The sequence below is a fragment of the Dysidea avara genome, chromosome 11 (genome assembly GCF_963678975.1).
Source record: "Dysidea avara chromosome 11, odDysAvar1.4, whole genome shotgun sequence".
NCBI classification, from domain to species: Eukaryota; Metazoa; Porifera; class Demospongiae; order Dictyoceratida; family Dysideidae; genus Dysidea; species Dysidea avara.
In genome coordinates this window covers 22,890,979-23,033,742 of record NC_089282.1, presented here as the reverse complement: position 1 = coordinate 23,033,742, position 142,764 = coordinate 22,890,979, and the positions used below count along the sequence as shown (strand labels likewise).

The following is a 142,764-nucleotide window of genomic DNA, read 5'->3' as shown; positions in this document are numbered from 1 at the left end:
TTTATAGATCTTCAGAAAACAATGAAATTATCCTTTTCACTGCTGTAACTTTGTTTAGTAACATTAACACCATAGAAGTGTGAGACTTTCAAGTGAATTGGATGATTTGAAATGCTTTGTGATATAGATCTTTGTTTGCTGCTCACTTTTAACTTTCACATTATAAGAATTTTGCAGTTTTAAAAGGACTGAAGTTTATATTTATAGTAATAACATATTTTACTAAAATGAGTGGTCCCTATTTATGCATGCTCAACATACTCCCAAGTCAGTGACTGTTAAAATGAAGAGTAATCAGAACTCTTAAGGAGTTCCCAGTTTAGAGAGGATTTAACACCCCTGGCGAGTAACCATTACTCTAAAGGAGTAACACATGCTCTGAAGGTGGTGTCACTTACTCTTCAGAGTAATGATTATTCTCTTCAGAGTGTTGGTTACTCTCCAGGGGTGTTAAATCCTCCCTACGCTGGGAACTCTTTAGAGTGGTGGTTACTCTTCATTTTTAACAGTGTACAAGTCACACTTAATGAGGTATAATGTTGTATAGCCACCATACTCTATATACCTGATGTATATTGTACAAACTTATCGGGTTTATTTGGTAAAAGCAGCAAAGTTTTTGCTTGTTTTTGCTCCTTAATTTTTTTTAAACTACAGAGTTTTATGATATTAAGAGGTAGGTATTGCTTATATGGGGATTTCTGTGCCTGAAACTGGTTTGAGTAATTTAGTGTGCTGTGTGTGTGCAAGTGTGTGTGTGGATGTATGTGTGTCTGCCTGAACCCTAAAGGAAACAAAAGTTTCAAGCTATATTTCATTTTTATATAAATGAAAGCCATCTACAAACTGTATCAAGTACCCGTGAAAGTTGGCTTTCTCAGTTATCATCATGCATATGTAAACTTAAAGAAGTTGTGGTCCATCCTTGAAAGCATTAAATGGGACTTGTATTGTTATAGGAGTATGGTACAGTACCAGGAACATTGAAAATTTGATTTGTACGCTGCATGTGTACCGTACGCAAGGAAATTTTGATGTCAAAAAAATTTGACGAATCAGTACGAATCGTCAATATTTAATTCGTCAAACTTTAACTGATTAAGCGCCTCTGTACTTTGTGCTGTGCAAAAGCACGTAAAACCAGTCTTTAGTAAATACATTTTGAAGGCGCTTAGGCAAGTCCAAGCATTTCGTCAACTTTTAATTCGTCAAATCTGCACAATTGTGAATTCGTCAAATTTTTTTGACGTCAAAATTTCCTTGCGTACGGTATATATGACAATTAGTTTTCTGTCTCCATCATGATGAATCCTCTAGCCATTGGTCATGGCAATGAAAGTCTAAGCTGGCCAGTCACCTACAATCCAAGGCTTGGACACAGGTGGTTGCAATAGGCAAGTGAATTACTACAAGAACTTCGTACTTGTAGAATTTTATATGTGGCCTTTTAGGATATGTGTCCTTTCTATACAGGTGACTACTAAGCAAATTCCTCTGTACCAAAAATTAGTATTGGTATGTAGCAGTGAGAGTTAACAGCGAATATTAACAATGCAGGGTTCTTTCCGATACCTCTTAATTTGGTGGCAGTAGTCATGCAAATTAAGTATTGAATGGTATTTATTAGGTTTAGTATTCCTTTGTCATGTATGAAAACAATGTACTATATATGTTTGTACTGTAGATGATAATCAAATTATAATCCTGTTGCATGTAAGGGAAAGTATTTTAATTGATCTTTTAAGTGCGTTTGCACAAGCACTGGATGCTGTGGTTAAGCATGAAAGTATACAGGAACCATTGGGAACAGATGACCATGGATCTATTGTTACCTAGAAACTAAAGGAGATATCCGAGTTTTTAAAGCAACACTGGAAACTACATTGATTTCTATGCCTTGTGATGTTAGTTTTTTAGAGACAAAATACACAGGCTGTTTGTTTTCCTTGTTTACCAGCGGTATAGTACAAGTCTAGAACAAATTGTTATTGTTATTAGAGCTTTGCAGTGACCAGCACTGAAGGTCTGACAGCAACATGTGCTGCAGCCTTTGGATTAAAATGTTATAATCATCTGAATACTAGCATTGTACGTACCTACCCTACGTGCAGGACCATTTCACATTCCACACTAACCACGATGACAAATCAATGCATTGGGAATGAAGCATTAAAGATCATGTCCTAAAATGTACTGTAGCATGCATAGTGATATTGCTTTTAAATGTATCTTATTCCATCATACTTGAAAAAATGTGTGCACCAAAAAGGTACGCAAAACAGCTGAGCTGTTTGTCACTGATGCTTTGTAACTGCCTCAGCATCAAAGGCATTTGTGGTCAGGGCTATTATCATGATATCACCCTAACCCTTTCCCTAACCACAGGGCTATATCATGATATCACCCTGTGGTCAGGGCAATACATGAAATATATCCTTGTGGTTTCCTTTGATCTGAGTTGTCAAAGTGGTATATTTTTTAATATACTAGTTTGTTTGGTATTTTTTGTTATAGCATACGGCCAATACGTGTGTGACTGTTCTATTAGGGTGACTGTTGTATTAGAGTACCTTCACCTACTGGGGGTTGTCATTTCATATTTTCATTGTGCTAGCATTATAAATATAGCTAGACTAATGATAACAGGTTGTGTCATCATGATCAAGTATAAATAAATTGTTAAGAAATATGCTCTCGGTGCTTGATCATTATTAATCAACCAATTAAGATCATATTAATAGGTGTGATATTGAGTTGTAAGTGTTTTCTTGCTTTTAATGCTGTAAATGGACTAATATTATTCTGTAAAGGTGATTTTCATCATGTAAGATGTTTCTAGGATGATTTTTAAAGGCAGCATTTTAGGTCGGGGTGCATCATTTTTTGGGGAATCCCTACTTACTTCTTTGATAGGAAAACTTCACTAAGTACCAATAATGAGAACTGTGTTGTATTCTGTTACAGGCTCTAGGAGCAGGAATGATAAGGACTATATCCACAAATGTATTGGTGTCTTCAGGACAGAAGAACTTACTGGAGGAGCAAATGAAGATCTGTAGCATGCTATGGGATGCTGGAATACCAGTAAGAAATACAGTAATTAGAGTTGTCACTATCACTGTTGTTTATAGGTGGAAATGTTATATAAAAATCAGTGTCCAAAAAAACTATTTTTTACAACTAGCCCTAACCTGAGACCAGGGTTGGGGGTGTTTGAAGTAGGTACTTTTTGTGCTGTGCATTTCCATGATTGTCCAAACAGCTAAAGTAAGCAGAGAGCTTGCGTGACAACCATCAGTAAAGGGGAAAACTGTAGGGATTTCTGACAAAAAAAAATTAAATAAGAACTACATATAATAATTATGTACATATAAACCTGGATTTTATTATAATAAGGCAATTTTATTTTTGTAGTGGAATGTAAGAAAGAAAATTAAAATTATAGTAAGGCAATTTTAATCAAGACCACAAAATGGAAATATTTCAAAATGGCTTGAGGTACATTAGTAAAATCCCTGTAAAGAATTTGTGCAACATGTAAGTGTATATTTTTCTATGGTGCAGCTGGCTATTTTTGTCTAAGTTTTACAACTAGCATTTACAACTAGCCAAAAGTCATTTACAACTGGCTTTTTGGCCACAACTATAGCCCCTAATAAAAATAATCCAAAAATGTTGAACCAGTTCCAATATTGTGAGCATGAACAAGCATCACGTTTGGTGATAGTGGGCAAGGATGAGAAGGCAAAGGGAGAGGTGAAGATCAGAAATGCGATATTAAGAAAGGGGGTTAGTTTGGTAACACACTGGCATGTAGTGAATGATGTTTAATGGTTAGTTGCAATTGTTGCAGATCTTTGTGGATTACGGTAGGCCTAATCTTAATTGTGGACGGACTGCAATGATTACAACAGTGTTGACAAAATGATATTGATTACAAGTATTCTTCATGGAGGTTTATGTGATGTCATAGCTTACATAATCAAGATTGATTCAATCTATACAAATCGAGTGCGGTTAGATTGGTACGTATAGCTAGCTATAAAAGAGCTGCACGGATAATTATAGTCATTCCCGGTCAAGTGAAATTAGTATTGCAAGTAACAAAAGTACCAGCAATGCAAAGGCAAACGAAGCAAAATCTAGAAACAAGGTATTTATTGTTCGTGGCGACTTTAATACTTGGAGCAGGCGGAGTGCCGGCTGCGCGGAACTCGAACGGAAGGTGGCAGCTCGTTCGGGGTTGTCCGGTGATGTTAGGGTTGACACAGTCCCAGTCAAGGGGAAACACAACGATGACGGTTGTGCCACTAGTAAAGCAGATCCAGCAGCAACCCGGCAATCCATCGGAACCCGCCGCGCCGCCGTTGCAGCCTGCAGAGTCAGGCACGGAGGTAGAGGTAGACGTTGACGACATGCATTCTGTGTTCGGAGTTTTACGAGCCAAAGAAAACGATGTGAACGATGAAATTATTGACATTGTCGTTGATCCACCACCTGATATGAACCCAGATTTGTCATGTAAGGCATTATTGCTATTAGCACTGGCATGGCGGCGACCGACCCCCGCATAAAAGCCGGATTGGGCGCCGCCAGAATATAACTATATATGTGACCCAGTCTGACAAAACCGGGCTTATCGATGAGTATCGATGAGTCGCCTATTTAAAAGTATCCAGAAATGCCGGTTTTAAGTATTTAGTGTGTTGTAGCTTGCCAATGGTTGAAGCTATGTGTACCAAATTTTCACACGTTTTAGCTACACCAATTCTTTACCTTCCAGAGTATCCACTGTGCAAGTAGCCAACAACTTAGTTTCCCGCCATTTTAGATAGTTTTTAAACCGAGGTTGGCTGTATCAGGCGAGCTGCAAATTGGGTGGGATGGGGGCTTGGAAGGCGGGCAAGATGGTGTTCAAAAATTGAATTGAAGAAGGCCAAGGGATAAATTAGGCCAAGTTTTGAGCCAATGAGGTCTCAAAACTAGCTAAAATGAAAGGAAACTCACAGCAGAGGTATTTATTCAACACCACAGAGCTGTACAGTCATTCCCAGGCTGACCAGAGCTCCATTAAGGCCCCACACCACACGTACGGATCGCCGCTGGGCTTGGGAAAAGCAGCCAGCAAAACCAGACCACTCAAGTCTAGCTGATTTTAAATGTGGAATTAGATAGTTTATTCATGTAGCTGTGTGTCCTGGGTCAAAAATCGAATCTGCTCAGTGACATGGGCGATAAGACCGGTTTTCTCAGACTGGGTCACATATATAACTAACTCAGTAACTCTTCTTTTTTACAATTTTGCCTCACAGATCAATTCAACTACTATATTTGGAACCCAGAAGATGACTCTGGTCCTACCAGGCCACCTACCTACATTCTATTTGAAAATTTGTTCTACAGAAACTTCTTCATTAGCTGGGACTTGGAAAATCAAGCAGCCAGATGTGAGGTATATTTGCAACTTGTACTTTCTTGGCTCATATTTTTACAGCCATGCTGTATTTGGGTGGTCATGCACTGTAAAAAACATTATTAGTGAATTTCACTACTAATTTCTGCCACAATACTCACTATTTTTAAGTGGTGACGTTCACTACACAAAAGATTGAGTATTGTGGCAGACTTTAGTAGTGACCTTCACTAGTTTGTTTTTACTGTGTGGGGTTTAGTTTAAGGCTGTACAAAAAGGCAGTCCACACAAAATTATAGACAGTTTTATTTACTTGTGTTTAGTGATGCTTTTGGGGTAGCATGAAAACCAAGTTCTCTTGTCACAAATGCAGGTGATCATGATTTCCTGTCAACTGCTTAATTTTCATCAGTTACATACAAATGTCAGATAATACATAAATTGTGACTGCTCTATTAGAGTAGTTTATTGTTTACCTGTAGCAATTACTACTTCCACCAGACACAGTGACAGAGGAACTGGACTCAAGCCCTGATGATGATCAGATCCAGAAATTTGTGTGGGCCATTCCAGTTGATGATAACGACAATCAACAATTTGCCCTAAAAACATATGCAGAGTCTCATTTCCTGGTATTTGAAAGTAATGGTGGAGCTATTCTTGTACCAGGAACAGAAGTAAACCCGGAAGTCACTATCTTTATGTTTCCAAATAATGTGTTGGATTAAACATTATATACTTGTACTCAGTACATTGGTTATAGCATTTGGAACTTTTGAACACTGTGACTGCAGGATAATAATTTATGTTTTATAAAGTAGCTCAGCTTCACATGCCATTGAATGTAAATGTATTACATACTATACAAGAGTTGATAATATACACTGTAAAAACTGAAGTGTCCTCCGGACTCCAAAATGTTCTAATGCAGACACCATTTAGGGACAGATCTAGGATTTTTTGAAAGGGGGCTAAGCTGGACAGGGACATAGGTAACTAGCCAGACATTAGAAGATACCAAGTCTTCTCACAAGGCCCTAGTGGTAAGATTCATGTAGTATCCATGGTCAAAATTAGCTATTTGGAATAATGACTATATTAGTGTGCAAAGCACACTAGCATGAGTCTAGGGGGGTCTGGGGACATGCGCCCCCCCCTCCCCTTCCCCAGGAAATATTTGAAAATTAGGATGAATCTGAGAGTGTTTTTAGCAGTTTTTCAGTGGAAAATAATGGAATTTCAGTTTATCAAAACACTTACTTTTCCATTAAATCAAGACTGATTGCAATATGCATGAGTAGCTATCACGCATGCATGATAATCTTTTCATTTGTAGCTACCAAGCATTTAGATATAGCTAGCTATATACCATAATGCATCAGCTCCTCTTCCAGAGCCTTAACTGTCTCTTATACTGATAAAAATAATCAGTGTTGTTGGATCCCACTGGAAGGTTGGAGTAGATTATTTCACACATCATGAAGTTGGAAGAATTGTGGAAAATGCTTACCCCAGCCTCAACATCAACAGATTCAAGGCAGACACTTTTTATGGAACACTAGACTTCATCTTCTAAAGACCATCTGGAATTCATCAACATACAAACTACACAAGTTTGACTGTGTTGATTTTGTAGTCTGCATGAAGGATGCTGTTTTTAAATACTCCCATGATCAAACAAAGCCAGACAATAGTGGAAGCCTTTGTGGGATAATGTATGGAAGAAACATGTATAACTAAACAGAGGTAGAAACATGTATAGCTAAGTAGTAGTGGTGTTGAACGTCACAATTATTAGTATGCACGCTCCTTAGCCTAGTAATAGTCTTAGCACCAATAAAGTGTACTGAAAATCAGAATGCAGTGAAGGGTACTAGTAGCTATTAGCTAGTCCACTGGAAAGCCTTGGCAAAGTGCAACTATATTTGCATTTATGGGGTTTCTGAATTTGCTGTTGTGATGGTCAACTTATTCTAGATCTGCTGGGTTATGAAGACTGATCTATAGCTAGCTACAAATACCAGCACCATAACCCACAGCATGGAGTCATATCAGAAGGTAACTAACTGATACAGATTTTACATTCATAAACAAAAGTGCTATAGCTGTCTTATAAACTTGTAAAATACCAACTAAATGGCTGAGTTGGTAACTACATAATATAATACTGAAGCTGATAATTCTAACCAATTAATTAAACCAACTAACACTTTTTGAATCATATAATGGATTCTAAAAACCACACTAAACACCTCTTATAGAAAACACTGTTAATTATCTGAATAAAACAAAACCCACAATTAAACTTTTGTTACTAAAGATGCAACCCACAATCAAAACTTTTCTTGAAGAACTCTTGAGGAAAAGGAAGCTGTACTCTCCTGGAACAGAGTTGAACAATAGGTATAGTTACACATAGACATTATTTGTGTTGGTAGTGATGCATATATATAGTTCCTGAAATAAGTCTGCTTTTGATACACATAGAAAATTTAGGGTTTTATTGACCAAGTACTAACTTAGAAAGGAAGGGGGGGACAGTCCCCCCAGCCCCCCTAGATCCAGCCCATCTACAGTGGTGATGGCAAAAGGAGTTACTGATGTGACGAGGGACTGATCATGCATGATTTAAGTCTGGAAGCAGTAGCCATTTTAGTTCTACTACACGATGCTTCACTTTCCACCAGAGTCAATAACTACCGTTTCGGTCCACAAAAACCAATAACAAAACTAATTTTCAAAGTAGTCACTACCTATAGTTATCAAGGAAAGCTCTTATGGTGATTTTAATACTGCATTTTAATATCCACATGTCCAGTGTAACAGAAGACCACATATTAAATTAATGGCAGGTAATTAATGCCATGCACAAAATAATCCAAGTAATTATGATCTAATCCAAAACAGCCAAGCTGTAAAAAAAGTGTGCGGCCCTCAGAAAGGCTATGGTGAAAAAAGATGTGAAATTCAAGGTGGCGGCCAAGATATGGCTGTGATGGTAGGTTAATGGTAAAAATTTTAATAACGACAATTCAGGTGAATTTTTGTGCCGCTTCACAAAATTTACCTAAATTGTCATTATTAAAATTTTTACCATTAACCTACCATCACAGCCATTTCTTGGCCGCCACCTTGGATTTCACATCTTTTTTCACCATAGCCTTTCTGAGGGCCGCACACTTTTTTTACAGCTTGGCTGTTTTGGATTAGATTTCATTTCTTTTTGTATTTGTATACCCCAAAGCCGGCCTATGGCCAGCTTTGGGACTTTTTTAACCTATGTTTTTTTCTTTACTACAGGAAGAAGAAAAGATGAAGTAGATGTACTTTAAATAGTTTATCAGTAAATGTACAAATTATATATACTGTATAATACATATGTGACCGGATTTGCGAAAAGGGGTCTTCCACACACATCCAATTTGCCAACTTTGACAATTGATAACTTCAGATTGGAAAGAACTATTGCCTTGAATTTTGGGCAGTGGTGAGCACCACTATAGCTGAATACATGGTGAAATTTCAGGTTCATATGTTACTTGAACACTGAGTTATGGTCTCCAACGTTTACGGAATTGGATGTGTGTGGAAGACCCCTTTTCGCAAATCCGGTCACATAATATTATATTGATTACAGAAATCTCCATGGTGGTTTCTTTGTAACTGAACACTCTACAAGGTGACTTCTTCTAATTGCTCTCTTCACAGGGTGAATTGTTTGTAGCTGAACGATCTACAAGGTAACTTCTTCTAGCTGATCTCTCTACAGGGTGATGTGTTTGTAGCTGAATTCTGTATAGGTGATTTGTTTGCAGCTGAGCTCTTTACAGAATGGTTTCTTTGTAGCTGAACTCTCTAAAAGGTAACTTCTTCTAACTGATCTTTCTACAGGGCAATTTGTTTCTGGCAGAATTTTCTACAGGGTGATTTCTTTGCAGCTGAACTCTCTACATGGTGGTTTCTTTGTAGCTGAACTCTCTACAAGGTAATTTCTTCTAGCTGATCTCTCTACGGAAAGATTTGTTTGTAGCTGAACTATCTACAAGGTAACTTCTTATAGCTGATCTCTCTACAGGGTGATTTGTTCGTAGTTGAATTCTGTACAGGTGATTTGTTTGCAGCTGAGCTCTTTACAAAATGGTTTCTTTGTAGCTGAACTTTCTCCAAGGTAACTTCTTCTAACTGATCTTTCTACAGGGTGATTTGTTTGTAGCTGAACTATCTAAAAGGTAATTTCTTCTAGCTGATCTCTCTACAGGGTGATTTGTTTGTAGCTGAATTCTGTACAAGTGATTTGTTTGCAGCTGAGCTCTTTACAGAATGGTTTCTTTGTAGCTGAACTCTCTACAGGGTGATTTGTTTGTAGCTGAAATCCCTACAAGGTAACTTCTTCTAGCTGATCTTTCTATAGGGCGATTTGTTTGTAGCTGAGTTCTCTACAGGGTGTTTGTTTGCAGCTGAATTCTCTACATGGTGGTTTCTTTATAGCTGAACTCTCTACAAGGTGACTTCTTCTAGCTGATCTCTCTACAGGGTGATTTGTTTGTAGCTGAACTCTCTACAGGTGATTTGTTTGTAGCTGAACTCTCTACAAGGCGATACTTCTATGTGATCTCTCTACAGGATTCCTTGTTTCTAATTGAACTCTCAACAGGGTGATCTGTTCATAGCTGAACTTTCTACTGGGTGATTTGTTTGCAGCTGAACTCTCTAAATGGTGGTTTCTTTGTAGCTGAACTCTCTACAATGTGACTTCTTCTAGCTGAACTCTCTACAAGGTGACTTGTTTCTAGCTGATCTCTCTACAGGGTGACTTGTTTCTAGCTGAACTCTCTACAGGTGATTTGTTTGTAGCTGAACTCTCTACATGGTGGTTTCGTTGTAGCTGAACTCTCTACAAGGTAACTTCTAGCTGATCTTTTTACACTGCATATTTGTTTGTAGCTGAGTTCTCTACAGGGTGATTTGTTTGCAGCTGAACTCTCTACATGGGAGTTTCATTGTAGCTGAACTCTCTACAATGTGACTTCTTCTAGCTGAACTTTCTACAGGGTGACTTGTTTCTAGCTGAACTCTCTGTAGGTGATTTGTTTGCAGCTGAACTCTCTACATGGTGGTTTCTTTGTAGCTGAACTCTCTACAAGGTAACTTCTTCTAGCCGATCTTTCTACAAGGTGATTGAGTTTTTTGCAGCTGAACTCTTTACATGGTGGTTGCTTTGTAGCTGAACTCTCTAAAAGGTGACTTCTTCTAGCTGAACTCTCTACAGGATGATTTGTTTGCAGCTGAACTCTCTATGTGGTAGTTTCTTTGTAGCTGAACTCTCTACAATGTGACTTCCTCTAGCTGAACTCTCTACAGGGTGACTTGTTTTTAGCTGATCTCTCTACAGGGTGACTTGTTTCTAGCTGAACTCTCTACAGGTGATTTGTTTGCAGCTGAACTCTCTACATGGTGGTTTCTTTGTAGCTGAACTCTCTACAAGGTAACTTCTAGCTGATCTTTCTACAGGGTGATTTGTTTGTAGCTGAATTCTCTACAGGGTGATTTATTTGCAGCTTAACTCTCTACAAGGTGACTTCTTCTAGCTGAACTCTCAACAGAGTGATTGATTTTTTTTGCAGCTGAACTCTCTACATGATGGTTTCTTTGTAACTGAACTCTCTACAGGGTGATGTGTTTGTAGCTGAACTCTCTACAGGGTGATCTGTTTGTACTGAACTCCCTATAAGGTAACTTCTTCTAGCTAATCTTTCTACAGGGCGATTTGTTTGTAGCTGAGTTCTCTACAGGGTGATTTGTTTGCAGCTGAACTCTACATGGTAGTTTCTTTGTAGCTCTACAATGTGACTTCTTCTAGCTGAACGCTCTACAAGGTGACTTGTTTCTAGCTGATCTCTCTACAGGGTGACTTGTTTCTAGCTGAGCTCTCTACAGGTGATTTGTTTGCAGCTGAACTGTCTACATGGTTTATTTCTTTGTAACTGAACTCCCTGCAAGGTGACTTCTTCTAGCTGATCTCTCTACAGGGAGATTTGTTTGTAGCTTAACTCTCTACAGGTGATTTGTTTGCAGCTGAACTCTCTTCATGATGGTTTCTTTGTAGCTGAACTCTCTACAAGGTAATTTCTTCTAGCTGATCTCTCTACAGGCCGATTTGTTTGTAGCTGAACTCTCTACATGATGGTTTCTTTGTAGCTGAACTCTCTACAAGGTGATTTCTTCTATAGCTGATCTTTCTACAGGGTGATTTGTTTGTAGTTGAACTCTCTACATGATAGTTTCTTTGTAGCTGAACTCTCTACAAGGTGATTTCTTCTATAGCTGATCTTTCTACAGGGTGATTTGTTTGTACCTGAACTATCTACATGATGGTTTCTTTGTAGCTGAACTCTCTACAAGGTAACTTCTTCTAGTTGATCTCTCTACAGGACAATTTGTTTGTACCTGAACTCTCACATGATTGTTTCTTTGAAGCGGAACTCTCTACAAGGTGATTTCTTCTAGCTGATCTTTCTACAGGGTGATTTGTTTGTAGCAGAACTCTCTACAAGGAAACTTCTTCTAGCTGATCTCTCTACAGGGAGATTTGTTTGTAGCTGAACTCTCTATACATGATTTGTTTGCGGCTGAATTCTCTACATGATGGTTTCTTTGTAGCTGAACTCTCTACAAGGTAACTTCTTCTAGCTGATCTCTTTACAGGGTGAATTGTTTGTAGCTGAACGATCTACAAGATAACTTCTTCTAACTGATCTCTCTACAGGGTGATTTGTCTGAGCTGAACTCTCTACAAGGAAACCTCTTTTAACTGAGCTCTGTACAGGGTGAATTGTTTGTAGCTGAACTATCCACAAGGTAACTTCTTCTAGCTGATCTCTCTACAGGATGATTTGTTTGTAGCTGAACTATCTACAAGGTAACTTCTTCTAGCTGATCTCTCTACAGGGTGATTTGTTTGTAGCTGAATTCTGTATAGGTGATTTGTTTGCAGCTGAGCTCTTTACAGAATGGTTTCTTTGTAGCTGAACTCTCTACAAGGTAACTTCTTCTAGCTGATGTATCTACAGGGTCACTAGTTTGTAGCTGAATTCTCTACATGGTGGTTTCTTTGTAACTGAACTATCTATAAGGTGACATCTTCTAGCTGATCTTTCAACAGGGTGATTTGTTTGTAACTGAACTCTCTACAAGAAAACTTCTTCTAACTGATGTCTGAACAGGGTGAATTGTTTGTAGCTGAACTCTCTACAGGGTGATTTGTTTGTAGCTGATCTCTATACAGGTTACTTATTTCTAACTGATCTCTTGAATTCTGTTCAGGGTGACTGCTCTATTAGGATGACTGCTCTATTAGGATGACTGCTCTATTAGAGTATCTCGATCTCGCACTTGCTACACCAAGTTGGATTTCGTGTTATAACTCCGTGGCTTTAAGTCTGATTCTTCTACACCATTGAAGAGCCTTTCTAAGATGATAACTCCATCTGTACAGCGATTTTCAAAGCATTACTCCAAGTGGTTTATCTGGTAGGCGTGGCAAGCATAATAATAATAATAATAATAAAAATTAGCTAATCTCGATTGCGTAATTGTTACACACTGTTGATTTTTTCGCTGTATCTTCCTGGTTTTTAGCTCGATTTCTTTCAAACCACAACAGGTTTGAGGTTCAATAGTTAACCTATTCACCCACCGATTTTCAGCTTCTTCCCATACGCGGTTTACCCTGTAGGCGTGACAACATATAGGTGTTATTTTTCGTGCATAATCGCTCATAACTCTTTGCCTGTTTATGGTATTCCAGCCAAAGTTGGTACCGAGATGCGCCTTTATATCCTTCTTCTGTGTGCAAAATTTCAAGGCAATCGGATAACGTTTTCGTGTTTTATAGCAGTTTTTGTAAGTGTGCGAAAAGAGGAAGAAAAATAAGAAGAAAAAAAAACGAAGAAACTAAGCCAATTTTTGAAGTCGCATATCTCAGGAATGCCTGAAGCGATTTCGCTCAAATTTGGAATGTGGAGTACTGAAGTTGGAGGGGATGTACACAGCAAAATTTGTCGTGTTTCATCAAGGCAGCACAGAGCTACGGAGGTGCGAAAATTGCGTTTTCTTCCTTCCTGTCAATATACTCACGGGGTTGCGCGCCGGCTTCTTGGGCCGCACGACACACTACCGTGTGTCTTGATATTTACATGTAGCTCTTTATCGTAGTTTATGGTTACATGCATAGTCCAAACTGTATGATGTACAGTAAAGACAGATTCAGATAGCCAATTTAAGTTTCAACGAATGAAACAAATTTTTGCTCCTTGTGGTATCTACAATTTTAACTTTGGCTTTTCATGAACATGACTTGAAGAAAGGATGTATGTGATGGTGCGTGTGCTATTGCTACTTCCTTGAGAGCAATTCAGTAAACTTTACTGAATCTACACATGAAGTTTGTATCTGAGATAAATGAGGTCCTAGCAGGTCACATATCAATTCCCAACTTGAACTGTTTTTGTCACACACATAACACATGTAACACAAGGGGGTGACACACAGGTACTCACTGTATGTGACCGCAGTCAAACTCAAAGTCAGAGGTCAAGGCCATCAGATTTGTGACAAGTTAACAATCAAGGGTAAAAATATCCAACCCACAATCAAAAAGTTCTGAAATATGGTTGCTAAGTCACAGTTGAAAAATGCTCAGCAAAGTCACAGCAAAATTCAATCTACCTACAGCATGTTCCTGTGTGACACCCCCTTGTGTACAGCAATAACAGTAAACACTTCGTACAGATCAGATTCCTTTAACTCTGAAAGTATACAATTTATATCCCAAAGCAAAAAAAAAATCATTCTACTTCACTTCCCTCCCACCAATGTGACTGGCAAACTGAACCAACTGGTGACTGATATTGGCTTGTTGATAGTTTAAAATCACTAGTGCATAAAATCCAATAATTTATAGCACATAATTATAGTCATCTACTAACTTGGCGCATGCATCTCCTTTGTCAAATCCTGGATCTACCTTGTCTAGGATGACTTGACATTTCACAGTGCAAAGTAAATGTCAGTTGTAGTTGTGTTGTATATGTAGCTATGTCACAGTGGTAAAGGCCTCCTGCCATCATATATTTCTAGCTTGCTTGATAATATCACTTTGATAAGATTCAACAAACCAGAACAAGGTTGCTAGTCAAAAACCATTAGCTCTGCACATGCTTGTAATGTCTCATCAATAAGAGCATAAAGGTCTGGACCATGCAAACTAGGATGGCTTAAAATAAACTTGATGGATTTTCTTAAATCAATATTAACAGATCACAAATCCAGTCACCTAGGGGAATACCCTGTTTGGCATAGTTTTGTATACATATTACATGCATTATAATAATTATTCACAAGACATGTGATGAACTATGTCTTCAACAAGTTACCACAAGTATTCGTCTTTACCATGTGTACGATGATGCAGTTAAATATAACTTTAACTGAGAGTCAATGACATGCACTATAGTATTAGTTTGATAACCTTATATGCACTTTATTCATGTATGCATTCCTAGGAGGAGTAGATTATTGTAATTTGGTTGTGACTGGTTGAGTAAGTATTTGTGCATGTACAAAGAGTTAGCACATTCACGCTGTATATATAGATGTTATTTTTAGTAATGGAACTTCAGTTTGGTCAGTAACCAGAAGTAAGTGTCTGAGCATGCATAGCGTGTCTGGCAGGTCTAGCCGATCTAGGGATTCCCTGGCTGGGATGAGGTCAAGTGTTACAGTGTCTAAAATGAAGCAGCAATATTTCCTTATAAGACAAAACACTAACAAAGCCTTAATTACATATGATCTCAGGTATTCCCCACCAGTCAACTTAGCACTTCCATCTAAGCACAATACTAGCGGTACATTAATAATTTGAGCTTATTCCCCGAGCTTATTGAATTCTTATCAGTACTAATAGGACAAAATCACTAGGGGAATTATGCCAACACGAATGCTTTGCAACAAGTCTCAACAAATTAAAGTTAAGTAACGGAATTGGGATGCTGATGTTGAACAGCAACTCTATAACATAATAGCATAGCTATTAATACATGGGTTGGCTGAAATTATTGGTTTCTAGTGTAACAGTTCTTCAATATAATTATGCTATGTGAATTTTGAGAGCACATGTATATACAGACAAGTATAACACCAGTACAGTGGTGGGTATAGCAAAGTATTATATTCTGGCTGATAATTGTGAGATAAATTCCACACTTACAAGATGAATTTCATTGTCTTGAGGAAATGACTTCTGTGTAGCTTAATTCAGTATACTGTATAGCCTAAATTTTTAAGCATACTATTTTTGAGGTTGAGCAGCGTTGAATAAAATTATGTGGATTTAAAACTAATCCCCCAACTGTGATATATGCATGAAGGTCTAAACATTTCAAGGATAACTTTTTCACTATCACCCCCTCCCAAAAATATCTAATAAATAAAAACAGCAAAAAAAACCTTGAAATGTTTAGGTTATATGGTATCTATGTTGCACATTGATGTAAGTATAAAGATGTGAGCACTATTAGGAACGGGATGGCTGCTACTGTCTACAAAAATGTCAGTTTCCTAATACAACAAATATGAAAGTGATCTCATGATAGTTGGTAATCAAAAAATAAACTACATAACTTAATTACCAACATCTATTACTATGGCAACATTGAAGGCTAGAGGACATGTACATAGTTTAGAGGACATGTACGTAGTTCAGTAAGATGATTATCTAATCCAAAACAGCCAAGCTGTAAAAAAAGTGTGCGGCCCTCAGAAAGGCTATGGTGAAAAAAGATGTGAAATCCAAGGTGGCGGCCAAGAAATGGCTGTGATGGTAGGTTAATGGTAAAAATTTTAATAACGACAATTCAGGTGAATTTTTGTGCCGCTTCACAAAATTTACCTAAATTGTCATTATTAAAATTTTTACCATTAACCTACCATCACAGCCATTTCTTGGCCGCCACCTTGGATTTCACATCTTTTTTCACCATAGCCTTTCTGAGGGCCGCACACTTTTTTTACAGCTTGGCTGTTTTGGATTAGATTTCATTTCTTTTTGTATTTGTATACCCCAAAGCCGGCCTATGGCCAGCTTTGGGACTTTTTTAACCTATGTTTTTTTCTTTACTACAGGAAGAAGAAAAGATGAAGTAGATGTACTTTAAATATTTTATCAGTAAATGTACAAATTATATATACTGTATAATACATATGTGACCAGATTTGCGAAAAGGGGTCTTCCACACACATCCAATTTGCCAACTTTGACAATTGATAACTTCAGATTGGAAAGAGCTGTTGCCTTGATGTTTGGACAGTGGTGAGCACCACTATAGCTGAATACATGGTGAAATTTTCATGTTAATATGTTACTTGAACACTGAGTTATGGTCTCCACCGTTTACGGAATTGGATGTGTGTGGAAGACCCCTTTTCGCAAATCCGGTCACATAATATTATATTGATTACAGAAATCTCCATGGTGGTTTCTTTGTAACTGAACACTCTACAAGGTGACTTCTTCTAATTGCTCTCTCTACAGGGTGAATTATTTGTAGCTGAACGATCTACAAGGTAACTTCTTCTAGCTGATCTCTCTACAGGGTGATGTGTTTGTAGCTGAATTTTGTATAGGTGAATTGTTTGCAGCTGAGCTCTTTACAGAATGGTTTCTTTGTAGCTGAACTCTCTAAAAGGTAACTTCTTCTAACTGATCTTTCTACAGGGCAATTTGTTTCTGGCAGAATTTTCTACAGGGTGATTTCTTTGCAGCTGAACTCTCTACATGGTGGTTTCTTTGTAGCTGAACTCTCTACAAGGTAATTTCTTCTAGCTGATTTCTCTACAGGGAGATTTGTTTGTAGCTGAACTATCTACAAGGTAACTTCTTATAGCTGATCTCTCTACAGGGTGATTTGTTCGTAGTTGAATTCTGTACAGGTAATTTGTTTGCAGCTGAGCTCTTTACAAAATGGTTTCTTTGTAGCTGAACTTTCTCCAAGGTAACTTCTCCTAACTGATCTTTCTACAGAGTGATTTGTTTGTAGCTGAACTATCTAAAAGGTAATTTCTTCTAGCTGATCTCTCTACAGGGTGATTTGTTTGTAGCTGAATTCTGTACAAGTGATTTGTTTGCAGCTGAGCTCTTTACAGAATGGTTTCTTTGTAGCTGAACTCTCTACCGGGTGGTTTGTTTGTAGCTGAAATCCCTACAAGGTAACTTCTTCTAGCTGATCTCTGTACAGGGTGATTTGTTTGTAGCTGAACTCTCTACAGGTGATTTGTTTGTAGCTGAACTCTCTATAAGGCGATACTTCTAGGTGATCTCTCTACAGGATTCCTTGTTTCTAACTGAACTCTCAACAGGGTGATCCGTTCATAGCTGAACTTTCTACTGGGTGATTTGTTTGCAGCTGAACTCTCTAAATGGTGGTTTCTTTGTAGCTGAACTCTCTACAATGTGACTTCTTCTAGCTGAACTCTCTACAAGGTGACTTGTTTCTAGCTGATCTCTCTACAGGGCGACTTGTTTCTAGCTGAACTCTCTACAGGTGATTTGTTTGTAGCTGAACTCTCTACATGGTGGTTTCGTTGTAACTGAACTCTCTACAAGGTAACTTCTTCTAGTTGATCTTTTTACACTGCATATTTGTTTGTAGCTGAGTTCTCTACAGGGTGATTTGTTTGCAGCTGAACTCTCTACATGGGAGTTTCATTGTAGCTGAACTCTCTACAATGTGACTTCTTCTAGCTGAACTCTCTACAGGGTGACTTGTTTCTAGCTGAACTCTCTACAGGTGATTTGTTTGCAGCTGAACTCTCTACATGGTGGTTTCTTTGTAGCTGAACTCTCTACAAGGTAACTTCTTCTAGCCGATCTTTCTACAAGGTGATTGAGTTTTTGCAGCTGAACTCTTTACATGGTGGTTGCTTTGTAGCTGAACTCTCTAAAAGGTGACTTCTTCTAGCTGAACTCTCTACAGGATGATTTGTTTGCAGCTGAACTCTCTACGTGATAGTTTCTTTGTAGCTGAACTCTCTACAATGTGACTTCTTCTAGCTGAACTCTCTACAGGGTGACTTGTTTTTAGCTGATCTCTCTACAGGGTGACTTGTTTCTAGCTGAACTCTCTAAATGGTGATTTGTTTGCAGCTGAACTCTCTACATGGTGGTTTCTTTGTAGCGGAACTCTCTACAAGGTAACTTCTTCTAGCTGATCTTTCTACAGGGTGATTTGTTTGTAGCTGAATTCTCTACAGGGTGATTTATTTGCAGCTTAACTCTCTACAAGGTGACTTCTTCTAGCTGAACTCTCTACAGAGTGATTGATTTTTTTTGCAGCTGAACTCTCTACATGGTGGTTTCTTTGTAACTTAACTCTCTACAGGGTGATTTGTTTGTAGCTGAACTCTCTGCAGGGTGATCTGTTCATAGCTCAACTCCCTAAAAGGTAACTTCTTCTAGCTAATCTTTCTACAGGGCGATTTGTTTGTAGCTGAGTTCTCTACAGGGTGATTTGCTTGCAGCTGAACTCTACATGGTAGTTTCTTTGTAGCTCTACTATGTGACTTCTTCTAGCTGAACTCTCTACAAGGTGACTTGTTTCTAGCTGATCTCTCTACAGGGAGATTTGTTTGTAGCTTAACTCTCTACAGGTGATTTGTTTGCAGCTGAACTCTCTACATGATGGTTTCTTTGTAGCTGAACTCTCTACAAGGTAATTTCTTCTAGCTGATCTCTCTACAGGCCAATTTGTTTGTAGCTGAACTCTCTACATGATGGTTTCTTTGTAGCTGAACTCTCTACAAGGTGATTTCTTCTATAGCTGATTTTTCTACAGGGTGATTTGTTTGTAGTTGAACTCTCTACATGATAGATTCTTTGTAGCTGAACTCTCTACAAGGTGATTTCTTCTATAGCTGATCTTTCTACAGGGTGATTTATTTGTACCTGAACTATCTACAGGGGCGGATCCAGGAGCTGGCAAGGGGAGGGGCACAAACAGGCTGAGTTATAGCTAGGTGCTTGGGGAACTTCTCTTGTTAGTTGTTGCATATTTGAAGCAGCAAATAATCACCACTTAGTAGTGTTTTACTGTTGATTTTTGACATTTTGGCTTTTGCAGATGGTTGTGAAGTATTAATAGCTGTGTAAAAGGCTATGAATCTCTTAAACTACATCAACACGATAATTATTTTTAGAGGCGCTTAGTACGCACGACGGTGCTGGGAGTATTTTCACAGTTAGTTTGACTTTGGTTTGCTTTGATTTCAGGTGAATTTATAAATGCTACTAAGATTTGCATATCGTTTTCATGAGTTAATTGATCTAGCCCTGACATAAAGTTTAGTATTTTGATCAGAAGTATGGTTCCTCCAAAAGGTGAGGGGGGGGGGGGGGGGGGGGCATTTGCCCCAAATGCCCCATCCTGGATCCGCCATTGATCTACATGATGGTTTCTTTGTAGCTGAACTCTCTACAAGGTGACTTCTTCTAGCTGATCTCTCTATAGGACAATTTGTTTGTACCTGAACTCTCACATGATTGTTTCTTTGAAGCTGAACTCTCTACAAGGTGATTTCTTCTAGCTGATCTTTCTACACGGTGATTTGTTTGTAGCAGAACTCTCTACAAGGAAACTTCTTCTAGCTGATCTCTCTACAGGGAGATTTGTTTGTAGCTGAACTCTCTATACATGATTTGTTTGCGGCTGAATTCTCTACATGATGGTTTCTTTGTAGCTGAACTCTCTACAAGGTAACTTCTTCTAGCTGATCTCTTTACAGGGTGAATTGTTTGTAGCTGAACGATCTACAAGGTAACTTCTTCTTACTTATCTCTCTACAGGGTGATTTGTTTGTAGCTGAACTTTCTACAAGGAAACCTCATTTAACTAAGCTCTGTACAGGGTGAATTATTTGTAGCTGAACTATCTACAAAGTAACTTCTTCTAGCTGATCTCTCTACAGGATGATTTGTTTGTAGCTGAACTATCTACAAGGTAACTTCTTCTAGCTGATCTCTCTACAGGGTGATTTGTTTGTAGCTGAATTCTGTATAGGTGATTTGTTTGCAGCTGAGCTCTTTACAGAATGGTTTCTTTGTAGCTGAACTCTCTACAAGGTAACTTCTTCTAGCTGATGTATCTACAGGGTCACTAGTTTGTAGCTGAATTCTCTACATGGTGGTTTCTTTGATCTTTCAACAGGGTGATTTGTTTGTAACTGAACTCTCTACAAGAAAACTTCTTCTAACTGATGTCTGAACAGGGTGAATTGTTTGTAGCTGAACTCTCTACAGGGTGATTTGTCTGTAGCTGATCTCTATACAGGTTACTTATTTCTAACTGATCTCTTGAATTCTGTTCAGGGTGACTGCTCTATTAGGATGACTGCTCTATTAGAGTATCTCGATCTCGCACTTGCTACACCAAGTTGGATTTCGTGTTATAACTCCGTGACTTTAAGTCTGATTCTTCTACACCATTGAAGAGCCTTTCTAAGATGATAACTCCATCTGTACAGCGATTTTCAAAGCATTACCCCAAGTGGTTTATCTGGTAGGCGTGGCAAGCATAATAATAATAATAATAATAAAAAAATTAAAAATTAGCTAATCTCGATTGCGTAATTGTTACACACTGTTGATTTTTTCGCTGTATCTTCCTGGTTTTTAGCACGATTTCTTTCAAACCACAAAAGGTTTGAGGTTCAATAGTTAACCTATTCACCCACCGATTTTCAGCTTCTTCCCATGCGCGGTTTACCCTGTAGGCGTGACAACATATAGGTGTTATTTTTCGTGCATAATCACTCATAACTCTTTGCCTGTTTATGGTATTCCAGCCAAAGTTGGTACCGAGATGCGCCTTTATACCCCCCTTCTGTGTGCCAAATTTCAAGGCAATCGGATAACGCGTTCGCGTTTTATAGCAGTTTTTGTAAGTGTGCGAAAAGAGGAAGAAAAATAAGAAGAAAAAAAAAACGAAGAAACTAAGCCAATTTTTGAAGTCGCATATCTCAGGAATGCCTGAAGCGATTTCGCTCAAATTTGGAATGTGGAGTACTGAAGTTGGAGGGAATGTACACAGCAAAATTTGTCTTGTTTCATCAAGGCAGCACAGAGCTATGGAGGTGCGAAAATTGCGTTTTCTTTCTTCCTGTCAATATACTCACGGGGTTGCGCGCCGGCTTCTTGGGCCGCACGACACACTACCGTGTGTCTTGATATAATACACTGGAAATCTTTGTGTATCAGTTGTCAGTTAACCAGTTGTCTCACATCATAAAATAATGTGATTATATGCAACTTCTATCCCACTGAAGCCTTACATCAAAGCAAAAACCTAGGAGAAGTAAAGTTATGAAATAATGGTTGTTAAGTCACAGGTCGAGATGAAGCTCTTAGTCACAGGTCACAGTGGAATTCTGGCTGGTCAATAGTTTGACATGGTCGCAGGTCTACCTACAGGATGTACCTATGTGACACTGACCTTCTTGTGTACAGCAAGTGTGGCCCAGTTTTGCCACATTAAGCACTTGCTACAGATCACCAAATGAGCTGATTCCTTTAACTCTGAAAGTATACAATTTATATCCCAAAGCTAAAAATGTCATCTTCTACATCACTTCCCTCCTTTTACCAGTGTGACTGGTAAACTGGACCAACTGGTGACTGACGATGGCTTGTTAGTAGTTTAAACTCAACAGTGCATAAAAACCAATAATTTGCAGCACCTATGCATATAGTATAGTCATCTTACTAACTTGGCGTATGCACCTCCTTTGCCAAATCCTTGTCTAGGATGACTTGACATTTTCACAGTACAAAATAAATGTCAGTTGTAGATAGGACCTTGTAGTTGTGTAATATGTAGCTACGTCATTGTGGTGAAGCATCCTGCCATCATAGTTCTAGCTTGCTTGACATCATTTATGTAAGATTCAAGGAATCAGAACAAGGTTGCTATTAACTTTTGAACAGGTGCACATACTTGTAACGTTTGTAACCTCATCAATAAAGGTGGAAACATATTATTAACTCTTGGTGGAAAGTTAAGCTTAAGGTCTGAACCATGCAAGGCTAGAAAACCACGATGGCTTAAAATAAGCATGATGGATTTTCTTAAAACTACCCGCTCGAAACAACCTCAATGTTTACATATCAGATCACAAGTCCAGTCACATGTTGGATGGAATGCACCTAGGGGAATACCCAGTTTGGCATAGCTTTGTATACATATTACATGCATTATGATATTCACAAGTCATGTGATGAACTACGTCATCAACAAGTTACCACAACTTTCACACATTGAAGGCTCTACAGATTGTTCATTTGTACAATAATACAACTTTAACTGAGAGTCAATGACACTATTAATTTGATAACCTTATATGCACTTTTTTCATGTATGTATTCCTAGCAGTAGTATTGTAATTTGATTGTGACTGGTTGAGTAAGCATTTGTACATGTCCAAAGAGCTAGTACATTTACGCTGTGTAAGGAATTACTATATATAGATGTTATTTTTAGTAATGGAACTTCAGTTTGGTCAGTAACCAGAAGTAAGTGTCTGAGGGTGTATAGCATGTCTGGCAGATCTAGGGATTTTCCTGGCTGGGATGAGGTCAGGTGTTACAGTGTCTAAAATCAACCAGCAATATGCCCTTATATGACAAAACACTAACAAATTGCCTTAATTAATCATATGATTAATCTCGGGTATTCCCACCAGCCAACTTAGCACTTCCATCTAAGCACAGTACTAATGGTACATTAATAAGTTCATATGCTAATAGGACAAAATCACTAGGAGCATTATGCAAAACATGCATGCTTTGCAACAAGTCTCAATAAATTAAAGTTAGATGAACAGATCACATGATCTTTTATACGTACTGATGCTTGGTTGAAGCAGCCTTAAAATATAAAATGGGTTTACAAAAGGTCACAGACTAGTCACAATACTGTATTCATAATTATGGATGTACATGAATTTCTTCTGTATGTGAACATACGTATAGCTAGCTACATAGATTGAGGAGTAGCTACTAAGCTATTTGTATAATAATTAATTGTAAATATACATTCTATATTAGCTAAGTTGCAATCAGTGGACAATGGGACAATGGGAAGTGCAGCAGGGGAAAAGTAAATACAGGGAGGTGTGGCTACTGGAAGTGCATGTCATTTGTTGTGATGTCAAAGGAGCTAGAAATAAATGGTGGTGGGGACTGTGCTATAAGTGAGGAGTGCAGAAGGTCAGAAGCTATAAAACTGATGTATAGTCTCAACTAAGAGGAGTTTAGTTTTGCAGGTTTTGTGGGAGAGTTTTTAACTTTAGCATTTTCAGTTTAGATATTGTTGAATTATTGTGTATGCATTGGAAAAGCAGTTTAATGGCAGAGTTGATATTAATAGTGGACCCAAGGACTTTGGGTCCATCGGGACCCTTACAGCCTTTCGTGGAATTAAATACCTCTGCAAGTCATGGCGGCTAGTTTTGTATAACCAGATAGGCCATACTAATCTTTACGGTAACTCTCACATGATGCCTAAAGCCTAAATCGTAGATAATAGACGTGCACTCTGAAGCTTTTATTTATTTCGGGAAATCCTCTGACCTGTTGTAGTTCACTTAGTTTGTTTCAGAACGTCATAGTGTCTTATGTGCCTTATAAGGTAGTGCTTGTGATGCAATGAGTGGTTACAGATAGAGTAGGTTGTGTGTCCTGTACTTGTTTGTAAGGGAAGGCTGTTCTAAAGTTTTCTAAATCATTTGTATATCCTAAGATTGAGTACTTCCTTAGTTTCTTTATACCACCCATACATGATATAATAATTTTTGGCTCTACATGTGACTTTTGGTGATTTGAGGATTCCATTTTTACACTGAGACCGCATACATACAAACACACACACTACACTATACTATACTACGCTAGACTATACTACACCACACTCACACAAATTCAATAAGTCACTGTTACTCCCTGTGTGGCTACAGTATTACAATGCTTTATATAGCTGGAATTAGATTATATTACCTGTACTGATGTATATATGACCTGTTGAATGCTACTTAATGACCCTCTGATAGAAGGAAGGTTTGACCATGTAGCTAAGACTAGGAAGCCATGGTGGTTTAAAATGTACCCAGTACAGTTTTTTTTAAATTCTTCAATGTAGCTACAGTACATTAGCAGGTCACAAAGTGTGTCAACTCCTAGGAGTGGTACATAATTAGGGAAATACCCAGCTCTCTAAGCAAGTGATGAACATCAGAGGTTATTCTTAATCATCATGGGTATAGTGCTGTGTGCAGTACAAAGTGTCTGGGGTGAAAGAGCTTCATATTTTGAGTAATATTAGTACCAGAAGAGGCCATTCATACAGCAGTAGTCAAAGCCATGTCGAAGGCTCCATAAAGAATTCATCATTTTGACTTGGTGTAACCATCTTCTGTCCCTCCCTTGCTGCTGCTACATACAACCCTGAAAGCATACACTGCCAGTTTGGTAACCTTGTACACTTTTAACATGTATTCCTGGGCGAAAATCAAGAGTAAATCAATGCATTGCAAACAATTAAACTTTTCCACAACAAATTTTGTATATTCTAAAACACTAGATGTTCACACTGGTACTCATTGAAGTAGAGATATTCATAGTAGTGCAACTGTTATGACTATCATTTAGTTAGTAGTATGAAGTGGATCGTAGGGTTCCCCTGGCTGATGTCAGGCTGTTGAGTGAGTGTAGAGTGAGGTGGTGCATGTCACCCTTATAAGGTAATAGCAGTGATTATCGTTATTTGATCATATGATAAGAGTTGTAAGTGGCTATGGCTTTATTGCTTATAGTATATGCTCACAGAAAGTACAAGTCTTTTTCATCCTGCTACATCCTCTTGGTCAATACAATGTTTGTAGATTATTTTGTGTATAACAAGGAGTACCAAACTTCTTCTGCTATCAAATTAGAATGTATTGTTGATTTTGTTCACATTCTAATGCTTTGTAGTGGGCTTCATCCATTTAATCAAGAGTTCATAATACAGTAGTAAATTAAGCACAGCACAAAAGAAATAAACAAGTATTTAAAGAGTGTTTTATGAAATAATCATTTCAAGTAAATAATTATTTCAGTGCAAATAGACCATTTTCTTTTACCATTTTGTTGGCTCAATTGTCACCATTAGTCCCAAATCACATGATGGGATAGTTAAGTTGTATTGAGTCACATGTCTCGGCAGGTCTAGGAATGTCCCTGGCTGGGATGAGGTCAGGTGTTAAGTGTCTAAAATGAGCCAGTATAATGCCCTCATAAGACAAAACACTAACAAAAACTAATCACATGATCTTGGGTTTTCTCCACCAGTCAACTTATAGCACTTCTATCTTAATAAGTTAGGCTTAATGAATAAGACAAGAGCATTATGCAAACATACATGTTTTGCTCAACAAAATAAAGTTACTAAGACACATAATTGGGATGCTGAGGTTGTAAAGCAACTCTATAACATAAAAGTGTAGCTATTAATACATGGGTTGGCTGAAATTAATGGCTTCTTCTGTAATATCAATTACAGTTCTTCAATACTATGTGAATACATGCAGACAAGTATAACACCAGTACGATGGTGGTTATATGTACGTAGTATGATTGTACAGAAGCAAAGTATTGTTTATATTCTGGCTGACAATTGTGAGGTCATTTTGTGTACAACAAGGAGTGAGCCAGTACCAAACCACTTCATCTATCAAATTAGAATCTATTGTGCGACTTTGTTCATTATCTAAGTCTTTTGTTGTGGGCTTCATCCACAGCACAAAAGAAATAAAATAGTTATTTAATAAAATTTAATGTTTTTAAGTAAACCATTTCAAGCATTCCAGGGCTGTGTAGTTGCAAAATTAGCAGACCATTTTTCTGGTAGCTACTTTTCGTTGATTTACAAATCACACGATGGGATAGTTACATTGTATAGTCACATTTTATGACATAAATAGCTGTTTAACTGATAGCAGATACACAAAGAATGACTTGGCTGAATTCAAGTGGTTTCTATTGTAACCATATACTGTACATGTATTCCAACATGTGAAGTATATGCTGCACATGGAGAGTGTACAGCATAGCTATACTGTTCTATACAGTGGTGCTATGGATATTACTTATTCATGTAGTTTATCTTCCAACTGCGTACATGAGGTCATTTTCACACTTACACAATTACATAGTTGTTTGAGGAAATGACTTTTCTGTAAGCAAACATTGTGTAGCTAAAGGCTGAAATCAATCAAAATGTGGCAGGCACCATCATGATAATTGGGAACATATCTGTCTGTCTGTTTGTATGCATGTTGTTCTATAGCAGGTGAAGTTTCATCACTTTAAGTTTTGCTCGAATATTTCAAACTTCTGCAACTGTATATTTTAATTACATGCATATATGGCTTACAAAACTCCCATGTTTACAGTAAAGAGTAAATCCAAATAAAGTTTCAGAGCAAGCAATATTACTTTAGTAATGTTTGTGTAAAAGCTTCACCAGTTATATTAGATAACACTGCTACAGATTCTTGGAGAAGCAGGCCGGGCTTGTAACCAGCAGTTAAGGATGTACTATGCCTCACAAATGAAAGCCTCAAAGAGCCCAAAGTTCCCGTGTGAAATTAACTGCACCTACTATGCAAGAAAACTTAGGCAAGGAGAGTTGACATTTTACTTCTTGATTTGGCACCGGTTTCCCAATAAGTAGACTGGCATAAAGTTTCTTGATTGAGAAATTAACTGCTCACAATTACACACAAAAAATTATGACTTTTGAACTAATTATAAACCTTTCAGGTTATGGAACTATTATGCTTAGTCAGTAACCAGAACTAATTGTTGGTGGTGTGAAATAACATAGGGATTTCCCTAGCTGATTGTGTGTGTGTGTGTGTGTGTGTGCGTGCGTGCGTGCGTGCGTGCGTGCGTGCGTGCGTGCGTGTGTGTGTGTGTAATTTAAATAGTGGTATAGATAATTGATCACTTGACAAGGCTAATAATTGTGCATCCCTCCGTTGTAGATTTTCAGAAGACAATGAAATTATACCCTTTTCACTATTGTAGTAACATTAACACCATAATGGAAGTGTAAGACTTTTGTGAATTGGATATTCAGTGAAATGCTTTGTGATATAGATTTTTGTTTGCTGCTTATTGCACTTTTAACTTTCACATATAAAGGTTTTGCAGTTTTAAAAGGACTAAAGTTTATTTTATATTTATAGTAACAACATACTTTATACTAAAAATGAGTGCTTCCCTATTCATACATGCTCAACATACTCCCAAGCTACACCTAATGAGATAATAATGTTGTATAGCCACCATCCTCTATATGATATCAGATACCTGATGTGTATCGCACAAACTTATCAGGTTTATTTGGTAAAAGCATGCAGCAAAGTTTTTGCTTGTTTTTTCTCCTTAAATATTTTTAAAACTACAGAGTGTTATGATATTAAGAGGTAGTTATTGCTTGTATGGGGATCTCTTTGGTTTGAGAAATTGTGTGCATGTGTGTGTGTGCATGTATGTGTGTCTGCCTGAACCCCAACTGAAGTAAACAAAAGTTTCAAGCTAATTCATTTTTCTATGAATAACAGCCGTCTGCAAGTACCCGTGAAAGTTAGCTTTCTCAGTGATCAATTGTTATCATTAAAGAAGTTGTGGTTCATCCTTGAAAGCGTTAAATGGGACTTGTATTGTTATAGGAGTACAATCTTGTTGTATGGTACAGTACCAGGAACATTGAAAATTTGATTTCCATGCTGGGTGTATATGGCAATTAGTTTACTGTCTCCATCGTGTTTTCTAGCATGAATTCTCTATCCAGTGGTCATGGTCTAAGTTGGCCAGTCACCTACAATCCAAGGCTTGGATACACAGTTGGCTGTAATAGACAAAGTGAATTACCACAAAAACTTCTTACTTGTAGAATTTTATATTGGCTTTTTAGGAGATGTGTCCTTTCTACACAAATGACTACTAAGCAAATCTCTCTGTACCAAAAATTACTAGTACTTGTATAGCAGTGAGAGTTAACAGCGAGTATTAACAATACTGGGTTAATATGGGTTCTTTCCGTTATTAACTCTTAGTTTGGTGGCAGTAGTCATGCAAATTAAGTGTTGGTATTTATATACCCTACTTAAGCTTTCTCATGTATGAAAACAATGTACTATATGTTTGCACTGTGGATGATAATCAGATAGTCCTGTTGCATGTAAGGGGAAGTATTTTAATTGATCTTTTAATTACGTTTGCATAACCACTGGATGCTGTGGTTATAGGCATAAAAATGTACAGAAACCATTGGGAAACAGATGACCATGGACACAAAATCTATTGTCACCTAGAATCTAAAGGAGATATCCAAGTTTTTAAAGCAGCACTGGAAACTATGTACATTGATTTCTATGCCCTGTGATGTTTGTCTGCTGTGAGATTTATGAGTTTTTCAGAGACGAAAAACACAGGCAGCTGCTAGTTTTCCTTGTTTACCAGAGGTACAGTACAAGTCTAGAACAAATGGTATGTACTAGCATTGGTACCTGTCCTATGTGTAGGACCATTTTCACATTGGTACCTGCCCTTCATGCAGGATCATTTCCACATTCCACACTAACCACGATGACAAATCAATGCACAGTTTGGGAATGAAGCATTAAAGATCATGTCCTAAAGTGTACTGTAGCATGCATAGTGATATTGCATCTTATTCCATCATGCAAAAAAGTTAATTTAGAAAAAGTATGCACCAAAAAGGTAGGCAAAAGCAGAAAAAAGAAGTTGTGCCTGTGTCTCGATTTGAACCCACAGCCAGCACTGCCAATATAGCAGGGAGGTGCTATACCAGCTGAGCTGTTTGTCTTGTGGTTTGCTATGGAATACAGCTGAAGTTTTCTCAACTTCAAGGCCTTCAACGTGCTGTAGCGGAAGAAGGAAAGCATGTAGGAGCTTGTAAAAAGCTTTGTGACATAGTCAGGATGATGAGCATTTTATTTCACGTGTGAATCGTGTCAATATGTGCACAGAGCATGTGACACAGAGTCTATACTAAACTCATGCAAAACTTTAAGTTTAAGCAGCTTTTTGTAGAATCAAAGAGAACTGATGCTTTGTAACTGCCTCAGCATCAAAGGAACTTGTGGTCAGGGCTACTGATATATATATAATGATATCGCCCTGTGGTCAAGGCAATACATGAAATATAGCCTTGTGGTTTCCTTTGATCTGAGGTGCCAAAGTGATATATTTTTATATACTAGTTTGTTTGGTATTTTTGTTATAGCATACAGCTATATGTGTGACTGTTCTATTAGGGTGACTGCTGTATTAGAGTACCTTCACCTACTGGGGGTTGTCATTTCATATTTTCATTGTGCTAGCATTATGAATACAGCTAGACTAATGATAACGGGGTGTGTCATCATGATCAAGTATAAATAGATTGTTAAGAAATATGGTCTCGGTGCTTGATCATTATTAATCAACCAAGATCGCATTTAATAGTTGCGCATTTAATAGTTGCGATATTAAACCTATTGTGAAATAACTGTAAGTGTTTTCCTGTTTTTAATGCTGTATTTGATGTTAGATGGACTAATATTATTCTGTAAAGGTGATTTTCGTCACATAAGATGCTTCTAGTATGATTGTTAAAGGCAGCATTTTAGGCGGCATACATCATTTTGGGGGATCCCTACTTAAACAGTACTACTTGTTTGATAGGAAAACTTCATTGACTTATTGTATGGAATAGTGAGAACTGTGTTGTGTTCTGTTACAGGCTCTAGGAGCAGGAATGTAAGGACTATATCCACAAATGTGACCGGATTTGCGAAAAGGTACCTTTTCACACATTTTACGTACTAGCAAACAAAATGATGTAACACTTGATGCCTTGCACTGATTAACTTGCTCATAGTGTCAAAATGTAACCAGATAGTGTAGCTATGCTCATTGAAATTTTCAGACAATGATATAGTACAATCAAAAAGTTATGATGCTTCAAAGTTTAAAAAATGGGTCAAATTTCATGTGTGAAAAAGGTACCTTGTCACAAATGTATTGATGTCTTCGGGACAGAAGAACTTACTGGAGGAACAAATGAAGATCTGTAGCATGCTATGGGATGCTGGAATACCAGTAAGAAATATAGTAATTAGAGCTGTCACTATATCACTGTTGTTTACAGGTTGAAATGTTATATCCAAACAGTTCCAATATCAGTTGTGAGTGTGAACAAGTACCATAATTATAGTGGGAGAGGATGAGATGCAAAGGGAGGAGTGAAGGTCAGAAATATGATCTTAAGAGAGGAGGTTAGTTTGATAACACACAGTAAATGATGCATGTTTAATGAATGTGAATGTTTAATATGATTTGACAAAATGTACAGACTGAGTAGTTTTGATATGAGGGAAGGTGGCAGCTCGCTCGGGGCTGTCCGGTGATGTTAGAGTTAACTCAGTCTTCGACACAGTCCCAGTCAAAGGGAAACACAACGATGATGGCTATGCCACTAGTAAAGCAGTTCCAACAGCAACTCGGCAATTCATCGGAACCTGCGCCGCCACGGCAGCCTACGGAGCAAGGTACGGAAGTAGACGTCGAAGACCTCCTGCGTTCTATGTTCGGAGCTATACGAGCCAAAGAAAATGATGTGAACAATGAAATTGACATTGTCGTTGATCCGCCACCTGAAATGAACCCAGGTTTGTCATGTAAGGCATTATTGCTATTACTACCCCCACATAAAGGGTTGGGCGCCGCCACACTATAGCTATATATAACTAACTCGGTAACTCTTCTTTTTTACAATTTTGCCTCACAGATCAATTCAACTACTATATTTGGCACAACCTAGAAAATGACTCTGGCCACCTACCTACATCCTGTTTGAAAATTTATTCTACAGAAGCTTCTTCATCAGCTGGGAGTTGGAAAATCAAGCAGCCAGATGTGAGGTATATTTGCAGCTTGTACTTTCTTGGCTCATATTTTTACAGCCACGTTGTATTTGGATGGTCATGGGGTTTATTTAGTTTAAGTTGTTTAGACTATACGAAAAGGCAGTCCACATAAAATTGTTTGTTTATTTGTGTTTGGTGATGCTTTTGAAATGGCATGAAAACCTAGTTCCCTGGTCACAGATGCAGGTGGTTTTAATTTCCTGTCAACTGCTCAATTTTCATCTGTTACATATAAATGTCAGACAATACATAAAAAGCATGACTGTTCTATTACACAATTTATTGTTTACCTGTAGCAATTACTACTTCCACCAGACACAGTGATAGAGGAACTGGACTCAAGCCCTGATGATGATCAGATCCAGAAATTTGTGTGGGTCATTCCAGTTGATGATGACGACAATCAACAATTTGCCCTAAAAACATATGCAGAGTCTCATTTCCTGGTATTTGAAAGAAACGGTGGTGCTATTCTTCTACCAGGAACAGACGTAAACCTGGAAGTCACTATCTTTATGTTTCCAAATAATGTGTTGAATTCAAAATTGTACACTTGTACATTGTAACCTCAGTACATTGGTGTAATAGCATTTAAATGTACCACTTTCACACCTCAGATCAAAGGAAAGCCAGCGCATGTATATCACATATCGCACTGACTCAAAATGTTAACGAGATATACGCACTATAACCAGTGCATATATCTCGTTAAGGCAGTGCATATATCTTGTTACACACTGCCTTAACGAGATATACTGCCACCAGTGCGCATATCTCGTTAACTTGAGACATTGCACACCTAACAGGAGTGTGCACTATATCTAGAAATCATCAGATTTCTTTGATGTTATACTGTTATCCTCTTCTCTTATATATGGAATCAAGCAAGCTGTGATTGTGGGATTGAATTTTGCCAAACAACTATGATTGTGGGATTCAATTTTAATACACCAACAGTAGTTTGTTTTTTACTTTTGTAAATGTAGTAATTAAAGTAACACAATTAGCACTAGTCTCTTAAATTGCTATATTAGCAAAAGTAAAATCAAACTACTGTTTGATGTATTAAAATTGAATCCCACAATCACAGTTTGTTTAGCAAAATTCAATCCCACAATCACAGGTTACTTGGTTCCCTATATGGTATAACAACTAAAGATTTTGCCAATTAGGTGAGTCTGCATGCTAAAGTAGAACATATTAGTTATACCACGGGCACTCGTGCTTTGCCTGTATATACGCACTCGCACTCAGACCTGCGGCCCTTGTGCTTGTGTGTATATATCAGGCAAAGCACTCATGCCAGTGGCATAACTATTACATATATATAATTATATATAACTTTTGAACACTGTGACGGCAGTATATGTTTTATAAAGTAGCTCAGCTTCACATACCATTGAATGTAAATGTATTTGCAATAGTTTACATACTATACAAGAGTTAATAATATACACTGTAAAAACCGAAGTGTCCTCCGGACACCAAAAATGTCCCAATGCTGACACCATTATCACCAGTGGTGTCATTATTGGAACATTTTGTTGTCCTGTGGAAGCTTCAGTTTTTACAGTGTATAGTATTGATGTTATGATGTACTATTTGCTGGCAGTTGTAGTGCCACGTTAGCTGATGCTGGGTAACCACACTACATAGAATCATTACAGCATAATTTGTTTTTTTGTATATAATTTACCACCAGGAAAAAAAGAAACAAACTTACAGACTAAATGTAATATGTACAGTCAATTATGGATTATAAGAGCATAGGCTACAGTAGCAACTAGCAAAGGTTCTATATGAAAAACACAGTATGTTTGATCATGTCCATGGTATCAGTTTGATCACGTGCATGGCATCAGTTGTATATGTTTGTTCTTTGAAAGCTATCCCACTAGGGTTCTGTGAGAAGGTTTAATGTCTGTGAATACAGGGAGTCAGATCTATTGTTATACAGGCCACAGCTGATCATGCAGTGTCCAAAAACTGAAGCATGCTGGCAGTTTGAGTCCTCAACTTAAATGATATTTTTTGAGCATGAACAAATAGTGTGGAGGCTGAGTGACAGTCAAATATGTAGTTTCAAACTACGTAGCTATATTATAGTTACAGCATGGCGTAGCTACATCACTCATGGAAACTGGAGATCTAAATTTGGCATATTAGCTACCTTTGTGGCAGAGCTATTATTACAGTTTTGTTGACATAACATGTGTTATTTCCCTACTGGGTCTTTTTCAGTTATGATGTCATGAATTTGTGGTCAATGTGCATACTATAAACATGTTATGCTGACACTGCATATTGCCAATTGATTTGCCAACATTGCACATTTGGTGGTTAACACCTTAGATGGACCTCATTTTGTCCATGAAAATCCAATGAGAAAAAATGATCAAATTGTGAAAAGAGGTTTTCAACGTACTTGAGGAATCTGTTGATTTGCAGATCTTTGCATGGTGCTCGATTATAGCTAATTATTGTTATGTTGACCATACAATCACTTTATTATTGTCAGCATTCCCCGGGGAATTTTAAATGATGCAAAGTATGATGTCATCAATTCGTAATTGAATAGGATAAAAGAGATTAACTCCTTATTCGAAATTAGTTATACAAATCAAATGAATCAATGATGAGTACTACAAGCGTTGAACTGAGTGCAGCTAGCAAAATCGAAATCTCGTTTGCAACCATGCAGAAGAGTATGCAGGGCAGGAGGATGCTGACAGTAGGCGACAATGGAAGCGGTGCAGCCACGGTGTCCCAGAAAAAGTCGAAGGGAAAGTGGCGGTGTGCTTCGCCCTGTCCAGTGTTGTTGGAAATGGCGCACAGCCAGTCGCAGGGAGATGAACTGCTAATAGTGCCACAACAGACCGAAACGCCCCGAGCCGAGCCCCGCCCACTTGACGAAACACCACAGCCGTCCAGCTCACCCCAACCTGTGCGTACCAAGTTAGGTGTTGAAAACGACAGGCTGTCTGTGTACGGAGTTTTACGAGCTGTAGAGGACAAGGATGAAATTGACATCGTTGTTGAGAGGCCAGATGGCACAAATAAAGATTTGTCATGTAAGCATGTAGCTATTTGCTATGTCAAATGTATACTCACAATTGCTCCCCACAGATCAATTCAACTATTATATTTGGGATAATCCTGATGACGACTCAGGTCCTACTAAGCCACCAAACTACATTCTGTTAGAAAATTTGTTATACAAAAACTATTTCATCAGCTGGGACTTGGAAAATCAAACAGCCCAATGCGAGGTAGTGGTTACACAATTGACTGTTTTGTTAGAGTAGTTTAACGTATGGCTGTATCTGGTCTGGTCATTGTTGCTATTTGATAATGTATTGTATTGTATAAATTTCACAGCATCTGCCACTTGCACCAGACATGCTGATAGAGGACCTTGACTCACACATTGATGATGATCAGATACAGAAGTTCGTCTGGGTCATTCCAGTTGATGACGACGAGCACCGGTTTGCCCTGAAGACTTATGGAGAGTCTCACTTTTTGGCATTTGAGAGAACAGGTGATGCCATTCTTGTACCTGGGGCAAAAGTAAACCCGGATGTCACTATATTTACATTTGACATCGGAAACTAACTATTTCCTGTCAATGTACATAACAACAGTCACAAAAGCAATAACAATTGAATGCTGCAATAACAAATTCCACGTGCAATCATACAGCAACTCAACATGATATGTATGTAACTCACATTTTGTAAGTGTACTCAAATATTTTTACCTTTTATAATATAAATTGTAAGTTATATAATAATAACAACTATATTTTTATACGTAGGTAATGGCCAAGTTAGCCATTTTATGCATGCCCATCTACCAATTTCAACATTCAGCACAATGTAATAGGAGTACATGGTCTCCACTACCAATTGCAAGTTAGAACAGACTGATTTATGTACTATTTTGCATGTGGGTGATTATAGTGGTACCTGCCCTTCGTGCATGTTGAATTAGGTGATAGATATATTAGCTTTCTATCCTTTGTTATTAAAAGCATGATATTTACATCCTAGCTGCTGAAAAGCTGTGATCCTAGGCCTGCTATAGTAGCTAACCAACTGGAGCACCAGTAAATGCTGCATGTACTCTAGTTTCTATCCTTCAGTTTCATGACTGCTTCATGATATACACATGTATGTATCTGTACAATTTAGTTTGTAAAAAATCGCAAGTGTTAGTTTGTGAATTGAAACATTGCAATAATTTATGACCACATGTTAAAGGTGAACAGGTAGCAGCTATTAAAATTGTCAAGCTGATGACTTAGGGCTAGACTACCTTTGTTACATTCACATCAGATAAACTGTTAAGAAATAGTGCAATACAATTCCTCGGTCACATGCAACTACAGAAGCCAAATCCTCAAAGTATATAAGCCCTTCGTATATACAGGTTACACTGACACTAGTGAACTTTCCATTGGCACTGAATTATATACATATGTATCATGCAAAATACCCTGCATGAGTTATGCAAAATTACCCCTTTCCACACTAACAAATTCCCACCCCCTTCCATTCCATTCCATTCACTATTCTATTACTTAATTGTAATTGATTGTATAAAGACATTATACATTCGTACAAAAAAATCAGTACTGTATACATTAAAACATTTTGTATGTGTCAAGTTAATTTATGGTTCATTTCATTTATTTTTACTAATTAGTAAGCCCCCGAAGAGGTAAAATGCTAAAACAAGACTAATTTAAATTAGTTAATGCACGTTTAAAATCTGGTTATTAATGCTATTGATTTGTAGATTCTAATCAAGGTCTATATAACATCAACAGAAGTAATCAATTGACACAGATGATGGAGCTGTAATATGCAAACACATAATATCATAATTTTTAAAAGGATTCTACAATGTGTAATTATACCATAATGGATTCTTAATAGCACTTCCAGTTCCATTGTGCTGATCCATAATACCAGAGCATTAGATAACACACCATTGAGAAGAATGTAGCTATGTGTGTATGTGTGTATTGTGTGCATGCGTGTGCGTGTGTGTGTGTGTGTGTGTGTGCGCGTGTGCGTACGTAACTAAAAGTATCACTGTACACTACACTATGTGTTGCGTGATCATCCTCTATCTAAAGGTGTCAATGAATTAGGGCATGTGTAAAGCTTTCATCCGCTCTGTACAGCCTTGATGCTGACTTGTGTCAATGGTCATTACAAATCATAAGACTACTGGAAATTGAAGTTGTCTAAATTAAAAAGGCAATCTTGAGTTGGCCCGGTTGGAATGAGTGGAATCTGAGAAATGATAGTCATGTCCTGCATACTTATAATGGGGAATGCTAGCTTCTGTAGTGCTGGCTGACAGTTTAACAATAACACACCTAAAACCATTTGTTGCATGAGGGAACGTAATATCAGAATTAGAGCACCAACCTTCGATAAGAGTAAGTGTGGGGAAATGTAGACATCTCTATAAAAAAACTTAGAAATCCAGTTGGAAAGTTGATTTCTTCTGATTTACAAATTAAATGACTTATAATTTATTCAACGGCATCATCAGAATCTGTTATCAGAGATGTGTTAATATCATGGTGGGTTTTGTTAAAAGAGTAGGCAGAACTGATATATAATACGGCACTTGGACAGCAAACCTATATACACTCCCAAAGTTTAAGAGTAAATCTGGATAAACTCTAGGCACTCATTTACTCATGCTGTCCACAAAGGTGCCCATTGTACAGTGTAAGTGGATAACATCAGGGTTACTGTGAATAGGAAATCACCATCTCCAACAACTGATCAGGAAACTGTCCAGCCACCACATCTCCACAAAGGTGCAGTATCATGTTAGTGTGGAGATGCGTTACAACCACACATTTCCACAAATAAGATAAAAATCCACTCTGTTACCCCTGGTACCACATTAGATAACTGGTAGAATTTACCTGACACAGTAACATATACACCTCACCCATTGGCTGACTATTGATTACTTGTCAAGTCTCTATGTGCGCGTCAATATGTGCCATGGTTCAAGAGTTAGCATTGTTGCATACACATGGACAGCTTTTCAGCCTTATGAAGTAGACTTTTGTTGACTAATGTTGACTAACCACATGCAATTACTGAGTTATGTGTAATATAATAGACTTCGCGCATGTGTCTTTTGTGATAATGGATGCACACAAGCAACCATTTTCAGGACACTGCATACATCATCACATGCATAGCTATACTGTCTTTGTAATCAGGGGCACATCCAGACTTTTAAAAAGGGGATTGCACTCTGGAGCACGATAGTAGCTAGTTCCTAGCTATATTTCAGAGCAAGTATTCACTCCCAGCAATGTTTTACTGTTTAATCTTACTATCTAGGTATTTAGAAATACAATTGAACTGTAAAACATCAAAATGTAATTATGCTTAGACGCACTTATCACTTATGAAAGTGCTGGAGTAGTAGTTCCAAGTGACGATTTTCAGTGAAGAGAAGAAAGTGATTGTTTTGTTACATACATCAAAGTGTTGTAGTAAATGTTTCATTGAACAATAAACTGGCTTTAGTTTTACTGAACATAAGAAAAACCTGTCAGCAGCTCATCAAATGGAATTAAGGATCCTGGGTTCCATGGAACCCTTTGAACCCCCTGGATCCACCCCTGCTCATTACCATCTACAGTGATTTAGAAGTAAGAATAACTATATAATAAGTCAATGGCTTCCCATTAGAAGATGTGCAGTTATCACGTACATGTACAAAATGGAGACTCTGACAGGCCTTAAATGGCTTGTGCTATGTCTAAAAGTGGCTACATGCTATGCGCCTACACACAAACAGACGGACATACTACACAGCACACATGTGCCATATGCATACACTATAGCTACACCTATGGACTTAATTAAAACTGTAAAATATCTTGGTAGCCCATTTTTTATCTGAGATATTGCAGCACTCTACCACTCCTTGTCTCCTACGTTATGTTATACCATGAGTACATCATTAACTACTACTGGTTAAATATTTGGGCATGCTGGAATAATGAAGTGTACAGTTTCATTTTACACTATAGCTACAAACTCCACCTGGCCAATGTAGAAATGAATTTAAGTTGTAAATATCGTGGTGCTACACAGGGCCGCCCACGGGCAACTGGGGAATTTTGCCCCGGGCTCCATGGCCAGCCTGAAAGGGGCCCCATGAAGGGCCCCTTGAATACCTGTTTAAAAGATCGATATACTCTAATAGAGCAGTCAGATCTAGATACTCTAATAGAGCAGTCAGAGTATTTTTCAGAGGAGCAGTGTAGCAAGCTTATAAATAAGGAGATATGGTTAGTGAGGGCTAGCTATTGTCATTGTCAACATGTGATGACCTTTTTTTTTTGGTCTTTAACTTACATCTTGGGTGAAGTTGTGATTCAGAATGGGAAACCTCCTTGCCCCTGTGGCCCCACTTTAACTCTTTGCCCTGGACCCCATAATTTATCTGGGCGGCTCTGGTGCTACATGCTGTATTTTCTGCAATGCAAGCCATGTAGCTTAACTGCACTTATACCCATGTCAAATCAACAAGGAATTTAGGGTCACCTCTCTGATTTTGACCAAATGTTGTGTGTTTGTAGTAACTGTGGTGCTTATCACTCATGCAAATTTTTATTTCCATACACCTCGTAGTTTCTGATTTATGACCACAAATATTTTGAATATTTCATGAAAAATTGGTCCATCTCTAGTTACAAAATTGATTGTAACTTCACACTGTGTAAATATTTTAAAACACAACTTTCACTGATGGAAGATTGTTGATTGACCTTACCAGTGATCCCTAAATTATGGGATATCTACTTAATTATGGTTCAAAAATACTTTATTGAAAACTTTAATCCTTTATATTCAAAAAAGGCTGTTTGAAATTCTTAAATTTTTTTGTGACTAATGACTGGGTCATGGTCTATGCTTGATAAAATTTTTGTGGTGGGACCACAATGGGCTCAAGAGATATAATGAGTTGTATTGTGGTGTGTAGTGGAATTTGTAGTCTATTATTGCTGTATGGGAGTGTACACCCCCAATAACCACTCACAACAAGGCCATGCCAAGTTTGTCTTACAGAGTGAAGGTGTATAGGTACAGTGTATAACCTGTGTTAGTGACCACCTGTACTGAACGACCACCTGTGTGCTGCAGTTAATTTATACTTGTTTAATTAGATATCACTGTATAACACCAAATCATAAACCCTTTCTAGTAAATCCAAAAGTGGTCCTTATTGGAAGGTGGACGGATCGCCATGTATCCATAAACATGTGAATGCAGTACCATCTCTTCAGAAATATCTTGTTTATTAAGTCTAATCTCGCCATATTGCACTTACGTATGTAGCCCCACTCTGCACAATTCAAATTACATACATGGTTGCATAAGTACAACAGACCTCCTCAAAAAGGATACCCGGGCTGTTGATAGCCATTCATGATCTCACTTTATAAAAGTACGTACATTTGGACTTAACACTTGCTTGCACCTCATGTGTGATTTATAGTACTACAATTTCTAAATGGTTTTTCAAAGTATTTTTGCATTTACACTTTGAAGGTCAGGACAGGCAAATGTTAAATACACATGAAAGTGTGGTCAACATGTTTACCTGTTGTGTGAGCATCTGCATGAATTTTTGTCTTGATCTTCAAAGTGGTCACAAATATAAAGTAATTATAAATTAATTTCACATATTGAGGTGCAAGTAATGCATGTATATGGTTAAAAAAAAAAAACCTCCATTGCTAGGACCATAATAAAGTGCTCATATTACAGAGGTCACAGAAGTATCTTGGTTCAAAGGTATGCACACCACTAGAGTGGGAGTATAAACAGACGTCCTGATTATCAAGGTGTGCAGGTATTTCTTTTGAGGACTTCTGTTATACATAACTATGCAGTCACATAATAATTATGCAACTTAAGTCCACTACAGTGGTATTCAACTTGATAAAGAAGATATATTTGAAGAGATGGTACAACATTCACATATGTTTATGGACACATGGTGGTCAGATTTGTAATTTAAAGTCAACCTGTCTAATAAGGACCATTTTTGGATTTGCTAGAAAGGGTTGATGCTTTGGTGCTATACATTAATGGCCAATTAAATAAGTGCAGTACATAGGTGGTCTTTCAATACAGGTGGTCACTAATACAAGTTGTACTGTACCTAAACACCTTCACTCTGTAAGACAAATTTGGCATGCCTTGTTGCGAGTGGTTATTGGAGGTGTACACTCCCATACAGCAATAATAGACTATAAATTCCACTACACACCACAACATAATTCATTATATCTCTTGAGCCCATTGTGGTCCCACCACAAAAATCTTATCAAACATAGATTATGATCCAATCATTATTCACAAAAAAATTTGAAGAATTTCAAACAGCCTTTTTTTAAATATAAAGGATTAAAGTTTTCAGTAAGGTATTTTTAGCCATAATTAAGTAGATATCCCATAATTTAGGGATCACTGGAAAGGTCTATCAACATTCTTCCATCAGCGAAAATTGTGTTTAAAAATATTTACACAGTGTGAAGTTAGAGTCAATTTTGTAACTAGAGATGGACCAATTTTTAATGAAATATTCAAATATTTGTGGTCATAAATCAGAAACTATGAGGTGTATGGAGCTAAACATTTGCATGAGTGATAAGCACCACAAGTACTACAAATACACCAAGTTTTATCAAAATCCGAGAGGTGACCCTAAATTTCTTGTTGATTTGACATGGAATGACCCACCTGCAATTATTTTCTTTAATTTGTGCCACACTACTGTGTACATAAATAAGTATCAATTCAAGTTGATATTTGCAGATAAATGCTGACTAAAGTTGCATACTGATATTCTATTTCATTCTTGAGCTCCCTGTTAAAGGTTGTGCTTGTGCATAGCTGTCTTTCATGTTCTGAATTAAACTTACCCATGAATGTTAGCAAGTAGCTAGTGTAAAGTTATCCTGTATGTATGTGGCAACAGAGTTATAGGGATGGATTTCTTGGGTTCTGGAAAACCACCAATGAAGAGCATTGAAGTTATAGCTACTGAAAAGGCCATTGGCATGCAAGAATAATATAGTAAAGTTATAAAGCCATCATAAATATTATGTTGATTTTTAGGGTAATAAAAAGAGATACACGTGCCCATGACTGGCCACAAGAAATAAATCTTGTATGTAATTTGTACAAATTGGGATACTAGCTCAAATAGAGCAGTCACTGATGCTCTAATAGAACAATCATAGGAAGAGCATAAAGAGTGAGTAGTAAGAAAGTTGTATTTTATGAATGATCTAACTTTAAATTCTGGATTTAATCATGAGGTCATTTCCAATGAGATAGGATCAGTGTTTTATGCTTGAATGTCAGTATTCATGGGCAGCTCCTGGAATTTTGGCTTCCAATCCAGACTTTTCTGATGCCAGGGCCTAGCTACATTGCAACAATTATGTATTGAAGAACCCTGTATTTTACTGTGAAAATTAGAATGAAAGTATGCCAATGTAGAGAGTCTGGGCCCCAATAAAAGCTTTTTAAAAAGATATTCTTTGAGGGTGATAAGCACCACAGGTACTACAATACACCAAGTTTCATCAAAATCCGAGAGGGGACCCTAAATTTCTTGTTGATTTGACATGGAATGACCCACCTGCAATTATTTTCTTTAATTTGTACTACACTACTGTGTACATAAATAAGTACCAATTCAAATTGATATTTGCAGATAAATGCTGACTACTCGTGGCCACTCGTGATAATGCAGAAGTTGAGGAGACAAGTACCTATAAAAAGTAGATCTGTGATGCAAAGCTGAGTACATGTGGAAAGCATTTACACTAAGCCAGACCTGCATTTGTGCCACTTGAACATATACAAGAATTTAAGCTAGCATCATTATTAATTTTGGTAATTATACAGTTTTGGGGTATGCATGTATGTAGCTATGTTGATGTTTTTACTGTTGCATAATTTGTAATTCAAAAATTAAAGCTAGTTCATTCGTGGTGTACATGAATGTCAATATTCAAATGAGACTCAATTCATTCAGTCTTTTATCGCATTCTTTTGTATTGCCTATACCCACTACATTATATTGTTAAATCTGTCAGTGTGGCTAGGCCAGCTCTCCACATAATGGTATACGTTGTTACGAGCTTACGATTGGAAACTATCTCCTGCAGCTGGCTATACCTTTCAAGGAATACCAAAGTAACTGGGTAATGATATAGGCAGTATACTGATAACAATATCTGTAAAAATACCATCGGCCCTTTCAGGCCAAAAATTGACTGCACCATGTAATTTTTGATCTCTAATGGGACAGCATACCATAAATCTTTGGGTATCGTGCAGAGGCGGAGAACAGTACTCAAAAGTGGGGGGGGGGGGGGGGGGGGGGGGCAAGTCGTTTGGTTTGACTGTAAGTTACTAAGTGTTTTAAAATCCTATAGCATGCAAAGCGCGCCAATACTAAGAGGTCTGGAGGCATGCATGCCCCCACAGGAAAATTTTGAGATTTGGATGCTTTGAGATTGAATCTGAGAGCTTTTTCAGTGGAACATATGTACTTGAATAGGATACTGCTATGCAATGACTTAGTCTCGCGTGGCCAGACCCCAAGGTAGCGCGGCGCTTGTAATTTCCAATCGATAAGCGGCTGCGCGGAAAGGGTCTGGCCACGCGAGACTAGCAATGACTATCATTGAGACACTGTACAATTAGATACATCAGTAAATGAAGGCATTTCAGATAGACTCATGCTGTTGATTATATACATATAGATATAAGTGTTGTAGTGAAGATGTATTGAATTAATTGCATATAGCAGGGCAAACTTATAACGATTCCGCTGAATGTTCTATTAGAGTAGTTAGGTGACTGCTCTATTAGAGTATATCGATCTCGTGCACTCCCAAAAGTGGCCAATACTGATTCATGCAGTGTTCCATGCTTGCATAACCTTTAGCACAAATCCCAGTAAATAAAGGCAAAGTAAGTTGGCTAATGACTAAAGTAGTTGCTTTACTTTGGCAACTGGGCATTGGAAAAAGTGAGGGGGCACTGTCCCTCAGTTGCCCCCTCTGCCCCCCCCTCCCCCTATTTCTCCGCCTCTGGTGCCATGCATGAGAATCACCGCAAACAAGTATATTATAATGCAGTGTTTATATGCCAAAGATAATTTTAAATCGATACTGAAATTTTATGGCTATATAAAAGCTATACTGCATGTTGTTAGTTTCCATTCTATAGAGACGTATATGTCCACACAATGGCTGTACATTCAACATTGAAACTTACCTTAACAACTTTTTGAATAAGCTTCATGTTATCTATATTGTTTGGTACTTGTACAAACACAATCATAAAAATTAATACGTATATGTGTTAATAGATTAATATATATAGTTGTTTTTCATTTTACTCAACTATATACGTGTATATATGTATAGAAATTCAATTAAATAGTACTATAGTGTTGCTATACTAGTGTAGTTGTATGCATATAAAGCTGATAGACATAGTGAACATAAATTTCACTCCTTCACAATAAGAAACAATTTAAAGTAGCTAGTGAGTGTTGCTAATTTTCGAGTATTACTATAGCAGCAGGGAAGAAGTACTAAAAAGTGATAACAAATTGTCACTTCACTGTTTTGTTTTCACAGTGTCACAGTAAGCACAAAAAGTAACATGCACATAACACACACTGTGCACACACACCATTGCACATCCACACACCATACACAGACAGATACACACATGCATTCCTTCTTCTCACTATCATCACTGCTTGTCCAGAGATATTCATTCCCATCCTGACTGGCCCACCTAGCCAATTAAGGGACGCTGAGTAACCTATTTATGACCCTTTTTATTTAGGCCATATGGCCTAAATAAAAAGGGTCATAAATATGTAGCTATGTAGACCCTTGATGGGAATAGCAGAGATCTGAGTCAGTTAGCTACACAGAAACAGTATGTCTCCAGTTTCAGCACATGTGCTACTCTTTTTGTGCTAATTTAGCACATAGGTGTGTCATTTTAGCACATCACAGTATGTGAAAGTCAGTGCGCTAAAACAACACACCAGTTCTCTAAAACAGCACATTGGTAATTTAACATGCTAGATTTTAGCACACGTGTAATTATATGGTGTGCTGTTGTAACACACGTACTGTTTAAAAGCTAATTCAACACATTTTGTGCACAATGAGTGGCACGTTTGTGTGCTATATAAGTGTGCTCAAACTAGGGATGTGTTATAGCTAATAGCACACTTGTTTTTACTGTGACTATGCTATTCAGTTTTGTTGCCAGTGTTATCTTTCCACAAAACTGCATGGCAGCCCCCTGTCCCTGGCAGTTCAGGTAGGGGTCAGGGTCCAGCCTTGCAAGCCAACAACAATTGATCCAAGAGAGGATGGCTGGGTATACAGACCTCTTGTTGAGCTTGTAGACTACTCTATTAATGAGGCCTCACTATAGCTGTATGTTTAATCATGAGTTAATAATACAACTACATCCTGACAGATATATTGGTCCCTGAATTATATGATTAAATTATAATTATTAATTTCACGTTGCTTAGCAACTAGATAGTTATAGCATATATTTTAGTTATAAAACAAAGTTTTGTTGGGCTTACCGTAGGAATGCAGAGCTCGAGGCAAAGTGCGCAGAAGCAAACGAAGAAAGAAGAGCTTGAGAGCAGGTGAGCAGCCGAGTTGGCACGAATGAGTTTTAGGGAACTGTTATAACCTCGGTTATAACTCAGTAGCCGCAGAGAAGCAAAGCAAATGGCGAGAAAGTGGAAGCGTTCAAGCAGTTTAGTGATGCTAGAATTGGCACATTCTGAAGACAGCAATAAAGACGAATTGGTGATAATAAACGAGTGCTACAATGCAGCAGGAAGCGATCCAAAGCCCAGTAAATTGAGAGTTGTCGACTCAAGACTTGCTGTTTACGGAACGATACGGGCGAAACAAGACGAGGAAACTAAAGATATTGAAATCGTTGTCCAGACTGGACCACCAGACCCTTCTGACAAATCATGTAAGCCACAATGTTATGATTCAGTTAATGAACTACCTAGCTAAGCTACAGGTGGTTATTTACATGTGTGTTTATAGATCAGTTCAACTGTCATCTGTATCACGAGTCGGATGCCACAAGCTCTACAAAACCACCTAGCTATATTTTGTTTGAAAGTTTGCTATATAAGAATTTTTTCATCAGCTGGGACTTAAAAAACAAAACAGCAAAATGCGAGGTAATGTTTATAGGTGGTGGCTAGCATAGACATTTATTGTGCAGTGTGTGTGCGTGTGTGTGTGTACGTGTACGTGTACGTGTGTGAGTGAGTGAGTGAGTGCATGCATGCATTGTTATTATTTGTTTAGGATAGCTGGATGGATAGGTGTGGCTCTATAAACTGAATATGACATTGCCACTATACAGTGGAACTTCAGTTATCCAAACCCTTTGGGACTAGGGGTGGTCCATAAGTCTGAAAAGTCCATATCTCTGAAACTGTATATAAAACATTTTTCAGTATTATCAACTACCCTAATAGAACAGTCACTACTCTAATAGAGCAGTCATTTCCGTAGTCAAGAATCCAGATAAGTGAGGTCCAGATAACTGAGGTTCCACTGTAATTATAGTGATTCTGAATTGTACCTAAAATCTAAACAGCCATAAATTTGTCCCTGAATAACCAGAAATTAATTGATCCAGATTAGGTGACAGCTTTGTAGGAGTGCCTTTATTTGTAACCCAAATACCAAAATTTAAGCAAACCTCTCTAATAAAACATACACTATTTACAACTCTAATAAAACGTGCAGTGTCATCATTCATTGTGGCGGGTTATAAGACAGACCTTGTTACAGAGAAAGTCTGATAGAGAATAATTCCATGCACATAACTGTATACTGTAGTCGGCACGCGTTCACCTGAACCCCCGCCAAATACAGTAATATCAAAGAAATGAACATGTGTTTACTCCCAATGGTTTTGTACTGGAACAAACATGTTTTCATGTTGTAAACATGTTTGTGCGCCTAAATTGTCCATACTAAATGTATGGGATATTTTTAATGCTGTTGTTACTGTTCTGGCAGTTATGTGAATAAAAATAAAACTTAGACAAAAACGGGTTTTCAAAAGAAAAAATCTGTGATCGGGAATTGAACCCGGGACCTTTAGTGTGTGAGCCCAGAGTTGTAGCCACTGTGCTACATAGCTCCAAGCTACCTATCTCCCTTAGTTTCTACCTTATATGTCTCCAAGTGCAGTAACTTCTATATATAGACAGTAAGGCAAAGAAGAAACCAAAGCTGAACCCAATCCCAATCCTAAACCCTAATGCTAATACTACTTGTCACATGCCCTAAAGTCAAATACTCAGAGCAACTACTAGACGTGTGCCCCAAAGTTGAATACACTGGGCATAGCATGTAACTAGTGTGTTTGATAGTAAGAGAAATCTAGTGGACTGCCAGAATAGCCCTGACAAAATATTTCCGGCTGCCAGAACAATAGCAACTTTGTATTTTTAAAGCCTCATAACTCACTTGTTCTTGCCTGTATCAAAGCACTTTTTTGATTAACAGTTCTGGCATTTAAAGGGCTTCACAGTGCTACTAAATGTTTGGGCAGCTGGCCCATGTAACAAGAGTTAGTAATAAGAAACAAGGGCTCAGGTGAACGTGAACCGACTATAAGGTTAGCATTTATAACAATTATTGATCCATGTTCCTACCTATGAAGTGTAATACAGCATCATTATAGAAATACTATGATTGTGCTTGCTTAATTACATCACATCTTTTCACTGTAAAAAAATGAAAGTGTGCCAGACACATTCGAAGTGTATCTGACACAACAAAAAATGTCGCAATATACACACTTTTGCATATAGTGTGTGTATATTGCGGTGTGTCTGACACACTTCAGTGTTTGTTAGGTATATAACCAGTGTTGGGCAAGTTACTTTGTAAAAGTAACTAGTTACATATTACATATTACTTGCAACAGAACTATTTAGTTACAGTTACATATTACCCATAAAATAAAGTAACTGTAATAATATTACATTACTTTGTGTCCACAGCCTTAAGCTGTCACGTGTGAAACTACCACCTTATCACGTGACATGATTGCGTTGTTGGACAATGTGGTTATAAGTAAGAAGCTAGTGAATAAGCTTTATTCAGTAGGCCTCGTTACTTCGTTGTGGTTAGGCGTTACTCAGAGGATTACTAACGAGATTAGTAACTTCGTTACTTTTAGTAATAATATTACGTCATATTAGACTCGTTACAGTAATTATATTACTTAGGTAACGCGTTACGTTTGTAAGTAAAGTATCTTACGTTATATTACCTGTTTTCATAGCGTATTTCGTTATATTACTTTGTTACCACAAAAGTAATAATATTACATAACGCGTTACATAAGTAACGCGTTACTCCCAACACTGTATATAACTGTACCACAATATCCTGTATAGACTAGTACGAACTGCAGTAATAGTCGTATGTTTCAGCACCAATAGAATTACTGTGAAGTTCATGATTGACACATGTCAGAGTGTGTAGTTAGAGTTAATGGAGGGGACTTGCACTTTGAAATGAAAGGTGTACTACAGATTTAAATCGTATAGGGTTGTAGTACTTGGAACTAATAGAACGTTCACTATTAATTATAAGCAAATAAATGCTGTAAAAAAATAAGTGGTGATTTTAGCGTAGCAAAAATAGCCTACAACATCATCTCAGAAACCTCAAATTTCTGTGAGGCCATGCGTACCTCAAATGCACCAGAAAGGCATACATAATCATGTGAAGGAAATATGTTTTGTTGATTCATGATAGCACCTTAAAGATTTTATGCTTGCTATGTTCATTCAGTTCACCATCACAATGTCTAGGGGTAGTGAGGGACACTTTTGACATACCACAATGGGGACCTGTGTGACAGGTAAATCCTGTGAATACAGCTAGATATAGTAAAAATCTTGTCACATGTATATGTAAACTCTTTTGAATGAAATAATATGAAATAATATAGCTGTACATGCTGGTTGTTGTCATTGTTGTAGCAACTATCACTTGCCCCAGACACAGTGATAGATAATCTCTGCTCAAAAATTTACGATGCAATGATCCAGAGATTTGTGTGGGTCATTCCAGTTGATGATCGTGAAATTGAGCAGTTTGCTCTGAAGGCTTATGGGGAGTCTCATTTCCTGGCATTCAAAAAGAATGGTGATGCCATTCTTGTGCAAGGAGCAGAAATAAATGAAGAAGTAACAATTTTTAAAATTCGATATCAGTGAAACTGTTGTAAAGAATTACTGTATGCTTATACACACAAGTAAATAGCACTTGCATAATTTCTGACTGAACAGCATTAATTTATAGTCATGCTTGCATGAAAATGAAGTATGCATGTTTGTGTGTGTGTAGCAGAAACATCTCTTAGTGATTATTACATACAGCTACATAAATTTTGAGTCTTGCAACAGTATGGATGGTTGAAAATCTGTTTGCTTAATTTCTTTTTGTAGATGATACTAAGTGTTATAAACCTATATTTGTGACTCATCTGCATGATCACCATCAACTTTAAAATGACCCTATTTCATTTTACAGTTGGAGTATAAGATTGAATCTCCTGTTTAGTCTAAGTAAACTCCTATTCATGTCCTTCAAATCCATTATTACATCATATTCTATTGGAACTACCAGCATACCTATAAAACACTATCTAGGTTTACTATGTCGTACCTTTTCTGATAGCATTAACATCAACTGTAAAAAGCAATATATACTTCTTTTGTCTGGTCACAATTAATGTTTTCGTCTGCTTTATGGAAACTATTACCTCATCAAGCAGTATTCAACTATTAGAATGCATCCAACGGCGAGCAACAAAGTACATCTTGAATGATTATACTATAGTGACTACAGAACCTGTACGTCTAATGAAATTAAAGTTACTTCCCTTCATGCATGTACATCCTTGACATTAATGATATCATGTTTTTTATTACCAGCTTGAAATTTTCAACCAACTCTATAGACCATGTAAACTTCACAATCGGATCTACCAGTGAAGCAACTAGCAACAAATTACAGTGTATAAGAAAATCAAATAATCACAGCCGCAATTTTTATAGACTACCACACCCCTGGAATACATTACCAATTACAAACCATGCATGAACTGTTGCACCCTGCTACAATCAAATATAAATTTCAAAATTATTTTTATAACCATTTTGAACAAAATTTCATATCTAATAATCCATGTACGTACTCTTTCCTATGCCCATGTAGTAGATGTAACGAATCACCCAATGTGCCAAATTTTGATTACTTGTAGTTTAGCTCATTAATTATTTATTATACTTGGCCACCAGTACAGAATACTGGTGGACCTTCAACACACTGTAAAATGTACAACCCATAATAACCCATATTCTCCCAGCATCTATTTTCTGCATCCACTTGAAATGTTTTTTATAGCTGGATGGAAAGTGTTTTGTCTAAACCACCCATTCTATCAGTTTAGTAACTTCTTAGCAAAAGCTAGAAATATACATCTATAAATTTCCGTAGAAGGGTCTTGTTTATACAAGACGACAATAAATTGTCATTAATACTCCTACTCTTTCACGCGCCAATGAATAATATTATTCCAGTCATAAAGCCATTATAGAACATCCTTTTCTGCTCCAATTTTTTCTGCTTGTAGCTGAATATTGTGGCTATCCAATGAAACACCAAATATTGCCAATAAATCTACCATACTTCTGGTAAAAAATATTGAAAATATTTGTTGCATTTAAATCTATCACAATCCCAAGTGGATTATTTTATTATCATACTCAATTGGTCACTGAACAATAGAGAACTATAATCCTGAAAATTTTATCATAATGTATGTAGGAGATATAAAGCAATATGTGGAGTAGTATAAAACGATATTGTGCAATATTTGAAAGATTAAGGGATAATCATGTAGCTGGCTACTATACTGTTGTAATTCTGTGTGTTGGAAAACAATTAGTAAAATTTTGCTGGTAACCCCCAAAACTGCAAAATCAGTAGCCCTAAGGTGACTTTTTTTGCTTCCATTTGAACACTTGCATATTGCAGTGATTCTGAACCATGTGACACATAGTGTTGAAGTTGAACCATCTTTACAACCATTATCAGGGGAATCTTTTCAGCATAGATCAGCTAATGTTGAGGATGGTGCCCGTCTTGATGTTGTTGCCAATGGTTTTTGGGAACGTGGTCAGAAAGTTATTTTGATTTCAAGGTGTTTAGCTAATCCTTTTGCTTCCACATACTGTTCAGTATCTTTACCCTAGTGTTACAGGCTTGCGGAACTAGAGAAGAAGAGAAAATATGAAGAGAGGATTCATGAAGTAGAACATGGGACATTTTCTCCTTTAGGCCAATGAAACTTGATTACCAGTTTCTCGCTCAGATTTTTGAAAATTTGATGCGGGCGGGCGGTTATTATTCATTATTCATTATTTTCCAAAAGGCACAACACACATCCCAAACATGAAGATTTCTGCCAAAAAAGTGAGTCTACATTGATTACTCCTGCATTAAATAGCTAAAATACGTTACTAATCCATATAACAAGTGATTTTTCCATTAGAGTATAGCTCATTGCTCCATTAGAGTAAAAGTGACTGCTCTATTAGAGTATTTCAATCTGAAATACCAATAATGAAATTCCATGCGGGTGTATCAAAAGCATGCGGGCGATGACGCGAAACTGCTAATCAAATTTCATTGGCCTTAGTGTTTTCATGCACTGGAGGCATCGTGGGTCCTTTGGCCACAGTGGTGTACAAGAGAATGGCCACTCTGCTGTCAGAAAAAATGGGCAATCTTACAGCAAGACCCTGTAAACTGAGTTTTTCCATACTCCAAGCAGCCATTACTTGTTTGAGAGATTCTAGATCAGGCTACCACCGCTTTGGCCTCAGAGTCTGGAGCTATTGACCTTGTGTGTACAGAGGGTAGGATCAGTTCATTAGATTGAATCTTTAAGTATTATTATCTTTGTGTTGTTGTCTGTAATTTTGCTTGTTTGTATCACTGTAACACTTCTTGCAATTAAAACGTGATTATGTAATCACGTTACCGCAATACGCAGGAAGCAAAAAAGTCTGTACGAGTAGTGAGGGAATAAACGTCTTAATGATTAAGACAAATATACATTACTGTCATTACAAGCATACAGGGATGTAGTCTCGTGCCCACACCGCTTTTCTTTTTTTTTTTTTTTTCTTTTTTGTGTCCCCCACACAGTTTCTCAGTTAAAAAAATTTTTTTATAGCTACCACGTCCAACACCCCAACACATTAGTGCTGGTGCCACAACACATCCCCAACACATTAGTGCTGGCGCCCCAAGACATCCCCAACACATTAGTGCTGGCGCCCCAACACATTAACACTGAGTAACATCGACTGCAATAGCTAGCTAGCTAGCTAAGTCTTTGCTTGTATCGGTGGACTCGACTACACTGACTTCCTCTCGGATTTAACTACTATAGGCGTGCCAGCCGCTCGTTAAGGTTTCAGTGCATGGCTGCTACATTTTTATTTGGTAGTGAAGGGCGTGGCTTAGTCTGGCGCCGCCCGACCCTTCGCATAAAGTAAGGGTCTGGTGAAATACAGATACTAAATCATTTCTAGCGCCCAGATTCGGCGCTAGCCAATTAGTGCATGCCAATGACGTTCATACAGAAATCACCTTGGCAACACAATGCTTTTGTTCGAATTGAAGTGCAATCATCTGACGTAACAAGCATTACGTGCGCTGTCTAATTGAATTCCTTTTGAAATGATTAGGTATTTGTATTTCTCCAGACCCTTACTTTTTGCGAAGGGGCGGGCGGCGCCAGACTAGGCGTAGCTAGCTATGTTGACGCGCCTTCTGTGCGGTACTGAAGTTATGTAAATTATGTAAACTATTCGGGGGGGGGGTGCTGATGATCTGTAGCTGAGGTTAAGCGACTAGAAACTGTAGTGATGGCGACTCCGCCTAGTCCTCGTTGTAAATGGGAGCGTGCGACAGGTTCCATAATGTTGGAGGTTGCTCGTACTAAGAGTGGAAAAGAAGAGGTACTAGGCATATGCAACGAAGGCAATCTACTGATCAGTCCAAGTGAGACCGGCGTGGGCGGTGAAGTGATTGTCAACAACCAACAGTTATACATATATGGAGCACTACAGGCACAAAAGGACCCAAAAGGGACTATCCATGTCTACGTTGCAACCGATATGTCACACACAGACCCGTCTTGTAAGTGTACTATCGTTGTTACGATACGAATCAAGTTAATGATTAATAGGCGGGGCTAAAGCTTGCATTATGAACAGATAATGATATCTTACAGGGTTTACTAGTATAAAACCATGTGCACCTTATATTGTATGTTGTCCAAGCAAACTTATAAAAGCGCACAACCTCTATGCTCAGCTAACTATGAATAGCTTAGCTATAGCTAGATTTCGATGCATATGATCATATATGGGGGATTTTTATTGTGCCCCTAACTCAGAGAGTTTGCATAACTCTAGGACTCACAGTAAACATGGTGGAATGAAAACAGAAAATTTATTTGTACCATTATCCATAATAATTATGCCAAGTGCTGGGAGACTAAATCGCTCCTCTATACTTTGTATCTGGTAGTTATTATCTATTGCAACCTAAGGTATGGTATGGCAAAAAATTGCTACAGCTTTGGATTTTCAGTAAAAAGTGAGGGAAAAAGTATTGAGAGTTCTATTGCAAAAACCTCCCCTAAGCAGAATTAGAAAATTTTACGTAATATTTGCTTTGATGTCTGAGGTTACTAAATCCAATAGAAATTAATGGCGAAATAGTTAGTAACCTGTGATCTTGCTGGTGGTTGTTTACTAAATTCATCAAATGAAAATTAGCAAAGACAAAACTAAAATGTCCTTACTGTTAGCTTACTTTCTGGACAAGACAGGCATCATTAGCATTCAGCTAGGTGTTCAATACCAATGTCCAGCATAGTGTGGCACTGACACAACAAACAAAGGATAAGCATTCTAGCACTCACAATTCCCTTCTTAATAGCATACTTTCTGTACAGGACAAGTATCATTTTAGCCCTGGCATATAGTAATTACTTGATACTGGCACTGTCATGTTATGTTATGAATGTCACGCCGGTGCAGTGGCACTGACGCAATCAACTCGACTTAAGGAGATAAATCCCAGTGCTAACGTGCAGTTTGCCACTTTCTCTTGCTTTCTTAACAATTGAGTTTGTGGGTAACCTCGCCCACATTGTCCTTGGGTCTCTAAATAGTGAAGAAACGTTGTCGACCCGTTCTAACTAATACTTAGTCACCACGGCACAAGTATGTTATATATTTTAGCATACCTACCAACTCACTTTGTAGTGCCAATAGTCTGTTTTATTATTATTATTGTTGTTGTTGTACAAACAGGGGCGGAGAACAGTACTCAAAAGTGTGTATGTGTTTGTGTGAGTGTGTGGGAGGGGAAGTCATGTGGGGTGGCTGTAAGTTACAAAGTGATTTAAATGAATCTGAGAGCATTTTCAGTGGTCCATGTGGATACTCCTATGCATAAGCGGTGGAAGGGGGGGGGGGGGGGGGGCTGAAGCCCTCCCTTGGTCTGCTGAGGGGGGGCTTAGCTCCCCCTCAGAATGATATCACGCGAAATTATCCTTCTTGGTGTGGGGCTGAAAACATGATAATGATCGAGATACTCTAATAGAGCAGTCACTCTAGTAAAGCAATCACAGTATTAGAGCAGTGTGTAGCAAGCTATGTAAGGATTTTTATGTAGTTTATCAGTATAAATTCATAGCTGGTGAGGTGGGCACCTATTGTCAGCTGGTTGTGACCTTTTTTCCTCGTTGGTCACCTTACCAAACCAGAGACAATGTAGTGCCTCAGTTCATTTCTACCCCTGGTCAGCCACCCCTCATATCAATTATTTCCTCCGCCACTGCTCCTATGATATTCTAACAATGACTACTGTAGATACAGCAGTAAATAAAGTCATTTCAGACAGACTCATGTTCTTGATTATGTATAGATATAATGTGTTAGTGGAGACAGATTGAATTAATTGCAAAGCAGAACCAACTCATATGATTCCACTGAATGTTGTATTAGAGTACTTAGTTGACTGCTCTATTAGAGTACCTCGATCTCATGCACTCCCAACACTGATTGTGTCACCACAGCAGTTGACTAACAATAGACAAAGAGGCACAAAGAAGGCTGTAACAGTTTTTAAGATACAATTCAATATTCCTTAACACTTCTAGGCAATTTTTCAGGCTGTCTTTCACGTAACCATCTTTGGCATTCTCACTTTTCCATCGCTCATGCCTCTTAAAAATCCGGTCTGGGACTTGAGTATTTGCCGTAGCAGTGGCACCCCCTAACCTCGTACTGTGCAGGCCAAACTCCTGGGCTGGGAAACCCAAAGCTGCTATCTTTTTGAGAAACAGACTGTGTAACAGCTGTAGCTTAATATTTTCCTGAATCTCGAAACCTTTCGTCTTTCTTCATTTTCAGGATTGTCTGGAATAGAAACCTCTCAACTCTCAATGTCATCTCCACTCTGTGCAGGTAGCTTTCGAGCCTTGATACTGGGCATGTTTTTGACCTGGTTCTGGCAAGCACCACTTCATCCCCTTGTCTCAATTGGTCATTCTTACTTCAGAGGATTCGGATGGTCATCACATCTCCAGTGATTCTCCAGTGATTGAAAAATCACATGGCTGTAGCTCCACTAGTTCACTGAACCGTAGAAATGAGGCGTAGTCCAGTAAACATGCGGTCGCAAGCCTCATATCAGAAAGTTACCCCGACTGATCCACATCTGCTAATGTTGCCTCAACCATTTCAATTGTGAGTAGCTCCTTCTTCACCACTGGCTTTGCTAGGGTACTTCGCAAGCCATCCAATGTTGCTTTCACCAATGGATGGGCTGATGGTGAGGCTAATACAGAAGTAGAGTTGACCCAGGCCAATGTATTGCAGGCTTCTTTGGCTACTTATTTGGAAGCTGACTGCTCTCCAATGTACTGCAAGTACAAGACAAACTCATGTGGCCTGGCTGGGATTGGTTGCACCTTGTGAGCCAGTGCCCATCTCTTCCAACCTTTGAATGTACCAATGTATTTTTAACAGAGCTATCAGCCCAACTATGCAATACTGTATTTGGCAACCTGCTAGCAAGGTCTTTTAACTCTGGGTCTTCTATTTCATTGATCAACTTCCAGCACCCATGTGTTAACATACCTATACAGAACAAAATGTCATGCACACATTGTCTTGAGAAGGAACAGTTATCTAGTTTGTCACACCCCTGCGAATCTTTGACTTTCCCCAGGTCTCAATACTGATTTGAGTTTAAGCTGTGACCAACACAACACTGTAGCTATGAACCGTGACCAATACAGCACTGCAAACAAATCAATGAACTGTGACCAACACAGCATTGCACCTTTGATTTATGACCAACACATCATTTTAATCCATTGAACCGTGACTAACACAGTATTGCAAATGAACTGTGACCAACACAGCATTGCGCTCCTGAACTCTGACTAACACAGTGTTGCACTTCTGAACTGTGACCAACACAGTGTTACACCTCTGAACTGTGACCAACACAGTGTTACACCTCTGAACTGTGTGACCAACACAGTATTACACCTCTGAACTGTAACCAACACACTGTTGCACCTCTGAACTGTGACCAACACAGTGTTACACCTCTGAACTGTGACCATCAATCCATTGAGCTGTGATCAATACAGTATAGCACCTCTGGGCTGTGACTGCCATAACACTGTACATCTGAACTGTGACAAACACAGCACTACACCTCCCAGCTGTGACCATGCAACACAAGCTGCACATTTGACTGTGACCAACATGGCACTGTAACTCTGATTTACAACCAAAATTGTCATTTCTCTACTTTTTAAAAATAATTAATTAATTTTTTTTGAATTTTAAAATTGAACTTTTAAAATTTATTTTGATAACATAGATAGAGATTTTATCTACTCAAATATTGCATTGGAACCAGATAGCTAGGACTGGTGCACTTGAGCTTCCAGGTACAATTAGCCCATCACCACAGGGTAATTCAAGCCACTCTAAAATAAAATCTGCTGGCTTAGTACATTGGGAAACAATAAGGGCTAGAACGGGGAAGACAGCCACTGGAGGACAATGAGGGTGCCTTTAGCTCCTGATGCTTGAGCATGTGTAATTACCCTAGGGATCAAATTGACAGGTGGAAACAACCAGTTGTTGTCCGTACTCCAGTTGCAAGTAAATGCATCCACAGCTTCAGAATCTGGGGCCCAAAATCATGTGTTAAATCTCTCCAGTTAAGCATTTTTTGGGCTAGTAAATCTATCGATACTGTGTGGACCCCAAATCTCATCTAGCCATAGGTGGGTTAAGCATGTAATCATCATAGTCTACAATACGGCTGAAATAATCAGCAATTCATTCTTCTTTCTGGGAATCCATTCAGGCTCTAGTCTGATTCTATTATTAACACACACAGAAAATATGTCTAAAGCTTCAGCTTGCAAAGCATGTTTGGGACTGCCGTGTTAGACAATTCAAACTACATTCTGGTTGTCTGTAAACCACCGACTCGCTCATTTGTAAGTTTCTTTTGGAATGACTTTAAAACTAGATTTACTGCTTGCAGCTCTCGCCATGTGGAGCTCTGGGCTGCTTTTTCAGCAGACCACTGCCCATTGGCAACTAGACTACCATGTTCCACTGTATATCCTTCAAAATCTGTATAGAACTAGCATCTGAATATACCAACCAGAGTGCTGATGGTTTGGGCCATATATTCTGACCATTAAACTGAGAAATTCTTTCAACCCAAAAATCAATCCCTTTCAGGGCCTTCTTAGTCAGGCTAAGTGTTTGGTACCATGAGGTTCTACTATTGAGCACAGCGTATAAGCCACGGGTCATTAGTCTGGAAACTGAACCCAGGGCTATAGTGACATATAGAAATTATTGTGCATGCAACACTGGCTATCTGCCTTGCACCAACCAATTTGGCTTTTTTTTTATCTCTTGCAGTTTGCAGTTTAGTTTACTTATTTTGCTGTCTGGAACTGAAAACTCACCCTTAGATAGGTCAATAACAAATCCAAGCCATTCAATACTGTGAGATGGGTCCCATATTAAGCTTTTTTTTCTACATTGATGACAAAGCCAGCATTCTCCAAATCACTTTTAACTATGACACTTTCACTTATAGCTCTATCATTACCTCGTACAGCCACAGTACCATCATCAAGGTAAATAATGGCCTTCAGTCCTCTACCTCTCCATAACCTAATAAGTGGCCTCAGTGGGCCCCCTATTTCTCCGCCCCTGTGTACAGACCTCAAAAAGAGTATGATGCACAAAAAGGGTACAATTACTATATACTGTCAATTACAAAAACATTGTATTAGTATACAATATTTACTACACAAGACTATACACATTGATATATCATTAGCTAAACAGTTGCTAGTCCAGCTAGGCTAAGTTTGAATTCTGTTAAATCAATCACGTGTTGGGGTAAGGAATTCCAAATGTTAATTGCTGAGGGAAAAAGGAAAATTTATAACAGTCAATTCTAGTCATTGGGGTTAAAACCTTTTGTCATGGTATTAATATTGATTTCATCAACTTTCAGTACGATTTCTTCGCAATAGCATTTCAAAAAAATTTTCTAGCATACAACACATACATTTTTTACCCTCAAATAATGGCATCTTATTCTATGCATGCATGTGATTTTATAGAGTGCCACACCCTAGATCACAACACGTCTGCATGTAGCCTGCAGATTGAGTGATGAACTTTTTTGTGGCCTTATTGGTATTTGTCCATTTTTACTTTAGGCTACTTTGTAAAACAATTTATATCTTAAAGTTCATTCTCTGTCTTCTGTAGTCATCATCTAATGGCTAACTGGATATGTGAAACTTGATAGTATGTAAAAACTGACAAGAACGATATAGTCAATGTTTGTCCCTTTTGTTTGCTCAAAGCAAACCACCTCCGATATTTGTCACCTTGTGACATTTGCCAGTAACTTTTCCCCCTGTCTGCAAATCTTATCATTACATAGATATTAGAATATGCATGCACTGTTGGTATAGTCTGTCAGACCATTGGTGCTCTGGGGGACACATACACATACAACCATGCAAGATTTCAAGATAGCTTGTTTTTTGTTGAAATGTTACAGTAAAATGAGTAAATAGTGCCATCCATTGTAGTACCAAACTGCATTTAAACCCCATGTAAGCCGGCACACCTGACTGCTGGAGTTTAGGGTAGCGTGATTGCTTTATTAGAATCTCTGACTGAGCAACTTAATTGACTGAGCATCTTAATTGACTGATGCAACAATATCATTGATATAATAAGACTGAAAAAGTATTGAAACCCGCAGTGTGGGTGGGGATAATAAAAAACTTTATGGCACATAATAAGAACAAGATCTTGATCCCAACAAGTTTGGCTCCACACATTGTTCAGCCTCTGAAATGGTGTTGTTCTAGCTGTGGATGATCTTTTAGTTTAGTTTTAGTTAGTAACAAATATTCAGAAATGATTTTAGTTAGAAGCAACTAATTTTTTTGCATTAGCTTTGCCAGGACGCTCACTTTGCTCGCTCCAACCCTCAAACTCACCATAAACTTACCTTCTGAAAGACATTATTGTGCTTAACAGACAAACCTGATGTTACATGGTTATGGTCAGGTTCAACCTTGGTTTCTTCTTCACCTTTGTTACTTCAATATAGCGGTCACTTAATTCAGTTATATATTTTATGCTAAAGATAGATGGTAGCTGGCAGTTGCCACTGCATGCAAATAGCTATCTATGCCTGTGTGTTGTAACAGTAAATTTATTTGTAGTGTTATGATTGACTTGTGAGCATATCTGCAACCAACATGCATGCATGCTAACATTTAATTGGTCACTCAAACATAGGAGGGTTGAGCCACATCATCGACTTACATACTTGCACATTTGCTTGGTATATATACGTAGCTAGAATAAGGTCCCAAAGATGCACCGATATACTAATACTTTTATTGATATATATATATCAGCTATTTTAGTGTGGTATCAGTTTAAGTGCCCAATACCAAAACCACTACTATATGACATCATTTAATATTGGTTTTCAAGATGGCAGCATGCATAGCAAGTGGAATGGGGCGTTATAGAAGAACATATAGCCATGAATTACTTGAAAGCCAGTGATTATGAAGTTGAATGGGCACTATAGTTCAAAGCTTGATTTGGTTTCATTAGATTCGGATGTTGCTTTACCCTCCAAGCTTCATTGCGATGGATACTAATATATATTTTTACTACTTGTGGCAGCTGGCATTTATGTAAAATTTTTAAAGTTGGAACTTGGAGCTACCTAAGTGTTGGGGCCTGTAACCATCAGTTATGTTCATTAATATCATTGTAATAACAAAGCTTTGAAGCAATTCTAAAAAATGAAACTTCAGTGAGTGTATTTGTAATCCATTCCAAACCCAAGATTCACTGAAGCCATGCATGATTATTATTATTATTATTAGTACTTTACAGTGACCAGCACTGAAGGTCTGACAGCAACATGTGCTGCAGCCTTTGGATTACCTAACCTAACAAGAACTGGAGACTTTAAATGATTACTTAACCTAGCTAACAATAAGGTGAAACAGAAAAGGGCCAAAGAAAGGAAAAAAATCCCTCCTACCCCAGGATTCGAACTGCAGGCCACCCAATGTCTAGTCGAGCGCCACGCTCAGTCTCCTCCAGGAGGGATGGATTTTCTTCCTTTAAACCTAAGTATTTGTGATTCAGTACATGATGACCACCAAACAAGGCCAGGGTAGTCATTACCAATAGCCCTGTTGAACCATCTGCAAGATTTTGATTGATGCAAATGTACATAGCTTGATTACCTGAAAAGAGTCTGATATTACTTGATGATTTAGCACATATTTTCGTATATTCTTGTTTTCTTTTTGAGCTAGCCACTTCTAGGACTTTTTGATCACTTTAATCAGTGCAAATTTAATGCTTGATTGCTTAATTTTAATGATTTTAATCCTGGTCACAGATAGTTCTACAGGATTATTGGTAGTGACTACATCTCCCTTGCAAAACTGGCAAGTCAAGCAACAAGCAATGCTATAAGATATTAACAAGTGTATTTTAAGTAAGCTGGCTTATTAAACAGCATTGGAGATACTGGATGTTTCTTGTAAATAATACCTCTATGGCAAAGTATCAGTATCAGTCAGGTATTGGCCAACTTCCACCTAAAATGTATTGGTATTGAATTGGCTGGTAAAAAGTGGTATAGGTGTATCATTTCCCATCACACAAACAATCTGCATGAACAGATAAGATACTCTCCACTAGTTTATTTAATAACAAAGCTAGCTAATGCAATATTGTATTTTATATAGTTCAATTTGAGTATTACACCTTCACGGGAAATCCTGACAGTTCAGAAAAGCCACCTACACATGTACTCTTTGAGAGTAAACTGTATCCAGGCAACTTCATCACTTGGGATTCTTCTGGTACTATAGTGAAGTGTGAAGTAAGCATTATAGCATCATCAATAATCATCTATGTTAATACTTGTTTATCACAGTTCCATGAGAAGAACTCTCATGGCCTTCCAGACATTAATATACCAGATGGATGTCAGGTGACAAGACTGAGCCCCAGAGATGAACGATATGTGTGGGTAATCCCAGTGGATAGTCGAGAAATTCCACAATTTGCTCTTAGAACATATGGGAGATCATATTTTCTTGCATTTGCAAAATCAGGCAGGGCACTTCTCGTACCTGGAGATCAAATAAATTCAGAAGTAACTATTTTTCGTCTACGAAGTTTGTAATTTGTCACACACATGTTGAACAGAAATAATACTATATATAACAACAGCAGAATATAATTGCACTGGATAGATTTAGCATTCACAAACTAAAATACACTCTACATGCAGTTTTGTCAACATAGTCATAAATATCCAATTATAGTCACATAAACGTGGGTTGAAGGACATAATTAATAGCTGTGTCACTTAATTTGTCTGGTGTATCAGAATACATAGCTTATATAGCAGAAAGAGTTGACTTATTATTGCAAAAAGTTTGGCAGCATGCAGCAGTAAGATCATAGCAAGCTTGTTAGTTAAAATTCATTTTAGTGGGTCATAGTTGCTTGTCGACTGAATGGATCAACTTACACTATACTGCATGATCAACACTACACTGCATGATCAACACTACACTGCATGATCAACACTACACTGCATGCACTATATCTAAAAATTTGTTGAGTTTGCTCATTAACATAATCCACATCCCTATACCATCTTTATGAAGTGTCTGATATGATTTTTGCTAAACTACAAAATTAATGGTGGAAAGTATATATAATTGACCTGGCAACCATACAAATCAAGTTTTACACATAGAAGCTATAACCTTAGTTCAGGGGTGAAGCAGAAAATTTTAAAGTAGAGTATGCTACATGAGAAGGATGGTAACAATATAATTTGCACAGCTTGCATACACACTCAGCATGGAAAATATGTTCTATCTATAGGGGGCTGGGGCATTCTCCCACAGGTAGTTTTCTTATTAGCCCTGTAAGAGTTCGTAAAATGCTGTACTTGAGTACAGATGACTGCTCTATTAGAGTATTTCGATTATAGCATTGGATGCCTCAGGTTCTATAATATAATGTTCTATGACAATATAATATTATTAAGGTATGAATTCATATACTACCAGTATGATTAATTGCATTAATTTAGTCTACATATTCTCATAATCAAAATATTTAACTCTAGCTATGTTATATGTTCCAAACATGGTACCATATGAAAAATACTAGTATAGATTCCAAACTGAAACAATTTCAGAACAGAATGCACTGCTAGATGAGGCTGTATTATTGCTGCAACCAAAATCAGTACATAAATTCATCCCACTTAATACAATTAGCTGCATGTTTGCTCTGTATTTGCACTTTTAAATTTCCCTCCCCATAAGTTGCATATACAAAAGAGCAGTACTCACAGGCATTTGCCTTTTTTACCTGTATGATTATTGTATTATAAAATTATAGCCACCTGAGTGTCTTAACTGCTATAGTATATACGTGTTGAACTGGATCCTCAAAAACATTTAATAACTCATGGATGCAATTACACATGATCTTGAGATTTGGCTCATTTGTAATAGATATCATTCAGCTTCAACAATATAACAGCTTACAATCAACTGAAGAAGAGAGAGCTGGTGACCAGCTCCAGCCTTTTAATACAATCTCTAAGGTCAAGGTTACACATAACAACAACAAATTAAGAGTTCTCATAACAATTCTAATTGTTCATATCTATTATTTACAGTTCTAATTATCCATATGTATTACATCTCCCCGCTCTTAGATCAGATGTCCCCATCTTTCTGTCTTGGTCTTAGGCGACTTTTCCAGGAGTTGGTTTCCTCATGTGGTAGCACAGTTGGTGATGCTCCCTCCTGTTGTTGGTCTTCAACATCATCATCAATTGAGCTGTCAAGGGTTGAGCCTTGGATTCCCTCAGCCAGGTTAGTAACACCTTCAATATTTCGTGAAATCGGCCTCTTATCACATTTATTCCCACTGCCAGTAGTTCTTGTTGGCCAAAACTTATCAGGTAATAATTCAGAGCAATATCTCACCCTGTCATAAGCTACTCTAAATGATTTTGCTTGTGGCCTATCCACCGGACGAACAACCACTCCAGTTTCATCCTGTGCTATTATTCGATAGGGCCCATGAAATGGCCTAGCAAACTTGTAAGACTTACATGCTTTTGTAGCCGGCATGTACACCATCACTCTATCACCAACTTTAAAATTAGGTGGCTTAGATCGCTGATCATGATATAATTTCTGATTTTTCTGGGCTTTCTTAATATTGCTTCTCGCCAATTCCCATGCTTCATCCATCTTAATTGCTATTTCTCCCTTGTAAGTGTCCACATCCACTTCCTGCTTAGAGCCACCGTCCATATCCAATACTGTTGGCAATCTGGGATCCCGCCCATAGAGCAAGTAAAATGGAGACTCTCTCACTGACTCCTGGACACTTGCCCTATAGGCAAACAGAACAAATGGAAGGTGACTATCCCAATCTTTTCCACTCTGCTCCACCTTCTTAGCCAACATACTGGTTAATGTTCTGTTGAATCGTTCTGTCAATCCATTAGTCTGTGGATGATACGCTGTTGTGTTTAATTTACTTACACCTAGTAACTTGCAAATTTCTGTCATCAGATATGACAGGAATGCAGGGCCCCTATCTGACAACAACTGGCATGGAACACCATGACGGCAAATTATCTCCTGTACAAACAGCTTTGCAATAGTGAGTGCTGTTTGATCCTTGGTTGCAAATACCTCTGGCCATTTTGTAAGATAGTCAGTAAACACAACAGCATAACGATTTCCAACATGTGAAGTAGTGAACTGGATCACATCAACTCCCACTCTATGAAATGGCCCCTCTACAGGTATCGGCGTCAATGGAGGGTGGACAGCCCTACCAGGGTAACGTGTAGCACAGACCAAACAACTCTGACACCATTTGGAAATGTCACTCCTCATTTTAGGCCACCAGTAGTGCTTTGACAATTCTCCATGTACCTTCACATCTCTCAAATGAGCACTGAATGTTCCACTATGAGCCTCTTCAAACAATTTAATACGGTCACAATCTGGAGGGATAAGGCGCAAAGTTTTATCTGTCTCAATATAATACAGGACATCTTCCATCATGAGATATTGATACCTACTCAATAAAATTTCCCTTGCCTTCTTATCATCATCAGGTAACATTCCCCCTTCTTGATATTCAATGATTATCCTTAATTCTGGATCTTCTCTCTGCCTGCTTCCTATACCTTGTTTGCCACTGTCATGCGATACCGGTTGTACTGCAGCAGTGATAGACAATTCAGACTTTTTATCTAAACAGCTGTTCTCTCCTACCTCTTCCACCACCACAGCAGTCACTTTACTCTCCTCCTTCTTGTCAACATCGATATCACCCTGAACCACTGCAGCAGCCACCAGTAACTCCTCTGTACACTCATCAGGCAATGATGACTGATGCACAGGGAATCTTGACAAACTATCAGCACTAGTATTACTTTTACCCGAACGATAATGAATAATCAAATCTACCTCTTGTAAGGCCAAACCCCATCGTGCAAGTTTGCCTGAGGGATGAGGAGTATTCAATAAGGTGGTGGAAGTGTTTGACAGCCCACACAACTCCTAAGGCTTCCAACTCTGTAGCACTATATCTCTTCTCGTGTGACTGTAACGTTCGACTAACATATGCTATAGGTCGCACTGTTACATCCTGTTGTCTTTGGGCCAATATAGCACCCAATCCAACTCCAGAAGCATCGGTCTCCAGGATGAACTCCTGGTCAAAATTAGGAAATGCCAACACTGGTGCTTGGGTTAAAAGCTGTTTCAAATTTTGGAAGGCATTTTCCTGGGCTTGACCCCAAGAAAATTCAATGTTCTTTCGTGTAAGTGCATAAAGAGGGTTTGCAACTGTAGAAAAATCAGGCACGAATCGACGATAGTAAGAAGCCAATCCAAGAAAAGAGCGTAAAGATGTTAAATCATGTGGCTGAGGAAAACACTGAACTGCTTCTACTTTCTTAATATCAGCTGAAATTCCTTCCTTAGATACAACATATCCAAGATACACAACTTCACTTCCAGCTAGACAGCATTTCTCTGGCTTCAGCTTCAAATTAGCATTTCAAAATCTTTCAAAAACTTCCCTCAAGTTATACAGATGTTCCGCAAAACTTTTCCCCACCACCAACACATCATCTAAATAAACCATACAACAATTCCTTGATAGTCCCACCAATACTGTCTCCATCAATCTTTGGAAAGTAGCCGGTCCATTACATAGTCCAAATGGCATTACACAAAATTCATAATGCCCTGAATATGTGCTAAAAGCAGTATTCTCCTGGGACCCAGTATCCATTTGTACCTGCCAATATCCAGCAGCGAGATCCAAAGTTGAGAAAAACTGGGTCTGTGATAACATATCTAAGGTATCATCCACTCGCGGTAAGGGAAAAACATCTATCTTAGTCACAGCATTTAATCGTTTGTAGTCCACACAAAAACGGTAGCTGCCATCCTTTTTTTCAACCAAAACAACAGAGCTAGACCATGGACTACTTGAATGCTGAATCACTCCCTGTTTCATCATCTTCTGAACCAGTTCCTCCATCTTGCTGTGCAAAGCAAAAGGAATTTGTCTTAATGGCTGGCGTATAGGAGGGCTGTCTCCAGTGTCAATTGAGTGTGTAATCAAATCTGTGCATCCCAATTCCACTGGATCCAGGGCGAAAATATCTGAATACTCAGAAATCAACTCCCTTAGTGAACACAACTGGTTATTTGTCAAACCAGACGCGTTTATTTTCAGCAAATCAAACAATTCAGACAGTCGCTCCTGTTCTTTTTGTACTGAAACATGTCTATTGCGTTCATTCAAAGACTCAGTAATCACAGAACTAACCAAAGTAGTTGAACCATGATCGTCATCAGTACCCTCTGTCTCACAAACAGTCACACTACCAAGTACACCCAGCTCTTGTCCTGGTTCTAAATATACTGGTTCACATCCATGGTTCTCCAAAACGAGAGTACACTTATTTCCGTCAAGACAAACCAACGCTTCTGGGGCTGACAAAAAACTACCTTCCAATTCGACAATGTTAGGCTCAAACATAGTCACAAGTTGTCGATCAAAGCATATATCCTTTACCTCAGCCCTCACCAATTTTTGATGTCTTGCAGGTATCCTTGTTGCTTGAATCAAACAAACTGCTCCAGAGTTCAGTTCAGTCTTATTGTCCTCAACAGTTTGTAAAGGTACCTCAGCTAATATTTCAGACTCCAAGTTAATGGACTTGATCACATCACCACCCTCTGCATCTTGCTGAATTTCTTGAGGTACAACATCTACCTTACTGTCATCAGTGTTGGGCAAGTTACTTTGTAAAAGTAACTAGTTACATATTACATATTACTTGCAACAGAACTATTTAGTTACAGTTACATATTACCCATAAAATAAAGTAACTGTAATAATATTACATATTATATTACTTTGTGTCCACAGCCTTAAGCTGTCACGTGTGAAACTACCACTTTATCACGTGACATGATTGCGTTGTTGGACAATGTGCAAATCTTGGTTATAAGTAAGAAACTGGTGAATAAGCTTCCTTCAATAGGCTTTGTTACTTCGTTGTGGCTAGGCATTACTCCGAGGCTAACTAACGAGATTAGTAACTTCGTTACTTGTAGTAATAATATTACGTAATATTATACTCGTTACAGTAACTATATTACTTAGGTAACGCGTTACATTTGTAAGTAAAGTAACTTGAGTTATATTACCCATTTTTATAGCATATTTCGTTATATTACTTAGTTACCACAAAAGTAATAATATTACGTAACGCGTTACTTATGTAACGCGTTACTCCCAACACTGACTGTCATTGTCTGACACAGACACATCATCATTCAACATATCATTATCATTCCCCGTCTGAGAAACTTGAACAAAAAGGTATCCCAGTTTAGACAACAAATCTGTACCAATAAGTAGTTTGGCTGGTGCCCCCCTCTGTACCTGAATCAGAGCATTTGTTGAATATTCTAAACGACTCACTGTAACTTGAATCTGCCGCACCACCTGGAGTCTGTCCCCACTGTAATTCTGCAACACAACTGTGGTAGGTTCCAAACGAGTCTCCACTGCTGCTCTCCATTCTATAGATGTTTGGTTTGGACTTCGTTGTTCTGCCAATATCTGTAGGAGAGCTTCCAGTTGAATTATGGTTACCGGAGATCCAGTATCCAGCAAAGCTTCGAGAGCGACTCCTTCGACTTCAACCAAACCAGTCAAGGTGGGACCCAACTGAATACCCTCTGTCACAGAATTTGAAGAAATGTTATGCATTGTCACAGTTACTTTGTTCAACTCACTACTGATGTTCTCCATCGACTTGCCTTCCGAAGTGTTGGATCCTCCAGAGGGAGTAATACCTGAGACAGAGTTGTTATCAGCATTTCCAATATTGTTTCTACCTTCACTACTGGCCTTCCCAATACCATTGTTGGTCTTCCCAGGTGTCTCTGAATACTCACCCTTGACTTGGTAAGGGCACTGCCTGATCAAGTGAGAGGGTGATCCACAATTGTAATATCGTGGTCCCATGTTAGATCTGGTCCCACTGAAACTTTGCGGTCGCGGAACAAATGCAGGTTTCGGGTCTGGACGTACAGTCCGAGTCACTGGTGAGAGCAAAGATGCTGACTGAACAGAATCCAAGTCACGCAACTTAGCCTCTTCAAATCTAGCCTTTGTAAGCAACTGGTCAAATTTACCCTCACATCCTACAATTTTTGACCTAATTTCTGGTAGAAGTCCAACCACAAACTGATTCACTAAAACTGTTTGACCCAATGCCTCCGCTTCCCTTGTTCCTTGGTACACACTAGGATAAGCTCTGTGAAATAGAGTACGGAGCTCCTGAGCATAATGATCCACTGACTCAGAAGCATGTTGTTTTCTATCATGAAATAAACTGCTTTGTATTGCAGGCAATCTCACAGGTGTAAACCGCTTGCGTAGCTCAGCAACTAATAGGCAATAATTGGTACGTTGTTCCATAGTACAAGACCGAAAAAATGAATACGCCTGTCCATGCAGTCTAGTTATTAAATTCACAAGTTTGGCCTGAGAAGACCAACTGAGAGCGGAGGCCATCAACTCAAAACGCTCAAGCCAATCCTCAAATGTGTCCACCCCAAGTTCTCCATCATTCCCCTCTCCACTGAATTTAGGAAGGGGTGGTAATTGCTGAGCTAATAATACAGATGTAACAGGATCAATATCCCTCACCGCTACATTAGAGCTACTGATAACTGGTTGTGTAATACCAGGCAGTAATGGCAGTGAACAAACTGGACCAGTATGTAACACTGGTGTTTCTGAACTCTGAGTGGAAGGATTACATGTCTGAAGAATGTCACTTACCATTCCACCAGATTGTACTGACTGCTGTTGTCCAGAATAGTCTGACACATTTGTAGAGGACAGAGCACTGGTATTGTGAAACCCTTCCACTAACACATCCCTCTTTGATGTCTGCCATGGTCCTCTTCCTGCCTCTTTACTCTTCAATCGACACTGTAACTCTGCTAGCTGCTCCACCAGCCTACCTTCACAAGCCTCCCACTGTCTTCTCACCTTTGCTTCAGCTCTATAACACTCTAATTCCAATTTATCTTCTGCTAGAAGAACTTTCCTTTCTAGCTCACCATTAAGTTTCTGTAATTTATTCAGTTCTTTCTCAAGTAGCTCACTCCTGGTCTTCCAATGACTCACACTACTCAGTTGTTTTTCCATCTCTTGACATTTGTACTTCCATTGCTCCAGGTCATTGTTTTTTCTCTTTATCAACTCCTGTAGTTCAGCAGTGGCTTGGTGACCTGTGCTGGAATTAACAGGGTTAGTCTGACCTTCTGGTAACTGTTGGAGTAACTCTTCATAAAGAGTTTTAAGCTGTTCATTCTCTACTATCTGTCTCTCACACTCATCTTTCCAGTGGTCTCTTTCCTTCTCTACTTCCTTCAAACTTTCTCTACTAGGATTATCAGTTAGTTTCAAGTTCCTAACCTCTAGTTCTTGTTTCTCCCTCTGTAGAATATCCAACTGTAACCTCAAAGCCTCAGTGGTTGTCATTATGGTTGCTCTTCTTCCTCTGCTCTTCTTCCTCACATTCGGACAAGCCCCCAAATGTAATAGATATCATTCAGCTTCAACAATATAACAGCTTACAATCAACTGAAGAAGAGAGAGCTGGTGACCAGCTCCAGCCTTTTTATACAATCTCTAAGGTCAAGGTTACACATAACAACAACAAATTAAGAGTTCTCATAACAATTCTAATTGTTCATATCTATTATTTACAGTTCTAATTATTCATATGTATTACACATTTGTAGAACTGCTTGACCCGCTAAAAATATTTTAAAATCATTTTGTTCAAATATCTGACATAATATTTATGGCCAATCAAAATTTTCACCATACATTTCCAATGATGAAGCCATAAAGTGCAGTGTCTATTACAGCCCTATCCCGAACTTGTAATTGAGTCAAACCCTACGTGTCTGTTGTTGGCACCTTTGCTATCACCACTAATCATCTGGTTAGCTGAAATGTTTACTCTCTTGACAAAAAAAATTCACTTTTAATTTTTAGCAGTTTTTCAGGATCCAGCTCAACTTTTACATTGTATCTTGCTCAATTTTCCCATTCCTAATGACCTACTTGGCAAGCTATATCGTGTGTTTGTGTTGCCAATATTAGTCTACTGTGATGTAGTGTGGACACCTTCCTCTACCATACATTTCAAGCAACTTGAAAGACTACACGCAAAATTTCTCTTATTTACGATCCACTGCCTGCAGTTCTATGAGCATTACTCTGACAGAGCAACGACGGTATCATACAGCAATACATGTTTATAGAACTTTACACAAGATTTCGCCATCATATCTACATGATACTTTTCATTATACTGTTGACATCACTTCTTGTGTTGCTCGTAATGCTCACTGCTTATTTGTACCAAGAGTTAGGCAAAGAACAGTTTTTATTTTCATGGTACGCAAATTTGGAATTTGCTAAGTTCCACACTTTATGAAGCAAGGAAACTGGTAGATTTTAAATTTTTATATAAGTCACTTCTATGTACATAATTGTGTGTATTTAGTAAGTGCATGTTTGTCAGCTACTCACTGTGTATTCTTAGACCTAGCAATGGCCTTTGATTCTGTTTTCCATCCATGATTGGTGAGATACTTGGAATAACTGGTTATATTATTTTGAATTGATTAAAGACGTTCTTAACTGGTTGCTGTCAGTGTCTCAGTGAGTTGTCTTTAACAGTCAATAATATTTTCTTCATGGCTCCCAGTCACCTCAGGTATGTCTCAGGGGTCCCCTTCTCTTCTTACTTTACGTTAATGATATTTCTACTGTTATATCTCACAGCAAAGTCAAACTATTTGCTGATGATATGTCACTATCTACATGGAAGCTAGTATCCTCTCCTGATGGTGTTAAGTTGCTTCAGCTTGACCTATCAAACATAGCTCAGTAGGCCAAAAAGTGGCTCTTGCATCTAAATCCACTCAAGTCTGACAGCATTGTGATTTCCAACAAACATTCCTAATTTTACCATCATATCATCTAGATTCATCTGTTATTTCACACCACCCTGTTGTTCAATACCTTGGTGTTCTTGTTGACTCAAAGCTCAATTGGAATGAAGTTGAACATGGTAAATATGTTTCAGCCAAAGCTACAAGATTACTTAACTTTCTTCGTCACTGTTTATTCAATGCTTTTACATCCATACGCTCACAGATAGATGTGTTGTCTGCCTTGTGCTAGAGTATGTCTGTCCTGTTTGGCATCCTCATACTGCCAAAAACTTATGTTTTAGAATCAGTACATCGAAGAGCTGCCCTTCTATCTATTCAACCTGTTGTTTAATTCTTTTTGCTATTCTTTCTTTGTTAAAGGCCCATTTTGTGGAACGCCATACCTCATGCCATTCTGGAGATTAAAAAGTCACCCTTATTCCATTCAGCCCTCCGTCATTTTCTTTTCTGCTCTATTGTTGTGTATGTTTGCTTGTCCTTTTGTACAACCCAGCTTTTTAATAAAGTCTCAAATATGCACGCAAACAACTGAATTCCGATGTTGCACTGCATGGCATGCATGCCCTGAGCATCCTCCAATCACTTTGTGGGATGATAAATAAATCAGTACAAAAATTAAAACATAGCTTATTATTATGCAAAAGTTATCTAGAATCAATTAAGTAATTATCTATGAAGGATTAAAAACTATTACAGAATTAGTGTTATGTGCATGTAGGCAAAGCGTTCCAATTATTAATTAACCTATTAAAAGTAATTCAGTCTTGAGTGATACTTATCATACAGTGTATGAAACTGGACCCCACTTATCAGGATTGGTTAACCTAACTACGGAAATGACTGCTCTATTAGAGTAGTGACTGTTCTATTAGGGTAGTTAATAATACTGATATTTTAAAAATGTTCTTTATAATTATAGCTACTAGTGAAGTGGATTAGCTATAAAATTGTGCGTTTTAGTGATAAAAGAACCAAATTTGATGATCACCTTACAAACAAATCTGGATATTGGGCCAATGCAGACCACGTCCCCTTCGATAGGTTCCGCCCACTCAACCGCATTAACAGATATTAATGTTTAATTACACAATAAACAAAGAAAACGACAAACTGAACATGAACTCTGTAGTGATAGACACAATTGTGATTTATGTATTGTGATTCTGTAATTATAGTAAATTATGTAATAGGCCATGTGTGAGATGCATGCGTGTAATTATAGTATATGATGTAATTGGGGAGTGTGAAATGCGTGTGTGTAATTAGAGACAGAGAACAACGTGATTGTACATGGCGTATGTGTGTGATATTAAATCAGGTTTAATCTCGTCTATATAGAACTCTACACGTGACACTACAAACTCTCTACCATATCATATAGAATTACACTAATTTACCTAATCTGTATAATAGCAGACATGAACAAAACACACTCTGTGTGTAGTATTTCTATCTTATTTATTTTAATTTATTTTAATTATACTGGACAGCCAGTAATTACTGATATGTCCAGGGGGACCAGCCCCAAGAAAAATCAAATACATAAGTACAGATTAGCTAACTACTTACATACATACAATTACATTAACTACAAATAAATCAACTGATTCCAACTCAAGTAAATGGTGGGGTAAGTGATTCCATTCATCAATTGTTCTTGGGAAATAACTAAATTTATATGAATTAGTGTTTATAATGTAGATGCTCTCATATACTTTAATTCATTTAAGAAGTATTAAAGGTAAGAAAACATACTGTATAGGAAATATCTATTCAACCATAATTGCTATCCCCTATATACATGTACTGTACATATGGTCAAGGTAAATTTTGCAGTAGCGTGTTAGATTATAAGAAAACCATTGCATGTATATGCAATTTCAGAGATATGGACTTTTCAGATTTATGTACCTCTGGTCCCAAGGTGTTCAGATCCACTGTAAATTTAAACCGGTGCCCCCTGGTGTTAGGTGTCAGTAGTATTGGAGTAAGTATATAAATTTTAAGGTGATGGGATAATTTTACCAATTGTGTTGATATTTGGTATGCTCTGGTGCCAAAGGTGGATGGAGTTTGCAGCCTAAAAATCATTCCATTTGGATAAGGAAGCATGAAGCTACCAGTAGTCGATAAGCGCCGCAAGGCACAAAAGAGTGTTTAACTTACTCTTTGTCACTAAAAACACACAAGGGCCGCTCCAGGAATTTTAGTTTCAGGTTTCCTGTTGCATGCACACTTAAATCTAGGGGATCTGGGGGGCAGGAAATTGAGATAGAATATAGTAACAATGTACCTGTGGTTAGGAAAATGACTGGTTATGCTTTCTTCCACTGGCATAGCAAGGATGTGAGGTTTGAAGGGAATCTACTAGGGGACTGGGCATAGGCGGATCTAGGAGACACTGTCAAGGGGGGCCAAGGGGGAGCAAGAAGTTTTAGGGCACAACAGTGTTTATTTCACTGTGGGGATAAGAATGGCGGAATTCTAGTACACAAGTTATATTCATTTGTATAACTTTATTTAGCATATAGCTGGATGAATGATGGACATACAGTTTTTAGACTGTAGTTGAAGGAAATTTTTAAAATTAGACCTCCTAGGTTTGAATTTGAAAGCATTTTTGATAGCACTTAGCTAACAAAGTGTATGCTTTGCAATGCATACAAAGATTGGTTGGTCTATCTGAGATAGACCTGTTTGATGGTGAAGTGCATACCAAAACAAAATAAGGAGTAGCTAGCATTGTTATATTTGTAAATTGATGACATTAGAACTGCGACTGTTCTATTAGAGTAGTGACTGCTCTATTAGAGTATCTCGATCTTTCCACAAAAATTCAAGTTTATTTGCCTCGCTTTCTTTATAGTGTACAGTTTAGCTATAACTGTAAAGTACATTTATAACTGTTGTCTTCTATTTGCTCACTGGCTTTCTATACTTCTGAATACACTGTGAATGCATGATTCTAGTTTCTGGTATCAATATAGTACTGTAGGTCCAAGGGGGGCACAGCACCCCTTGGCCCCCCCTCAGATCCGCCTATGGGATAGGGGTATGCCTCCAGGAAAATTTTCCTGAAATACGATTTTAGACTGCTCTATTAGAATATTTCGATCTGAACCTTTTGATACATTTGAAATCATTGGAAATTCAATTTTGAATATACTTAATTGACCAGGCTGGAAACTTCAGAAAACTGGCCCCTGACACGCTGTTGTTATCTCGGTTATCTTATTGCATGAGTTCAGGTGTAGCCAATTTTGCCTAGCAAACCAATAATTGGATATTTTGTGGTGCATGTATGTTATGGCTTCTTGGTAAAATAGTGAGCTCTGAAAACCGTGCACGGTCGGGTTTGGCGCGCCAGTCTTCTTGGCCGCACGACATGTGTCTGGAACTGAGCACACGTGAGCAGGAAAGGAATTATCTAGGTATTAAATCATCTGTCTAGAAAGCATTTGACGGTTTTCTGCAGCCGCTGACGAATACCTATAGACGGGTTGCCTATTTAGGGCGTGTCCCTTGTGTAACGCGAGCAAACGCGGCTTTCCGTTTTACGCATGATTACAACGTTGGTCAAGAAGTCAACAAAAAACCCAGTTTAAAAATAGTTTGACTAACGTTTTTGATTCTTCAAAGGTACAAAGTGAGTTAAAATCATCCAGTCTATCATTCTAAGTAGTAGCAAAGTCTTACAAAGAATGTTTTCAGCGAGTATTATCGCTATCCAAAAACCCGAGATTGAGAGACTCTATAACATACTTTCTGTTCTGAACGCTGGCTAACTCTTGCTTGCTAAAGTTAACCGAAACGTTCATTTTCTCCATTAGCCGTAATACGTTTTTGACTTAGCGAATTCGGAAAGTATGTGGAAAATTTACGGTAAAACGACCACGCCTTAAAAAGGCAACCCGTCTATATAGGCTCAAGTACGTAGATCCGGCCAACCATAGACAGTACGTAGAATATAGCTATCTATGATCCCACACCCTAGCTATGGCTCAAAGTCAGATGGCTATTCAACAAGGTATGACATGGAAGCGTGAATCTGATTTAGTAGTACTGGAACTTGCTCGATCGAAGAGCGGTGAGGATGAATTGGTCATCATAAACGAAAATTGGAATGATGGTGGAACTAGCGAAGTAGACGTAGATGAAAACCGACCTGCGTTTGTCTACGGCGCACTGCACGCAAAGAGAGATAGCGCGGGCATCGTCCATGTTACCGTAGAACCTAAAGCTAACGTTGATCACCAAGATTTCTCGTGTAAGCGTGTGTGTGTGTGGTGTGTGTGGTGTGTGTGTGTGTGATGCCCAGTTGGTACTGTTGTCTTTACTAATTTCCCATAAGTGCTGCAAGGCACTTATGGACTCCTGCTCCAATCTACCTAAGGGGGATCTGGTGGTGTGGTGTCAACTGGAGAAGCAGCCCGCCCTTGCAGCTGTAACACCAATGGGTAGCTGCAAGCAAATGCCAACTGTCCATGCTGGGTGAAGGTCCAGGTGGGACTAAGGATGCCCAGTGAGCCTCCTTTGGGTTACTAGTCCTTCTCTAGGATTGTCTGTGCTGATTCCTAGCATCTGAGTAGTACACAGCTGCCCCAAGGCTGGTTAACCAGACAGGCGTGACTGTCTAGTACAGTAGTAGCTAAATGCTTTGGTTTTGCTTTTTGTGTGTGTGTGTGTGTGTGTGTGTGTGCTTGTGCGTGAGACCTGCTTTTCTAAAACAAGGTACCAGTAAGCATATAAACAAAGGGCTGTTTCCTCACCTACATATTTTTGGTATTAAACATAATTGTGTCAAGCAACCTCAAAACCTCTGTTAATGAATGAATTATTAACTAACATTACAGCTTTGTGGCTGCATATCTACAGTTAATTGAATGTACATAAGGTATGACCATACTTATATAGATATTGCACATATTTACTTGTTTGTTCTGGCTAGCTTCTTAGTGTTGACTGCACAGTAGCAAGTGAACAAAATGACTTAGCACAAACTGTTCAGTACCGAATGCATCAGTTGCCCATGACATTCAGTATCTGCATGTCACATGTGATTACAGATCCATAGTTTGGTCGGTCGAGTAAAGCTCTGTGCTGCAATCTCTTATAGTTCTGGCGAGGATAGAAGCTGTACTTGTAATGTGAATGTTTATAACTGTTAGCTCTTGTGTAACACTCTGCATAGTATATTTATGAATCTGTGGTCTAACAGTACACCACTTAGTGTTATTTCTAAAAGGAAGATTCCAGCAAGGAGTGGTATGGCATAGTTAACAGGTGGTTTACCAAACCAACCCTTCAGACATTGTTGGAGCAACTAGAAGCTAGAATATGCTGTCAATGCATCCATAGAAAAACATGTGTGTCTGTGTCGTGCATTTGTTTTTAGTTATACAGTAATTATATAAAGTGAAACCTGTGTAGCAAGGACACCTTGGGGCCAACTAAAAGTGTCTCATCCAGGTCAGTTTACATGCTAAGAGATATTGTGGGACAATTACCAAGTGTCCAGATTATCATACAAATGTTCTCATTTTCAAGTATCCTGATTAACAGCACTGTAATCCAGTAACTTACACTGCTTTTTAATTTAAAAATATGATGAATATTTTAACAACAGAAGTGAAAGTGTAAGGTTCATAAGATTGCAACAGCCTCATTACATTTCACAAGATAAAAATGCCAGGAAGTGACTGAGAAAATGGTTTCCAGAAACTGGTTAAGCAAGATACACTCTAATAGAGCAGTCACTCTAATACAACAGTCAGACATATAATACATGTTAGAGTTGCAACAATACAGTATGTATTTAGTTAATGTTTCCATTGTGTCATGATATGGTGGTATATTGTGATACAAAATGAAGTATAAGCATAGTTTGTTTGTTACTTTTTGGAAATGGATAGACCCTTTTTACTAAGTAATTATTTAGGTGTAAAACCTGGCATCTAAAAATACAATAGGAGAATACCAGCCATTAAATTGTGGTACATTTCTAATGTACAGATAATATATTGATGTCATGATACACAATATATCAGCACAACTTAACTTTGTACTGATATGTATCATGGCCTTCACTAATTAAATGCTAGGGACCTGTAAGCCTGTGGATACAGGGAGTCAGAAACATGTAACTGAAACATTGAAAAAAATTCCAGACCCAGTGGTGACTTGATCCCCTGCAGCATGCAGTCTAGGCATGTGCCAATACATGATAATTATATCAATGTTTTGTTCTACATGTATCAATATTAATACTGCTGAAATTACTCTCAAATTCAACTTCAGAAGGTCTGATTTTCAATTTTTTTTTTCCAGAAGACATATACACCCTTGGCCGCTAGATTGGCATGCATTGCTTGCTAGTGTGCTTGTCACTCTATGGTATGCCTTCCTTTCATGTAATTTTAATATGTAGCTATAGGCCTACATCTGGAGGACTGTGAAGAAACATCAACATTTACTATTCATTGATGCTTGTAGACCAGTAAAGCCATGTAAAATTCTGTGGTTAGATCTTAGATGGGTTGTTGGTTATAAAATTATATTACACTGTGATGTAAACATTGATTAATTTGACTGGACTATGGACTGGAGTGTGTTGAAAGCAAATCTGGGACTAGAATAGTTTCTAAATTTCACTATCCCAAGTATAGTATGAAGAACCCAAAGGGCCCCCGAAAACCCCTGGAAACTATGTATCCAATAAGTGGCCCTCATCATTCCCTCTTGCTGAAGGAGCGATGACATAATAGCTAGAATTATACTTGTTGTGTAAGGCACTCATTACTTTAAGATATTATGCTGTGCTCTCTTATGCAGTTCAATTTGAACACTATGTTTGTATTGGAGGCAGTCCTTCTAACCCAGAAAAACCATCAAAATTTGTACTATTTGAGAGTAAAGAGTTCCCTAACTACTTCATTACTTGGGATTTAAATGTGGATATGACTGATGGTGGTGAGGCCGCTGAAGATATGGTGAAGTGTGAGGTAACAGAATTTAACTAGTAATATCAGTTGTAGCTAGATAGTCCTTTCTTACAGCATTTGTCAAAAACTTCTGATGGTCTCCCAGACATTAAGATATCACCCAATGGTGAAATAGTAAAACCAGATGATTCTGAAATTCAACGATTTGTGTGGGTAATCCCTGTGGATGAGAGAAATGTTCCGCAGTTTGCACTAAAAGCTTATGGAAGGTCTTACTTTATGGTATTCAAACAAACAACAGGAAAGACACTGCTGGTGCCATCAGGTGAAGTGAATTCAGAAGTGACTATATTTAGACTGCGTAGCATATAACATAAATCTATACTTTTATAACTATAGCTAACCATTGAATTATTACACAGTTAATGAATTCGATAAAGTTAAGCTGCAGTGTTGTAACTGATTTTGGGGTATAAAGCATGTATGATCATAAAACAAATGAAATTCATGCAGAGATATTGACTAGTCACAGGACATCATGGATATAGTTGGAAGTCCTGTAGCCGTACAAGTGTGAAAAATACTAGCTGGGTCATGAACAAAGCAGGTTATCCATAATGGTGTCATATAAAGCTAAATCATCTTAGACTCTATTTAGGCTGTTTTGGGGTAATATACTTCACCCTGTTTCCTTACGTACTCCATGCCTTCAGACATATGCTCAAAGAGTATGCATTCTTAACATGAAGTGATATAATGGGGTGCTCACATGTGCATGTATGGTTGCCATGGTGCTAGTATTACAAAAGATCAAGTCACTTTTACCAATGCTACAGCAGAAACAATCATAGAAGTGGTAACTAATTTGAGTGTAATGTAAAATAGAATCTAAAGCACTTATATAGACACAGTGTGGAGTCTTTGGAATTTATAAACTCTCAGGCCTTTATGCTTGTGTGCTTTGGGTTTATAAATTCCATAGACTCTGCATTGACCCAATGTATATAATAGTTTATAGAGCAGTCAACTATGCCTCCTGCCAGACTACATGCATGCCTATATCTGCACCTACATCTGCTAGCCCCTTTAATACTTGAAAACGAAATCTACAATGGCTTTGTCATAAATCACAGATAGTTGTACTGAGGGCTAATTGATGTGTTCAGGCATCTACAAGTAGCTTATCTAACTAAAGAAATCCCTACAAGCGCAGATTATATTCATATGGTTATAAGTGTCTGGCCTATGTCGCCACTATTATTTAAAACAAGATTCATAGTTGCAATGAATTCACTAGCCCATACTGTACTGCTAATAATACTCTAAACTACAATTATTCTTTGAAGGATTGCTGTGCACTGTAACAAAAATAAATCTAAACATGTGTGACTGCTTTATTAGAGTAACTCAAAATAATTGTACTCATATATCAGAAGCAGTTGTACTTATAATAACTTCATTTGCTTTGACGTATCAAGTGGTTAGATGGCTGTTTATCTACATAGCTAATGAAATTCCTACAATTGTAAATTGTATATAGCACTGTGCTGAGCATTTTCTGTTTAAAAGTACACTGTATAGTAGTAGCAAATGCGTATATTCACTGACTCTAATAGAGCATTCACCAAATTTGTAGAATTGTTTGTTAATTATGTTTTAACAATCCTATATATATATATAATGGTAGACACCTTCTTTTCTGTCTGACTAATTTATGACCAGCTCTGCGAAAACCAGCCCTTCCATTTATTTGACTTTAAGGCCACTAATAATTAATAATTTTCTGACAGCCCCCTCATGTATTTTTACTTTCATACTTATTTTCCCCATTATTAAAGATTTAACCATTATCATCTGATTAACCAAACATTGAGGATGTGCAGCTCAGTTTTCAAGCCTGATTACCTTGCACATTGTAGTAAGAGAATGTAAATGATGAGGTTTACAAGTCAGAAGTTAATCTTTGAGTGGAACTGATCACATGATGAAGGACTACTATATGTAGTTACATCATTGTTCAACTATCACCTGCAGGGAGGTAACAAGTTAGCCTGTAGCACAGAACCTGAACCTGAAAACTATCAGTGCTGAATGCAGAAAAAATCCCAGACCAGGTGGTGACTTGATCCACAGACAGCTTGCAGTCTAGGCAAGTGCCTGAGGAGCCACACAGCCTGGGATCCAGAATTTCCTTTGCATTAAGTCAGTACATTTAACATTTGTGACTTCTTGTTTGGGTTTATCATTGTTCAACTGTCCCTCTTGGGACCTGCAAGGAGGCAACAACTGAAGAGGATAGTTGCCAAACTAGCTATGTTGAGTTAGCTAAGTTAAAATTGCCTGTGGCTAAGTTAAAATAGCCCAGATTTTAAGTTGAGAGTCCAAATTTACATCAGGAAAAGCTGACACTGTTGTTGTTTGGCTTGTACAGTGAAGCGCATGCACAGTAGCATGTGCACTGTGCTCTTATGCACATATAATGTCTGATCATGGGTTATCACTAATGATTAGAACAATACATCTGTAACACCTACATGTGTACATGCTGCACATTGCTCTCTTTTGTATGTGATATGTAGGAGATGATAGCTTAGGTTTGCTCCATTAAATAACTAAATGTCTCCTACTGATCACATGGTCCTATATACTGGTATAAACATTTCCTAAAAGTTATAGCTATAATATTCCCTGTATGCTTTTCACTACTTAACCAACTTTAAATTTTTACCAATTTTCACCTGTGCACATATACCAGTAGGAGATGCAGTCACTGATCCAGAATAAACCAAGGTGGGTTGCTGGCCCAGATTTTAAGATGAGAGCCTTGAATGTCTTGGTAGTTACATCAGGGAAGAAGGGCTGACAATATTATCATCTAGCTAGCACAGTGAAGCACATAACTAGTAGCATGCCCTTGTGAACATAATATGGCCAGGAAAACTTGATTAATTGTTTCTCATCCCCACCCGCATCCCTTTTTACCTCACCGCCTCTAATTTCATTGTTGCTGTTATCAATCACGTGCACACATATTTTGATGTTAGGAAGGCTGGTTATCATTTTACAGCACAACAAATGTCACTTGCACCTCAGAAAAGGTAGCTAATACGTCAGTAATAGTTCTTAAAAGGTTTTAGTTAACCTTTATAACAGACAGCTTGATTTGGAGTATTTCTTTACTAATGAATAATGATAAATAACCTCCCGCCCGCATGGAAATCTGAATTTTTGTGGATGAGAAACTAGTAATCAAGTTTTCCTGGCCTAATGTATTTTGTAATCCCAGTACAGGTTGATCATGAGTTAACACCAGTGGTTAAAACAAACTGTAATACACCAGTGGTTAAAACAAACTGTAATACACCTGTAACACCTGTGCACATACTGCACATTCCTCTCTGTCATATGTGATATGTAGGAGATGATAGTTTATAGGTTTACTCCATTGAATAACTAAATGTGAACTATCATCTCCTACTCATGACATGCCGAGAAACATCACCATAAAGGTTGTAGCTATAATTTTCTCAGTATGCTTTTCACTACTTAGCCAACTTAAAATTTTGAGGCAGTCGCATTATTTCATGGCCTTAGGGTGAATTGCTGCAGACATAAAAGTAAAATTGACTCAATCCTAAAAGCAGACCCCATATTTTCCTTCAAAAAGTCCTCTACCTGGTGATAGTTAATATACTGCCCATGATCATAGATAAGTTCATGTATATTGCTACCATCTACTGTAAGGTTATAGCCAGCTAGCATTGGAATCTGATGCAATGCAGGCATTTAGTTCATGTTGATATAACGAAAGAGTGCATGCATGTTCATGATCAGTAATATTCAGCATTATTAAATAATGCATGTCTGAGTGGCTGCAAGGCTATGCATGGTGGGTGGCTAGCCACCCCATCCACCCCCTCTGGATCAGTCCCTGAGATGATATGCGTAGCTGTTTATGACAATGCATGCATGGGTATTCCCAGATTAATAAAGAACTGACCAAGGGTCAGAATTAACAAATTAAATTCTGAGCTAGCTATATGCAGAAGTTGAAGATAAGACATGTTTTAATGATAGATTTTATAATTGTCTACCATCCTCAAGTATAAGTGATCCAGCATAGGCTGGTGATTTCCGTCATGTTGCTATAGTTGTTTGTCATAATCAACACTAACAGGCTGGATGAAAGATTCAACCAAACACTGCAGAGCCGATGATGCTTGTGAAGTTTATTGAGCATGTAAAAATATACTTGGGAAGAAAATCTTGATGCCTGTTTTTGCATACAACATTACACACCAAGAGTCCAGTATTGAGTCTATTGACCATGCATTTGAGTTGATGTATGCCAGAAGAAAACCTCTACTTCCCACTCGGACAGCTAGCTACTGACATGGAAAAGAAGAATGCAGGACTTTTATCATCTCACACTGCATGCTTTAAATTAAAACAGCATTAATTTTGCGACTATGTTCATCGCTGCATATAGCTATGGCATGGAATTTAGTTTCTAGCTACTAACCCGTATATCAACTCGGGAAACGAACCATCTAGTTATGACAAACTCCTGGACCAACATTTATAAGTAAATTTATATTATTGGATGTATATCAGCACATTGCTGTCTTTCCAATATAATATAATCATAATCATAAACTATACGCTACTCATTTATATAGTTTCCAGGCTAAGTCGGCTGCAGTGATCCGTCACAAAAAACTTAGCATGGACCGACCTGTCCACACACCCGCGGACCAACCAAAATCGGTCCAAGTGGTCAGGGGGTGCATGAGGCCAACCAAATAAGTTTTGGCCGGACCAATTTTGGATGCCAAAAATGGTCCGGCCGGACTAAACTTGGTCAACCAAATTTTGTCCGGCCGGACCAGTTTTGGTATCCAAAAATGATCGGTCCGGCCGGACTGATTTTACCCGGACCGATATTTCTGTGACAGTACTGCCTATTCTAATCAACAGAGATTTGATTATCCGATCCATACAAATTGTTCTCTAACTTGTCTTCAATTCTATCGGCGTAGAAAAGCACGGGGAACAAACTAAAGCATTGTGTGCAACTTCTTTCTGACAACAATCGCGGATTCTATAAGGAGAAACACGAGAATACGTAAATTCACGAAGTTACCCCCAAACGCGTTTTTTGACACCACCGGATGTTTAGTGCTATATCTCTTCAGCAATATGCTCAAATCTCTTGTAAGTTGGTATGCTGAGAGTACATATGTACGCGCTAAACATATGAACTTTGGTTAAAATCGATTCAGTAGATCGAAAGTTATAAACGAAAAAGCAAAGTATTCATGAAGTTACCCCCGCCTACCTTACTTCAACTTGAGGTGGGGTCTATTCTACGGAACGGAACGGAACGGAATGATGAACTAAACTGCGGAACGGAATGCTTTCTCAGATTGAAGCTTGCAGCTTACCATTGCTGTACAAGTTATCAGTGGCACTTCCAGCAGGTAATCAAACGTTACCCCAAGAAAGATAAAACGAATTTAAGGATCGATTGTGGGTTCTTGTTGGTTGTCATTAGTAACGAAGTACTAATTGTGGGAATAGCTGACTCAGTGTGTTCATCTTCGGATATATCAAGTAGGGAACTAATGCATGACTTGTTTTTACTAGTATGTGAGTTATTTTTACTTACTTGACTTTAGAATGTACAGTCTGAGGCCCAGCCTTTCTAATCGGCATAAATCAGTATGTGTTTAGCTCTTGGTTTAGCTACACTACAAAGGAAACAAGTATGGTGACAAGCTGAATCAACTCAGTCTAAGCAGAATCTAAAGGAATTTTGTGCAGTGTGTGAGGAGCAAACATTCAGATACCTCAAGGAGGCTATATTGTGTGAACATCAATGATTCATTAACAGAGTAGTGGACTATTGTCAGATATCTCAGCCTGAGTACTGAACTGAATTCTGGATGGGGTCTATTTTACAGAATGGAATGCTTTCTGAATCAACTTGCAGCTTGGCTAGCTGCTATCATTGCTGAAATTGAATTTTATCAGTGGAACCTCCAGGAAAATGGAATAGGATAATTATAAAACATTAATTGATGGTTTAGGTAATCATGACTTTATTCAGTCTAATAAACAGATTATATGGTTGATTGAGTGAGGTATCACTTTCAGAATGTTCAGACGACCAGTGATGAGATGCATGGATTCATCGATTTTTTGTTGTGGTTGGAGACATTATAAATATCCAAAAGCAAACTGACCGTATAATATTAATTCACTTTCTTTATATTTTCTCAATTTTGAGCCTGTATACAAATAATTGAATTTTCCTTGTCAATAGAAATCCTAGAATAAGATGGGAGAGAAACTTATCTTTGTTTACCTATACTGTACAACCAAGAGTTCGTAATACTGATTTGTATGGGGGAGAGTGTCTAACTCTCAGTATGGCCTGTACAAACACCCTACGTAAAGTTCACCTTTCATCAAATCAACACCTTTACTGGGGGATAGAAAACTGTTGATTAGTGTTGCTGAAGAAGGTAAAGCCTTTGTTCTGAAATAAGGCCGAGGTGTTACTTTAAGCAGGGTGTTTGGTGAATGCGTTCCAAGTTAGACACTCTCCACCTTATTATGAACTCTTGGTACAACTTCAAAGGAAAATGAAGAAAACATACAGATGAATCAATAAAATCACTACAGTAAGGTGAATTACAGACTAGCGAGATCTTGGTTAATTAATGACAGTGGTTGGAGATTGAGTGTGGTAGCTTCTTGTTCTTGAATGTTGCAAAGTGGAAGTACAAATCAAAATGGGATATCAATTTCATTATGAAAAATTTGTATACATAAATAATCTAGCATTACTATTTCATTTGTCCTCCACTTAAACATGCTACAACAGTACTAGCTAGTGTCAGTACATTGGCAGTGAGTCTACCTTGAAATCTCAACTCTAGAGTAGATCCAACACGGGACAGCCCGTACTGTAACAAATACATGTGATCCCATTGTAATTTCATGGACCAGCTGGACTGGGAATCACTTGAAAATAGACGAACAAATTTAACCTCTTTTGTTTGAAGTGAAGCATGTGAAATGTTACACTTAAGAAATCCTAGGATTCTTAGGTGGTATGTAATTAATGTGAGTGTTCCATTTCAGGTCTGACTAGATACATTGAAATTACACACACATCCTGGTCCAAATCACGTTTGCCTGGTGGCTACGGGCATGGTTTCACATGCGGCTTATAATAGAGATTTGGCTGATCTTGGAGTTTTGGCATTTCGCCTGATTCAAGGCTAGCAGTCACAGACACATCCTTGAATTGTGCAACAGATAAAATCAGCTCACTATTGAATACGGCATTAGTCCACTGCACCAGCTGTTAATATATAAATAACTCCATGCATACACTTCAGTGATGTTTGCAGAATATACCCTCCTTGCGGTCTGCCAAAATATTTGCTCCTCACACACTGCACAAAATTCTTCAAGTTTTAATTCAGCTGGCTCTTTCCTGTTACCAGTATCTTCCTGCTTGCTTTATTTATACACTGACTTATGACTTGAAAGACCGGCCCAGACTGTTTTCTAAAGTCTAAATAAGAAAAACAGCTCACATAAAGTTCCCTTCCGTATGGAGATACAGCTCATCCCACAATAATACTTCGTTACTAATGACAACCAACAAAAACCCACAATCGATCCGTTAATTCTTTTTATCTTATGTTTAATCACCCACTGGAGATGCCACTGCTAACTTAAGGGAAGTTTCAGCAATGGTAAGTTGCAAGCTTCAATTTTAGAAAGCGTTCAGTTCCGTGGTTTAGTCCATCATTCCGTTCCGTTCCGTTCCCTTCCGTTCCGTAGAATAGTCCCCACCTCAACTTGACGACTAAACATACGGTTGCCAAGCGTATCCAGCTATTTAGTGACTTTCGTTCAACTTGTCAGTAATTGTAAGTATTGTGAAATACGCTTCCCATGTGATGTAGATAGAATCTGATAATAACAGTAATAACTTCCAGTTGGCTACGTATCTGAATAATAAATGTGCGAACCGGGTGCACATGTCATTTTTTTCGCGCAGGTGCTTAGATGCAGGCCAGTAAGGCGCGCGTACCATGGATGCCATCATAGATAATATACCATATTATCTATGATGCCATCATAATGGCGACAAGGATGGTGGAATGCGAACTTCCCTTCCGTAATGACAAGGGTGGAGAGACGGTTGATCGTAATGTGATCAGTTGGAAATGTGAAGCTGAATCTGTAACGTTACAAGTTGCTCGATCGAAGAGCGGAGAAGAAGGGTTGCTGATTGAAAACGAGAGTTGGAACAAGAACTGTCCCTGTGAAGTAAACGTGGTGCCTAATCAGCTTGAAATGATACCGTACGGATCATTGCAAGTTAAGGAAGAAAATGGAGAATACCACGTGATTGTCAAACCTGATGCCGTGCACGGCGGAGACCTATCTTGTAAGTAACTAGACTAAGTAGGTGAACCATGTCGCACGTTGTGTTTCTTTCTCTACAGTTGAATTCAAACTTTATACTACTGTGGGAGGAAACCCGCAGGCTAGCCAAAAGCCACCAATGTACATGCTATTTGAGAGCAGGAGATTTACAGACTTCTTCATGGCTTGGGATTTGCATGGCACTGCAGTGAAATGCAAGGTAGGGTACAACTTACACTACATCTTAACATGGATATGATGAATATTATTTTCTTTGTAGCATCTCTCCAAAACTCCAATGGGCCTCCCAGACATTACTGTTTCATCTGGAGGTTATGTTATCCCTAAACAAATCGAATCAGCTCCTGGTGTGCTAAATTCTAAACAGTATGTGTGGGTTATTCCTACGGATGAGCGAAGCATTGGGAAGTTTGCGCTGCAGCCCTATGGGAGGTCATTATTTCTTGTGTTTGGAAAAGCCAACAACAAAGCAGTTCTTATGCCAGGGGATCATATAAATCAGGAAGTATCCATTTTTAAAATCCGTAACTTGTCATTATAGTTTGTACATATATTATGTACATTAGAAAATCACAATAATTTATTAAGCTTGATTGCCTCTCACATATTTATTTCATCACCTCTTCAAAAAACAATATTATAGCAAATTAATTTTAGTCATGATGTCATCAGTGTATTTTATTTAATACCGTATTTCTAGAGAAATTTTCGTGTTAAAATTTTTCACCGGTGTCCTCAAGCGACGAAAATTTTTTAACAATGAATTATATAACTTTATTAATTCTATACAGCCATTTTTTGAGAAACAGAACAACAAGCAGCGAAACTGAAGTGTGTCATCTCCGTTTCATGGAGGCTGTGCCTCAAATTTAGAAGTTGTCTGTCACAAATCAAGCAATGGACTTTGATTTCACAACATTTTTCACCCAGGTTTTTGAAGGTGGTACCATGCATTTTTTCATGCACAGCTTGGTGTTAGTTTTGTGTGAATAATATCACCTATATCATGCAGATCCTCAACATTTCATGCATATGACAACCACATGATCCCATGAGCACAATAGGTTCAGTATATACAGGTGCAGTCATCAAACATCTCTGTCATATAATCTAGCAAGTTACTTTTGAGGCTAGAATTTTTCACCGGTGACTGGTCTTAAAATTCGAGGGGTATAAGTGTAGTGTACTGAACGACTACTAGTTAACAACATTTATGAACAAAGTGTCAATCACAATAAACCATGAAAATAACCTGGTATATGGTATCACAGTATATGCCACGTAGAACACAAACTACAGATAATAGATAGCTACTGTAACAATATGGTTACCACCACCACCACCACCATGCAAATAACAGCTCAAAATTTAAATCTGCCCCTGAATTTCATAAAATTAATGCTAACTACTTAAGGAGATTATCATAAGCTATAATGTGCTGCTTTAATTGCTAGTCATGCAGATGATGCAGTTGCATGGTCACATAAATTATCCTCGTTTAGTCACTTAACTGTTTGTAGGCATCAACCCACTTATGGCAACCATAAAAACAATATACCATGTAGCCTAGGGGGAAATTTTCGAGGTTTTTGGGGTTAACAGTATTATTGAAAAATTTTGACCATCGTATAGCTATAACATATGGAATTGTTTGTGAATCCGCGAAAATTTTATTTTCGCATTTCTCAACCTCGAAAATATTGTTCCTCAAAATATTTAGGTTATACAGTACACACATACAGTATACGATCCCAACAGCAATTGACATACTGATTGACATACTGTCGTGACCTTATACCGTATTTCTATAATTATAAACCGTTAAAAATATTTCGTCGAAGGTAGCATCCGACGAAAATTAATTACGCGAAATTTTTTTACCAACGTAATATTCGAGAAGTTGAACGAATTCGGTAAACTACTTTCTGGCCACCTGGATCGAGGCTTGGCCATCGGCGTGTCAAGCATATGCCTGCTGCAGTCTTTTAAGACAAAGTTCTCCCTGATCCTAGGAGAGAGGGGTTCGTCTCGCTTCGTCTATTTCGCTGCACGTTGGTAAGGCCACTCCAAATAAATTCTCTGTTTCCCGTCCTGGACTCAAGCATATTTGCATGCGGGCGGGCGGTCCATTTCCATTATTTCATTATAAGATTGGCAGCTATTCAAGTCAGTGTTTGTCTGGCACAACCATAAAAAGCTGCACAAAAGCATGCTTAAGCTTGTTCCTTCCATTTTAAATTGCAAAAATAACACAAACGTGAAGTTCGTGCGGACTTGATAGCACTACTGACACGTGAGCTTTACTGAGCCTGTCAGTATGCAAGAATAACCGGGAAATAATAGAAGAATACGGAATAATGGAATATTTAGAGCTGACAGTAACCAGATGCGGGCGGTGGACGGGAAACAGAGAATTTATTTGGAGTGGCCTAATGATGCCATTCCGTGATAGACAGCTACTACAGGACACATTAAATAAAGTATATATGTACAAATATGCAAGTTGCATGGAATGAGCTTCTACCACTCCAGAAATAACTGAAAAAAAGGTGGTGGCCTGGCATAATTTGGGAATAACATATAGGTGCCTTGACGATAATAATGCTTGCATGCACAATAGGGTGGTAATTAATATGCCATACATTTGTTGTCTGTGAAAATGTATGTGATTGTCTGACTGATTGATTTATTGATTGATTGATTGATTTATGAATTACAATTGGCACCTACCTTGCCAGAGCAGCATACAATACAGACAAATACACATAGCTAGCTAACAAGTACAAAACTTCGCACATGGATACATGGGCACAAAAACAAATAATCAAAACACATGGATACAATGCAACAACTTTAAGGCAAATTGCAAAGATAATTGAACAAATTACATGAAAACAAAAAAAGAACGACTGTCATTAATAGCAGTAGTAACATTAGGTAATCCGTTTTACCATGCATTGTGAGGTCCTCTAAAACGGAAATGTTAAATAGTAGCTATAGGCAGATTAACGAAGAGTGAGCATGTTCTAGTATCATGATGGTGAAGTGCCTACCAAACAGAATAGGTGATTGCAGTGGTATATATACACCGCATTCCATGAAAGTGGCAATGCATCAGGCATATACAGAATGATTTATACTGTATAAAGAGTCCAATGGAAGTCACTGAAGATGTTGGTAGAGCTCCAAGATGTGATTGTACTTCTACAAAAACACTGCCCTATTCTGTATCCTCTTGAGTCTCTGTAGTGATTGAATATGTAGTGATCATGAAGTGCCCCACAGTGACATCGGAAGAGAATAGTTAAGATGAGTGCTTCAGTTAAAAGTTTCAGTAATTTGGAACCAACGATGACATGACATGAAGCGGATAATATACAAATGAACATTTTCTTGCAGGCGTTAGGATAAATTATGATTAAATACTATAGGCCAAGATACTTCTGACTTGTAGCAACCTCCAATGCAACATTATTCACCATAATAGGAGCCATTAGGTGGATAAGGAGGTCTCTACATAGCTATGCTTAGATGCCCTGAACCATCACATCACTGTTGATTTTGAGTAATTCAATTCCATTCTACTATACCTATTGCCTATTGATTAAGAAGTTCAAGCTGTGAATTCATAATACTAGAAGCAGCTTGCAGGGGTGTCTCCACTACAAACAAGGGTGGTGTCGCCAGCATAATTATTGGAGTAGAAGGCCTTCAGTAATCTAATGAGGAAGACCATTCACATAAATTAAAAACAACAAAGGACCAAGACTGAAGTACACTTCTTTGAGGAAAACCACCTTTCATGGATACCCAAGAAGAAAACTGAGTGCCACACGTTAACTTTGTGAGTTTTAGATCTGTCGCTCAAATAACATATGTCATGGTGAAAGATCGACATATTTTATTATATATATAACTTTTAAAAAGCATGCATAATTATAGCATCATAGGCCTAGAGGTAAAATTAAAAACATAATAGGCTGGTGCCTATATATATGCTGCCATGCATGTGCACCTTTGATTTACAAAATTTTCATTCATGCAGGCTTGTAAATTGAAGGTTGCACCTTTCTAGCATACTTTTCACTTCTTTGTATGGTAGCCTCAAGGCCAGCTTATGCTGGCTTTGAGGTTTGTCTTTCACTCAGTGTCATGAGATTCATGATGTGTTGGTTAATTAGCTATAGCTTACTGCCTTGCCAGGTAATGATACACAAAATTAATAATGCATGTGTCTGTAGATATTGAAATGTGGATAAAGACAAGCACACAAGTTTGTGTGTTTTCCTTTACCCACATGCAGATCTGCCACATGTCCTCTTATCTATACAGACACATATGATGATGATTGCATGAGGACGTATATTGCACATTTTATTTGCCTATAAACTTAATTAAAATGTGTATTCTAGACAGTATATAATACTCTAATAGAGTGTACATTTCTTGAAAACTTCTATAAATGCACATAAAATTTCCATTGGTAGATCTATGGCAATTATATAAACTATATAAAGTAAATTAGGTGAACATGCAGCTCTGCAGTTGCTCAGTGCATTATTATTATTATAGCACTTTACAGTGACCAGCACTGAATTGAAGGTCTGACAGGAACATGTGCTGCAGCCTTTGGATTACCAAACCTAACAAGAACTGGAGTCTTTAAATGATTACTTAATCTAGCTAACATGCAATAAGGTGAAACAGAAAAGGGCCAAAGAAAGGGAAAAAAAATCCCTCCTATATACCCCAGCATAGTTATATCACTATAAAAACTGAAGTACCAAAATGTCCCAATATGGACACCACTGTATACTGGCGATGATGGTGTCCATATTGGGACATTTTGGTGTCCAGGGGACACTTCAGGTTTTACATGCAGTGTAAGGATTAAATGGTTGTTACATGTGTGATGGTCCCGGCCTGCTTAATTCAATTCCTGGCAACTTTATATAATTATAACATTATAGGCTGCTATAGTTTGCAATCAGATCAGTGAAAGATTCACAGCCCTTGCTGAGTTTTGTGACTGCATGCATTCTTTTACTTTACTGAAATACTCCATGCAGAGGCTCAAGCTCTTGTTTTCCTTTTCCTAGTTTACTTCTTGCATGACTTCGGCAGTATAGCTATATAACTTTGGCCTTTCAAACCATGCAGTGTTGACTGTATATAGTGCATGCACGGTTGTTGGTATTTGCATATTTGTTCCCATGCATTATCCTAATTTCTCTGTACTTGGCAGGTGCATGCTATATACATAACATGGATGGATGGATACATGCATGCATGGTATTTGATTAATTGATTGATTTCTCCGGCCATGCATGTATTGCATCAAAACAGTACGGAATTAGACTAGCAGTGCGGAATACTCTAGTTGTATATGGCTATAGATGTTTTGTAAAAAAATAGAAATTCATTTACAAAAAGTGTCCTGGGCCCTGCATGCATGCACTGCATGACTCAGCATGTAGTATTAGGCCACTTATTGTTCAGATTCCTGCCATCTCTCATTACCTAAATTTGGTCATTATTGATGACATCATGCAAGTTATCTCAGCTCAGATCAGTGTTTAATGATAGCATGGAAGCCGGGCAACAAATTTACTTGCTTATACATAGCTAGGTATAGAGGCTAAAAGGGCTGAAGACCCACCTCAATGTCAGGGAAGGGGGCTTTAATCCTTTGACATGATCAATGACAGATCAAAATACCCTAGAGTATTCAGAGCCGTGGGGAATATAATATAAAATTATTCAAGCTCCACACAAATTGTTTATCAAGGTCTTCTTTTTTTCTTGGTTAGAGTGAAATGAATTCTCTACCCCATGCAGGGCAGTGATCAACACTAATTCCCCAAATCAGTTTAAGAACCTGCACCATAAGTGATTATCGATTTGTATTGGGTAAATAGTGTATGACTTGTGTGTGTGTGATTTGGATGTATACTGACAGGCTTATGCCTTTGATCCAAAATTTACAATAATATAATTTCAGCCAACTCTAATGAAACAGTCAAGTTCCTGTATTGAATAATGAATAACGAGCCGCCCAACCGCAGGTTAACTTCCTGATCTGAAACATATAGAGTAGCTGTTGTTTGTTTTGTTTTTATCTGCCGGCTTTATACCAGCTAAGTTAGCTACCATTCAATTGCTGGCATTCAGTACATAATCACTAACCATAGATTTATAAACCCCAGGTACATAAATATCTAGCCCTACCGAAGAACTCTACCATGCTGAACTGGTGCTGCAAAACGGGCGCTGCAAAACGCAGATGAACTCCGGACATCTGGAAAGGAAATCACTGACGTACATAATGATTATCATGAACACGTGATACTCGGTAAATTTGAAAATCGGGCGGTTTACATCAAAGAGAGGGTGGTTGAGATGGCGATGGACGAGGCGACCGCACAAGATTTGTGTGCATACGAGTGTATGTGGAAGCGAGAACCAGGCTCTGTGATGCTGGGAATTGCTCGGTCGAAGAGCGGGCAAGGTGGATTGCTCATCGAAAACGAAAGCTTGAACAACAATGGGACCACCGGAATAGACGTGACTTTATATGGCGCTCTGCACGCTAAGAAGGACTGCAACACAGGACAAATCCACGTCAGTGTCCAGACGGACATTAACCACACAGACTCTTCATGTAAGCTCTATATATTAAATGTGACCGGATCTTGGAAAACCTACCTTTTGGGCACAAGCAAACTTTTTGGGAAAACTCAAATGAAACTTCAACACTTTTTTTTGATTCTTTTTTTTTGCACATTTGGATAAAGCAACTATTAAACCTTCTTGCTGTGAAGTTTCACACCCATAGCTTCTTTTTCCTAGGAGATGTGGATGATTATATCAGACCATGTAGTAATTTCACATGCGTGGGATAACAATTAACGTACAAATTGGGTGATTTGTTCAGCTGCTGAAATGGCTAAAACTTAGTCTTAGACAATTACACGTGGCATTTAATTGCAGAAAAGTACCAATACTACATTAATCTACCAGAACTGTATTTTAAAGTATTTTAGATGGTAACAATGGAATTATTGGTAAACAAAGTGATTTGTCACACTTAATCACTCACAGAATTCAGATATTAAGCTGAAATTTTAACATAAGATAGATGAGCACCCAGTACCTCATTTAAGCTATAAAACAGAAAATTGACCAATGTGCCAAAAAAGTAGGTTTTCCAAGATCAGGTCACAAATGCCGGTTCAATTTAAATTGTATGCTCACCACATGCAGTCCAATTTGATCATTACGTGTGCATGGGGGGCAGTCCTGCTAGCTCAGAAAAGCCACCCAAATATATTCTCTTTGAGAGTAAAGAATTTCCAAGCCATTTCATCACTTGGAATTTGGCTGACATTGTTGATATGCCAGATGATGCTGGAGACTCTACGTGTTCAAAAAATACGGTGAAATGTGAAGTAAGGATTCATAGGCCACTCCAAATGACAATGTAGTTTCCCCATACCCGGCCTATGTATTGTCTGAGTACCTGCATTGAGTGCCCGGCATTAGAGCTTGATTCCTGTCCACCTAGTGTAGCAAAAAGTGATGCGGGCAGGAGGTGATTGATTATTAGTTGTACGCTGAACTGCTTTATTTAAGTATATGGCTGTTATTGAAAGGTGCAAAGGCTATGCACCCTGTTCAGCAAGATTGGAGGGACTCCAACTCACCCTTCTGCTGTGTTTATACGCACAGCTAATGCGTTTATTTTAACACTTGGTCATTCTGTGTCTCATGAAATAGTACATTCACATGTGATCTATAATCAATATTTGGTGTGGCTACCTAAAAATTGATGCAGGTTGGGAAACAAGGGATAAAATATTAATGGCCTTTATAGTCATTATTTCTCCAAAACCATTTTCTGTGCTACTTTATGGAAACTCCCTATGGAGCCCCATTCCATTTTTAGTGCTACAAAGAATAGTCAGTTTTATATAGTTAGCCAGGTTAGCTCACAAAGAAGCTGGCCTTAAACTACCCTTAAACTTTAATAGAGCAGTCAAGTAATAATGAGTAAGGACAATAAGTCTCCTGCCCATACTGCATCTTGAAGACATTTGGATGGGAACTACAGTTTCATTTGGAGTGGTGGCCTTTGCTAACTCATTGGTAGTCAAATATTCAGATTTGTGTCTAATAGTACCTGCCAAAAACTGCTGATGATCTCCCATACATTAAGATATCGACATCCACGGGCTCAATTCTTGAGCCAGCAGATTCTCAAATTAAACGATATGTATGGGTTGTTCCTGTGGACAATCAAGATAGCAACCAGTTTGCACTGAGAGCCTTTGACCAGCATTATTATCTGGTATTTAAACAAACGACTGGGGAGACAATGATGGTACCATCAGGACAAATAAGTCCAGAACTGACTATTTTTAAATTACACAGTTTATAAGTTGCACACCTTGTTTTGAATTACTAAATGACTATTTTTAAATTACACAGTTTATAAGTTGCACACCTTGTTTTGAATTACTAAATGACTATTTTTAAATTACACAGTTTATAAGTTGCACACCTTGTTTTGAATTACTAAATAGTAATTATGTGCATTACACAAATAATTATAAATTTCGCACTATATAAATAAATATGGTAGTGGTGTCAGCGTTTCAACCCCTGCTTTCTTGACGCTAAACTTGCGTTAGTTAGTTAGTTCAATGGCTACGTTAAGACTGTCTTCTAGAGGGTCAACACGGTATTTCAATTGTTCTATCAGTCCTGTCTGCGTGTTACTATGCGAACTCCTTTTTACGCACGCTACTAGCACGACGGCTTGGGAAGAAGGTAAAGAACTCATACAACTCTACTACCAACAGGTGACCCAAGGGTGCGGCCACGATGATTGCGAGAACGATGTGTGTGCATCTAACAAACGCTTCAAGCGTCAACTAAGCAACGACGAGGCTGCTGCAGAAGCAATCCTCCTGTTAAAAAAGCAGTCGAAGTTGTACGTGTCAAATTACAAGAAGAAAACAGTGGCGTTAAGGAGGTAGGGGAAGATGAGCTTTTGGCCACACCAGTTCAAGAGACTGGTGGGCGTAGTGTCAGAGATGTTGTTAATGTGTTGTACCTCCACCACTCTGGTGCTAAAGGAATGGTCAATATGACAGGTAAACAAACCAGCTTTTAAGCTGTGTGATGTGTGTGCGTAAACCAAGTGTGTGTCTGTATGTAGTGTGTGTATGTGTAGTTTGTAATTGTTTATTCAATGAAGTAAGGGGGATTTCTCAGGGAAAGTTTCCTATCATTTGTGACTTCATTAAATTCTCAACTGCTTTGGACCATTTTGGTATTATATAGGCATATACATACACTCTATAATTAAATTCAAAAGTTGTACCATGAACGCTTTGGGACCCAGAATTCTAAGCCTATATTTGCTGCTTATATAGAGATTTTGTGAGTAGTCAGACCAAAACTGTTATTAATGGAGGTATTTTTCTATTGTGTCCTTGATTCAAAGAGTTAGTCAAGAGTGGTTCCAATGTAGTCATTCAAAATGCTCAGGTACCTGTATAGGATAGAGTTTGTGTTAACAAACTCAAATTATGAATTGTGCATCCCATCTGACATACAGTATGTATACATGGTGTGGTGTATTCTGATGAACAAAAGTCATGGACTATGCTTGAGACATAATCGTCTAGCTCCTGTAGTGTTGGAAATGCCTCTATTTTTACCTCTTTATAATATTACGTGCATGTCACTACATCATCCTTCTTCACCGGTTGAATGTTATTACCTGAGGTCTTGTGATGTTCTCTTAATGAAGTCAAGTATTCATGACGCCATCTTGTTTGAAAGTCCCTGATTATGGCTGCTTGAGTGTTAGCACTCTTCCTCATTGAACTGGCATTTCCAAATGTGGGATCAGTAAGTTCATTGATGTCCACCATCTCATGGGGAAGGCAAGAGTATTTCATCTCCCGTGCAGCAAGTGAGCAGGTGTCAGTGGTTCAGGGTCCCCATATTTTTTTTGCCATAGTGCAAAACGACAGGTTGAACTTCAGCAGCTTCAGTACTTCACAGAAACAGAACCTCACAAATTGTTAAAAGCTAGTCAAACACGTTGGCTATCTCCACACAAACGTTAGGGGACGATCGTTCAAAATGGCCTCAATCTCCACAACAATAGTCTCTAGGGTTTGGAGAGATACATGCTGCCTTCCAAGGGCCTTCTTAATGGTGGTTTTTGTGAGCCCCACTAGAAGCCACCATACCAGAAGGCTCTCTTGGGTATGAACTGCCAAGTGACGCCTCTCCCTCCTTAACTTCTGTCTTCTCCATCAGTGAGTGAAGTTCCTCAGCTGCCGACATGTATGTAGACCCATTGTCAGATATCATCAACTTCGGCAGTGACCACTGGCCAGCAAATTTGCGGAAGGCCAAAAGGAAAGTTTCAGTAGATAGATCTTGTACAATTTCCAAGTGAATTGTGCAGGTAGTAGCACAGGTAAAAAGGCACAGATAAACCTTCACTTCTTGTTCAGCTCGTTTCACATATAGTGCTCTGGTAAAATCTACCCCTGTATATGTGAAGGGATGAACATCTTGTGTCCACAAACAAGGTAGTGGAGATGGATCTGGTGCTGAATATGGCTGCCTTATCACTCGTAAGCGGGTAACACAGTGGCGTAAAATTGAGTTGATATACTGGCGTGCAGCTGGAATCCAGTGTGTATGGTGGTTAGTGTGGCACCAGTTCCAGCATGATGCATTGTCACATGTACATTGTGGACAATCAAATAGGAAAACCGATGTCTAGGAGGTATGAGGTAGGGGAACTTGGTTGTTTCACTCACCGGAGCATTGTGGATGCGTCCACCACAGTGTAGGAATTCATGTTCGTCCAGAAATAGTCTAAGCTGGCGAACAAGTAGTAGTCTAGATGTCTTCGTTTGCCTGGCTAGTGGCTACGAGCTTCAGATTGGCTATCTCCTTCTTATACACATCTTGCTGTACATCTTTCACACTTGAACCTTACTGTGGTGAACTCTGTGGCACTGACTGGTCCATAACGTCAGTAGTCTGGTTGAGTTCTTACGTTATCTATGAAGCGGAACACATAAGCAGTTACATGTAATAGCTTACTAAGAGTGCTGAAGCGATCTAGCATGATGACACAATGTAAACCAACTGTAGGAGTGATGGGTTCAGCTGGAACAAACTCGGCTGCTACTGCTGCTGCAACAAGAAGGGGCGGCAGAATTGTCAGATCAAAGGATGGCCATCTATTAGGTGTAGTGAGCCATGCTGGTCTGTGCTGCCATAATGTGGATGATGTCAGTGCCTCTGTGGTGATTCCCAAGTCTGCTGGATTCTCCAGGGTGGGGCAGTATTTCCACTCAGCTGTTGGTAGCAGTGACTGAATCTCAGTTATGCGGTGACAGACAAATGTTGGTAGTTGCTTGCGACTATTCACCCAGTGTAATACAATTTGGCTGTCTGACCAAACAAAGATAGATGGGTCTTTGAGCGGAATTGCCTTCACCACAAAGTGAGTCAAACGTGTTGTAACCAATGCTGCCATGAGTTCTAAGCATGGTAATGTGAGTTCTTTCAGGGGTGCCACACGAGATTTAGCCACTATGAACGATACTTAATCACCCTGTGTGAGAAATACTACAGCCTTCAGGCTTGCATCAGCAAATGAGTAGCACTGGTTGCACAAAAGGTACCTTCTACTGACAGAAAGTCCAGTGACTGACTTCAAATCAGAAGCAACATCTATCCACTCTTTATGGATCTCTTCATCTAAGGGCTCATCCCAAACAATCTTATGTATCCACAGCTTCTGCATCAGTATTTTAGCTGTAATAACTACTGGAGCTGCAAGGCCTAGTGGGTCAAATATCTTGGAGAGATCTTGCAAGACTTCTCTTTTAGTCACCAGATGATCATGTGCCAAAATAGTGGGTTTGGCTGCTAGGGAGAGCTTGTCTGTTGTAGGATTCCATCGCAGACCTAGTATACTGACTGACTGTCATCACTGACTTTGTCTGGAGCTGCAATTGTCTTCAACACGGTACTATTGGATGACCAACTGCACAAATTCATGTTTGCACTGGACATTATAGCTCTTGCTTCTCTAGTAGCTTATGACTGCTTGTTCTGTTGCACCACCAGTTATGACATTGTCTACGTACAGGTTTGATCTCATGTCATCAGAAATGGCTGTGTTGTGCTGCTGAAGATGGTACTGCAAAACAGCATTGAGCATGAAAGGTGAGTTTGTCGCACCAAATGGAACGACATTAAACCAATAAATACAAAGCTGGCTGGATACATCAGTAGGATCGATTAACCGGAAGAAGCGAGTATAGTCTCTATCATCGGGATGTAGATGGATGTGTAAGAACGCCTTCTCTATGTCAGTAGACAATCCAAAGCGATGACTCCTGAAACGAACAAGGATAGAGCATATATCGCTAACACAGGGTGAACCGATCAACAGACAGTCATTGAGACATGGATATCCAGACGATTGCCGACAGCTGCAATCAAAAACAATCCATATAGGAGTTGTTGGCGAGTCTTTCTCAACCGCATGGTGTGGGATGTAGTGGATACTGGATTCAGTATCTGTTGACTTTACACGTTCAATAAATCCTCTAGCCTCTTGTTAGACAATGATGCTATTGTATACCATTAGTAGGTTTGGTGTCTTAGCCAGCCGTTTAAGTATTTGACGTGTTCTGTTCTGAGCAACAATGAGGTTGCTGGGTAAGGTAGGAGGATTGGGTCGTCAAGGAAACCTGGCAACATAAGCCCCATCAGGGTCTCTGGTGACACACAAAGAGATGTAGTGTTGTAGCATATCTTCTTCGGCACTGACATCACTCAATGACACTCCTACAGACTCCAGGTTCCAGAAACGTTCAAGGTCAAAGTCACATTGTTGATTGACTGTTAACATCATGGTGTTGATGTTTGAGTGCTGAATGTTAGCCAGTTGCACTGGTCCTGAGAGAAGGTAGCCCAGTTTAGAAGCCACTGCAGTAGGTCCTCCTCCTACTCCTCTTACAATGTGATCTCCTACAATGTCCCAGTAGTGGTCTGCACCAACTAATAGAGAAATCTCAAATTCTTGTTCTGCGGAAAGTGGATGAGCCAACTGGAGGTTCTGTAAGTGTGGCGAGTGCGTCACGCTGATGCTAGTAGTGTTCTGTAGTGGTGTAGCAATACGTGGTACAATTATCACCGATAGCGGTATAGCATGTCCATCGTTGGTCAATAAGTTTATCATGGCTACATACATCTTGCGGTTAAGTTGACAGTTTGCTCCAAAGGAAGAGATACTGATGTCTTCATGTCGATAAGGCTGTAGCACTAAGGAGCAGGCCAGATCTTGGGTGATAAATGATCGCTAGGATCCCTCGTCAAATAGTAGGTTGGCTACTGTACTTATGTTCCCATGTGAGACTGTTGCTATAGCAGTCTTGAGTAAACATACTCTGTTTGGTGTAGTGCAGGATGGTGGCAAAGTCACGGACAATGAGGTAGTGTCAGTTGTGTTAGAGTTCACAGGATTTGTTGGCGAGAGATTACTGATCTGCGGCTGTGTATTGCTAGCTGGTGGAATGGGATGACCTGAGACTGCACCAGTATGGTGTTGTCCAACGTGTGTAGGTTGTGAGGAGTGTCTAGTAGGTGGCTTAGCGTGCTGGCCAGCAGGTTGTGGCTCATAACTGCATAGGCTTGTGTGATGTTTATGCCTATAATTGTGACATCTGTGTTTGGAATTACAATAGGAGACCTTATGATGACCCAAGCAATTGAAGCAGAGTTTCTCTTGACGAACTACATCTGAGTGTTGCTTTGGGTCCTTTATAACATCACACACAGAAGGGGAGTGTGGGCCTTTGCAGAATGGACACTACAGTTTACCTCTGGCTCCACCAATAGACTTGTTAGTAGCTGCAGCATGAAACGATGCAGTTGGTGGCAAGGTAGAATTATGAGAATCTGTCTGTGATGATGATCCTGCCTCAAGAATGTAAATTTCAGTGAGGATGGCTTCTTGCAGTTCATCAATTTTCCACTCTTGTCTCCCATGTGCCCTGGCTAGGTTCTGTTTGATCTTGGGTGGAATTTTCCTAAGAATGATAGTGACAAGCATGCTGCTGTTAAGTGTCCTGTGATTTTCCAAGTGAAGCCAGGCTACAGATGTTCCCCTCAATAGTGTTGTGAAACTCATGTAGGCTGGCGAGTGTACCACTAGGACTACGGATGTCAATTAAAGCTTGCATGTGAGCCTCTATCTGTTTGTGTGGTTGACCAAAATGGTCCTTTAACAGGTCAATGGAGTGTTGGTAATTAGCATTAGTCAGTTGGAAACCTGCAATAACACAAGCTGCTTCACTTTGTAGTTGGCCTCTGAGATAACTCAACTTCTGTACTCCAGTTAAGGAGGTGTTATTGTGCACAGATGCTTCAAAGGTATCCCAGAATGACTGCCACAGGATGGGATTGCCACTGAACTGTGGTAATTCTAACTTAGGTAGATGGGTAACAGTGCTTGCATGATCTGCTTGACGCTCAGTGGCAGGTGGGGGAGGAGCACATGGAGAGGTTGTTGTGTCTCTTGCAGTGATAGAACTTAGGCAGTGGGTTATCTTGGCTTTTGCTCTTGATATCGCAGCATTAGTCTCTTCAGCTTGCAGTATTTCAGCTTCGATGGCCTCATCTTTGGTAGCTTCAAGTATTTTAGCATCTAATGGGGTTATGAGTTAGTGCTTACGTATAAGCTGATCATGGAGATCCCTCAGAGTGGCTGTATTATCTTCACTGAGGGGTTGTGGGTTCGCTAATTCTTCGTCGACGCTCGCCAATATCTTCTTAAGGTGTGTCAGTGTTCTGTATCCTCTCCGTGAACATTGGGCTTGCTTAATGTCCGCCATAATCCATCTTCTTCAGCTCACAGCACCAAAATGAGGTGGAGGTTATGACGATAATATAGTGGACTGTACCTGGTCACAGCACCAAAATGCTGTGGAACGTTCCTATCCTGGCCAGGTCCGACTTGGGATTGGCGGAGTGGAGAGGGATTTGAGCCACATACAATACTAAACACCTTGTGCTATACCCACAATTGAAAGTCTAATGCACCTATCAATATTAAGCCCCACTACCTCCCTCCCAGGCGTACACGGGGGAATGGTGGGGGATTTGATCCGATTTGACCTTAAAAATCGCCCCACTAGTGGGACATTTGACTGTTCCAAAATTTTAGCACTTGACTTTATAAGCTATGTACCTCTTACAAGAATAACCTACTTTCCCAAGGTACACTACGTGAGGATTTGACTACTCATCATGCCCCACGGGTGGGGAATTTGACTTGAAAAAGTCAAATCCCCACCCTTGCCTGGGAGGGGGGTGGTGGGGCATAATATTGATAGGTGCATAACATACACGTGCAGTACAGACATGTGCACAATATAATAACGTGGCAATGCTGCTTCTGTAATGGCAACAATACCATCATCCCAGGACTGGGCAGAGTTTGCCTCTCTGCCCACTGTTTAAGTGTTTATTATTGATTTATATTATCTTTTTATTAAAAAAATATATATATATATAATAACTAAATAATTAGAGTTCTAAATAGTGAGTTACTGTTCAGTCGTCACGACAGGGTGCTCACATGTGCATGCATGGTTGCCATGGTGCTAGTATTACAAAAGATCAAGTCACTTGGAGTCTATGGAATTTATAAACTCCCAAGCCTTTAGTAGTGCCCTCGCTCTGCTCATGTGCTATTTTGTGTTTATAAATTCCATAGACTCTGCATTGACATCATGCATATAGTAGTTTATAGAGCAGTCAACTCTATGTTTCCTGCCACACTACATGCATACCTATATCTGCACCTAGCTAGTCTAATACTTGAAAACAAAAGACTGTTCTATTATTAGAGAGTCTACAATGGCTTTGTCATAAATCAAAAATAGTTTTACTGAGAGCTAATTGATGTGTTCGGGCATAGTAGCTTATCTAACTAATGAAATCCCCACAAATGCAAAAAATTATTTTCAAATGGTTATCAGTGTCGTTTAGTCTGGCTTGTGTTGCCACTATTATCTTTAAACAAGATTCATAGTTGCAATGAATTCATTAGTCCATACAGTACTGCTAATAATACTCTACACATCAAAGCCTACAATTTTTCTTTGAAGGATTGCTGTGCACTGTAACAAAATAAAATTAATCTAAACATGGGTGACTGCTTTATTAGAGTAACTGTACTTGTATATTAGCAGCAGTTATACTTACAATCACTTTATTTGCTTTGACGTATTGAGTCATTAGATGGCTGTTTATCTACATAGCTAATGAAATCCCTACAATTGTAAATTGTATAGCACTGTGCTGAGCGTTTCTATTTAAAAGTATTGTCGGAAATGTTCTGTATAGCAACAAGGTAATGACTGTATTCACTGACTCTAATAGAGCATTCACCAAATTTGTAAAATAATTATATTTTAATAATCCTTAAAAATGATTACGCCACATAATATTTCTCTGTCAAACTAATTTATGACTGGCTCTGTGAAAACTAGCCCTTCCATTTGTTTGACCTTAATCCAGACATGCACATAAGCTATGACCATGCATCTATCATTTTAATAAGCCACATGCATGTATGCAAGGAAGAAGTGTATCAGTTTCTTGAAAGGCTATAAGACTGGTTTTTGCAGAGCAGGTCACAAAGTTGTAGTGCAGCCTTTAAAAGAATAGCAATGTGGAAATCAATGATGCATCACAGCTAAGAAATGCTGCTTCCATTATTTTCTGTTTCACCTTGAGTGTTTTTCGTGACCAATCCAAGTTGCTCATACTAATCACGTGAGTATTAATCGATCTCCACAATTGATTTTAGTCTTAATGTCTATATAATAGCTGCCCAGCTGTAACCTGGGCTATGCTCAGATTTAGGGTGGGCAAAGTCACCAACTGGGCTATGATACATGTGAATGTAGCCTGAGCGGCTCCTTTGATGTGAGGTGTGAAAGTGATACATTAAAATTAAGACTATATAACACATGTCTACCAGTACTGATTTCAATAATTGCCTAGCTGATTTTTAAAAGCCATGCACATTCACTTTTATATAGTTACAATTTCACAGCTATTTGAGAGCAGGAGATTTACAGACTTCTTTGACTTGGGATTTGAATGGCACTACAGTAAAATGCAAGGCACTTTAGATAGGATATGACTTACACTCAGTACATCTTAACATGGATGTTATGAACATATTTTCTTTTTTAGTATCTCTCCAAAACTCCAATGGGCCTCCCAGACATTACTGTTTCATCTGGAGGTTCTGTTATCCCTAAACAAATCGAGCAGCTCCTGGTGTGCTAAATTCTACACAGTAAGTATAAGTTATTCCTATGGACGAGCGAAATACTGACCAGTTTGCACTGCAGCCCTGTTATCATTTCTTGTATTTGGAAGAACCAGCAACAAAGCAGTTCTTATGCCAGGGGATCAAATAAATCCGGAAGTGACTATTTTTAGAATTGCAGACATTATAATATTTTTGTCAAATCTAGTTTGACTCTTACATTAATTTTAGTCATGTGTGATCTGTATTTTATTTAATGTAGTCATTGTGCTAAGGTCATGACAGTATGTCAAATGTTCTGTTGAGTGTATACTGTGTGTACTATATGAAAACATTTTATGGTTGCCATAAGGGGGTTGATAACAGGTCATTGAATAATCGAGGATAATTTATGCAACCAATTTGCATCATCTGCATGACTAGCAATGGTTAAATTAAATTTAATTATGGGAGTCTCCTGAAGTTAGTTTTTATGAAATTTAGGGGCAGATTTAAATCTTTAATTGTGTTATATATATTATTTGTACAGTGCCTACTGCACATAGTTTGTGTTCTGCACAACATATTTATGTGATACCATATATTAATATGTATTATATATGCCAGGTTATTTTCATGTAAGTGTCATTATTTTCATTCGTAAAAGTTTTGTGAGACTGGTCATTGGCGAAAAATTCTAGTCTCAAAAATAACTCACTAGATTATATATGGTATAGAGATGCTTGACTCCATCTGTACTGAATCTGTTGTGCTCATGGAACCATGTGTAGTCTCACGTGGCCAGACCATTTTTTTCTTTTCTGTTTGGGTTTCCCTAGCCCAACACAATAGAAAAAAAGTTGTCTGACTAAATCATGTGGTAGTCACATGCATGCATGAAATTTTAAGGATCCACACAGAATGTAGGTGATATAATTAACACAGGAATTAATTTTAGACATGTTTTGCTTTTTGAAACCCGCAATCAAAACTGGATTGTCATGATCATGACTAAGTTTCTGCTTCAACTAAATTTTGCTAACTATATGACGTAAAGAATCAAAGGGTTTGTAGAGCAGGGAGTGGGGGACTGGAGAAACTAAAGGTATATATTTTATATGTTTCAGGACTGAAATGTACTGCAGTTTTATGTACAAATATCTAAATCATATTGCTTTCTATTAAGTGGTCCATCGAGAGTTGCACAGTGAGGAATAACTAGTTTAGCAAGAATAGTATACAAAGGACCATGTGTATTGCATTTGCAAAAATTTTTAGCAAGCTAAATGTACTCATGGGATGATGCTACAGATGAACGCCTTCATACTCAACACTGGAGGGTTATTAATAGTGGTGGTATATGTGGTGAGAGTGAGAGTATTTGCTGACTGCTCTATTAGAGTATTTTGATCTAGTGTGTATTTTTGGGTAGTGATGAAAATCAAACTTGCAGCCATGGGGCAATAAGACCGATTTTCCCAGACTAAGTCACATTATTTTTTCATAACATGAAACACATCTAAACCACATACAAAACCTACAACTACATAAGGCCATCATTCCTTGTTTCCTGTCACCGCCCGAATCATTTTTTAGGTAGCCGCACCAAGTTTTAATTATTTGATTATTGATCACGTGAATGCACTATTAGTGTGGAGGGAGGCACAAAATGACTACTGAGCTGTTAAGGTAAACACATATAAACACATAGCAGTATGGTAACTATAAGGGGTTGGAGTCCCTCCACTATTGTTGAACAGGCTGTATAATCTTGTACCTTTCAAGATCGAGATACTCTAATAGAGCAGTCAACCATATAACTAATAATCACCCGTTTTGCTGCACTAGGTGATGGGAAACAAGCAATATAATATAATGATGGCTTAACCTGCCACTGATAAGCCACAGATGGATATCCGGAGTGTAGTTAGAGTATGATTGGAAGACCTTGCTGATCTTCTGATCATATACATATGGAAAAATTTAATACAAAAAAATGACAGACTGCTTTATTAGAGTGTTTGAATATCTTTCTATCATATAACAGATATAGCTATACTGAGAGATGATTGATGTATACCTACATTTTTAGTTGTTGATCAGTTGCCTATCTCACCAATGAAATCTCTACAAGTGCAAATTATATTCATATGGCAATATGTGGCAGTAAGCCTTTTCTATGTTGCATTAATTTTCTTTAACATGATAGGGAATGCATTAGCTCACATAATAATTGTCTTCAAGGTACTGTAAACCCTTCAATATTTAAACAAGGCGTGCGCCAGGTTTACTGAAATTGTTTTCATGAATGTGTGTGTGTGTGTGTGTGTGTGTGTGTGTGTGTGTGTGTGTGTGTGTGTGTGTGTGTGTGTGTGTGTGTGTGTGTGTGTGTGTGTACCTATCTACCTATGTTTGTCCGTACGCACCCACATGAACAAAATCATTAAATGGTAGCAGCAGCTTTTACGTAAGAAGTAAAGTGAAATGAAGTCTGTATTAATTTGTTCTGTACGCGAATGAAAATGAAGAGCAGCTTTGAGGCTTTGTTGAGCGGGGAAAACACGATAGTCAAACTATAAAACAGTTTAGAAGATACATCTGTGCGTAATAATATATTGTTCCTTACTGAGCAGAGCATAGCAACGTAATTGAAGAACTACAAGAATTTCATGAATTATGAAATCCAAGAATTTCGGTTCAAATTAAAACAGTAATACATATAGTTGGTTAATCTAGCTGGCTGCATGGCGCCTGGTTTTTAGAAGTAGCACAACATCAACATGTTCTTCAAGCGATCACTACAACCTGGCCTACTGCTTTACTAGAGAACTTCAAATTGTTATCGTATATACCAGAAACAGTTGTACTTAAAATCGGTTGCTCTGTATTACACTGTAAAAAAGTTAGTAGTGAATTTCAAGTCACTACTAATTTCTACCGCAATATACGGCCATTTTTGTGTAGTGATGTTCTCTACTTTTTTAGTGACCGTCAACTTTAATAACAATTCATTTTAGAGTGACACAAATTCTGCTTGTCACGGTGCACTCTAATTTTATAAGACTTTCTAAATTCAAGACACCATTCTTATCCGGCCCAGTGAACCTCAATTAGCTATATTTAAAACTAGAAAACTGTCCTGTTAGTTGCTGTGTAAGACTGCATGGTTTTGTCAGACTTTGTCACAGTTTAGCAGCTCAAATGGAGTATTTGGATGTGTCTTAATGGATCAATACAATATACTGTGACCTGACCAGTCATAAACTTTGAACATTGATAACATTTAGGCTCACATTTAGATTTAGGGGAAATCACTAGGGGGATCAAGCACATGATAATAGTTCATAGTTAAGTACTAAAATAATGAATAGCTATGTATTTAGTAGTATTTCTGTGTCAGCACAGCTATTGTGCTTCTATATAATATTATAAACTGCATTATTAGATTCATGATCGCCATATCCTGCTACAGATCATGACCTCACTCGTGAATATGATTAAAACTAAATGCTGCATGTTACCAAGAATGGTAAGCCGGAAGCCACGAACAGCCACTGAAACCTTATCAATCAAGAAAATACTGTATAGCTACTGTATCAGTATGGCAACGCCAGACAAAATCCTGCATAGCTAAGGCCATCATTATTATATTGCTCGCTTCCAGTCACCCAATGGAACAAAAAATGATGCGGGCGGGAGGTTATAATTGATTATTAATTATACACTTGACTCTAGTTATTTCAGTCTCTGACTGCTCGGTTTGTACACCTATGCACCCTGTGGAACAAGATTGGAGGGGCTTCCATCCTTTTATATGCACAGCTAATGCATTTATCTTAAAGCTTAGTTACTCTGTGCCTCCTTCCATCATGAAATAGTGAATTCACGTGATCTTAAAATTATGTTCAGCTACCTAAAAATTGATGCAGGCGGTGACGGGAAACAAGGAATATAGCTAATAATGATGGCCTAACCTGGGTTACTATTCAGCACTATCCTCTGGACACGGCACCAGAGAGAGAACCATCAATGATGAAAATAATGCATACATACTGATTATACAGTAACTGAAATGTTTCTACCGACCACTCAGGCACAGCTCCGTGGGTGTCCTTGCTAGAAAAATTCTTCTAGATGCTCCGCAGCTTCATCATGTAATTTTCTACATTGAGACCGTGACTCAGATTGCCGTAGCTTGTTGAATGTAGCCTAGAGCATTAGCTACACAGTGAGGACAGTGATGATTGTAGTTTTTGGTAGGGCTACTAGGCCCTGACTAGGCCCCATAGACATATGCGCCACCATATCTATGGCGCCACTGGGCTGCAAAGCGCATATGAAACTCCGGACATCCGAAAGGAAATCACTGACATCATGATAATTATCATGAACACGTGATGTTCGGTGATGTTTACATCATAAATTGTACGCCCTTGGCACTTAGCAGAGAGCTATATAGCACACCGTTCTGAGGCCCTGAAACTATATAAATCTAAGTTGAGTGATGGCGACGGACGAGGCGATCGCACAAGATCTGTGTGCATACGAGTGTATGTGGAAGCGAGAACCAGGTTCTGTGATGCTGGGAATTTCTCGGTGGAAGAGTGGCGGGAAAGGTGGATTGCTCATCGTAAACGAAGGCTTGGTCAACAATGGGACCACTGGAGTAGAAGTGATTGAAACTCCTCTATATGGTGCTCTACACGCTAAGAAGGACTGCAACACAGGACAAATCCACGTCAGCGTCCAGCGGACGGATACTGTTAACCACACAGACTCTTCGTGTAAGCGCTATATTAAGGTCAGGCAAAGTTGATTGCTAGTTTCCTGTTTCAAGATTTTCAAAATATCGTGCGGGCGGAAGGTCATTATTCATTATTCATTATGGCCAAAACCTTGAAGAAAACACTAAAATAAACCCACCATTACAATAATGAAAATATTGGTGAATATTTGAAATCCATGCGGTGGAAATAGCCATATAATGAAAATTTTGTGGCACTTATATAAAGGCATGCGGGCGGAAACGGGAAACTAGCAATCAACTTTGCCTGGCCTAATGGTTTAAATTGTATGTTCCGTACGTATGCTCACCACAGTCCAGTTTGATCATTACGTGTGCATGGGAGGCAGTGCTGCCAGCTCAGAAAAGCCACCCAAGTATATTCTCTTTGAGAGTAAAGAATTCCCAAGCCACTTCATCACTTGGAATTTGCTTGACAGTGTTGATATGACAGATGATGCTGGAGATTCTACGTGTTCAAAAAATGTGGTGAAATGTGAAGTAAAGATCATAGCCGGCCACTCCAAATGATGATGTAGTTTCCCCATACTCTGCCTGAGCACCTCCATTGAGTGCCTGGCTTTAAGCCATCATCATTATAATTAGGAAGTGGTTGCTGAACTGAAAGGTTTTTATTCTTGCGTCTAGTAGTTGTCCCAAGCATTTGACTTTAGGAGATGTGTCTAGTAGTTTCCCCGAGCATTTGACTTTAGGGGACATGAAAAGTAGTAAAGTAGTGTTAGGTTAGGGTCAGGTTCAGCTTTGGTTTTTTCTTCACCTTAGCGGGTTATGTTCTTACTCTATACTGAGACTACTGCTTGAGTAACATTTATAAGATAGAAAGTATAGGGTAGGTGGGTAGCTAGCAATTTCATAGATCTACCAATAGAGGTTCTAGATTGTTCTAGAACATTCTATCATAATTCTGTTCTATTAGAAATCCTCAAAAATGTGCACTCTATTAGAGTATTATCAAATATTGAATTAAATCATGTAATGCAATACATTTATAAGTCTGTCTTTAATAATCATGTGTCTGCATAGAAAAGAAGAAATGTGAGTGAAAACAAACCTCAAAGTCAGCCATAGACTGGTTTTGGGGCCTTATAAAGAAGAGAAATCCACATAAAAACAGCGGCAGAGGAAGTAGTTGATATGAGGGGGGGGGGGGCTCTGCTGGGCTGACCCAGACTTATTTCTATAGTTTGGTAAGGTGAGACCAAAAAAAAAAAAAGGTCACAACCAACTGACAAGAGCTTTCCGCCTCACCAGCTACCATTTCTAGCTGATAAACTACATAAAAATCCTTACATAGCTCGCTACACACTGACTACTTTATTAGAGTGACTGCTCTATTAGAGTATCTCGATCTTTATCACGGTTTTCAGCCCCACTCCAAGAAAGATAATTTCAGTGTGATATCATTCTGAGGGGGGGCTTCAGCCCCCTACCCCCCCCCCTTTCCGCCGCCTATGATGCTAAAATTTTTTAATAATGACTGTGTACATTGTTAAAAAATTACTAGCACCAACATCATTGCAGCTATTTCTTGGCTGCCACCTTTGATTTCACAACTTTTTTCAGCTTTTTAAGGCCACACTATTTTTTTACAGCTTGGCTGTTTTTGTGTGGTAATTATTACTTGATTCCTGTCGCCTAGTGTAGTGCAAAATAATGCATCATGGTAGGCAGGAGGTGATGGTTGATTATTATTAGTTGTGTATTTACAAGCAGGTTAAGCAGGGTTAATTAACTGGGGGCTTGGTGTGCCAGCTGAGGTCTTGTGGTTAGGTGTCACAGCCTCAAGACCACTCCCTAAAACAGGCTTAACTGGTGTGTGGTGCCATTTATGAACAAGAATTCTTGGCATGAAGTGAAGTGCCTGATCGGTTGCTCCTGCAAGCTCTTGTTTCCCCTCCCATGAACCCACACCTACTCCATCAGACAAGGTCACTTCACAGACTTGGCTAATGTGAAATGGGCAAGTGTTGTAGCATTTAACATCTGGTACTGAACTGTTCAGAAAGTACTGTATTAAGGATGAGTATCGTCTTTGCCATACGTGTAGTCTGTTGCAAGAGAATTAAGAATGATTCATGTACCAGTCTACAACTAGGCTACTGCCCATACATCCAACTTTAACTCTCTGTTATGGTCCCCATTATCTGGTCATGACCATTACCACAGCTGTAACAAGTTAATTGAGTATATGGCTGCTCTATATATTAGAGCATCTTGATCTTGAAAGGTGCAAAGACTGTAGTATGTTCACGTTGAACTGAATCCTTAAAAACATTTAATAACTCATGGTTGCAATTACATTTTTTGAAATTTGGCTCATTTGTAGTACTATTTGACCCTCTAAAAAGATTTCAAAATCTTTTTGTTCAAATGTTTGATGTAATATTTACAGCCAATCAAAATTTTCACAATACATTTCCTATGGGGAAGCCATATAAGTACAGCATCCATTACAGCCCTTTCCTGAATTTGTAATGGAGCCAAACCGTACGTGTCTGTTGTTGACACCTTTGCTATTACCAATAATCATCTGGTTGAACAAAATGTTAACTCTGTTGAGAAAAAAGTCACTTTTAATTTTTAGCTGTTTTTCAGCTTTGAGCTCAACGCGAACATACTATAGGTACCCTGTTAAACATGCAAGATTGGGACTCCAACTCCTTAGCTAGCTACTTTTCTGCTATGTTTAGATGCATAGCTAATGCATTTATCTTACCACTTGGTCATTTTGTGTTTCATGAAAATAATAGTGAATTCACAATTAAAAATTTGGTACAGTGGAACCTCTTATCTGGGAAGTCTGGTACATATAGTACTGTCCATATCTCAGAAATGTCTGAAATGCATGTTAATAGCTACTCTAAAGTAAGTAGCTGACTCAAAATAGTTGTACAAGTTTTATTACTTGTATTTAATTCTTGTAATATTACTTGTAGTGCTATAGCTATAAGAGTTACTACGGAGCAGTCATGGTCACTCTCCTGGGATCAGTGTTGAAATGTATTATCACGTAGCAACCAAGTGGTAGCTATTATTAGAATCAACAAGCCACCTAAAAGATAAACAGCAACTGGGCTTTAGGTTTGTTCTTCATTGTGCTTTCATCTAACCCAAACTTCATTATGGTCAGTAGACTACAAGCCACATGACTGCTTTGGACTGTCCAGACAGTGAAGGTGCCCTGGTAATATAGAGGTCCAGATAAGGGGAGTTTCACTGACTCGTATGGGCACCTACCTAAAAATTAATGTTGGTGTTGACAGAATAAAATGACAGTCATTATTTCTCCTAAAACCCATTTCCTGTGCTACTATGTGGAAGCTTCCTACGGAGCCTTCCATTTTGCATTGCTAGTATAAAGATACCTATAGGAATGGTCATGCAGTTCTAGCCATGCAGGGTTAGCTCACAATTAGAAGCTGGCCTTCAATGAAGTGCCTTTTAAACTCTAATAGAGTGGTCACATCTAATATGTCTCCTGCCAATACTGAGTCTTGAAAATATTTGTTATTGTTTGGATGGGAACTACAATTTCATTTGGAGTGGTGGCCTTTGCTAACTCACTGGTAGTCAAAATGTTCAGATTTGTGTCTTATAGTATTTGCCGAAAACTCCCGATCAGCTCCCATACATTAAGATATCGATGATGGGCTCTATTCTTGAGCCAGCAGATTCTCAAGTTAAACGATATGTGTGGGTTGTTCCTGTGGATAATCAAGATAACAACCGGTTTGCACTGAGAGCCTTTGACCAGCATTACTATCTGGCATTTGAACAAACAACTGGTGAGACAATGATGGTACCATCTGGCAAAATAAGTCCAGAACTAACTATTTTTAGATTGCATAGTTTACCTGACAGCTCATAGTTGCACACATTGTTATGATATTAACTCTTGGAATTACTAAATTGTAATTAGCTATCTAGTGCATTACAGAAATAATTATAAAGTTTGCACTAAATAAATAAATACGGTAGTGATGTCAGCGTTTCAGCCCTTGCTTTCTTGACGCTAACTTTCGTTAGTTAGTTCAATGGCTACGTCAAGACTGTCTTCTAGAGGGTCAACAAGGTATTTCAATTGTTCTGTCAGTCCTGTCTGCGTGTTACTATGCGAATTCCTTTTTAACGCACGCTACTAGCACGACGGCTTGGGAAGAAGGTAAAGAACTCATAAAACTCTACTACAAACAGGTGACCCAAGGGTGCGGCCACGATGATTGCGAGAACGACGTGTGTGCGTCCAGCAAACGCTTCAAGCGTCAACTAAGCAACGACCAGGCTGCTGCAGAAGCAATCCTCCTGTTCAGAAAGCAGTCGAAGTTGTGCGTGTCAAGTTACACGAAGAAAACACCAGTAACCAGTGGCGTTAAGGAGGTGGGGGAAGATGAGCTTTTGGCTACACCAGTTCAAGAGACTGGTGGGCGTAGTGTCAGAGATAGTGTTGATGTGATGTACATCCATCACTCTAGTGCTAAAGGAATGGTCAGTATGACAGGTAAACAAACCAGCTTTAAGCTGTGTGATGTGTGTGCGTAAACCAAGTGTGTGTCTGTATGTAGTGTGTGTTTATGTGTAGTTTGTAATTGTTTATTCAATGAAGTAAGGGGGATTTCTCAGGGGAAGTTTCCTATCATTTGTGACTTCATTAAATTCTCAACTGCTTTGGACCATTTTGGTATTATATAGGCATATACATACACTCTATAATTAAATTCAAAAGTCGTACCATGAATGCTTTGGGACCCAGAAGTCTAAGCCTATATTTGCTGCTTATATAGAGATTTTGTGAGTAGTCAGACCTGTTGGCACCAAAATGGAGGTATTTTTCTATTGTGTCCTTGATTCAAAGAGTTTGTCAGGAGTGGTTCCAATGTACTCATTTAAAATGTCGAGGTACCTGTATAGGATAGAGTTTGTGTTAAACTCAAATTATGAATCATGCATCCCATCTGACATATACATGGTGTGGTGTATTCTGTGGACTGATGAATGAAAGTCATGGACTATGCTTGAGACAAAATCGTCTAGCTCCTGTAGTGTTGGAAATGCCTCTATTTTCACCTCTTTATAATATTACACACATGTCACTAATAATTTAAGTACTAGTAGTGGATGGTAAGTTTGGTATGATAGTACATGACTATTCCCAACAATTATAGCCCTTATCATTAGTGAGTGTGACCATAGATAATTTTGTACAGGGATTCGCAACAGTGATGTCATTTCCGTAGGAACTAATAGTTTTACGTACGGACAATCCTTGTTACGAGTTTGATGGGTCTTGGTTACAGACTCAGAATCAGCCTCGCTTCACAAAATATAGCCTTCATACAATCTTCAGTCATTGGGGACTTAGATGCTGCTTAAAAAATTCTTGTACCTTGTCACAATCTTTAGTAATAGTGCCACAAAAATGATTGGTGCCACTCCTGAGCAACCATAGCGAAGAAGTTCTGGCTGCAAACCGCTGTGATTTGATAACACTCACTTAATCTAATAGTGAATAGGAAACTGTCAAGGTAAATTCAAAAAGAAATAAAATATAGTTGGTGAGATATCACCACTCAAAGTCCCTACCTGTAACGAGGATTGTCCGTAGTGACGTTACTGTTGCGAATCCCTATTTATACTATATTATCTATGGTGTGACTTGTAGAGGAGTTTCATGTGATGTCTCAGATGTTAAAAGTTAAAACTGGCAAAACTATGTGGCATTAGTACTGGTAACTGGTATTGAACACATTTCATCATTTTGCTTCTGTAATAACATGGACAGCCAGCAACAACTATGGTGGGGTAGTTGCTCACAGGTAACTTACTACAAGTGTGGCAGCTATCTACTTTATGATATCACAATACAACAGTCTGCCACACATTTACTAAATTACGTGCCAATTAGATGAGCCGTTCTATTTGGATATCAGAAACCAGATCAGCTATGGTGTAGTTGATAAGTGATTGTATTACTCTGATGGATTCTGTTCTGGCTGAACAGCGGAGTATTTTGTATTGTGGCAGCAATGGAAATTGTTCTGTTGTATGTTCACTATTGAACCCTTGCCAGCTAGCTCATCACTGAAGCCTAAAGATCCAGTGCTACATAGAAGTGCACTGAAGCAACTAAAACTATAAATGAATATTGCTATAACCAAAATCCTTTGCCACTGGCCCACTTCTGACTGATACATACGTTTCACTTAGATTAATGTGCATGCAATTCATAAAGAGGAAATTTTTTTAGGCAATGGTGTCTCCAACATTACAAGAGCTAGGTTTCTATTAAGGGATCAGTCTAGGGTTTTAGAAAGTCTTTTACTGAGTACCATTATGGTAATGTGGCCAGTGTTGTGTGATAGTAAAATTGTACCAAAAGTAGTCAACAGCCTCCCATGATTATTTTGAACACTATAGTCCGTAGAATACCTTATGCCACATACACCTGTCATGATGTGTACTGTCATGTTATTGTAATGCTCTAGAACCCAACGAGCCATACTCAATAGAAGAAGAAATTAGAAAGTTGCTTCCAACAGATGATGGCGATGATAGCACCCCTAATTATAAGGAACTCAGCACTTTAATTTATTCCGTTTTCAGTTCTCCAGATGAACTAAACAGAGGCTTCCAACTACCTGCTAAAGATAAAGTCAAAGATGGCATCAACGTTGACATTGATTCAGTTAAGAGAACTTACAAGATATTGCATGGCATAGAGGTGGAGCGAATACAGAATGCCTTCATGAATGCCATTCAGAATTATTGTAGCACATTAGAGCAGCACTGTAAGCAGAAACGAATTGGTACTCTGTCATTGTTAAATCACTGTGTTGTTGTATTGGAAAATCCTCTGTTGCACAGCCCTGAGTATGTTGAGCTGACGTTCCCAAAATTTCTTCATGCACTTAGCCATCTCCCGGTAGAGTCAGAGCTTCAGTTGGTAAAATGGTACTCAACGTACTCACCCGAGGATCTCTTGGTATTTATTCACAATCTTCATCAAGTCATTACCGTCACCATTGTGCTCTCCGAAGACAGGAAGAAACCTTTGCACCACAACAGTTCAATCATGGCAGCAGCTAAAGCCATGAAAATATTTTATCTTGCCAACCTGGTTGCTTCCAAGAATGCCGGCAACTGTCGTCCCACAGGAGGTTATAAGATGGATAGCCATGCTAATTCACTAGAAGACGAGTCACACAAGTTTTCTCTGTTGAAAGAAAAATTAGGAATTCATCATTGTGACATTGTAAAGCCAGTTATTCCCTTTGAGGAATTTATCAATGAGGAGTTGAATAATGTTATTAATATTTATTTTGATTATGATAGTTACCTCCGATCTCAGTTTTCCTTTTTCGACTATCCGTATTTGTTGGTGCCAGCCAACAAGGTTGAGAAGCTGTTTCTGGATAATAAGATGGCCATGTTGCAAGAGCGTCGCAGGACGCTGCTCAATACTCTAATCATGGGGCAGACACTGGAGTTGCCATTTCTGCTGCTCAAGATTGACCGTAGCAATATTGTCAACGAGGCTCTCACCCAGGTGAGCATGAATTTAAACTTTTAATCTGGTCACCTTTGGCCCAAAGAATTTTAAGCTAGGTGGCTTCATTAGGTAGGTCATATTTGAATGCAGATGACATAATCAGATATTTACCTTGTTATGTTGACTGGATTAATATAGCTCATTAGTACATTTTATGAGCTGTTGTACATATAGCCACCTTGATTTAGGTGACCATTCTTGCTCACTAGCTGGCCATCTTGAAAATGATTAGCAGTATTATTTTACAGTCCCTGCATTATTATACATGTCACACATACAGCATGTACAACGTTTGTTATTTTGTTTGTCCATAGTTGGAGGCAATCTGTGAGATGAATCCTGAAGATTTGCGCAAGCAGTTAAAGGTGAAATTTCATGGCGAGGATGGCATTGATGAGGGAGGTGTACAAAAGGAGTTCTTTCAACTGATCATCGAAGAACTCTTTAACCCAGAAATTGGTAAGACAGCAAAGAATCTCATCTCTTTGTTTCTCTTATTGATTCCTTGTGTGGCTCACAGGCATGTTTGTGTATGATGAAGAACAGCGTCATTACTGGTTTAATTCCAATTCATTTGAATCTGATGGTCAGTTCATGCTGATCGGGCTGTTATTGGGACTTGCTATCTACAACAATGTCATCTTGGACATTCATTTCCCGATGGTGATCTACCAGAAGCTGGTAGGCTGTACCATCATCTTTCATGACCTCTACAGCTCTCACCCTGTAAGTGCCATACCCTATGCCAGCTCTGTGTGTGTGTTGGGGGAGGGGGTGTTGTGTTGTGTGATGTTTTGGACGCTTAGGACCAAGGGGTTTTTGATAAAAGAGGGAGTTTCCTCTCTCAGAGGTAAAGAATCTGTGGATCTAGACCAAATTCTTTGTGTATTTTAGTTATTAATTCGGAAGTTATGCTAATAGTGTCTTGCATGTACAGATTTCAAAGGATGTAAATTTTGTGAAATGATATTCATTTCAGACGGTGGCCAATTGTTGCTATCATTCATTCCTTCTAATTTCATGTGATCCCCAACTAGGGCACATACCACTACAGTCTTTGTGAAGTATGCCACTTATATATAGGATGACTTCTTGGGTGTTTATTCATAGTGTTTTCTTGAGTGAGACTCCTCTCTGTCTTTTTAGCTCATCATTAAAGACATTTACTGTATTTGTGGTCTGATGTGAATCTCGCATGATTTATACATAGCCCAAGTTTTAAAATTTCAAGCTTTTCAGTGGGGCTTAACGGGGCTTATTGTGTCATATAAAGTGCAAGAAATTGGGATTACTTGGTGCCATTTTGTAACACTGCAACTCTTGGCTCTGCAACTAGCTGAAGTTTTTCAATCTGCAAATACACTCAGCTTTTAACTGCTAACAATAACTCTTGCTTCAACACTATACCCAATAATGCAATTAACATGAAAAATTTCATAGCACTTATACTTACAACCTCTTCTGCTGTTTACTTGTTATCTTTACATTGTACATGGATAAACTAGTATTGTTTCCCTCTGTTTATATACAGGAGTAAATGTGAGTGTGATTTACACTTTTTGCATTTGTTCTGCCATAGCAAATAGCCCACAGTTTGAAGTCACTTCTGGAATACAAAGAGGATGACATAGAAGAAGTGTTCAACCTCACATTTCAGGTCACCTTTAGTGACATGTTTGGAAATTTGCTAACCTGCGACCTGAAGCCTGATGGTGATAAAATCCCTGTCACCAAAGACAATGTGCAGGTACATGTGTTATTACTTGTCTCAGTAGGTTTACAATGTGTTGTAGGAGTATGTTGATATGTATACAGACTGGTTACTCAACAAAAGCATCGAGACTCAGTTTAAAGCATTCAAGAAAGGATTTGATTTGGTCATACATGATACCAGCTTAGTGGAACTGTTTAGACCTGAAGAGGTGGAATTGTTAGTCTGTGGCAGTAAGGTTAGTGTTGTCAAGAGGTAACTCTTGGTGTTGTAATAAACAGTGAAACCTCATTAAGCAGCCAGTTTATTATAGGTTCCAAAGTGTACGTTGTGACCTGTTTAATAGGGCTTCCTCATTATAGTAACTATGTCATTACACGTATAATGTTTCACTGCAGGACTTTGACTTCGACGCTCTGGAATCTTCTACCTCATACGAAGGAGGATTCAGTCATACTCATCGTGTAATAAAGTAAAGCTACTAGTTTTTATCTACTTCTTTCATAATTATCACCTATAGACACTTCTGGGATATTGTTCACTCATTCACTGACCAACAGAAACGACAGCTACTGCAGTTTGTTACTGGTAGCGATAAAGTCCCTGTTGGTGGCTTGTCAAAACTTAAACTACTTATAGTCAAAAATGGGCCTGATTCTGACAGGTAACTGGTGTGCATTAAATAGGAATGATCACTCTAACTGGTTGCTACAGGTTACCGACTGCCCACACGTGTTTCAATGCCCTGCTACTCTGTGAGTATTCCAGTAAAGAGAAATTGGAGGAGCGACTGCTTAAAGCAATCACCCATGCTAAGGGATTCGGAATGCTGTAAAATAACCCTGCATATAGTGCTAGCTAGCTAGTTTGATATAATGCTGCTTGACAACATATAATGTACAAAATTCTGACACTTATTTAGTGTCATACATCATCTGGTATCAGTTCTGCATTTGTGACTTTTGCCACTTTGCGTTTCTCTCGTCTTCCAGTGACAGTGCACTGCATTTCACACCAACTTGCTGGAACCATTGGATACCCTTCTTCACTTAAAGCAAACAAAACCCCTAGTTCATTCTCAGCTGTGCTGAGGGAATAGGCATTTCCATCTCCTAATGATATAACCCTGGCTCTCAGTATATCACCAGGTCTGAAGCAATTGAACAGTTCCACAGAGTCTTTCTCAGTAGCTCTAACGTCCTCCTTCCTTAAGATCCCTGGCAGGCGAGATTGCACTGACACCGAGTCCACACGAAGTATAATAACTTTACATATTCGAAGATTAACATTAACTACTTGAACTAACACTATAGAATGTAATTGAGGAAGTGTTACTGTACGTTCAGAGATCACTGACACGACTGTAGATTCTTTATTGCGTTCTATGTGAACGGAGCCAGCTAGAGAAGCAAACACGTTGTCACTGTTCAAATTATATGTGCCCTCTCCACAAATATATTTCCCAGAGCATAGCTTATCACCTGGCATCACGAATTGGCCTTCTTCCAAGTTCATCTTGCATTAATTTATTAGAACTATTTTATTCCAAATAATACCAACCCTCGCTGTTGTCATAGACACCAATGGCACAAAAGAAGTACGACCTCCTAACTGTTCCAACTGTCAATAAATCTCCAGCTAAACTTCAGCCATGGTAAGAACTTTCACTTGTGAACGTAAGAATGAACGTACGGTAGATCTTCATACTTTGTGGCTCGCTAGTGGCCAGGTCCAAAAGTATCTTCCATAGTTATGCACCTATCAAAGTTTTACCCCACCTACCCCCATGCCAAACGAGGGGGGATTAGACAAAAACTTACTCGAAACGATATTCTAATGGAGAAAGGTAGGGATTAGATACCTTTTTTTTATTTTTTTATACCCCAGTGTAGGGGATTAGACTTAGAATGGGTTAAATCCCTCCTATCCCCCCTCCTTGCCCGCATGAAGGCAGGTGGGGCAATGCATTACTATTAGACTCTACATTGAAGTAAGTTGTTAATAGGACCACCTTATTAATAAGACCAGTGGCCGCATACTGCAGAAGCAAAATAGTAGTCTAGATGTCGCTGCTAAAGTTGCTGGTATATATATAGATTTCATACAAAGTCTATGTTATCTGTGTCCTAAGTACCTAATTTAGCTAAGATTAATTCTGTACCTATTTTTTGGCTATATACTTTTACCAGCCATTATGACTCATGGAATGTAATTGGTTGGTTCTCACTGTGACAACTCTATGTAATTGCTGTTACAGTAATTGCCATTTGTTGGGAGCTTTGATAATAAGGCCACTTTGTATTATGTCTGGGGTTTGGCCACCTCTTTAATGGGGGGCACTTATCATGGTCGTTTCACTGTATAATTGTTGATGGGGATTTAGGTACAAAGAGAGACTGGACCTGAAGTTTTCCAAGTCATGTGGCATTCGCAATTCACTTCGTGGTGATGGCTGGATATTTATCAGAGATGATGTGGATGATTGGAGGAATGGCACTCCATCTGCTGTTTCCTCAGAGAAGCTAGTTATTAGGGTATGACATACTTTGAAAGTAGACACATCTCACATTATGTGGCTGTTTGTGTGTAGAGAAAATCCAATCTACTTCCAGTGTTGAGTTCCCAGACTGTTAGACCAAAGAGGGTGAAACGAAGGGAGATTATTCGCAATGGAAAGACGGCTACTTTGTTCTCAAAGTAAGAGACATTAGTGATGCCATAGTATTAGTCTGTTGTGTGTAGGGTAGGTGCCCAACAACAGATGGCTAAACGACGGATTGATAATCTGGAGGAAAGCCTAACCAATCATCCTCTAGCTTTGTACCCCCACTTGGAAAAATCCATGCCAATAGAGGTACACACACGCACGTATGCACTCGCCCGCGCACACACATACACACACTTACGCCATGCCATACTGCCCACTCTCTTTAGATGTTTGATGATGTTGTTGAGCTACTTGATCCAGAAATGAATCCAACTGGGAGTGAAGCAGAAGTGTGTCAAATGTCTTTGTGTGTATGTGCATCATGTGTGTTGCCTTTAATGTATTCTAGCTGTTTGCCACACATGCAGTACTTAGCATTTCAAGCACCTTTTTATAAGGGTACCTCATTGCTTCTTTTATATCCCAAAGTATGACTTCTATAAGACCACTTTATTATGTAGTGACCATGTCAAGCAGTTCTAAGAACGTGTATATTGTATTGTATATCCACACTAGTGTTCTATAATCAAAGTCATATTTTTGCTACACTCTGAGGATTTTAATATTATTTATTTTTCAGGTGGGTACCCCACCAGATTCACCACCTGCTGCAGACCAACAAGACACAGGAGCAGATGAGGTATTATTTTTATTAGTTGTTTAGTGTTACCATGTATAATATAGTCAGCTGATTCTAATGATGATGATGATGAGGCACCCCAGGTACTTGCTGAACAAGCTAGCCAGCAGGCTATCTATCAGTGGCCGATGATTGGTGTCAAAGAAGAATCAAGTGAAGACCACCATGGTGGTACTGAAGTAACATCAGCGTCACCTGAAAGCAGAGTAGAACAAGTCACTAAAGATCTTTGCAAATGGATGAAAGACTTGGTAAGATAAATTTGATTGGCTGGCTATTGTATATTAGTGTTTTCAATTATTTAGAATGTTGAAGGAGGTCCTACATTAGATGAAGAGAATATCAAAGATCTGTTTACGAATGATTATGAAACAAATGTAAGCAGTTATAACATGGCTTTTCCCTTTTGGTTTTCAAGTTGTTTTATTTAGAGGAACTGGTCTGTTCCAGTTAGAGTTGTCGAGTTAACTACAATACCATTGGAGCTTCGTGGGGATAGTGCACAATATAGTAGATCTGCATCAGCTCAGTCTCATCGATTGCATTCTGCCAGTAACGTCTTTATGATCCCCAGGTCATTGGATGAATTGCCACAGAGATGTGTCCGTACTAGATATGGTGCCTGGTATCTCCCCAAGAGCTTATGGAAGCCAATGCTGTGGGATGAAGTGAGTGTGTATACAAGAAAAACAATACATTGAAATCTGGTTACCTTTATAATCAGGACACCTGTTCTGACTGTTCATGTATTAGTATAGACCCCTGAAATCAGGACACTTTAGTAGTAAAGACAGTTTGAGAATCAGGACATGATCCTATTTTCATCCCAGCACACCTTACTAATTTGGGATGGTTTCATGGTGTTGTTGATAGATGGGCCAGGGTCTTATATTTAGCTGGTATGATGTTATTCCAATTAATACCCAGCCATTGCAAGATCCTAAAGAAGTAGCGAAAGAAGCAGCAACAGAAGTTAAGATGGAATTTGTGAGTCATTTTAACATTTATAACATGCTGTGATTGATACATCTGTGTAGGGAGCTGATTTGGCTGACACACATGCAGTACGCTCCTTTACAAAGTATGCGGAAGACAGACGAACTCGACAAAGCAAATCACTGCTTACTAGGCCATCATTATCTGTACAAAATAGGCCTTCCTTAGCTGTACATAATAGATCATCGTTATCTGTACATAATAGACCTTCAATTGTGCGTGCAAATCAATGATTATTATCACATCTAGTATAGGTGATGACGTTACATATAACTTGGCGCCATATATACATTGGCGCCATACATCAATTTGCGCGCTAAAGAAAGTATGAACACAAATGACGACCAATATTAATGACCATCCTTCACAACATTTTAAAACACAGATCCAGAAAAAGGAATTCTATAGCAAAGGATTTATTAGAAGGTGCAAATTGGCTGAAACGTTTGTTTCTTTGCACCGTGACAGGTGCGTGACGTCACTACGCGTTGCTATGCTCGTCATTTAAATATCACTTAGATTGGCGTGATCCAATTAATTTACTTGACTTGGAAGTGAAGCGCACCATCTGTTCAAGATCAAAGTAGATTGTTCAACTCGCCGCGCTGCTGTGGGGCCATGCTTTATGCTGAAACGACTAGTGGTAGATACAATAAATTTAGGTGGGTTATTTTTCTTGTGTAGTAACTTGTTAAGTGATCGGGAATGTTGATTTGTTCACGAGTTTTACAAACGTTTACACCTTCTTCTTTTCTGCTGAATAGGTTTCATAAAGGTTATTCGTACACGAATCGTATGACATACAAGACAGGAAAGGCAGACGTGAGTGCGATAAACGATAAAAGTTTGGCAATGACATATCTCCTTTCAAATATAGTTGATCTACTCGTGGCAGCAGTTCATTGAAACCCTGCAAACGACTGCATTAGCCTATTATGAAACCAGACAGGTTAGTTTTACCATGGCAATATCTTGTATTAGTTTGTCACAGTTGTTAGTTGAATACATACTGTGCTAACTTTTAGGCTGAAATTCGAGACATGCTGCAAGACTTACCAAAGAAAATCAAAAGCCTTCCATGGAGGAACATCATCATAGTTGCACTACCATTCCTTACTTATCTACTGTTGTTCAAGTTTTATGTAAACATACGTGAAATTACTGGACTAGAAGAAGTTACTCATCCAAACATTGATGTTTTACCAGCACTTGAAGAACACATATTTTTCTGTCATCCTCACAAACTTTTGTCACAGTATCCTCATCTGTTTTTTGATTGTCTTGCGGCTGTTCCTTACCTGCTACATTTTCCACTGCCGTTTTTGTTCATGTTTTATCTCCTTCTATCTCCCAAGAAGCGTGCAGCAGTGTTCCCATACTTTTGGTGTGCGGGATGGGTAAATCTGATTGCTGTAATATTCCAACTGTTGTTTCCTACGGCTCCACCCTGGTACACCGACACAGCAGTGTTTGATCAAAATGGTGAACTGATTTATGTAGAAGAAAATGAGGCTGGATTTCAGAGATTAGATAGAGTTATTGGACATGGTTTATTCCATGGAATTTATTCCCAATCTCCAGTGAAATTTGGTGCCTTTCCATCTCTTCACATCGCATGGCCGACAGTGATTTTACTAAACCACCCCTGGTTTGGATGGAAGGTAGCTTCAGTTCATGTAGCTTGGATTACATTGGCTGCTCTGTATTCCACACATCATTATGCCATAGATGCTCTAGGAGGGATTCTACTAGCAGTAATGATCAAGGCATGTATTGTGTATATCTGGAGTCCTTTTGAGGAGTACAAACACACGGACGATAATGAGACAGCGCCAGTTACAGATAGTGATAGTTCTGAAATTGTATAGCGTATTGTGTCACTTCAAATTAGTTTTACAACAAATTGATAAAATATGAGATAACAAGGTCAAATTGTGATATCAGGGATGTTCTCACCGCTATGATAACAAGCTGTTTTAAGTTAGTTACCTCAAGTCCTAAAAGGGAAGTGAAGGCTATTTTTATATCCCATATTGTTTTGGGTGGTGGTAGTGAGCAAATTTACTCCACCAATAACCCCTTCTCTACAAAGCACTTGGGCGGAGACAGTAAGTGGAAGTTTAACAACACCCATTTCTCTACAAATTAGCTTTACCACTAACTTAACCTTACACAATTATATATTATAATATTTAATTGAATTTTTTTATCACCAAAAATGAGATGTACACATTTCAGTCAACTACATTGGTGTGGTTCCAACTGGTTGCTCAAATGATGGCTTGCCTCCTTTAGGCTCTGACACTGGTGCATCATATTTGACCTCTTCCTTAGGCTCAGCTATACTAATGCTATCTGGTAATGGCTTCTTGGGACCTGTTTTGCCAGTAGAGTCGTGAGGAAGCATGATTTTCACTTTGATACCCAAAACACCTGCAAAATGAAGCATCTAGATTTAAGAATAAGTGGAATTTGATAGCTAACCTTGTCTTAGTAACACATGAGTGACTGCTTTGTCAATGTAGTGTGTAGTGGGATCTCCACTGTGTATCATTAGACCATCTACAAACTTCATTGACTTTGCTCTCTGACCACGTAGCTTGCCAGAGACAATCACCTCACAACCCTTAGCACCACTCTCCATTATAAACCGTAACACTCCATAACATGCTCTAAGAACATTGATACAAAAACATGATACAGGTGTACCATAAAAATTCACACCAACCTTCTCACAGCTAGTCCACCGATCAACTTGTATCTTAATGATTCACACTGTGCAATAGCACACAATCCTCTGGCAACAACTTTCTCAGCATAAAGCTAAAGAGAGTCTTTTCACCACATACCACATTCACGTAATTTTCTTACTTCGACGGTTCCTTCTGGGAAATTGAATCTCTTTTGAACGACAGCTGTCAATTCTCTGATTCTACGACCCTTTTCTCCCAGTACATTCTGAGTCCTTGTCGCTAGAATAATGATCTCCGTTCTGGTAGGTGTTACTCTCACTTCTACACCACTGTAGCCATCTTCAGCTAGTTCTTTCATAAGAAAACAATTCAATTCTGCTTTGAACACCCCATCGGCGACGAACTATACCCGAAACAATAAAACATGGTTATTGTATATAACGCGCACCATCAAGTATGCAATCACTGATCACCATATTTTCATAACGCACTCACAAAGACTACAAAAGAATTTCTTATAAGAACACAAAATCGCAATAACATACATCACAGAAACATATACATTTAGATGGAAAGAGATAACGCACCTTTCTTTTCTTACTGACTGTCGCCATGTTGGTTGCACGAGAGAACAAATCCCGTGTCGCGCATGCGCTTATTCAATTGACAGACTGTAGCGACAGAAGTAAGTAAGCTCGTACTAAGAGATTTGATTGTCTTGTTATTGAGTGTATAATTTATAGGCGAATGTTAAGGTCTTGTCCTTTTGAAATTTTCTTTTCTGCCCTTAGGTTATTGTTGCTATGGGGCGCACTAGAAGGAGAAAAGCGCCACCTTCTTTGTTAGAAAAGCTGGATCTTTCTAGAACAACAGACAGTGATATTACAGCGTCAGATCCAAACATGGTAACTAAACTGATAAAGGCTATACATCGGATTAAGGGCCAGAAACAGCGACCCAATGAAGAAAGAATAGTTCTTGTGTTGCAAAGATTTTATGAAACATCTGCTGAAGACACCCTACGTCATCTGGAGCTAGCTGTGGAGGAGGAGAAAATAGTAAGAATGATTGACAAGGAGGGAAAGGCAACATACAAAGATCCAAATATGATTAAGCCTCTGTACACACCCACTCCTCGAATACATCGCCAGAAGTCATTCCGTTTTTCACCAGAACCATACTCTAAAGAGAGCACAGAGAACTTGCACCGTATGATTCGGAAGGCAATCCTAATGTTAGGAGATGCAAAGTATACACTAAGAGAGATTAGCGATCATCTTTGTGATGTGTATGATTTCCCAGACAGCTCCTATTTGATGGATCAGTTAGCAATATCGGCTGATTATGGCGTAGAACAAGGCTTGCTTGAGAAAGATAGTAGCCATTACAAAGTGACACTTCCCAAGGTAGATTTTGATCTGAAGTCTTTTGCAAAGCCAAGTACTATCTGCAGTTTTTGTCTGGGTACACGAGAACGCAACAGAGACCGTAAGTCTGAAGAGTTTATATCCTGTAAAGACTGTGGTAACAGCACCCATCCTTCATGTGTGAAATATGGTCCAGAATTGATTGCCCGTATCAAGGCATCTCCTTGGCAGTGTCTGGACTGCAAATCATGTGGTTACTGCCACAAGGCAGCATTTTCAAACAGTATGCTTTTTTGTGATGCCTGTGACAAGGGATTTCACATGGAGTGTTTAGTTCCTCCATTGTCTGCTCTTCCTGAGGGACGTTGGATTTGTCCGGTTTGTGTAGAAGAGCCGTCACTTTCTCTGGAACTTGTAGATCATTTGAGGGGTGGCGTAGATCCACGTATTAATCGACAAAAGTTACGACGATCTCACACCACATTTGGGTCTTCACGCAGGCGGCGTATGAAAGGTTTGTTTGATGACAGTGGTGATGAAGAATCTTACCACCAACCTACGGCAGCACCCTCACCCATGCAACTACCTCCTGGTGTAACTGAGGCAGACTTTGCTTTGTTTAAGAAGGCACGTGAGAAAGCCATGGCTTCTCTTGACATGACGATGGATCTCGCTGCTCAACAATCAGCTCGTGCCAGAACCCCACCCATGATTGAATTTGGCAAGTATGAAATTTCCACGTGGTTCTCAGCTCCTTATCCACAGGAGTATGCCATGCTGCCAAAGTTGTTCCTGTGCGAGTTCTGTCTCAAGTACATGAAGAGTCGCTGTATACTGAAAAGACACCGTAAGAAGTGCTATTGGTTCCATCCCCCTGCAAATGAAATATACCGCAGTGGAGACCTGTCAATATTTGAAGTTGATGGAGGAGTCAGTAAAATTTACTGCCAGAATTTGTGCCTGCTAGCCAAGCTGTTTCTGGATCACAAGACACTTTACTATGACGTGGAGCCATTTGTGTTCTACGTGCTCACTCAAAATGACAGCAAAGGAAATCATCTTGTTGGGTATTTCTCCAAAGAGAAGGCTTGCCAGCAACGTTACAATCTTTCCTGCATCATGACAATGCCACAGTATCAACGAATGGGGTATGGACGATTTCTCATTGACTTCAGCTACTTGCTGTCACGAATAGAAGGCCAGCCTGGCTCACCAGAAAAGCCATTGTCAGATCTCGGTCAAGTGAGTTATCACAGTTATTGGAAGTCCGTCATTCTTGAGTATCTGTACAATTTGAGTTCAGATTGTGTCAGTATCCGTCAGATCAGCCGAGATACTGGTCTTGACCCACATGACATTGCCACCACTTTACACCAGCTAGGCTTTCTCAAACTCAATCCTGACAACTCAGTTAGTATTGTAAAGAAACATGACATGCTGGATGCTCATATGGCTAAAGTGGCTACAAGCAAGCGAATACCACTTGATCCTGATGCACTACATTGGTCGCCCCTTGTGAATGAACCAAATAGAAAGCGAAGCTACAGTTCTGTGGATGAGGAGGATATTGGTGAAATTGATGGAGATGTGGGTCAAAGACCAGACGATCAAGAATTAGAGGGCAAGGAGGATGGTAAACCTAAAGTGGGTGTATTTGGTGCATTTGACAGAAAGAGACCTAGATCTGTGACATCAGATTCAGACATGGTAAATGACATTGCTTCTGTACCAATCCCCAAAAGAGGCAGGGGTAGAAGGGCTCCCAACACATCTAAAGATGACAGCACCAAACTTAAGCTACCTCATCTGCAGAGAAGAGGTGGACCTAACCGTTTCAAGTCTTCTACTCTAAGAACTACTTTCTTAAAATCTCCACCAGTACGAAAACAGAACCTGACACAAACTCCTCTTGCAATATTGTCCTCTGCCGAGAAGTCATCTCGTACATCCACACCTTACACTGACCCTATTTCTGGACGTACTCGCTCGCAGATTGCCCTAGCTGGAGACTACTACTTTACAATTGGCATCACATCAGATCGCAGGAGGATACCTGGTATTAGAGCAGCAGCATACAGGCGAAGAAGGTTAGTTAGAACTGATATGGCTGTACTATCTGCAGCAGAGCAAGAGAAAGAAATTAAGGACCCTGCTGATTACATTGACCCAGTGTCGGTGAGGACACGCTCACAGATCACTCTACAAGGTGACTATTACTTCACTATTGGAGTTAAATCAGACAGAAAGTCTAAGAAACGACTGTCATCTAATGATGGCAGTGAAACTGCCAGTGTAGCTACTAACCTAGAATCTACTGGTTATTTGTCTTCAGACAATGAAGAACAACGAAACCCTGATGAAATAATAAAAGCAGAGGAAGAAGATTTGTATGATGATGACCAGGAGAGTAGCGGTAGATCCACTCCTGATACACAGAAAGGCACCCCAGCAATGGATGATGCTTGTGATGAACTGATGGAACAAGAAGGCCGTGTTACTTATGAGGGCACTTTAGTACATGGATACAGGGATGATATGTCACCAGAAATTGATGGGAGTAGCACGTCTTCTAGTGGGACTCTTACAGAAGAAGGCGACAGTGATAAGAGTGATGACGAGAGAAGTGATGATAAGAATGATGAGCTGGAGTCACTACCTGCACTTCCAGAAGAGCCAAAATCTCCTCAACAACAATCTAGTGAGTTACCAACACCAACTGAGGATGGTAGCGATCATGAAATACCACAAGAAGATCAGTTCAGTTACCCAGTTCCTGTTAGCAGTTCTAGTAGCTCTAGTGATCAAGAAACACAGCAATCCATCACAGCACAACAGTCCAATGCACCACAGAGGTCCATTACAACCGAAGAACCAACAGACTACATGACTTCAAGGTCGTCACTGTATAGCAGCTTCTCTTCTTCACAGTTTGGCTACAACGATGCGCCACCTCCAGCGTACCCCCTTCAGGTAAATGACACTTCTAATGCTTCACGTGAAACACCTCCATTCATGGGACAATACATGTTTTTGCCATCAACAACAGACAGACTGCCAGAGCAGAACCGGCAATTCCCTGGTGCCAATCCTTCGCTGCTGTTCATCCCCAGCTATCATCAGAATATCCCACAATACAATTCCATGCACATGTGGGGTACTGGCAATACAGGACAATACTGGAGTAGTCAACAACAGCAACGTGATGCTTATCAACACAGGGATAGTCCCAGTAACATGCCGGGGATTCCCCATGGGAATGTACAGACTCCATACTTACAGAACACTACTAGTACTAGTCAGACATCTTGGTCTGGGGGATACCCACAATATCAACAAGGAACCAGTGACTCCTCAACTAACCTACCACCCATGAATGTCAACCAACTGTTCCGTAGTAACTAACTAACACACATACAATGTACAAGTTGCTGTTATTACTGTATGATGCCTACTGCTATTGTGTACCTATTTAGAAAAGAGTATTCAAGTAGTCGTAATCATGTTTCACATTTTTCATGTGTTTAGTTACAAAATCGGCATGTTCAGCCATGTAGTGCCTTTGAAGTATTGCGATTGGGATACCTAGGTCTGCAACAACAGGCCATGTGGGCACGAAGTACACCCTGGTCATATCTCAGTATTATTTGCATTCTATGTAACTTAGGTAAATACATATCTAGGATTCTCCTCGTAAACTTTGCTATGTCTGTGAAACAAAACTTTATGAGTATGAACGAAATGGCAAATTTCAATTTTGCCTGAAACACATACTGTTTCCTTTTCACTTGATACTTATGATCATTGTAAGAACCACCAGAAGATTGTTTTGAGGTGAGGGGTGCTTTTCAAAGTGCATGTGGTTTTTAGGTGTGCGTTCTATTAGAATTCTTGCAAAAAAAAACAAAAAAACATGGGCATTGTGGTTCATGATAGTAGCGGTAGAATGTGAAAATCGTGCACTATTCACATAAGTGGTACTCGTCATGTATTATGTATTAGTGCCATTGCAGATTTGACTTGGTGACCTTTATGATGGAGTTGAGTACGTAGGTGTTCCAAAATTTATCCTGTTCCAAGTAAACCAGTGACACACAGAACTTCAATCAACTGCCTGAGACCCAATGTAAAAAGCAATGGTAATTCATTTGTATTACGTTCAAATACTCTAATAAAACATACACCAAACCAATGAAACACTCTGATTGAACAATCATTTGTGATTTGTCAATGCAAAGACCAGACAAGTGAGTTACTTCTGTATTAGTGATCATAAATTATGACAGCATTAACCTTCAGTTACAAGTATTCTGTACAATGTCTTGGTTACTGTACTCATAGCATCACACACATCGCACTTACAATTCAGTTCTTCCACATTCAGTTCAGATTACAGTGCAACATCTTGTTCTGCCTCAACTAGATGTGACCATATAGTAGGTGGTTGCTACTTGAACATTCTCCGAAAGTTTTGCGGTTGAAACATGAATCAACACAAGCAATCTACTACATTTTAGGCCTACTCACCTTGAAACTAGTTTCCACATCACTGCTGGGTGGAGTCTGCAGCTGGATAGGTTCCTCAAGAGAGATGTGTTGATCAGATAACTAATTTATGTAACAGCATTTACAAGTTGCTCTTATTATGCAGAGAATGTAAACAATGAATCAAAGAATAACTTAATTTTATTTCCTTGAAGGGATAATTAGCAGCAGGGAATTACTTTCCTGCAATTTGTCATGAAGATGGTTTATCTTTCACACACACTTTCCCTTGTTCATTCTCATTATAATTGTTAAATCAATCACGTGGCTACTTAACATATTCTTGTACTTCCTGTCTCGTGGGTTCTTTGCCTGGCTTGTTGTTCATCTCCAGCTATCATCAAAATATCCCACAAGACATTTAATTTCCAGTGCAGTACTGGCAATACAGATGTATGTTGTATAGCTACCATCAAAGGAATAAAGTCCAACTAACATCATGGGGATTCCCCATGGGAATGTATGGACTTTTTATACTTACAGAACACTATGACCTGGGGATATATACCCACAATATTTACAAGGAGCCAGTGATTCCTCAAATGAGAAACTACTACCTGAACTGTCCATGCATGAACGTCAACCAACTGTTCTGTACTATTATGCAATATACTTGACATAATTAACTGCAACTGTGCAATAATAGTATTTTATGTGTGTTCATTAGCAGTTATAGGGTTGACTAGGTTGTGTTACTTGCATGCCTTAGCTTGAAGCAGCTGTTGATGGTTGGTATCAAGAATCCATCATCTGCAGTAGACTTTACAATGTAGTAATAAGACTAGCTGCTGTGTCAATACATCCTATGAAGGTGTACCATACCTAAACAGTTTGTACAGACATGTACTATGCCTCTTGCCTCCACCTTTTAATAAAACACTCTAATAGAACAGTCAAACACCATCAATCAATCAATCTTCATGAATATATCAACCTCCTGACTCTTTTGATCATGACTACAGTAGGTAGAGAATAATTACAATCAATGGTATATTGGAGGTGCAGTACTGAAGGTCTGCTATAGTATTGGGCTAGTGGCCATTAAAACTGTTCTTCAGTTTAAAGTTACCTCTGGTATGCAGCTATGCCCCCAAATCTCAGTACAGAGTATATACTGATGCACATTACTATAGGCTTGTGCCAATCATATTGGGATAGTGGGGAATAGCAATTGCAATGTAGAATAACAAAAGCATCAAACACTATGCCAGCAGTTTTTAAATCAAATGCGAAATGCACAATTCTCCACCAAAGAACTGAACACACTACACTATGTTCCAACACAACGTTCTTGTTCCAATTGCAATGAGTATCATATTACAGAGGTTTCACTATAGTATAAACATGGTGTCATCTATTTTTCATTTACTCAGTAGCTACCCTGCATGTGTAATGACACAAATTATTTTGTCCTTTAGAAGATAGTTAGCTGCTGAGTAGAAAATTACTTACCATAGGTTTTGTCAATTCTACAACAATTACAAATAAATTTTAATTAACAAAACAAAATATTAACTCATGTACTCCAAAAACATATCACTCAACTGCAACAGCAACATTTTATTGGTGTAAGATGTATGTGGACTGCCAATCTGTATAATATTTCTGGAATGTATGTAGGATTGGTGAGTGTAGAAGGATCATGTACAATAATTGTGTTGTTCATTCTAATTTTTGTGAGGCATGTCTTGTATATACATTCAGTTTAGGTTGTAGTGTTACTATAGTGTAACATTACAAGTGATACATATATGAGTGCTATTAGAATATTGAAAATTTTTGCCTCAAACTCTAACAGGGTTGGACCATACGAGTCTTCGTGGAAATCCAACTAGATACTCTTTGGAAATTCTATAGTGATATCAACATGAGCTATCTTGCTAAAATTTAGTTTTATCAAACAAATCCTTTGACATCATATGATCAGTACCTGGGTGAGAGTATGAATTGATCTTGAGAGAGAGAAGTTGCAGCTGATTCGTGTGCTTGTGAATTGGTTTGTCCTTTGAGAAGAACAAACTTCTCTCTATACTGAGAACATGCAATCAAAGAGCACAACTGCTAACATTTCATTATCAATGGATTGGTGGTTAATAATCAATATTGTAGCTAAACACAGACTATTGTCAATATTGTGATGAAACCATGCATGCACTATTGGCAGAATTATTGTTAGCAGATGATGAGGGATTTAATAATTCCTGACCTTGTAGCTACCACATTAGTAAGAAATGTCCTACATTTTCAGTCTTTATACAAGCATACAAAATAAAAGTGTACACTAAAAGATGTAAAAACCCTAAAATGTGTAAAGCCAAAAATAATGTTGGTAGAGTAGTCCAGTCCAGTGATTAGACACCACAGTGGAGTTCTATTGTATGTAATTTACCTCTCATGATCAATGTGCAAAAGTAATAGTGTAATTACTGAGGCACATAAAAAGTAGTTTGCATCCACCCACACTTTAAATATAAATTCATGCAAATGTACATGCATATACCAGTACTGCCATAAATGTTGCATGTGCATTTGTCTTATTTTAAAACTGAGTGTAGATGAATGTAAAATATACTGTGTTTATTGGAGCATATATGACTGCTGTGGCTATTTTGATCTATAGGAGCTGAAGCCCTTGTATATGTAAGACCCTACAGTACCTACTCTCTCTCTCTCTCTCTCTCTCTCTCTCTCTCTCTCTCTCTCTCTCTCTCTCTCTCTCTCTCTCTCTCTCTCTCTCTCTCTCTCTCTCTCTCTCTCTCTCTCTCTCTCTCTCTCTCTCTCTCTCTCTCTCTCTCTCTCTCTACATATATATATATATATATACAGTTTCTTTGCAAGTTTGCAAACTTTAGCTACAATAATTTTACCACTGTTGGTTTGGAAAAAATAATGTTTATCAACCAACTTGGGTTTACATTTAGTTACTGACTGCAGAAAAACAAGCAGCATAACAGCTATTAGCCTGCTGGCTAGCGATCTACAAGTCACAGTGATAATTTATATGTTTTTCCGGGTATTATATGTTCCTCAGGTAAGACGTTCCCCGCACACATATATGTTTCTGAGGTTTCCAGAAACAGGTCAAGCATTGATTATATGTTTTGCATTGATTTGGATGCAATATTGTTGAGAAGGTCTAATAGGGTAGTCAACCACCCTAATAGAACAGTCACATTGTGAATCTTCTAAAATTTAAACTAGCTGTTTAATTTTAAATTATTTGCACCAATGCAGTAAAAATACTCTAAACTCTTACCTCAGTGTATTCAAAACTTGATAATTTTCCTGGGAGGCCTTCCGTCTAGACCCCTCATGTCTGTTTTATGTCACATTGCTTCACTCCTTTATTCTTGGCCTGCTCCTACTCCTACTGTGCCTGCAGAAGCAACCAAATTCATATGCAACATTTGGGACATAAAAATAGGAAGGACCTTAGGGTGTAAATTGGAAATTTACTTAAAGAAAATTGGAAATCTACTTGGAAATTTAGTATAAACTGATGTGTAGCTATCATGTTTTTGTTTCATATTTTGTTTCATATTTTGTTTTGTATAACTATAGCTAACTATATGCGAATATAGCTATGTTTCTTTTTTTGCAGGCTGACACCTTGTACAAGTTATGCCTTGTGTATACCTTTTTATTTGGTAAAATTATACCTACTGTACTTAAGCCACTATCACTGGTTGCTAGAGTGGACCCTCAACATGGACTGATTTTTTTCTTTTCTGTGGTTGCAGATGTACTATTTTATCTGTCTGTATGTATAGAGTATGTACATTCCCATGGGGAATTCCCAACATGTTACCAGGACTTTCCCTGTGTTGATATGAGTCATATTGTCAGTATTGTCCTTATAAATAATTATGTTGCCAGTACATGGTTGCATCTGATGATATGGATTTATTTATTAGGCTTTACAGCATGGGTACATTACAAACACTACTAGTCATCAGGGCCGCCCACAGGGGGGGGCAACTGGGGCATTTTGCCCCGGGCCCCAGCCTGAAAGGGGCCCCAGGAGGCCCCATGAAGGGCCCCCTGAATACCTGTTTATAAGATCGATATACTCTAATAGAGCAGTCAGATCTAAATACTCTAATAGAGCAGTCACAGTATTCTTCAGAGGAGCAGTGTAGCAAGCTTATAGATAAGGAGATATGGTTGGTGATGGGTAGTTATTGTCATTGCCAGCAGGTTGTGACCTTTTTTTTTTTTTTTTTTTTTTTTTTTTGGTCTTCACCTTACAACTTGGGTGAAGGGCCCCACTTTAACTCTTTGCCCTGGGCCCCTTAATTTCTCTGGGCGGCCCTGCTAGTCATGACAACCCGAATTTCCCATGTAATTTAACCAACTGCATACAATGTCAATGTTATTATTGTGCATTGTATAGTTGTAGCTAATTGTGTTCAACATGTATCCATGTACAGCAAATCATGTATAGTTGCAGCTAGGGAGACTGGGCTGTCAATCATGGGTTATTTGCATGCCTTGCAAGAGAACCTGTGACAATATATATGCTTGTCTGTCTGCATATACATATATACAAGTTATAATGTATAGGCATGCAAATCTTCATAGGATGCATGCATTGATACAATAACCGCCTTATTGTACATTTGTGATAAAAATGATTATCATGCACTGTCAACTGTAGTTGCATGATGGAATTCTTAACTGTACACCATATGTAGCCCCTTATAACTTACCTTTTAATAAAATCTTTAACAGAGCAGCCATTTACCATTAAGTTAGTAATTTTTTTATACATATAAACTGATCTATAAATACGTTGAGGTCTGCATGTGAGTGATCAAGTGTGACAAATGGTGACAAATAATTCCATTCTTACAATCTAAAATATACAAAAAAAAGATTTCTGATTGTTAAATCAAGTGTTCTTAGTACTTTTATTCAATTAAATGACATGTATCATTGTCTAAAGACTTAGTACTTAGTTTGTCTCAATTGGTGTCCCACACATTGTGAAATTACTACATGGTCTATTCATATCTAGCTATTAACAAAAAAAAAACTTTTGTTGCAAAATTTCACAACAAGAAGGTTCAGGTTAATAGTTAAATGTTATACTGTTCTAGACTAGGGCTTATCCAGATATCTGGATAGCAATTCAATGTCTGGATAGTGATTTGAAACCATCAGGATAATTACTAATATTTGATAGTAATGCTAATAATTTAAAGCAGTTTCATTCAAAGCTTTCATACTAATTATTATACTGCAGTCTTATGATCAATCATTGTACAAATGCTATGTTTGCCTCTAATTATGAGTATAGCAAGCAGGTTCACATTGATGATATTATGATGTCACTATATCTGTAGGATATCCGGAAGATTTAGTTCAGGATATCCAGATAGTAAAAAATGCTATCCGTCTCAGTTCTACTCTAGACCTTACTAATTTTGTTGAAAGATATTGAATTAATTTAAAAGGTGCAAAGGATGCTACAAAGTTTATACTTTCAGATTATTCATCACACTTCAGCTCCCAACTCAGTATGTTGCCATTATGAAATAACTGACATCCTTTTTTATCAATCCCTTAACAATATCCATCAGATAAGTTCGATATTATGTTGACTTGACTAGCTACTGGTTCTACTAGATCTTCTGGCACTAAGCACAGCCCACACCGATGCAACTATGAACCGCCATTTTTTGCCTATACCTAGACTATGTATCTCACTGCCAATAATTGATCTACTAGCCATATAGAAATTGAAGAAATTTTTATGAAATCATTTTTATCAATACTCCTTGTAGTTTTCAATCTTTTTTCCTGTATCCAATGCCCAGGCTCCTGCATCTAACAGTTATAACTATTTGTAACTAAATATTTGTGACCAGATTTTGGAAAATCAGCCTTAATGTCACATTTTACAACTCAAATATTTATTTATAATCAAAATAAGGTATTCCAAAATGTCAATCAGCTTTACAGTGATTAGAATCACTAGTCAGTACCTTGAATTATAATAAATTATGTGGAATAGTTTAACAGGTACATAAGTACTCTAACCTTTACATGGTTTCCCACCAACAGTTTTTGCATTACATTTTTTGATTTGTGATAATGTTTATTTTTAGATGAATGGAGACAGCTTTAATAATAACATACATTTTTATTGGATCAGTAGCCTCTAACTAGAAAAAAATTTCCTTATAAGGATCTAATACAACAAAACAAGGCTTTGATATATATTCTTATATATTCCCGCATCTACGTCATGACAGTATTTTCTTTGTAAAACCATCACACGGTAATCTTTTGCCCTGAATGTTTTTCTGCTTGTGCCTAATGGTGTAGCTACCCAGCAAACTTCTAAAAGTTGTAAATAAACAGATTGAATCTATTAAATAAAATCTTACAGACCTATTTTGCAACTTTAATTACATCATACGTCTAATTAGATTATTCAATCACCATCCCATTTACACCACTAGTGCATAATTATGTAGAGAGGTGCTGCTAAAAATTTGGTGATGATACCTGCAAGTATACAAGAGTTAGCTATAAGGTTATAACACAGAAAAGTGTACTTGTGACATTGAGATTGGATATTTTTCCAAAACATTAAGACTGATTTTCCAAAATCTGGTCACATTTTTTGTGTAGTTTGCTAATTAGTGTAGTTATCAGTGTAGGTCATTGGTAGACCCTCAGGATTACCAGTGGTGGATTGTTGGGGGAGGGGGCATAGGAAGGACCTGCGTCCCCCTCCCAAAAATCCATGTAAGATTGAGATACTCTAATAGAGCAGTCAGTCAAATACTCTAATAGCACAGTCATATCTGAGTTTGAACAACTTTCATCTGTGACACCATCCCATGTGTACAGTTAACTTACTACCTCTCTAATAATAATGGTTAATGTGTGTGTATATTTACTTGTAACTTTTTGTTGTTTTGTATTTGTTATTTATTTGTGTGTGTTCTTTGTTTATGTACTTTGTCTTTGTGGCATGCCGAATGTCATTAAAAATATCAATCAATCAAATCAATCAAAATCAACAGTATAGCTTGCTAGGATTTTTGCAAATTAAATGCACATGATCCTTTGTATGTTACATTCCTATATGAATGTCACTGGTCCCTACAGTTTTTGGTCAATGCAGGTCACTTAGAAAAGCTGAAGGCTTAATAATTAGATATCTGTGCATAATTATTAAAAACTACTCTGAATCAAAATTTTCAGTCCTGAACACATATAAAATACCTTTAGCTTTTAGGGAGCTGTTCCCCCAAGACCCCCTACGCCATATATCTACTACCCTGGTGTATGCACCCTCTGGATCTACCCCTGTTTGTTTACAATATTAATTCTGTAAAGCAATTAAATTAATTAGCATTACATCAAATCTTTAATTCCAGTGGCAGATCTACTAAGAGGTTCAGGTTTATATAAGAGATGATCACTCTTTGGCTATCAGTGTATGGTAACCCTGAATCCTTTGTATACTATAATGTCTTAATAATCAATAAGACGTTTATCATCATGGCCCATGGGTGACTGCTCTATAAGAGTACGTACTTCGATTTAAAGTGGAATCCCGTCTGGATAAAAAAAAATGTAGCTACTGAGTACATCCAGCTAGCCTACCAGCTACTTCTGATGATTGGGTAACTCAGAAACGATAATCTCGTGCGGTGGAGTGGAATTGATTTAAAGTATAGGAGCAGCTAAGTCACTATAATAAATTTTCCATAGGCTATAATGACATAGTCATATCTAGTGCTAGCCTGCAGTGTATATCACCTGCTCGCCCACAAACTTTCTGGCGTGCATTTATTTAAAGGGGTTTACTAGGGTATTGGTAAAACCGGGAGAGGCAGATTTCTTGGTAAAACCGGGACCGGGAGCTGGGAGATCACCGACACAATACTGCAAGCAACTGTTATTTTTGCACTAAAGATGGTTTGTTGATGTAGAAGAGGATTCATGCAAGTAGTCTCCCTTCCTCCCAAACATGAGATATTATACCAACTAGCTATAGGCTAGGGAATTGCAATACTTTTTACAAAAGATCGAGATACTCTAATAGAGCAGTCAGCCACTCTAACAGAACAGTCTCATATTCTGTCTCTTAACTGCAATAACAAAGTGAACAGTCTTAGAGCTTTCAAATTAAAAAAAATCACGCTCCCAGAATGTCACTTATATCATTGTCGTTCTCTTGTATAGCAGTATGCTTTACTCCATGTATGACTTTCATTGCTATAAGTTCACCCAGACTCGTTGACCTGCTCCACTTCCACTGATTTTATTGTACCAAGTTATTATTGCTCTGGTTGCGTAGACAGTTGCTAGATCCAGAGTGTGTGCACTTTCACAGTTAGCTATTGTCAGTTTATAAATTCAATAGATATTTGGAGTTTGTACAGCAAGAAATTTTGTTTGTCAGTACAGCAATGAAAGTTTCTTAAATTATCAGACTGATTTGATTTATAATATTACCCTCTGACAATTGGAAACTACCATTATTCCTTGTCATGCAGAGCAGCATACAATACAGAATAAATAATGAACATCTACAAGTACGAAACTTAACACATGGGCACAAAACAAATATATATGGACACAAATGCAACAATTAACTTAAGGCAAATTATTGAACAAATACACGAAAACAAACAAACAGCAAGAACAGACACAACAGAGATTGGTCTGAAGTTGCCATGATTGTCCAAAGCACCATGCACCTTTATGAACTGGAGTATATGTGAACACTCTTTGTTTGTGAAGTACTCTGCAATGAGCGTTAACAGTATAAGGTAGCCAATGGAGCAACCAATCTCTTTCAGGAACCTAGCAGACAGGCCATCTGGGCCTGTGGACTTCCTAGGATCCAGAGAGTTCAGATGAGACAGGACCAAAGATTCAGAAATCTCAGCAAAAGTGAGTGTCACATGAAGTAGCAGGTATTACAAAGTTGTCAGCAGATTGATGTGATGAAGTGACTGCTACAGTAGGAAAATCGTTATTAAGAGAGTCTGAAGTAAGTGAATCATTCAATGCTGCTTTTATGGTATTAATTCTTCCAATTATGTTATCAAAACATGACTACAATCAGGGGCGTAGCCAGGATTTTTTGAAGGGGGGTTCCAGCACCAGCATTGAGTTACTAGAAGCAGGGGTCTGGGGGCGCAGCCCCCAGCCGCTGAGAGCCTTTCAATATTTTAATAAAGCAAAACTCAGCAAATTGCTATATTTTATGCAAAAAGTACATTAATTATGATGCATTAAGTACCCCTGGGATGAAGGTAGTACTAGATAAAGTCACCTAGTGGAAACAGATAGCATAACACATAGAGACACATATAGTAATCTGTAAGTGATGGTTATATCTCACTGTGGTATAGGAGCCATGAATCCACTGATACAAATGACAATCAAAACAAGAGATAATAAACATCTTAATGATTAAGACAAAATATACATTACAAGCATACAGGGGCCTAGACACAAGGGTACCATGTGCTGATGGATCAGTACAGGAGCCCTGGAAAGACTTACATTAACTAAAATTAAATTAAATTACAATACACCAAAAAAAAATCTACATATATCTATATGTAATACTTAAAGTTTACCTAAGGTGGTCTAAAGGATCCCAGTCCAGGGAGGCTCTAGAATTAAAAATTCTGTAAGAACAGGACACAACAATGCGAGCTGCCTGCTCAAACAAGGATCTTACGATTTTCTTTGGCACTTCACAAGCAGTAGCCATTTGAGCAATTGTTACTGACAAAAAGTGGCCTAAACAACCAATTTCAATGGGAACAAGATTGACAGTTAACCCAGAAAGCAGAAGATCATATTGCAAGGAGCTATATCGATCTTCCTATCTAGCTCTAGCAGCAAGAAGATGTTGCTGGGTATTAGTTGGTACTGTCAATTCGAACAAACAAATGGAATCATTAGAAACCAATACCAAGTCAGGCCTGCTGAGGGTGGAGGAAAGATTGGTTGGGATGGTACTAGGGGGGCTGGAACTAGCAAGATAACCTGGAAGGTCTGTAACTATACAAATATGCATAGCATGTATTCATTTTGCATAACACAAGTGATAAATTACTGGAGCTCTATATCTTTAAACACTGCACACCAAAGCTATAGCAGTATATATAAGGTCATGCTAAGTTTTGCATTTAATGTTGGAATGTCTGAAAAACTTCATATGGACATGGATATTTACATGCATGTTCTATTAGAGTATACCCGACTGCTCTATTAGAGTATATACCTGACTGCTCTATTAGAGTAGATACCTGACTGCTCTATTAGAGTATATCGATCTTTTTAACAAGTTTTGAAGAGGGCTCATGTTACCTCTGTAAATCCTTCCCTGAGAGATGAATGTAAGTTTTATCAATTGTTGTGCTGTGCCATTACACTATATTGCTCACTCATTTTGTCCTGCCACACTAAATGGTGTGTTAGAATCCTGCTTGCAGAAGTCTAAATTTTACAGGGGGGGTTCCTGAACCCCCCGGAACCCCCCTCCCTACGCTCCTGACAATTAAGAAGCTTTTTGTAGACAATTCTTGCTCTGCAACACCGATGACTGAAAATGATCTATCTTGGCTTGGCATAGCTACCATGACTTTGAGGACAAATTTCCATTCCTATCCCATCTAATAATAGAAAAGAGATTTCTGATAGTTACATCATGCAGGTGTTCTTGGTCCTTTTCTTAAAAAAAATTGTCTCTCTCTCTCTGTATATGTAATAGTTATACCATGGGCAAGAGTGCTTTGCCTGATATATACACACAAGTCCGAGGGCTGCAGGCCCGAGGGCGAGTGCGTATATACAGGCAAAGCATGAGTGCCCATGGTATAACTAATATGTTCTACTTTAGCATGTAGACTCATCTAATTGGCAAAATCCTTAGTTGCTATACCCTTCTTTTATATAGGGAACCAAGTAAGCTGTGATTGTGGGATTAAATTTTGCCAAACAAACTGTGATTGTGGGGTTCAATTTTAATACATCAAACGGTAGTATGATTTTATCATTGCTAATATAGCAATTTTAAGAGACTAGTGTTACTTTAATTGCTACATTTACAAAAGTAAAAAAATAAACTACTGCTAATGTATTAAAATTGAATCCCACAATCACAGGTTGTTTGACAGAATTCAATCTCACAATCGCAGCTGGCTTGATTCCCTATATAAGAGAAGAGGATAACAGTAAAACGTCAAAGAAATCTGATGATTTCTGGATATAGTGTGCACACCTATTAGGTATGCAATGTCTCTCAAGTCAACAAGATATACGCAGTGCGTATATCTCGTTAAGGCAGTGCGTAACAAGATATACGTACTGCCTTAACGAGATATACGCACTGGTAGCAGTACGTATATCTCGTTAACATTTTGAGTCAGTGCAATATGTGATATATATGCACTGGCTTTCCTTTGATCTGAGGTGTGAAAGTGGTATATATATACCACTAATACACACTGCCTGCCAAAGAAATCTGATGATTTCTGGATATAGTGTGCACACCTATTAGGTATGCAATGTCTCAAGTTAACAAGATAGGTGTGAAAGTGGTATATATGTACCACTAATACACACTGCCTGCTGTGCATATATCTCGTTAACTTGAGACATTGCATACCTAATAGGTGTGCATACTATATCCAGAAATCATCAGATTTCTTTGGCAGGCAGTGTGTATTAGTGGTACATATATACCACTTTCACACCTCAGATCAAAGGAAAGCCAGTGCATATATATCACATATTGCACTGACTCAAAATGTTAACGAGATATACGCACTGCGTATATCTCGTTAACTTGAGAGACATTGCATACCTAATAGGTGTGCACACTATATCCAGAAATCATCAGATTTCTTTGATGTTTTACTGTTATCAAGCAAGCTGCGATTGAATCCTGCC

General features: G+C 38.5%; 15 protein-coding genes across 17 annotated transcripts; 12 read left to right on the top strand and 3 right to left on the bottom strand.

The window, feature by feature from the left end:
* The first annotated feature begins 4,075 nt into the window (after nt 1–4,075).
* On the top strand, nt 4,076–6,305 carry LOC136238688 (uncharacterized). Its single transcript, XM_066029250.1, has 3 exons — nt 4,076–4,521; nt 5,313–5,452; nt 5,896–6,305. Exons 1-3 carry the CDS (start codon nt 4,119–4,121, stop codon nt 6,139–6,141), a joined length of 789 nt encoding a protein of 262 aa, XP_065885322.1. The 5' UTR covers nt 4,076–4,118; the 3' UTR covers nt 6,142–6,305.
* Nucleotides 6,306–34,096: 27,791 nt separating this feature from the next.
* LOC136238432 (uncharacterized) lies at nt 34,097–35,413 on the top strand. Its single transcript, XM_066028897.1, has 3 exons — nt 34,097–34,566; nt 34,622–34,764; nt 34,874–35,413. The coding sequence occupies exons 1-3, from the start codon at nt 34,128–34,130 to the stop codon at nt 35,108–35,110; spliced, it is 819 nt and encodes a 272-aa protein (XP_065884969.1). The 5' UTR covers nt 34,097–34,127; the 3' UTR covers nt 35,111–35,413.
* Nucleotides 35,414–45,157: 9,744 nt separating this feature from the next.
* LOC136239357 (uncharacterized) lies at nt 45,158–49,089 on the top strand. 2 transcript variants are annotated; one of them, XM_066030096.1, is made up of 4 exons: nt 45,158–45,268; nt 45,335–45,609; nt 45,687–45,826; nt 48,662–49,089. In XM_066030096.1, exons 1-4 carry the CDS (start codon nt 45,210–45,212, stop codon nt 48,896–48,898), a joined length of 711 nt encoding a protein of 236 aa, XP_065886168.1. In that variant the 5' UTR covers nt 45,158–45,209; the 3' UTR covers nt 48,899–49,089. The 2 variants fall into 2 exon arrangements, with proteins under 2 accessions (XP_065886168.1, XP_065886167.1); XM_066030095.1 differs by having other exon boundaries at nt 45,165–45,268; nt 45,332–45,609.
* A 3,477-nt stretch (nt 49,090–52,566) lies between these two features.
* LOC136238246 (uncharacterized) lies at nt 52,567–61,723 on the top strand. Its single transcript, XM_066028602.1, has 3 exons — nt 52,567–52,898; nt 61,141–61,277; nt 61,332–61,723. Exons 1-3 carry the CDS (start codon nt 52,625–52,627, stop codon nt 61,581–61,583), a joined length of 663 nt encoding a protein of 220 aa, XP_065884674.1. The 5' UTR covers nt 52,567–52,624; the 3' UTR covers nt 61,584–61,723.
* A 13,195-nt stretch (nt 61,724–74,918) lies between these two features.
* On the top strand, nt 74,919–78,416 carry LOC136239035 (uncharacterized). Its single transcript, XM_066029773.1, has 3 exons — nt 74,919–75,298; nt 77,863–78,032; nt 78,087–78,416. Exons 1-3 carry the CDS (start codon nt 75,028–75,030, stop codon nt 78,342–78,344), a joined length of 699 nt encoding a protein of 232 aa, XP_065885845.1. The 5' UTR covers nt 74,919–75,027; the 3' UTR covers nt 78,345–78,416.
* Nucleotides 78,417–85,902: 7,486 nt separating this feature from the next.
* LOC136238283 (uncharacterized) lies at nt 85,903–87,141 on the top strand. The gene is made up of 4 exons (XM_066028680.1): nt 85,903–85,921; nt 86,053–86,445; nt 86,504–86,643; nt 86,704–87,141. Exons 2-4 carry the CDS (start codon nt 86,136–86,138, stop codon nt 86,983–86,985), a joined length of 732 nt encoding a protein of 243 aa, XP_065884752.1. The 5' UTR covers nt 85,903–85,921; nt 86,053–86,135; the 3' UTR covers nt 86,986–87,141.
* Nucleotides 87,142–92,785: 5,644 nt separating this feature from the next.
* LOC136238047 (uncharacterized) lies at nt 92,786–95,077 on the top strand. Of its 2 annotated transcripts, XM_066028367.1 has the most exons (4): nt 92,786–93,105; nt 93,708–93,892; nt 94,621–94,890; nt 95,005–95,077. In XM_066028367.1, exons 1-3 carry the CDS (start codon nt 92,844–92,846, stop codon nt 94,879–94,881), a joined length of 708 nt encoding a protein of 235 aa, XP_065884439.1. In that variant the 5' UTR covers nt 92,786–92,843; the 3' UTR covers nt 94,882–94,890; nt 95,005–95,077. The 2 variants fall into 2 exon arrangements, with proteins under 2 accessions (XP_065884439.1, XP_065884438.1); XM_066028366.1 differs by having other exon boundaries at nt 92,787–93,105; nt 94,621–95,077.
* A 5,538-nt stretch (nt 95,078–100,615) lies between these two features.
* Nucleotides 100,616–101,389, bottom strand: LOC136237778 (uncharacterized). The gene is made up of 2 exons (XM_066027991.1): nt 101,230–101,389; nt 100,616–101,184 (listed from the first exon to the last, which is right to left on the bottom strand). The coding sequence occupies exons 1-2, from the start codon at nt 101,387–101,389 to the stop codon at nt 100,616–100,618; spliced, it is 729 nt and encodes a 242-aa protein (XP_065884063.1).
* A 6,831-nt stretch (nt 101,390–108,220) lies between these two features.
* LOC136239378 (uncharacterized) lies at nt 108,221–112,545 on the top strand. The gene is made up of 3 exons (XM_066030113.1): nt 108,221–108,605; nt 108,921–109,105; nt 112,224–112,545. Exons 1-3 carry the CDS (start codon nt 108,326–108,328, stop codon nt 112,491–112,493), a joined length of 735 nt encoding a protein of 244 aa, XP_065886185.1. The 5' UTR covers nt 108,221–108,325; the 3' UTR covers nt 112,494–112,545.
* A 3-nt stretch (nt 112,546–112,548) lies between these two features.
* On the top strand, nt 112,549–118,841 carry LOC136239374 (ubiquitin-protein ligase E3A-like). The gene is made up of 10 exons (XM_066030110.1): nt 112,549–112,697; nt 112,768–113,123; nt 115,108–116,168; nt 116,486–116,630; nt 116,692–116,897; nt 117,751–117,918; nt 117,965–118,120; nt 118,281–118,354; nt 118,403–118,546; nt 118,597–118,841. The coding sequence occupies exons 1-10, from the start codon at nt 112,660–112,662 to the stop codon at nt 118,715–118,717; spliced, it is 2,469 nt and encodes an 822-aa protein (XP_065886182.1). The 5' UTR covers nt 112,549–112,659; the 3' UTR covers nt 118,718–118,841.
* Nucleotides 118,732–119,440, bottom strand: LOC136239380 (exosome complex component CSL4-like). Its single transcript, XM_066030115.1, has one exon. The coding sequence runs from the start codon at nt 119,395–119,397 to the stop codon at nt 118,807–118,809; it is 591 nt and encodes a 196-aa protein (XP_065886187.1). The 5' UTR covers nt 119,398–119,440; the 3' UTR covers nt 118,732–118,806.
* On the top strand, nt 119,395–122,474 carry LOC136239375 (protein FAM47E-like). The gene is made up of 11 exons (XM_066030111.1): nt 119,395–119,536; nt 120,266–120,416; nt 120,473–120,579; nt 120,625–120,736; nt 120,817–120,879; nt 121,170–121,229; nt 121,274–121,480; nt 121,535–121,606; nt 121,661–121,897; nt 122,157–122,216; nt 122,267–122,474. Exons 1-11 carry the CDS (start codon nt 119,466–119,468, stop codon nt 122,456–122,458), a joined length of 1,332 nt encoding a protein of 443 aa, XP_065886183.1. The 5' UTR covers nt 119,395–119,465; the 3' UTR covers nt 122,459–122,474.
* Nucleotides 122,475–122,728: 254 nt separating this feature from the next.
* On the top strand, nt 122,729–124,157 carry LOC136239376 (uncharacterized). Its single transcript, XM_066030112.1, has 4 exons — nt 122,729–122,887; nt 122,990–123,047; nt 123,103–123,174; nt 123,251–124,157. The coding sequence occupies exons 1-4, from the start codon at nt 122,844–122,846 to the stop codon at nt 124,091–124,093; spliced, it is 1,017 nt and encodes a 338-aa protein (XP_065886184.1). The 5' UTR covers nt 122,729–122,843; the 3' UTR covers nt 124,094–124,157.
* Nucleotides 124,158–124,401: 244 nt separating this feature from the next.
* LOC136239379 (small ribosomal subunit protein uS3-like) lies at nt 124,402–125,645 on the bottom strand. The gene is made up of 5 exons (XM_066030114.1): nt 125,506–125,645; nt 125,097–125,321; nt 124,954–125,048; nt 124,710–124,897; nt 124,402–124,658 (listed from the first exon to the last, which is right to left on the bottom strand). The coding sequence occupies exons 1-5, from the start codon at nt 125,530–125,532 to the stop codon at nt 124,468–124,470; spliced, it is 726 nt and encodes a 241-aa protein (XP_065886186.1). The 5' UTR covers nt 125,533–125,645; the 3' UTR covers nt 124,402–124,467.
* On the top strand, nt 125,548–129,849 carry LOC136239373 (histone acetyltransferase KAT6B-like). The gene is made up of 2 exons (XM_066030109.1): nt 125,548–125,603; nt 125,710–129,849. Exon 2 carries the CDS (start codon nt 125,722–125,724, stop codon nt 129,685–129,687), a length of 3,966 nt encoding a protein of 1,321 aa, XP_065886181.1. The 5' UTR covers nt 125,548–125,603; nt 125,710–125,721; the 3' UTR covers nt 129,688–129,849.
* Nucleotides 129,850–142,764: the final 12,915 nt, after the last annotated feature.

Bases quoted from the DNA above. Each gene is read 5' to 3' on its own strand.
- LOC136239378 (XM_066030113.1), top strand. From the start codon at position 108,326: ATGGCGACGGACGAGGCGATCGCACAAGATCTGTGTGCATACGAGTGT. The intron at 108,606-108,920 runs GTAAGCGCTATA...TGCTCACCACAG, and splicing joins TAACCACACAGACTCTTCGT to TCCAGTTTGATCATTACGTG. The intron at 109,106-112,223 runs GTAAAGATCATA...TGTGTCTTATAG, and splicing joins AAAATGTGGTGAAATGTGAA to TATTTGCCGAAAACTCCCGA.
- LOC136239375 (XM_066030111.1), top strand. From the start codon at position 119,466: ATGGCACAAAAGAAGTACGACCTCCTAACTGTTCCAACTGTCAATAAA. The intron at 121,898-122,156 runs GTGAGTGTGTAT...ATTAATACCCAG, and splicing joins AGCCAATGCTGTGGGATGAA to CCATTGCAAGATCCTAAAGA. The intron at 122,217-122,266 runs GTGAGTCATTTT...ACATCTGTGTAG, and splicing joins CAGAAGTTAAGATGGAATTT to GGAGCTGATTTGGCTGACAC.
- LOC136238688 (XM_066029250.1), top strand. From the start codon at position 4,119: ATGCAAAGGCAAACGAAGCAAAATCTAGAAACAAGGTATTTATTGTTC. The intron at 4,522-5,312 runs GTAAGGCATTAT...TTTGCCTCACAG, and splicing joins TATGAACCCAGATTTGTCAT to ATCAATTCAACTACTATATT. The intron at 5,453-5,895 runs GTATATTTGCAA...GTTTACCTGTAG, and splicing joins ATCAAGCAGCCAGATGTGAG to CAATTACTACTTCCACCAGA.
- LOC136239373 (XM_066030109.1), top strand. From the start codon at position 125,722: ATGGGGCGCACTAGAAGGAGAAAAGCGCCACCTTCTTTGTTAGAAAAG.
- LOC136239379 (XM_066030114.1), bottom strand. From the start codon at position 125,532: ATGGCGACAGTCAGTAAGAAAAGAAAG. The intron at 125,049-125,096 runs GTAAGAAAATTA...GACTCTCTTTAG, and splicing joins TCCCAGAAGGAACCGTCGAA to CTTTATGCTGAGAAAGTTGT. The intron at 124,659-124,709 runs GTTAGCTATCAA...TTCATTTTGCAG, and splicing joins TCATGTGTTACTAAGACAAG to GTGTTTTGGGTATCAAAGTG.
- LOC136238047 (XM_066028367.1), top strand. From the start codon at position 92,844: ATGGCGATGGACGAGGCGACCGCACAAGATTTGTGTGCATACGAGTGT. The intron at 93,106-93,707 runs GTAAGCTCTATA...CACCACATGCAG, and splicing joins TAACCACACAGACTCTTCAT to TCCAATTTGATCATTACGTG. The intron at 93,893-94,620 runs GTAAGGATTCAT...TGTGTCTAATAG, and splicing joins AAAATACGGTGAAATGTGAA to TACCTGCCAAAAACTGCTGA.
- LOC136238283 (XM_066028680.1), top strand. From the start codon at position 86,136: ATGGCGACAAGGATGGTGGAATGCGAACTTCCCTTCCGTAATGACAAG. The intron at 86,446-86,503 runs GTAAGTAACTAG...CTTTCTCTACAG, and splicing joins GCACGGCGGAGACCTATCTT to TTGAATTCAAACTTTATACT. The intron at 86,644-86,703 runs GTAGGGTACAAC...TTTTCTTTGTAG, and splicing joins GCACTGCAGTGAAATGCAAG to CATCTCTCCAAAACTCCAAT.
- LOC136239376 (XM_066030112.1), top strand. From the start codon at position 122,844: ATGCTTTATGCTGAAACGACTAGTGGTAGATACAATAAATTTAG. The intron at 122,888-122,989 runs GTGGGTTATTTT...TCTGCTGAATAG, and splicing joins GGTAGATACAATAAATTTAG to GTTTCATAAAGGTTATTCGT. The intron at 123,175-123,250 runs GTTAGTTTTACC...GCTAACTTTTAG, and splicing joins CCTATTATGAAACCAGACAG to GCTGAAATTCGAGACATGCT.
- LOC136239035 (XM_066029773.1), top strand. From the start codon at position 75,028: ATGGCTCAAAGTCAGATGGCTATTCAACAAGGTATGACATGGAAGCGT. The intron at 75,299-77,862 runs GTAAGCGTGTGT...TCTCTTATGCAG, and splicing joins TGATCACCAAGATTTCTCGT to TTCAATTTGAACACTATGTT. The intron at 78,033-78,086 runs GTAACAGAATTT...CCTTTCTTACAG, and splicing joins AAGATATGGTGAAGTGTGAG to CATTTGTCAAAAACTTCTGA.
- LOC136238246 (XM_066028602.1), top strand. From the start codon at position 52,625: ATGGCGACTCCGCCTAGTCCTCGTTGTAAATGGGAGCGTGCGACAGGT. The intron at 52,899-61,140 runs GTAAGTGTACTA...TATTTTATATAG, and splicing joins GTCACACACAGACCCGTCTT to TTCAATTTGAGTATTACACC. The intron at 61,278-61,331 runs GTAAGCATTATA...TGTTTATCACAG, and splicing joins GTACTATAGTGAAGTGTGAA to TTCCATGAGAAGAACTCTCA.
- LOC136239380 (XM_066030115.1), bottom strand. From the start codon at position 119,397: ATGAACTTGGAAGAAGGCCAATTCGTGATGCCAGGTGATAAGCTATGC.
- LOC136239374 (XM_066030110.1), top strand. From the start codon at position 112,660: ATGGCTACGTCAAGACTGTCTTCTAGAGGGTCAACAAG. The intron at 113,124-115,107 runs GTAAACAAACCA...GTAATGCTCTAG, and splicing joins AGGAATGGTCAGTATGACAG to AACCCAACGAGCCATACTCA. The intron at 118,355-118,402 runs GTAAAGCTACTA...TATCACCTATAG, and splicing joins CATACTCATCGTGTAATAAA to ACACTTCTGGGATATTGTTC.
- LOC136238432 (XM_066028897.1), top strand. From the start codon at position 34,128: ATGATGAGTACTACAAGCGTTGAACTGAGTGCAGCTAGCAAAATCGAA. The intron at 34,567-34,621 runs GTAAGCATGTAG...TGCTCCCCACAG, and splicing joins CACAAATAAAGATTTGTCAT to ATCAATTCAACTATTATATT. The intron at 34,765-34,873 runs GTAGTGGTTACA...TAAATTTCACAG, and splicing joins ATCAAACAGCCCAATGCGAG to CATCTGCCACTTGCACCAGA.
- LOC136239357 (XM_066030095.1), top strand. From the start codon at position 45,210: ATGCAGAGCTCGAGGCAAAGTGCGCAGAAGCAAACGAAGAAAGAAGAG. The intron at 45,269-45,331 runs GTGAGCAGCCGA...GTTATAACTCAG, and splicing joins AAAGAAGAGCTTGAGAGCAG to TAGCCGCAGAGAAGCAAAGC. The intron at 45,610-45,686 runs GTAAGCCACAAT...GTGTGTTTATAG, and splicing joins AGACCCTTCTGACAAATCAT to ATCAGTTCAACTGTCATCTG.
- LOC136237778 (XM_066027991.1), bottom strand. From the start codon at position 101,389: ATGGCGGACATTAAGCAAGCCCAATGTTCACGGAGAGGATACAGAACA. The intron at 101,185-101,229 runs GTAAGCACTAAC...AAATACTTGAAG, and splicing joins TCTCCATGATCAGCTTATAC to CTACCAAAGATGAGGCCATC.